This window comes from Aquila chrysaetos, chromosome 6 (genome assembly GCF_900496995.4).
Source record: "Aquila chrysaetos chrysaetos chromosome 6, bAquChr1.4, whole genome shotgun sequence".
NCBI classification, from domain to species: domain Eukaryota; kingdom Metazoa; phylum Chordata; class Aves; order Accipitriformes; family Accipitridae; genus Aquila; species Aquila chrysaetos.
In genome coordinates this window covers 29627839-29749348 of record NC_044009.1, presented here as the reverse complement: position 1 = coordinate 29749348, position 121510 = coordinate 29627839, and the positions used below count along the sequence as shown (strand labels likewise).

At 37.8% G+C, this 121510-nt stretch overlaps 1 protein-coding gene and 1 long non-coding RNA gene across 4 annotated transcripts; one reads left to right on the top strand and one right to left on the bottom strand.

Annotated features, from left to right (window-relative positions):
* Positions 1-11282: 11282 nt before the first annotated feature.
* On the bottom strand, positions 11283-115081 carry OLA1 (Obg like ATPase 1). 3 transcript variants are annotated; one of them, XM_030018203.2, is made up of 11 exons: positions 114971-115081; positions 114504-114604; positions 112818-112961; positions 102091-102218; positions 65015-65190; positions 52222-52302; positions 51860-51957; positions 18821-18961; positions 18039-18135; positions 15840-15962; positions 11283-11807 (listed from the first exon to the last, which is right to left on the bottom strand). In XM_030018203.2, the coding sequence occupies exons 2-11, from the start codon at positions 114602-114604 to the stop codon at positions 11706-11708; spliced, it is 1191 nt and encodes a 396-aa protein (XP_029874063.1). In that variant the 5' UTR covers positions 114971-115081; the 3' UTR covers positions 11283-11705. The 3 variants fall into 3 exon arrangements, with proteins under 3 accessions (XP_029874063.1, XP_029874064.1, XP_040980347.1); XM_030018204.1 differs by having other exon boundaries at positions 114966-115070; XM_041124413.1 differs by lacking the exon at positions 102091-102218 and having other exon boundaries at positions 114966-114986.
* Positions 115082-115205: 124 nt separating this feature from the next.
* LOC115342936 lies at positions 115206-118151 on the top strand. Its single transcript, XR_003923957.1, has 2 exons — positions 115206-116078; positions 116327-118151. It is a non-coding gene; the product is annotated as an uncharacterized LOC115342936 (long non-coding RNA).
* Positions 118152-121510: the final 3359 nt, after the last annotated feature.

The window sequence follows — 121510 nt, the reverse complement described above, 5'->3', positions numbered from 1 at the left end:
TGCCATAGTATTAAAATACAAGAGTCATGCAAATAGACCTCAGTTGCCTTTGAAGACAGAACTACTGTTTTCAGAGTGGATGTACCCATCTCAGAGTGACTGCAATGCCAATGCCCTTCCAAACTACTCCAGGAGCTCACTTAGGAAATACACATTCTATAAGGCTGTCTTATATGAAACCTCACATTATTCCTCACGGAAGAACTGAAAAAATGTTTCAAAACTGCAGAGATTGCCAAAATAAGTCATTCGCCCATCAGAAACACACCTGATCCTGCAGGAACAACAGCCCAGCAGCAGAGTACCGGCAAGGCTGAGCATCACTTAGCTTTGCTTATTTGTTGCCAGCTAGAACACGCCCGGGAGCATGCAGGATATTTATGACCAGGTTTAGAACAGCTGATGGCAGAAGCAGGGGAAGGAGGTAGAGCCACCACAGCAGGAGCACCCTGCAAGCTCCCCAGGCAGCCCTTGGGATTGCTTCCTCCGACTCCCATCACCATCCTCATTTCTTTTATTTTTAATTTTTTTTTAATGGCTCAGACATAATTTCAAGGTGCTCCTGTCTCCTAAAACTCACGTTAAATGTTAACACTGCCTGATTTGTTACAGGAGCACCCCCTCCTCGCTGCAGAAATAGAAGGGGGAGGTGGGAGGGAGCGCAGACGTGTCGTGCCTGCAGCTCCTCTCCCGGGCATTGGGCTGGGGACTGGGACGCAGCTACAAGAGGTTGCTGGTCGAGGTGCTTCTCCGTCCTTTGCCAAATGCGCTTTCTCACAGTCTGGGAATTACTGAATAAGAGTGGTTCTGACAAGGACACACTGGTTTATTTCCAGCTCACCCTGTGTGTCAGTAGGGCTGGAGTAAACAGGCTGTTTGCAGGACCAGGAGCAGTCTGGCAGCTGCAGCGTAGACCTCCCTGCAGCCCCATTTATCCAGAGGAGAGGGAAGTTTGCCTGGTGCTTACCTTCCAGAGCCGGGACGGCAGCAGCATCACATCCTCTGTTTCCCACAGACGCCATCAATGGCCCAAACCCCCTGTGTGGGGTCATGAGGAGCACAAGACAGAATTCAGCGACTGGCAGTTCGTTTTCTCTGTGTCACAGCAAAATTACTGCACAGGCAGAAAACTGAGATCTATATCACTGCTGCAAAGAAGCATTATAGAAATACTGGTGACTCTCCACCTTATTCCACATATGGAGATTTTGTGCCTCCCTTGTCTTATTCAATTTGGCAGAGGTAAGAAGCGCTAGAAAGGTAATGTTGAACAGAATTTGCCTAAAGGATCACTTCTGCATTTACTGCTCTCCTTTTTGTGCTGATGGGAATACAAATTAATAAAAGTTGTGACAAAAAGGTGATTGGATTTCGGGGATTTCTCCTTTTATCCTGTGGCCATCAAATGGTGGGCAAGCTGGCCACCCTCACCTGAGGTTGTGTGAGGAAGGAAGGGCAGGTCCATTCTGTTTAGGGACAAAGCCTGGAGAGAGGGCAGGGTTTGAGGGCCATTGCCACAGGGAGTTCACGGGGCATTGCTGGTGGTCCCAATTAAATGTACAATAGCATGTCCTACTTGAGAGGTAGGTGATGGATGTGAGCAAACATTGCTGCAGAATATGCAAGAGGCAAACAAAGGCCTTTGGAAATACAGGTCTACTATCAGAGCAATCCAGTTAAAGGGGTTACGTTGAAATCAAGAGAAAACGGTTTCCCTTCTTCCTTACTCTTTAATGCCAACGCAGCCCAGAAAAGAATATGTCTTAAATGCAGTTTGATACCCCATCCCTTCTACATACCCCTCCGAAGGAGCTCTCCTGCAGACCTTACCAGTGCAAAATTTCTCTGTACAGAAGTGACCCTTCAAGGGTCTGGCAATTTTCCATGTATGAGTGGAGGAGGGGAAAAATAAGACCAAAAACCCTTGACCTTTAAAGAACAGGCTTGTCAAATTCAAGGGACAATTTTCACGAAATGGAGTATTAAATTGTTCAGCGCTCTCCCTAGCGCAAGGTCCCCGATTACTATCCTGCACCCACTTTGCTTTTATTAATTTTCTAATTCCTATCAGTCTGTCTTCATTAGGCGGGAGAAGAGCGGGTTTCACGTGCTGCGATGCAGATCCTCCCCTGCCACGGAGACAAAATGGAGGCCGTCCCCGCTCCCACTGGCTGCCCGGCCTGCTCCCCGGGCACCGAGCCCCAGGCATTGCTGCACACACGAGGTCTTTCCGAGCTGCGTTTTCCAGCATCTCCGCTCCCTCGGGGACGTGGGACGCGTGGCGCTTTGTGCCACGCCGGGGTGTGCCGGGCTTTGCCCCAGGCTCCCGTGGCGGCTGGTGACAGGTGAGCTTGACAGCCCGCGCCGCAACCAGGTGACTGAGCATTAGCTTGCCGGCGAGTGCGGGCGCTAAGTAAATCTCATTCCTAATCTAAATCGCTTTTGATAAGAACAAAAGCTGTGTGCAAATGAATATTTCCATCTTATTTCAAATTCTAGGTTTCAGCTACAATATTAATGCTATTTTACAGTGTAATTTACTTGTAATAATATGTCATTATTGCCATTTTACAGTTTTCTCTTAAAGTAGTAAAGAAACTGTTTTAAAAGGCACAAATAGCTGCAGCACAAATCTCCATTCAGCCTAAGAATCTGCGCTCTCCCGTCAGAATGGCACGTAATTGAAAACAATGACATCCCCAGTGGGCTAAACACTCCGGTCATTAACGCATTTTTATTTTGGAATAAAAGAGCACACTTACAGCTTTTTTCCTAAATAGTAAATATAAATCAAACATTTCTCTTCCATTCCCAGAATGGCATCTACCAGTGAAGCCAGGGCTGACCTCGAACACTTTCCGCAAGCGCGTCTCAAACCAGTACGCTGGGTATAGACACAAACCTCCCCAAGGCAAAGGGTTTCCTTCAACACAGCACATAAAAGGCAGCCTGCAATAGGAGAAGCATCCTTACCTGGTGAAAAGTTCCTGAGCGCCAGGTGACCGTACCACTGGGTTGGCAGAAATTGCAGAAAACTCGGGCAAGCCTTCAAAAGCCAGCTGTGTGCCAAGGGTTGGAGATGTCACAAGAAGAACGCGTCGCTTAATGGAGAAGACGTACATCATACATCGTACACGTAATTTTACACCAGTTACGTTTCCATCTCTCCTATATAACTTTGGATGAAAACTGATGCACCTTTAGCCCTCCTAATGGGTGAGGGAATTCATCCCAAGGAAGAGCTGACAGTCGAAGTCTTTGCTCTGTGAAAGGCTCCACAAACATTAAGGGCAGGATCCCGCTGTTATTTATGAAAAAATAGAAATATGTCAACAATTGGACTTAAATAGCAGCCATCCCTTGGTAGGAACTTGAAAACCCTATTTATGCCTTGCACAGACTTCCAGCACCTCTCCATGTAAGGAGTGTCCTCACGGCTCTGTCTCGCCCCCTACGTGCTCCCAGCCCATGGGAGGAGGGATGGGAGCTGTGGCTGGCAGGAATGGAGATACGGACACTCCTGCTCCAGGGAAAAGTCCTTCCTGCGGCCTGTGCGGGACATCCCTGTGCAGTGACATGCTGCTCCCGCACGAGCCCAGACTCCAGGCAGCCCTGAACGTACCAGTCCCGTAACCTGCTGAGGGACCATGGGTTGGACACCGCCAATCTGAGGATTTGACTGAAGCCCGAAGAGCAAAGGAGACAGCAGGGTCTGGCTGCTAGTCAGGAAGTAAAAACGTCTTCATATTAACGTTTTCACCCTTATGTGACAAGTGAAGAGGGACTTAAAAAATAATTTTTAATTTTGATTAGTCTTTATCCTTGCCTACTTCATGGTGTACCTGTTTGCATAGCCAGACGATTGCAACCATTTGGTTCACCAGGGTGGAGCGCGGAGTCAAGGGATGCAAGCCTTCTGTGAGGGAAAGTCTAAAGACTGTCACAGCCTTCCTGTCCTTCTCCAGAAGGACTCCCACTGCTCTCCCCCCACCACGACACTCCACAGACAGACGGGGTGAAGGCTATTTGAGATCCAAGTGGTCAGGAGGGTTGTAGGTTACACAGCAAGTTGTCCCCTGAAGGCTGGGAGTTTACACCAGCAGCGACTATTGTTGAGCAGCTGTGAGATTTACACCACGTTTCCAAAAAATACGATTTCCCAGTGTGATCTCTATCTGAATTTGGCAGAAAAATATTTAATGGCTGGCAAAACATTAGTAAATAAAAGCAGATCAAGATGATGTTGTTACAATAACAGATTACATTACTATTCTCTGTCCTTAGGAAAACCCTGATTAGACCAAGATCCTCACGGGGTCTTATGAATAAGTCAGGAAGGGGCTCTAATGACCCCGCGTGAGAGCATACGAGCTGCAGCACAGCCAGCGAGGTGCCAGGTGCCTCTCAGAAACAGGCACTAGTCTGGATGACTAACAGCAGTTATCACAGGGGGGTTGTTGATTTTCTTTAATAATTTGGGCCAGATTTTCTGCTAGTATAAACTAGTACTGCTCTATTGAAGCCAAGAGAGTGCTGCCAATTTATATCAGCTAAAACTGACCTTTAGTGTATTTTTAATCCCTTCATTCTTCATTATCTTTTTGAAGAATTGTACCTCAGTCAGAATATTCCCCCACTACAGGGACAAGCAACAGACTTTTCTTGTTAATCAATGTATGGGAAACTCCAATAGCTGAAGTACCCTTCCACCTTTGCAAGCGCACCTAGCACTGATTGCTGATCTCAGATCTTGAATTGCATAATTACTGAACTAAGAGAAAATTACTTTTTGCTTGCGAGTGTCAGGACAGCTCTGAATCCATGAATGACTCACCCTCAGGCACTGGTGTTTAATTTATGAGCTATTTATCTCCTTGCACACACCCCAGCACAAACAATTATACTTAGTAATTTGTTGATCTTATCAAGGCTGTTTGATGTTACTGTTGCTACCTCCAATAATGCTGTGCTTTGAAACTTAAACAGGATTTATAACCAAATTTGGATACTTTGCTCAGGATTCAGATTTCAGGGAAGTTTAACTCTTTGGCAACTAAATGGTTTTGCGTGCAATTTTCAAGAGGAGAGCAAACGTTGAATCTTTTGCTGACAAATTTGGCAAGGTGGCCCTTCAGCAGCATCAGAGCCCCTGGCAAGAGCTAGTTCTGTCCTTGCACGGCACAGGTGAGTTTTCCTGGCGGAGGACGAGAGAGGGGAGTGGGTCGCTGTCCTCGGCCAGGGCACCCACATCACCTCCGTCCTGTCCATCCGTCCGTCCGTCCGCCCTTGGGGCAGGCTGCAGCAGCTGGGTGCGGTTAAACCCTCGCGCCGGCGTTCACACGCCGAGCTGCGGCATCCTGCCTCGGAGCCCGTCCTGCTGCTCCGGCTCGCTCCTGGGAACCTTTTTATGTGGGCAACAGCCTTCCTCATTACTGAGCAAGGACTTCATTAACCTTTAAATTCTTACATGTTTACCACAAATCAAACTTTGTGAACCCCTTTGCGCAATTTAACTCTCTGTTGTCAGGAGTAGGTACCAAACCTGGGGCCACGTGTGCTTACCTCAGGCTGTACTGGGGGTGCAGGCAGCTCCTCTGTGCATCCGTGGCCGTGAGGTGGTGAAGGTCCTCACAAACGGCTTTCCCAAATCCCCCTCACAAACCTTCCCTCCTCCTCGCACGCTGCTGCGATCATTAGGCTCACTGAAATACAGCAAGTGAACTTGGCGTAAGAGGTGAAAGCAGCGCGGGGCTTTAACTCTGCGCTTCCAAGTCCAGGCTTCAATTAGCCGTAACGTCAGACCCGGAGGTGCCGCCGCGGGCGAGGCGGGGGGCTGCTGCCGGCGGCTGTGGCGGCGGGGGGTCCGCAGGCAGCGCAGCCGCTGCCCCCTGCACCCGGCTCTGCTCCAGATGAAGGGTTTGGGTCACTGGGGATAAAAACCTCGTCAACACAGAGCGGTACTTCCTCCATCCCTACCCTCAGCGAAATAGCCCTTGGCGTGTTACTTATCTGTGTTTGGACATACCCCCATGTATCAGCTTAGCCTTTTCAATTCCTGCCCCGCAGGGCCCAGCAGTGCCGAAGCCATCCCGCAGCAGCGGTGGAGCTGTGAAGGGCAGGAAAATCCCCGTGTTCCTGTTCCACCAGCCCGGATCTGCCTGCCCACTTACATTCCAAGACTCAGATGAATGTATTTTGTTAACTTACACATCACATGTGCTCTTGCAACAGCCACAGATTTTATTTTCTGCATGGTTTATAAAGTTTTTCTGTGCTGAGCACATACATTTTGCATGTAGAAAATAAAACGCTACAGGCACTCTGTAACCGCGCAGAGCCGTAATGAGCTCTGATGAGCAGGCACCTACCAAATCATTGGTTTATGACAGCAAGCACACACATGTAACTTATTTCACAATATGCAACACGCTGCCATATGTGTCTATTCCCATGGATCGGGAATGGGCACTACCTGTAGATAGAAGCCAAGAAATAACTGCTTCAAAGACAGCCTTGAAATGCAGAACTTACTTTAAAACTTTCAAAGCCCTACCAGCATACCGCTATTTCAATCCACTGGGATGCTGTGATGAATACCGCTACTTTGATTATTACTATTATTTTTTCAAAGCCTCTGGTGGTTTTCCTGGCTTAATTGAAGAGAAATGGTGGATTAGCATAATCAAACATATGGAATTAGTATGGGGGGAGTAAAAATAAAAACAAGTTATTATTAGTTTTAAACAGTTACTAACTTCTAATGATTTCCCCCCCTTCATCCTCTGTGAGCTGAGTTCATGAATGGAGAGAAAAGTTAAAATTTAGCTAACATTTTTTAAACTGAAAACCTTGCCGCACACATTGCTCTTGCAGAATGCAATTTTACAGTCCTACCCGGCACCTGGCAGAAGAAACGCTCAGTGTTTAAACCACCCGACGGAACAGGGCATGCAGCATCACTGCCGACTGCCACGATAAGGACGGACAGAGCTCTGCAAGGACAGTTTGAACAAGCCTGGCAGCCACAAGAACATAAAACGCTGCACGGAGAAAGCACGTTCCTGGTACTTTTGAAGCTACAGGGGTTATTTGCCAGCTTGCCGGGGCAGAGGCGGGAGGAGCGGAGCACGCTGCCGCTGGGCTGAATGCCTGGGGTCTGCTGGCCGGCCGGCCGGGAGCCCATGCAGGGGCACGTCGTGCTCGGCAGGGCTGCCCCTGCCCACGGCAGGCGCCGACGAGCAATCGGGAGCAGCCTCAATAAAGCGCCAGGAGGTGTTCAGCTAAGCTACCCCAGGTGCAATGCAGCCACTCCGGCTGGAAGCTTGTTCTGTGGGAGAGGAGGAAGGAAAACACGGCTGACAACACGGCATTTTCGAAGCAGGCGCTCTGGCATACAGACTCCTCGACCGACCAGGCCCTGCGGTCTGGGAAGAGATCAGGGTGAACTTGGGTGATGAAGGGAAGAAGGTAGATGGAAACCTGCAGCAGGTAAGAAAGGATCCTTCAGGAAAGGTAAATCATTTAAAACAATTAACGATAACGCTACCACCTTTACAGGGCTGGACACGGTCAATGAAAGAGCAAATAAACATGAAATTACGATACTTTTTTTTTTTTTTAAATAAAGATTTTAATCAAAATGCAGAACCAGGGAGGACATTAAAGAAATCGTGCTCTTTAGTGGTGTTTGGGGATAGCCTTTGAAGAAAAGTTGCTTTGGAGAGGAGGCAAGAATGGTGGTATTAGGTCAGATCAGAGGCCCATCCAGTCCAGCATCCTGGTTTTTGACAGATGCCTGACAGAGACAAGGTATACACACCAGTTTTTCTCCCAGCATCCAGTGATTTGTGACTAAAGGACACTCCAAAAGCAGAACTGATACCTCTGTTTTTAACAGGGTTTTTTTTTCCCCAGTCAACCCCCTTTTTCTTCCCCAGCGGCTTTGAGCATTTTTGAACCCTTGCCGACCTTCAGCACCCGCATCATCTTGTGGCAAGAAGTGCACAGCTGAAACCATGTAAAATAAGTATTTGTTTTAGCCTGTCACCCACACTAGCCTAAGCACTGAAGACATGGAAATCCTTCAGTTTCTCTGTGGAATATTCTGACCCCAAAGATGCTCAAACGGCAGCCGAGAGATGGCCAGCTACATCTTGGTGGCTCTTATCCTACTAGAATGTTTACTTCAATTTTCAGAGAGCCGGACAAACACACCTGAGTTTCAGGCAGTTACGTGGCTATTTCCAGTTCATCCGACCACTGAGCACACCCACTGTTTTACTTTAAGTAACATGCTATGGAAAAAAATACTGGTTTATGTGACACATTAACCCACACAGAAAGCCCAAGCCTGCTCCCCTTGTGTTGTTCTGGGAAACGCTGATTAGGACAGATAACTATATCTTACATGAGGGGTATCCATGGGTACAAATAGTCTTCAAAAGTTAAATTTCTGTTGTTCTTTGTGCTTCTTAATGGTCTGAAATGTCATGTATTGGGGTGCCCAAGCACATCACCTAGATATTGCTATTGATGCTACCAATAAAAGACAGCAGTAAGCCCTCACTTGTCTACAGCAATGTTTTTATTTGACCAGGAACATACTTTTGAAAGTGAATCTCCAGATCGCGCCTCTTCACGCACACCCTCCCTGCTTTGCTCTGCATTGCACAGGAGTCTCACAGCAGGCAAACTGGTTATCCCTCGGGTATCTTATGGCAAACTGGTTCTCTCGAGACTGAAGTGAAAACTGCCCTCTAACTCCTCACAGGACCAGCCTGCAACTAGTCCAAGGTAGCCCCTCAAATACATGCCATGGGAACAACCGGTCCTCCGTGCCAACCGCTTCACTCTCCAGATCTACTCCTACAGAGTCACCCCACACACCAGTGCAGGCACAGCTGCTTTCACTGGCATCTCCACATCACTTTCGGGCACTCTCTTCTGGTCAGTTTGGAGGCAGGCAGCAGCGGTCTCCCCCGTTCCACTAGCTTTTGTCTAATCCCAGAAACATGTCATCAATGCCACAGCTATTAGGGACTGAGGAATGCAATTTAAGAGGAAGGGTTAGTACCCCTCCTCCTTTGCAAAATTCCCTACTTCCCATATTTTGGAAGATCAGTGCCTATAATGTTTTCTCACCCTTCTCCAGCTGGAGAAACAAAACGTCTCCTTCTACTCGCCATCATTGTGCCCAGTGAGTACAGGTCACCAAGAGTGAAGAGCATGCAGGCAGATTTCACTTTTTTTTCTTAAATAGCAAATGTGAGTAGGATGGATACATTGTACCTGGAGTCACCTGCACAGGTTGAAATGCATAAATAATGTGTGCTTGGCTTAAGTTAAACCACAATTCTATTTAAAACAGAGTGCTTGAAACACGCTACATATATCTACAAGTTTTTAGGAGTTGTACATCTTAAATGCATAGACCCACTGAGGAGAAACACAGGCTGCACATATTTAATGTGGCAGTTGCCACAAGTCACCAGTGATAGGAGTAACAGAGCTTATCAGATTATTCTTTCTTTTAATAAAATTTGTTTTTATTCTGGAATAATTGATTAGCTTCAGTAGTTAAAAGAACATTAGTTAAAACAACTGAAGAGATAAACTATTCAGGCAAGTTAGTAAGCTGAAACATAAAACATTATAGAATTCAAATCTAAACAAATATGGCTTATTAAATCTAACTAAGAGATGCAAAAATACAAAGCAATCCATTAATTGTGCTGTCCTTTCTAACTTCTTCACTGACATGTAATCATTAGGAAGCACAGGAATATTTTGGAAACCAGAATGAATTTCAGACAGGACAAGAGAACACGTTCCAGCAGGTATTAGTGCAGTAAAGAGGTTACTTCTCTTTCACCAACACATACACTCCACTTCTCACTCATCTTTCATTGTGTCTAAAACCCAGCATGAGCCCTTCTGTTACTAGCACATTGCTGACTTCCAAGAGAAACAGGCAGGCTCCGTTCTTCTTTTGGATTTGACTTTTAACACACGATTTGGTGGTCCCAATCTTTTCTCAATTATGTGACATCAAAATAACACCAAGAACAAATACTAGCCGCACCAGGGAGATGATACAGAAGAGAATTTCAAGGGTTCCAAAACATCTGAAGTCCTAATTTCCCTGCTTTACAATACTCTCCTGCCACCATGAAAAAAGGAGACATTCTTTAAAACAAACCCAACAACTACGTATTGAAGTCATCTGCCCTCCCTCTGTCTTCTCAGTGCAATTAAAGGCAAGATGCCAACTTTTCAACAATGAGCCTCGTGGCTCTGGCTGACCCATGTCTTACTCTTTCAGAAATGAGCAGTGAAGCTCAAAGGCAGCATCTCAAGGGAAGCCTCGGAGCAGGACATGACCAGCGCTCCCAATATCTTAAACACAGAGGGGAGGTTAGCCAGTGATAAGTTGCCTTTTCAAAATGTATAGCAAGCAAATTTATCACGGAGACGCAAGAGGTCTGGCACACCAAGAAGCCAGAGGTAACATCAGCATCTCTCCCAGCCCTGACCCCACTGAATCTGTAGCTGAAACCACAGGCACACAGGCACTTCAAAAAAAGTCAGGCTGTTTTAAATACATTAAACATACCGCACTTAAGGGCAATCCTACAGCTTGCATTAGAAGTACAAACTTGGTTTTATTTTTGCCACCTATTCTTCTGTGTTATCCAAAGAGACCAGCTCTCCCTCCTGGTTAAAGGGATAAAAAAGTACTCACAGCTGCAACCTTATTTCAGCAGAACAGCTTACCTATCCAGCACAGTGTGACCTCTTCCGTCACAACACTATCTGCGTCACCCTCCGCTGGCCTGAAAACCAGACCTGAGAGGACAACACACAACATCAGGCACCGCTGCTCCAGCCTCCACAATTTAATCATTCCAAGGCAAGAATGAAATACTTTTTCAAAATGATTTGAACAAAAAAGCTTCGGTCTCAAAGATAACGTGATTTTTCTACATGTATTTCCTCTCTCCAGTAGAAATCATTTACGCTGCATCGTTCTTATTATCCTTACCATCACCTTTCAGTGAATGTCCATCTACAAATTCATTAACTTTTTTGAGACAAATCATTGGCATCCTAATCTTCTGATTCCCATGAAAGACTCACTTTCGAGATACAATTGCAGCTGCCCCATACTGCCAGTTACTGTATCATACACGTCTTAAAATTCTGTAATCAGCATCCACCAGGTGCCGTATCGCATTCAGCACACCACAGTCAGTCAATACAGACATCCCCAAACACACCAAGGCTGGTTTTGTCAAATGTTTTATTGAGTGTAGACATCTGGAGTACTGTAAAACATGCATTATCTGTAGATTCAAAAAGGAGCAAGCCACATTGTCCTCACTGTCAAACGTGTCAGGCTTGGCATACATGATGGAGATTAATGAAGTATCATGAGAGTAATATGGTTCCTGAAAAGCTTCTACAATTTGGAGTAGGGTCTTAATCGTTTGAAATGCAAAGCTGTTCACATTTAGTGAACTTGCATGTTTGCTGGAGGTGCCATATTTTAATTCAAAACAAACAAGAATAATTTCAGTGGGGGGAGGGGAGGTTCCCTAGGTAGAAACTGTATGCTTTTTGTTTCCAGATATTCCATCCTAAATAAAAATTCATGTGCTTTTTGAAGCAGCACAGTTTATTTCTGAGCAATGAAAAACATCTGATATTCATTTCTTCTTGGGTTGTTGAGGTGTATTAAATTTAAAGAAGATAATATCTCCATCCTCCACTATGTAATTTCTGCCTTGTTGTCTGTATTTTCCAGCAGCCTGTAAATAGAACAGACAAAAGGAAAGTGGGTTATTTCATTAGACATTTTACAGTATTTTCAAACTGTAATAATTTAAATACATTTTGGTAAAGAAACAGTACAGCTTCAGAGTTTGACAGCCACAATACTCCTCAGTTTGACATAATTTGGTTTTACATACATATGAAATATATACAAGAATAATTTAACCTCCACTGAATCGGTGGTGCTTAAATGCCATCTGCATTACATAGAGGTAAATTTGTAAACCCTGGCAAGTCTTAAGATAAAGGACACTAAAACAACTCAATTCCCCACCCCCCCCAGCTTTCAGGCTTTCTTTTTCTTCACCTAAAAAACCTGCAGATGGCAAACACTGGCGGCAAGAATCTAAAACAGTATTGCGGGAAAGGGCGATCGGCAACAGTTTGCATCATGGCTGCATGGCTATTAAACTGGTATATGAACTACTTCTGAGCGGCTAGACGAGTGAGTACTGTCAAAACTAAAGATGGGAACGCTATGCAAAAGTCACAACTGTACATGCCTTGTGCTTCGAGCGGGGCTCTCTTGTCTGCTTGCGCCCAGATAATGAAGGACTGAGGAGCACAAAATACAGGCTCAGTTTTTCTGTCAGAAATTTCCTTTAGAAGAAATTTGCTTCAGAAGGACAGATATAAGAGCAGATAAGCTGTGAAACCAGGATACAAGAGAAGGCACATAGACCAAAGACATGAAAAGGAAATTCGTTATGAAAATGCTGTACTTGAGGAGAGCAGAAAATAGGCAAGGAATCTATTAAATATCAGTACTCTCCACATTAGAATTTATTATTATATTTTTCTATCTTTACCTCGTCGTAATTAAACCTAGTATTATAGAGGCTACAGAGCAGCTGTGGCATTAGGACTGACAGACTGGGCGGGAGGTGGTCTGCAGAAGCATTTATCTTGAAAAGTGATCTACAATATGGAAAAGTTGAGAGCTTCTGCTTTAGTTCAATAACCATTCCTGTTTTGAAGTTTTCTCTTGCAGGAGAAAGTGCTTCCATGCAAGACCTCACTGTGCCATTATTCTCAATGACACTATCACAGTGGTGGCATGCTAAGATCCCATTACAGGAAAGCTGTTAACTAATGACCTTAGTTGCAGTAGAACAGATCAGATTACTGGTACATAGTTAACTTAGACACCTTTCTTTCACAAAACCTGCTCTGTAAAGCAGCGTATTTCCCCATATTGCTGTCTAGGAATTTAGAGGCTCGATAACCTTGTTGCTGTCATTCCTTATTTGAATGTTATCACCAGTGATGTTAGCCTACAGAAAATTGCAGATAAAATAGCCTCGACAATAAATATATAGTGCAATAGTGATTGACCTTATCCCATGTGACACTATCGATAAATAATAAACAGTACTTTGCAAAGGTTTTCATATTTCCCCCCTCGGAAATCTGTTTAGACTGTAAAAGGTTTACTTTCAGGTAGACTTAGTAGTTCTTTCCTTTGAAGATCCTAATAATGCTCAAAGTCAAGAGTAATTAGACTAATTGATGGCATAAACACTAATAAAACAGTGCGGTAAAAATCATCGGCAAGTGTAAGCTGCAGGCACAGGTACAGAGACATTTTACAGTTGAATACACTTATTACTCACAAATATTTGTAGAAAAAGCTGACCTCCGCAAAGTAACAATGCAGATTTTCTTTAGCACGCTATTGCACGTTGTCAGAGTGGCATAGACTTCTTGAATTAAATACATTTTGACACACTAATGCAAGTTTATGTATTTTTGTTACCAGTTTACAGTTAATTAAAAGTGACAGTGTTCCTTTAAATTCTCTAGAGACCATTTAATCCATTTCCATTGCTATCAGAAACACTGGTTGAAAAAATCAATACCCATTTGTGAATCTTGAGTATGTATTAAACAAGACACGTCTAACCAGTTCATTTGCACTTGAAAGCAGCCATCTGTAGAAGCCAGCTTTGCCTAAGCAGATATGATTGCTAATAATGTGATATCCCTGTAGACTACAAAGCCCACACAGAGCTATTCAGTGTATAGTTCACAGCACTGGCATTAAATTAGTTATGCTGTACTGGTGTTAGACACACACAAAATCAAACTTAAAAATCGATCAACTTGATAACGTACAAAGCAAGCAACTCCCATTACCACTGTTATTTCAGTTGACTCCTAAAAGCTCCCAAATTTAATTCTGAAATTTACCAGCAATATAAAAGTAATTAGTATTGTGTATGGCATGAAACATTGTATTAAATGCAAATTAGAACAGACTAGAGTAATATAACACATTTTTCTAAGACCAAGGGTTTTTTTCTAACCTTGATTTAAAAACTGAGTAACAAATGCAAATAGGCTTGCTTCATAGATAGTTCAGAACAATAAAAATTTAACCATTAAATATAATTTGAACATGGAAGCTTGATGTTTAGAATCTCACATAGTGAAAAGCAAATAAAAATATACAAGCAAAATACTTATAGATTAATTTAATAGGTATTAACTGATGCAGCTTCTCAAGGAAAACACTCAGATTTGAGCATCAAAAACTGTTGCTGGCAAAATTTGAATCTTGGTTACATGAAGTAGTTTCTGACTGCAGAATGTTAGATTTATTTATAGCTGTGGTTTCACTTTACAACTACAACTCTACTTCCCTTTTCATACGGCAGTTCACATGCCGCAACGAACCAATTATACTGGGATTTTTTTCCCCTCACTTCCTGGGGTTCAAACAAACCTATTAAAGTCCCGCTGCTCAGTATGATCTTCCTTAGTGATACCACTGAGAATAAGCTGAATTTCAAATCATAATTTTGCATACCTTTCAAGCTATCAAATAGCAAACAATAAAGCTGAACCTTTTAAATTCTTTAACATATTATAGTGTGTAGGAACCTTCAAATACTGAGATTGATTAAATCAAACTAATGTGCTTTGTAATCACCATTTTATAAAATACAAACCTTAATAAAACATCAAAAATGCCAAACGAGAAATCAAATGTGTATGAAATAAAGGGGGGTTTCTCTACTTAAAGAAGATGGAAATAATGCAATAGCAGCGCAGAGAAGAACAGTTTTTCTTATGACATTTATTTGCCATGTACACATTCATTTCATATTTAATAACTTCAAATCAGATATAATTTGTCAGCTATAAGAAGGGCACAACTTTGGGCACCCAATCAGTCTCTGCCCTCTAGTGTTGAGAAAGCAGATAAAACTGTTCTTAATAGAAGTGTCACTACAAAGAAGCGTGAGCTCAAGAAAAAAGTTTTTCATTAAATATCTTCACTGTCTATTCAAATAGATAGTAGCTAGGAAACTTCACCTATTGTAATATATTTTCGTGGACTACACACAACTATTACTGGCATTCTGAACAATCAAAGTAAGGCATGGCATTTTTGAATAAGACATCAAAGGGCGATTGAATTAAATACTGAAATGGTAAATTTTAAGATTCTAATTAATGCTTATCAGAGCCTAGGAGTGGAATCCACTAATCCTGAAAAAAAAATTTATAATATAATACTTTCTTAACCATTTACATCTGACATTTCTAATACCTTCACTGCAAACACAAAACAGAATGACACGTTATTAGAAGAAACAGGTTTTCTGTGTTTCTTGCATTTCCTCTTAGACGTGATTCAAAAATCTCCTATCTCATCTTAAAAATTTGATTTTTTAAAAAACAAGTTCATTTTAAAGCTTATTAAATTCTGAACACTAACACATAAACAGAGAAAAAAATTTAGCATAGCATTTGGTCTTAGTGTTGACGTTTAGTCCATAAGCTGTCATACCTTGGATACTGAAATAGTTGCATTCCTGTTCAGTAAGTTGGTGAATTTCAATTCTTTCTTATGTAAAAGACGAAAATAGACTTTGGTCTATTGCTAGAGGTGACCGTTAAGATTTGCTTAGCATCAAGAACTTCTTCCCAGTGAAAAATAGACTTGAAATGGAAAAATGGCACATATGGAGGAACGGAGAAGAAAAAGATGGGGAGCTCACCTTGACAGCAGCTTCTGAGCCTCCTTCTTTAAAATCTTCGTATTTCATTACTTCAGCCATAATGAATCCCTTTTCAAAATCTGTGTGAATCTTCCCTGCTGCCTGAGGAGCCTTCGTCCCTTTCTGTCAAAGGAAAGACCGGAAGAAAATTAATTGCATTTAAGAAGATTGATTGCAGGAAAGAGGTTTCTCCTTTTTGATATGCTTTCAGGATCTGCTGAAACTTTGTTTCATATCAGTTAAAATGTCACGCATACAGCTGGGTAATTCTCAATATTGGGACATACGGATAGATGCCTTTGCCACAGATAAACCAACTGATATTAAAGAAGGTCAGCTTTGTTTTTCCTAATAGGTATCAACAGCAGTATTGATTTTAGAAGCTATGATTGTGTTTTGTTGCGAGATTCACTTCGATCCCTAGCTCTCCACACAGAAAGTGAGGAAAATAAAGATTTTTAAATAACTTTAAAATCTGAATTACTCAAGACTTTTACTTACGTCCAAATAATTTCAATTAAATGATAACATTCATTGGTGAACCACATTTGTAATCAAAAATGATTTATGGATCTCAAGCCCTACATATTAGCTTATTTTTATTTCAGAGTAATTTTAGTAAGTCTAATACAGAACAAAATGAGTATTCTTACCAAAATGTCAACAACTGAATCACTAAAAATAAAAAAAATCACAGGCAACTATTATAAGATAATTTAAGTTTATGCAATAGAGGAGAATGCATTATAACTGCATGCTTTAAATTACAAGGACATACATTCTGTGCACATACAACCATGGAGAGAAATTTGAGAAATAATGGTGACCTAAAGGCTGCTTAATAAAGCATGTTAAAGTGCTAAGGAGTCTGACACTGTAAAGCACAGTTTTTACAATAAAAGATGTATTGGGTTAATATGGCTACTCACTGATGCTTACCTGACTAAATATCTTTGCACATTAAATCAAAGATACTTACAATCAGTCTTAAGATAAACCAGCTTTCAAATTTTCTAATAAAGAGCAACCATTTCTCCTACTGAAAACAGTGGAGTTTCAGAATATGCTTTTAAAAACGATGGCAAGAATTAGAACAACAAAACTTCTGCTTTTTTATTATTTTGGTAGCTATTTCAGGGACTTTAGCTAGCAGTTATCATGTAAAAGGAGAAGAGATGAAAAGGCTAAAAAAAATAAACGTGCTTCTAGGAAAGTAAGTTTAACATGCTAAAATATATACACAAACATCTGTAGCAGTATTAATAAAAATATAAATTTACTGGAAATTATGTTGATTAATGAAAACAAATTAACTCCTTTGAATGAAATTAAATACAGCACTGAAATTCACTGCACAGCACTAAATACACTGATGCAAAAAATAAGAGCTCAGTGACAGATCTGCAACTCCAAGTTGAAATTTTTGTAATTTTTAAGACAGAGTTTGTAACTACATGCATTTCAAAATATTTTTCAATACTAATCTTTATAGTATAACATATTTACATTCAAAGGCAAACCACTACAGCTCAGCTCTTACTGTCCTCTGGGAATAAATTAGTCGATCTCTATGGCTATAATCATTCTACATCAATATTTAAAATAGATAATATAATTTTAGCATTACATAAGTTCCCAGATAAACATATAAAACTACCAAAATAAACTAGGTCTAAATATTAAAGTCAGTAAAAGACCTGAATTACTGCACACTGATTTTAGGTTTTTGAGCCCAACTGTGTATCCATGAGGAATATAATGATGTTATATTGCTTTTATTGCTGAAAATGTAATCCGAGCAAAGCAAAGGAGGAATGAACCATCCGCAACCCAAACAAACTTAGTGAATACAAAATGAAAAGCAACATCAATTTCACTGCAGACAAACCCAGTCACACAGATTAAGCAAGCACAATACTGGTACGTCTTATCTCTGACCACAGGAGGAGGGTAGACAGATTCTACAGGATGAAGAAATTCAGACTATGTAATAGGCAGAATCAATTGTTACCTGCCTCAATCAATGCAGCTCCACTTTCACTGTTCAGCAGCTCACAAATAATTAAAGTTATCCTGGACAAAAACCTCATCTGTAATGACTAGCTAACCGCCACCATGACAAACTTCAAAGTCAGTGATATCAATCTGAATTCAATAGTGTGGAACTGGATATAGCTGATGAATAAGTATGAATCTTACCCTGATGGTCCATGCACGCACTTCATCTGGGCCTGCAGTGAAAAAGTATTCTAGTTGGAGTGCTGCATATCCAGCCTTAATGATCTTTGCTAAAGCACTGAAGAAAAAAAAAAAAAGAATCCAATTCATTCAACATATACACATAAACCAGCTAAATGCCGCAAGTAATCAATTTACATGGAAAGACATCACATTTTGAAGATACCGGGTCTACTGGTAAACATAGCAATAACTGCTGTAGCCTTTTTCTTTGAACTCTCTTCAGAAGAACTACTTTTTTACTGCAGAATCATAAAGACGGTATTTTGATTTGTTTATTTGGCAGGCTACAGAAATATGGGATAAATTTAAATCACCCTATCAGACAGCACTTCTGGTCTCATGCAATTTTCAGGACTCCAGGTCATGAAAGCATAACTGTTTGACTGAAATTCAATACTGAAACAATTTATTATAGTTCTTCAGAAAAATTATGGCAACATTTTCTCCACCGTCCCTATTCCCCATGGATGACGAAACAGTTTTGGTGATCATTCCTTCTCAAAAATATACATAACTAATACCTATGTTATAATTAAAACACTGTACAGAGATGACAGATGACAGTTAAAAACTTAATTTAAAATAAATCTTTTCACTCTGTCTCATGGTAAAGAAAGGAGAAGATTCTCTCTTTATAATGGTAATTACTCTGTCATTTATTATTCTATCAGCGCAAGCAATTAAATTACTGCAAGGAAATAGTTGATAATAAAGTGTAGGGAAAATGAATGCTAATTAACCTTTGTGTCATGTTCTCTTCCAGATACTTCTGTTTCTCCTCAGCACTCATATCTTGCAACTTGAGTTCCAAGGCCCCACTAAAAGGAATGACCAAAGCACCCGGGTCGTGCTTGTCCACCCACTCTTTAATTTTTATCAACCTGTAGACAACAAAGGGCACAACATTATCTTGTAGTGCATGCATGGCTGTACCACATTCATTATTATCAAGTAGCACATACATATTCATAAGAATTGCACGGTTTTATGATGCCATCTTTTTGTGTATTGCTTTCCAAGGTCAAGGCATTAACAGGCAGCAATTGCTTCAGGTGTACTCCATTAACATTTTACTGTTTCTTGGTTTCTGTTTGGCATTTAATCTATCAGAAATAGGCATAATTTGAGACAATAACTAGGTTTTTGGTAAGGTTAAATACTTGCAATCTAAAATGCTAACTGAATAAAACTTTGTAGATCTGTGGACATACATTTTTCTGAGACTTCCAAGAGTGATATTGATCAAATGTGGTGAAACTGGGGGTCTCCAGTTATTCCTCTGACTTTTTAAATAAATAAATAAATAAATAAATAAATAAATAAATAAATAAATTAATTAAAAAAAAGCATCTCAGTGGCTAGGGCAGCGGATATTAGCAGACAGAAAAGAACACCACACTGTAAACTCCCAGATAGCAAGCAGCACCCTGATCTTGGAGTATGTCATAGCTAATGAATACAGGGCTGTGTTTCCACTAGTTTCTCCCACCTTTTTACTATCTCCCCAGGACAAAGCTTCTAGATATTACACTACTATTATTTTTAAATAAAGAATCAAATTTCCTATTTCTCTTCATCTTTAATAACTGGCATCATCAGTAATAGTTGGCTGTACATCTAACATTTCTTTTTAGCTGAATGAAACTACAAATTTAGAGCTACAGATTTGTGGTGTTAGTTTTTGAATGTTCAATATCCTATTAAAATCAAGAAAATCTTTGCAGCAAGAGCTGATGTTTAAACAACCTTTAAACACAGGCATCACACTCATGACTGCAAGTACTATTTATTTTAAATTTAAGGGAAACATTACTAAATTACCTGTAAGGAGTTCAATGTTATTTAAAGGGCATTATTTCTGAACAGGTGTGAACGGCAAGAATGACAACTCTGTATGCTCAGCAAGAAGACACAAGAGGCATGGGAATACTTCCTGTACACTAAGAATCAAAGTACAAAATACAGTACTTTGGGTGCCATAGATGTTTCAGACCTGAAGCACCCACCATGCAGCACAGGGTTTTATGCTTGCTGAGTTCTTTTTCTTCGTCCTGCTAATCTCCAAGATTTAGACTAAGGTTTTAACTGCTATTATACTAAAGTGCTTTGAAACTGTGGCCTGCAAACCTTTAAATAATCAATGCAAATGTCACTTCAGAAAAAAATGAACTGAACCACAAGTTCATCAACACACATTTGTCAAAGAAAATAGCAGGGGATCAGAGCTATTATGAGATTAAGTGCATGGCCCACTGAGTAGGGTTTTAGATGGGACAAAGAATATAAAAGTTCACTCAACAGTTTTCACACGTTTGTTATATAAGGCTGGTCTTCTATCATTTACTTATGTAAATACCCCATCAGTGGTTTTCAATCCTCATTATACTAATCTTTTTTTCCCTCCAGTTATCCAATGAAAATATAGTCTGGTCTCCAGGACTGATACTGAAACACTACTGCCTTCAGGAACGTCTGAACTGAAAATCACAATTAAGGTGCATTTCTGAATGTGACATGTGACATTTAACAGCACTTCTAAAACTGACATTTGTAGTTAACTAATTTTTTTTGGCTAACAAACTGGATACCAAAGTTCAGAGCTTATAAATGCCAACCTTTTACAGAAAATGTATCTAGAAATGGATCTGCTATTCATAAGTGTACTTCAACATCTGTGCACACATCTTTTTTTTTTTTTTTTTAAAGAAAGTATCTAACATTGGTCTCTAGACTAATTAAATAATGTACCAAGTGAAAGACAGAATGAAACACACAAACTTGAAAAAGTGAAATGAGCATGGAAGTAATGTCAAAAATTGGATTCAAATTCTGTTTGGTAAATATGGTCATCGTAACTAATAAACTAAACTATTGTGGAACAACAAGATAAGAAATAATTACTTTGGCTAAAACACCAATTCAGAATAATAATAGTCTTTGACTGTCATTTTAACAGCTTTTCTATTGAGTCCTTAGAGGGATTATTTGCATTCCTCAGGTATTCTATTGTACAATTCAGATGAATAAAGACTTACAAATCATTCCTCTACCGCCAGTGTGAGACTTTGATCCAGTGAATACACCATTGTACCTTAACTATAATTGGCAAAAAACCTGACAGTGTAGAGCATCACAAGCTTAATAACAAAGGAGAATATCTCAAAGTGTTGACAGATGATCTTCATAATGCAGGAGCAGAGCTGGTACATTTTAGCAATAAATGAGCACTGAGGTCTAAAGGTCTCTGAAGTGACTGACATCAGACCTGCTACAGCCTCACTAAAAGAATAAGGTACTGCATCCCACTCTGTACAGACAGTCAGGTTCTCTGCCTGAGTCTTTCACTTTCGTGACTTTCAATGTCACAGGAATTACTAAAAAGTACCAAGGAATTCCCCTAATGGTGATCAAAAAAAGAAAACAAAACAAAACAAAAGTAAATACTCAAATATAAATACGGATATATTTCTCAATGAAATTTTCCCCCAAAGTAAAAATGCTTGACTAATAATCAATAAAGTAATACTGCAAGTTTGCTTTCCTGTTAGGGATAACCAAGTGTGCTAAACAAAACAAAATGCTCTTACCAAATGGTAACAATTAATGTCAAAGTCTGTTTTATTTGAGCACATAATTTTCCCATGGAAATGCTGTCTGTCTGTAAAAGGACAGCATTAGTACACTCGTTTGGGCCTTTGTTAAGATAAGCAAATCCTGGAGTATCTCTCTTATTTCATGCTATACTTGATAATGAATGTTGAAGGGTATTGGATTTTAGGCTGAGAGAAAAGACCATTAACACTTAAGAAAATCTCAATTTAAAAAAACAAACCAAACACTAAAATGTAACAAAATGAAAAGTTAAAAAAAAAAAAAAAAAAAAGCACCAAACAGTAGAACTGGCAGAACCAATGACCATGATTAACAGCTGAAACTACTTTAAGAAACAAGAAAGCGCTCAAGATGAAAACCCTTCTTGACAAAGTAAGCTGAAAACTATGTGGAAACAGTGTACACGGTAAGAGCAATTAAAAATACCCTCTTTCCTAATTAGGTTTCTAATAAGGCCGTTATTAGCAGACTTAAAACTAAATTCTGAATATAAAACATAAAGCAGAAAGAAGGAAGGCTTCTTCTAGTACTACTCAGTGATAACAGCAAGGGATCTCTCGGAGCATTTCTGGACATCCAACAGCCCTCCCCTATTGAGGTGGCTTGGTTCTTCCCTCCAGGTAGCTCTGTGGAGAGGGGGAGTGTGCCAACAGCAGCTACAGAGGGTTCCTGAACTGAAATTTGATTCTATTCACCACAAATGGACAAAATATTCTTTCTGAAAAAATATATAGACCCAAGAGAGACAGTAAGACAACCATTCATTCTGTCATGGCAAAAAGAAAATCTTAAATAAAAGTTGAATTGAAAACTCAGTTAAAAAGACAACTGTGTAAAAACCTGACACAAGAACAAAACCAGATCTGAACAACTTGCAAGTGAAGGCAGCACTCAAAATTCTGACCAGGGAAAACAGCCAAGAGGAATGAAGATGCTCACTTCCACCTAACACTGTTACTCTTGGCTGATAAGGAGGTAAGGAAGGACAAAAGCATGTCAGCATATCTACTACTGACTCAGAAAAGCTGTGAAGACCAAGACGTTTTCTTGCCACTACTAGATTCCAAAATTTGATGAAGGCATCATCTCAGGGCATTCCAGTTTTCAACTCTGCATCAGCCTGACAAGGAAAAAGTAAATGAAAGAAGCCAGTGACTTCAAGTGCAGAAGGATCAGGACAACCACCAGAGTGAACTTTGGATACTAAATCAGGATGCAGAACAGACCTTGGGGAAAGGTTTAAAAATGAGGGCCCTCACTGAGAAGGCCAATGAGCAAAGAGCACCAGAAAGGGGAGTTGTGCAGAAGGGATTGCCTTCGCTTTAAAATGGTGATGGTTTCTGAGGCAGAAGAAACCAAAACAAAGAGGGACAAAAGTTGCAGAATGTGCTTGAACTACAAATCAATATTTGACAGAGTTTCACATGAGAGATCCAGCTGGGAACAGAGACAGAGTTCAGATGGAAATCAGAAGTAGTGATGGAAGAGGGAAGCTGCAGAGAGAACTTAAGCTCAGTGGACACCTGCAAGACATGATGATCTGAAAAACTGACCCCTGAGAAGAAAGGAGATTTGTGAAAGTATGCTTTTGTACAAGCAAGACCAAAAAAACCCCCCAACTAACTCATGGAAAAGAAACGATTGTTTTCCTGTTCTATACCTAACTACGAGTAGAAACCGGCAGAAACAAAACAGCATAGCAGGGAAGAAGAAAATACCGGGCAGCACCACAAGAAGGAAAGAAACAAATGTAGATAATGAGATAAGATCAAACTAAGTGATCAAAATATACAAAAGACTGAAAAAAAAGATCTACAGATGGGAGTGAGAACAAGAGGACCCAGCAATTCCAACAGGCTCTTCCTGTTGGCAGTTCTGAGCAACCCCGGATTTTTAAAACCTTCCAAACTCAAGCTGTTTAGTGCTCTGTTCCCCACTGTTGAAAAGTTTTCCATGTGCGTAGCTTAAGCCACCTTCATTTCAATTTAAATGCACTAGTTTAACTGAGCCTACACTATGGAGTGGGAATACACACTCCCTATTTCTTTACAACAGTGTTTTACAGACTTAAAACCCCACATATTACTTCTAACTTTGAACCTTTTTTCTGGATTCTCTCCAATTGGTCTAAAAGTTCCTGGAAGCACACAGTACCTAAAGCACTCCTCAGAGCTCTCAATAGTAATGTCTTATAAGCATTAAAAATAGCTAGAGGATTAACTCACACATTTTTCAGGTGATTCTCCTGTTTATAAAACCCAGTATAGCATTTGCTTTTTTGTGACGGCATTGCAACATTATCTCATGCTCAGTTTATAACTTATTGTATGACCCTGCTTGACTAGCTATTCTTAATACTATATTTGCATAGTTGATTATTCCTGCATAAAAAAATCTTCTCAGAATTTGCACCCTAGCTCTTTTTTTCCTAATGATTTCTACTATTTTTTGAGATGCTTCTAAATTCTAATTTTGTTCTATACATACCTGGACATCTCCTAGTTTGGGGTCATCTACAGATTTAACAAGAACGCTCATCATCCAGCTCATTAATGGGAATACGTAAGGGTATTCAACCAGCAGCCGCTTCTGCAGATCTCATAATGAGATATTCTTCCATTTGGAAAGTGAACCAGTGATTACTATGCTCTGTGTATTATCTTCCAACCAGTCTTGCACACCCAACTTCCAGTAGTTTCCATCTAGCCAATATTTCCCATCTTGTTTATGAGAACGTTGTAAGGCATTGAAACGTTTAAAGGCTTAATAAAAATGCCAATATGTAGTAAAGTATATTTTTTTCACTATATGCAAGACCATTAAATTTATCACAAACAAAATATTAGAGTCACCTGACAATTTAGACAAGTAATAAATAGCCAACATGAATTTGTGAAGACAATTGGGTTGCTTCCAGGTGATTAAAACAGTTGAGTGTTCCAACGTTTTTCTTGAAATTGAAGGAAAATTAATTGACTTAAAAGTGTCTTGTTTCTTCCTTCCTCTCTGTGGCTTTCTTTTGTCTTTGGAAGCCTCACCCATTATCCACAAGTTATCTAAAATGATGATAAATTAGGCAACGATTAATTTTTTTGCCAGGTCCCAAAACGTTCTACTATGAGTACCACTAGGTTTAGTTGATTTGTTGGGGTGGGAGAGGACGATCTAATTTACCTAAGCACCAGTACTGCATCACACAGTTCATAGGTGATGTCCTTCCCTTCTATTCTGTTAGCATGCATAGACTCCACAAAGATCAGGTCCCACTGTTCAGTGCTGTACAACACATATATAGATGAATATATGCATGTATTCTTATATAAATAAGAAACATTCACAGCCTCAGCAAGTTTTCACTCCAAATTTATATAATCAACAAAGAATGGAATGGCAAAAATGATGAAACCAATGTATATAATAATTCCGTATCACAAAATAGGTCAGTGGCAGAAGTTAAGAAAGGGAAGCAGAAAGCACGGGTGGTACTCTGCTGTAACAGATTAACATGCTGTAGCTCTTACTGCTACTTGCCTTTTTCAGGGCATCCCTTTCTTCTTGCACTACATAAAGAGAAAGGAAGACTAAACCGGAAAACATTAAAGAATAAAAAGGTACTCTCTTCCCCACCATGCTGGCTTGCTTTTTTATGAAGCCAACAAATCTACAGAAGGTTTGGGAGTACCTGTTACTGACCTAGGCAATCTCATTTTAAATCATCAGTGACATTTATGAATTTATTCTTTTATTCCCCGTTCCTAGACGGCCAGGAGCAACACAGCAATCCTTAGATTTCAAAAGGCCCTTTCCCACCCCCCACCTGCAAATACTTTCTAGTAACACTTCAGAACAAAACCACTGCCTCAACTTGCTGTGCTGCTCCCTGGCCAGGAGCCTCCTCTCAGCCCCTCAGGACAAGAGCTTCAGAACTTCATTTATCCTGGGCATCCTGAATGCTTTAAGTTCCTTGATACCTTCCTAGAGTCCGATGTCCATACCCGCTCCAGTATTTAGTCACTGCAACCGGATGAACCTTACAAGAGAGCAACATGGAGAATCTATCTCACACGTTAGATGTCACTCATATGTCCAACACAGATTGACTTGAGCCTTGAAACATGCAGTGGAATAGTCCTTAAAACTCTTTACCACAACAATTTTGGGGACTTGCAACACTTCCATGATCTCAGGAACCTTATGACAGAATAGGTATATAAAGTATTTCATTCTACCAGTTCTGGATTTTACAGTTTTTATCTTCATTGTAATTTCAACCGATACTGTATTGAGAAAAGAAGAATAGAAGTTCCTGATCAACACTGTCATTTGCCATTTATTATAGATGGGTTTGTAACTTTCCTTAACATTCTCCTTTGAAACGTAAGTAATCCCAGGCTCTCTGCCTCGTGTGTGTCAAAGCAAGTTTTTCCAGGGCCTTGATCTCTACCACAGCCATTATCTTCAATCCCCTATAATTCTGCAAAATCATTTGTTAGATGGGGTGACGAGTATTGCACCTACTATTTTAGTTCATGTTGCATCCCAGATTCTAAAGAAACATTTTCATAATCTGGACATGAGCTTCTCATCCCATTCCTTATCCATCCAGATATTACACTTGCTTTTCTGCTACCAGCTGCACATGGAACAGGGAACCTACCAGCACTCACTGCAGGCATACTCAAGCTATTCACCAACAAAAATAATCTGGCAAAAAGCAGTTTTGGGAGGGAGGGAGAATTTATTTCTTTCATATCCCCCTCCCCACTCTTTTTTTTTTTTTTTCCCAAGCTGGACCAATTCACTTTCCCATGTATCCTTACAACTGGTTGTGCCAATATAACTGAAGGGTGGTGCAGGAACAGGTGAAGACTGTTAAGGATGGGCATGCCTTAAGTTAGCCTACCACCCAAAAAAGAGCAATGCCATGAAGCCAAGTTCAATCAGGAATTTTAGCATTTATTACTGGAGAATGCTTGTATATGGCATGACTCCTGATTAAAAATTATCCCATATGAGATCACTTAAAAATTGATTCTTCAAGGCAAAAACCAGTATTAGTTGACGGGGGGGTGGGGGGGGGGGGAATCAAGGCAATATTCTGGAAATTCGTATGAAAGCACTTCATGCCCTTAAGACATAATTCTGTTAACAAATTGTCTAACATAATATGGTAGTAGTATACAGTTCTCAGTTTATCTGGTCTAGAAAGCTATCTGGAGATATTCGCTGTTTAATGGTATGTTAAAAACATGTAAGGACATAACACTTCACTTACAACTTTATACTACTAACCACTTCTTGAACGTATTTCATATAAAGATTTGGCTTAACTGACATGAAACTTGTTTAGCTGTTTTGGGTTTGCAAGATGTTGGAACTGTGAAAGAAATAATACCAGAGAACATGATATTACCTGTAAATCAAGTACAGACAGTGGTTAATGGACAAAATACTTTTATAAGTAGGAGAAATAAAGCATGCATAATAGAAAAACCAAGCTGATGACCTACAAGCAAGTCTGAATTAAAAAATAGCAAGATGGTAGAAAGACAGAGAGAAAGAATCCAGAATGACTTTTTCTGCTGATCTATATAGAGTTCCCACTAAGAAAAGATTTTTCAGTACCTTATACAGTAAATTGTATCTAACAAAACGTCAGTCAAGGTAACCTTATTTTAAACATTTGTAAGAAGCATCATTCATGAAGAACAAAGAACTTGAAATCCATTTTTAAAACATTTGTTTCTGATCTAATTTTCAAGACTTCAGTAATATCTCTTTATCCAAATTATGGTCCCCATTAAAGTGATCAAAACCAATTATGACTCAAGGAAAACAGTACTACACTGCTGCTGTAGCACCTGCTGGTACGTGAAAGGCTTAAAGTCTCTATTTCTCCTTGGTCTGCCAATTCTGAAAATTAATTCTGTCTTAACTCAACCCCCCCCCCCCCTCAAAAAAAACCCAAACCAACAAAAAAAAACCCCAAACAAACGAAAACCATGGCTGTCGCTGTCAACAAGTATCAAGCACACTCAAGACCAAACTACTGATGAAACTGTGTAACAATGCAGACCACAATAGATGGTGCACATTACATTTCATAGTTACAGGCATAACAGGCTCCACTTGCAGCACGTATACTTTGGACAGAAAAGATGCCTTTGGAAAGTCACATCTTGTTGTTCTTTCTGCTATCATTTATAAAATGCAGACTTTCGAAAGGTTATCTTGAAAACTATAAAAAAAATAATTTAACAAATGCTCATTCATACATTATAACAGAAGGAGCAAATCTCAGTCACAAGACTTATGTGCAAAATGATGATGATTGAGAAACTGCTACAGATCTGTAGAAAGAATCCCTGTTCCATAGTCAGGTTTACATTATGGCATGATAATTTTAACTTTTGTCTCTTGACAGGGCTTCTTATGTCACATGGAAAACTATTCTTAAGGGTCCTGTACAAAAAAAAGTAGGACAATTCATATCAATGCTATTATAGCAAAGTCTCAAACATGTAATCCCATAAAAAAATTACAAGCCACGCATAAATAGAATATTTGATCAAAAAAACATGTGATACCTTAACAAGAGAAACTTTACATGAAATGCATGATGGACAACACCATTTTAAATTTATATTCTTTGATTCTTCTATGTACTGTGTGCACACAAGCAAGACCATACTCCCAAACAAAAAAACACGACCTACATAAAACTCCTGTGTATTGAAATAAATATATACTAACAACACTTGAAGTAAGACACCATGAAGAGTGCTAATCCACTAGTGCTAATTAAAAATCCTGCAATGAGTAACACAAATGCACACTACAACATGGGTTAGTTTTGGCTTTCGCTTATGTCACACAATTTAATGAAAACTACACAAACTGGGCCAGAATATTGCCCCCCACTTCTCTTAATGAAATATCCTCTCCCACTCACACATGATAGAGGGAAATGCATTCCTCGCTTCTCCAGAATTAGTCAGTGTGATCTTAATTGCGGAGACTCTCCAGACCACAGAATTCACATGAATGCTGTCTTCCTCCCTCCATCAATTATTAAAAACTATAAGTATTAAAATTGCAAGAGTCTAATATTACCACAATAAGAGCATGAGATTTAAAATAATAAACCCTGCTTATTCCCCCCGCCCCCTTGGACCATTACCAACTACTAACATTTTGTGATCACATGATACTACAAGTGATGTTTTAAGAAACAATTTTAACGAGGCTAGTAATAAGAATCATAGAAGCTGGAGATACTGGACTAAGTTGTGGGGGTTTTTTGATGAAGAAAAGATCAAACTTGTTATTAGGCTGGAATATGCTACTCAATAAATCAGAAATTAACTTTGATATTTATCCAGAGAAAGAACATCATCTAAGCTCTCAGTATAATAATGAAAGAGTTATTTAGTTGAACAGTTAATATTCAAACTACAGCAACTCAGAGGCTTAATTTCAGATACCTGATTTAGATACCTAATCTTGCTCTGCTCCCTATATAGTTAATGAAGCAGGAGGCTCTTCTGAGGGCAATTCAGAGCACTTAAATTAGGGCTCCTGTTCTCACTTTCTTCTTAAAGCATCTTCCCTCTCCCTTTTTCATAGGCTGCTTTAGAAACTAACCCTGACCTTAAGTGCCTAAGATGCTTACGTAAAATTCTGTGGCATGCCTCAGTCTTACCTCCTGCTGATACATCTTCCCAAAATACTGTCTAATAAATACAACAGCATATACTGTACTGTCATATGAACATGTCCATGTCCAAGTAAAACACTAAATGAGTTAGGGATTTTCACAGTGTGCAGAGATGCCTTGTATGAAATGCACTTCACTAATTTGAAAAGCTGTCACAAAAATGTTCAATTCTACAGACACAGTCTGTTTACCTGTCTAAACTATGGTGAAATGAAAAAAAAATTAACAATATCTGAATCATCTACTAAAACATACTTGTCCTAGGGGAACACTAACTTTGATATTTTTCAGAAGCAAGAGTAAGTATCTGGATCAGTGTCTGAAATTACGCTCCATCTATCTGACAGACTGTAAAGGATCTGTTAGACATGAAGATTTTTATGGCTGAATATGGAATGACAAAGTAAATTTCTGTCAGAAATACTCTTATTCTGTGGGTGGGTGTGTACAAAACATTTTTATTTACAAACACAAAACTAAAATTTTATTTATTATAAAACTACTAGTTTACCTATCTTCATTTTCTTACCAATTAGGGAATTAGTATGCATTCAATGCCTCCAGCAATCCTAACAACAAAAAACTATTTGACTGAAAAGAAGTTCCACCTTGAAGTTATGGCACTCTGTGCTATGTTTCACCCTTACAAACACTAGCACTAACAACAATAGGATCAAAAAGCCGAATCTAAAATGCAAGCTACTTTAATTTTTATGACTTGGCCCAGAAAGCATGTTTCAATAGAAAGTCAGAACATAAGCCCCAAAACATACTAATTCATGTTTAGTCTCTTCTGAGTAAAGAAAAGGCTCCATGTGTAGTGGCATACATGATCATTGTCAACATAAATGAAAATGTTCATGAATAAAAAACAGGCTGTATAAAGAGCTAATTATAATATTACTATCAATTGCTAGCTTGCGCTTGCAAATCTTTCATATCATATAAATGCATTGTTTTTGACATTTCTCTAGCTAAACATCACATCATTTCACTTTTTCAAAGTAGTTCAATTATGCACAGGATATACTATAAGGAATGTAGTCTGCTCTACAGTTACACTGAAAAAGAAAAAACCTATGACAAATATGCATTTTAAATAAAGATTAATTTAAAACATTAATCAGCTCTCAAGTAAAAAAAAAATTAGACTTCTAATAGCCTGTATAAAATGATTTCTACTTTCTGTCTATTCATCCTTTCTATCCAAAAATAGCAGTTGAAAACACTTCACCCAGTCATGCAATTGAAGACTGAAATAATACATACACCTGAAGCAATAGTGAAGTTGTGAATTATTCAACTTGCATCCAGACATTTTCTTACCATTAGAAACACTGTTTATTTGCTTAAAGCAATCACTTACACTCTTTTAGCACATGAGTTGTAAGAAAAGTTTCAGTAACCAATGAAAAGCACCATTCCTATTTTAATTATCAAATGGATTCTTCTTCTATTTTAGAAGTGCCATAGAACGTAAGTTTGGAAAAGGCCTGCTCAACAGGCAAGAGCCCTAGTAGGTAATATATGGTTAAAAGCAGACCTAGCCAAAGGAAAAATACTTAAAAAGTCATAGGGGGCAGTTATTCTCTGGGACATGATAGTCTATCCATTTCTCCACCTAAGAGTCACTTCATCAACAGACACAATGCTATTTTAGACTTAGTTTGGTTGAGCAATGACACCATCAAAGAAGAAATGATCACAGAAAATAACCTGGGTAAACACAAGTAATTTGGTTTAAAGGAAAAAAAAAAAGCATGCCCTGATAAAGTTATTCTTTCATTGATAGGACATATGATTTTCTATGCAGGAGAACTACATGTATAAAGTATTTGATAGTGTGCTGCATGTGAAACTACTCATTCAGCTGGAGAAGAGGGGGAAGTGGATTCGTTCAGACCACATACCGAATAATGCACTGGATCTGTTAACGGGAGAACAAATAGGTGTTTAAGGATATCATTAATCAAGTTTCACAAGGATCAAACTTCGGACTGATCTCGTTTAAATACATTAATGACCTTGACACAAACATTAGTTGCATGCAAAGTTTACATTCAATACAAGAGCAGGAGACATTTTCCTCAAGGGAAGTCATCATCAATCAGAAGTGACACAGAATGGGGATCACGATGGGTTATAGTCTTCTTCAGAGCAACTCTAAGCCACCAAGACAATGCAACAGGGAAAAGGCAAATGTGATCTACAGATCCTACTGGAAATGCTTCCCTTTGTTTAACAGGATGCATTACGTCTGCATATAAGGTATTCATGAAAGCATGTGGAGTATTACATGCAGCTGTGGTCAGCTAAATTCAGAACAGGTCTAAGATTATCAGAGGAATGGGAACCTCATGTAAATGACAGAGACAGAGAGAAAATTGATAATGCCTGCTTTAAATAAGTACTGAGGGTAAACACCAATTAGATAAGATACTATTTAATCTACAGGACAAAGCTGCCAGAACCACCAATGAAATAAGCCAGCCATGGAAAAACAGGCTGGAAATTAGCAGAACATTTTCAACTCAAGGCAGCAGCGAGGTTCTGTGAACAGCCTCCCAATACTAAATGCAAAACAATCAGCTACTGTTAAAAAAAAAAACCAACAACAAAACTTAATTAATTTATGAAAGTCATTATACTGTGTAGATACCAACAATAACTGGTTCTGTACTGAATGCAGAGGAGGGATTAAAGTAATTTAGGGATTACCATATAGTTACAAGGAAGCACTACACTTTATGAATTCAGAAGTACATAAAGGCTATGCAGAAATGCAAAAGGAGGACAAAGAGGTCTCAATCTCATACAAATCAAGTTCCTGCACATTTTGTAAAAACCAATGCCTCCACCGGGGAAAAGGTATGAAGAACTCAACCACCACATATTTGACTTGGCTGGAGCTAGTCAGCTGACCAGCAGCAGTAGGCTGGCAGACTGATCATCATGCAGAAAGTCCTCCCAAGCCACAGAATATGATGCTACCTGCTGTACAGAGAACCATGTCACCGCTTTTTGGAGAATAAGTATAAGTTAGGAGTCACTGTTGTAAGGAAACAAGACTCTTGGAAAACTAGACTTCAGAACTCAACCTCTTAGAAAATTAGACTTCATGAGTTCTGCTCTTCCAAAATAAAGCGTAATAAAAGCCAAAATTAGCCCATAATACTATGTATAGTTACCAATACCACTCATGAGGACAGCATGGGCAAGGCAGAAGAGGTAGCTGCAGTACTTGTATCACAGCTTGGCAGTAAGTCGTTTCAAAATTTGGGCAAGGTACACATTTTTAAAATAGCACTAATGAGAACATTGGACTTCATTATCCTAAGTGGTCAAATGAAGGAAATTAAGAACATTATTATTTAAAAATGTGTGAAAACTTTAATGGAATTTTCTTACTTGGCATCACAAACAGAAATCTAAAATAGACAGAAGTAAAATCCAGTTCTCCACCACCAAATCTCCAGGCATGTAAAATGCCTTTAACATAAAGCCATCCCTTGTCCTCCTCCAGTTCCATGTCAGTATCGAGTTTTGCTCCAGAGGAAGGGAATCCCATCATCAGAAGTCTCCTATCCTACCCAGTCCTACTGCATCCTTGCAACAGCAAGCTTGTCCTTTGCACGGAGAAAGACAAGGTTGGCTATAAAGGAAAGGGAGCCATTTGGTACACCCATGAGCAGACAACCCTTTGGGGCAGGACACGGATTTTGAAATGCATTGGCAACCTTCATTCCAACATTCTCTGACTTCGAAGCGTTTCCCATTGCAACATTAAGACACTTAATATAGCTGTATGTAATTTCCAGTTTCTAAAAAAGCAACCGACCAACATGTTAAATTCTAAACTGAATGTACTCATTACATACCCATCACACAAACCTATCTTTGAGCTAATGGAGCTACAGTGAGCATTCGCCCCTCAACAGACTAGAAACTGGGAAGAGGTAAGGCGTTCTGCTATAAGATGTCACAGATTTGCTAAGAGCAGAGAAACAAAAAGACGTAATACCTCTGAAATTCATGCCATGCTTCGTAAGGAGAAAAATCTAGTGAGTACAGTCTCTTCTGACCCTTCTTCCTAAAATACAGCCACTTTCCCTTCCCATCTGACAGTTCTTCACATTCTTTTACTCACTCTGGTTTATTTTCCCAGCGTCACTCTCCAGTCTTCAAAGCTCTCCATCCTGGTCCAACAGCAGTTTAGCAAGATGTTTCCAAATGCAAGCCCCAAAACTTACACCTCTTCATTCAATTCACACCTCCCTCTTACCCTAGCTTTTGGTCACTCCCACACTCCTACTTCCTTTTATCTCATTTGCAGGGTTAACAGTTCTGGTCCTGGCCAGGGACCCACCTCCTACTCAGTTTCCTTCGTTCCTCAACATACAGAGGTATATTTGGATCAGAGGCACTTCCAAATTCCTGTTAGGTCTGCTCGATTCTTAAGTTTAGTAACAGCTGTTTCAAAGAAAAATTCCTTTGCCACTGTATATCTCACAGTATTTAGCACTACATTAATATTTACCACTACATTTTGTTTAAAAAATAGATCATACAAATATGGAAATTTTAAAATTTGTGTTCTGCACAAATCCAATGCATTTTAGTGATTTTTCCCACTAGAAAGAGGACAAAGTAATTATGTAATAGGCTGAAATGAACTAGGCTTAGGAACAAAATACCAATTTAAAAAACAAAACAAAAAAAAAACCCCAAACCACTGTATAATTACTTAAGTACCAGAGACACAAACCAATTCAATAAAGGTATTATATCTTATCAGATACATACAGTAATATTTGTTTTAAAGAAATATTCAAGTACTTCAGTAGAGTCTAGAAATGCACAGAACATGCAGTTGTACTTCTAGTGCCTCAACTTAACAGATGAAATCTTCTCTTTACACAGGCAAAGGACAAAAAATGGGAACCTAAATAGAACAGAGTGAAACACAGTAAAGCTAACAAACATTGCATCTTTCCTAGAAAGAGAAGTTTCTCTCAGAAAAAGATGTGGTTGATAGTTTCTCTAGTGCTTTCATATAGTTATGGTATGCTGTACTTTTGGTACATACCTGTGGAGTATGCAACAAGAAATGCCAAGAGTGCAGGAGACCCGATACAACTTAATATTCTAGTCATAGCTGCACATGTCCTCATTTTGCTATTTACCACAAAGAAACCAGAACTATACATTACATATCAATCAGAAAGAGGATACATTTTTTTAATGTTTTAATGAAAATAATGCAAAGTATGGAACTTCACAGCGACGAGGTGGCTAAACCAGAACTATTTCCCCAGATCTACAGCAGTTATAAAATACTACGTAATAATCCTTTACGAAGAAAGCACTTACTGAATTCGTGCAAAACTTACATGCTGCAATTTTCAGAAAAGCACCACACTACAACTGCATTCCATTCATTCAGAAGCAACCCAGATTCAGTACTATAGAAGCTGAAGGTACTGCTCAATGCAATGATTCATAGTTTCCCTAATAGAAAGATTCAGCAGTTTTCAGTCGAGACCTTTATTCCCTCTCTGAATAAATGATGCCTGAAATTTTTATTCTTGTTCTAATGGAATTTCAATGGCCTTCACTGCAAATCTACTGGAAATTTTCGCATATTAAGTGGAAAAAATTAAATGATGTTAACCACATTTTAATGTGATTAAGGCTGACAGGGTCATTATTTCTGCTAATCACTCAGTTTAAAAAGCTCAAACAAAACTTTGTAACAGCTAACATTTTTTCTGTTTTTCCATATGTCTACTGGAGTTGAGAATTAAAGCCACTACAGAACATGAAACACAGTATATATCATAAAAAGGATATATCAAGAGTTTTCTGCAATTTGTACATGCATTTCATTAACATTAATCTCAAGATTAAAAAAAAGAAGGGGAGAGGAAATCAATCTTACAATATATATACCCCTTTCTACTTTTGTCTTCCTCAAGCAAAAGACAAAATAGAACAAGAGAATATGTATCTCTCTTCCTGTAGCTCCTACTTGCTAGTGAAAAAGAGAAAATATTTCTGCATGTCTTTACTGTGAACCAAAAGGTATGTGTAATCACTGAAAATAATTTCTTAGCAAGTGTCTGTTGGGCTCTGCAGGATGGAGTTCTGCTTGTTACCATTCAGATATGCATAAGCTGGAAAATGGGCATAAAAAAGTGGAACAGAGGCAAGTGACAATAACGAGGAGTGACCAGTATGTAGTTTTCACAGTGCCTTCTAGTTTCCTCTCGTGGAGGATCAATGACAGAACAGAAAATTAAGGAGACTGCTGCTATGGTCACTGGCTCAGCTCGAGAGGCACAGCCTCACAGCCAGCCCTGCCTGCTCTTGCCTAAAGGTTCGCCACCGACAGGAGCACTGAATCCCCATGTAGCAACTCCCCAAGATCAGTAACAAACAGAACACAGAAGTCTTGAGGGTGATTGAAGAGGGTGGAAGGACTTAAAATTAAAAAAACAGTCCTAAGTTTGTCTCATTTGCACTGCCAGAGGAGGGGGATGTTGTTTGTGGGATTTATTTTTTGTTTCTTTCTGGGTGGGAGGAGGCTGCTCAAAGGTTTTGTTTGGCTTGGATTTTAGGCTTTTTGCAGGATTAGCATTTTCTGTAAAGACCACCACTCTAATGCTTATTGCCTGCTTAATGATTAATACCACCCTCTGTGGATCCTCATTTCTGGAGGACCTGTACCTCTCATAAAACGTGCTATCTCTCTCTTCACAAACCCAAAACTTACAGATGATTTAAAAAAACAGGAAAAAAAAAAAAGGCATTTCAGCATCCAAATTCATTTTTCTACAAAAGTAACTGTGTTTATACTTAAGTTACTTTAGAAGAGAATGAAAGTGCAGACAGACTGATTCACATTGATCATTCCCATCTGGTTTAATAGATACATTTCAACCTTACTGAATCACTAAAAATAAAAACTGTATTACAACGGCTTCTTGAATTACAAAAAAAAAATTTAAAAATAGTAAACAAGATCATTACCTTCTTAACCTTCAGGTACGTGAAATTTATCTGAAAAATATTCTATTTCCTTCCCATTCCTTGGCAAAGTATCCAATCACATACACAGCGATTTTTAGATCTACTTCATGATTACAACAAAAAATGCTGAGGAAAAAAGACGGTAATTAATCACACGCAAGTCTTTTCATGTAAGACTTTACTTCTACCTTCACATCTAGCATGTACCGCTAACTCTATTTCAACAGCCAGCAGCTAGTTTTCTTGAAGAACATTTGCTTCCCGCCTGAATATTTTCCATAAAAAGGAAAAAAAGCCCAACGACATTAGATCATTTACTATCAAGGAACAAACTACATTAACATCAGTATCATATTACAGCTGTAGTTTGTGATGTTCTCAAAAAGAAACATTATTGGTATTGTTGGACTTTCTAGTTTTAGTGTGAAGCCATGCACTAGTGCATCAACTAACAACCTCAGTGAATTCTTGTGCTCATCTAAGAAGGGACCCTGCTGAATGTCCTAATGCATCTTATTGTGAATCTTCAGCAAATAAAACTTCATGTATGAGCTCATGATGTGCTTTGCTGCTGGAAAGTCACAGGCTCTGTGGGAAGCTTTTTATCTTCCCAGCAGTCAGTTCTCCGAGAACATCAGTGCAGCTACTGTAGTTACCTGTAGATTACTTGTATTTTCTCACATCTGTGTCCAGCAATCTAAACCATGATGATAAAGGGTCATTAGGTTTTGAGTGAGGAAGGGGATGGACTAGACAATTTGCTCTGATAAGCTCCTTGTTGCGAGCGCCAGTTTAGAATGTGAAATGTGGGGTTATGCACATTCTCAAATCAAAAGCCAGTGCTCTCAGAGCACCAATTAAAAAAATCATACTCAGCCCATCTTAAACTACACGAACACATCTTACCTGAAATTTTTACAATTAATAATATTGCAACAAAATAATTCTGTCATGGTAAGAAGGATATCAACTGTCTATTAGCCACAAAAGAATTCAGGTACAATTACTAAGATAACTGCTGTTTGGAGCACAGCAAAGCAATTTCCCACAGTGGGACTTACAGTTCAATTTACCAGTTGGGCAAATATTTTGCGCTCTGTAGTGGTCTACAGAGTTAACAGTTACCTGTAACATTTCAGCAGTGTTATACTTGGAGAAAACTTTCTTCAACCTAAAGAGGTGTTTCAGCTTTTATCTGTTCCCATGAATACACTTTTTTCCAACCCTGTTCTAAGAACTACTTTAAGGCTTTCAATTAACATTAAATGTAAATTTATGAAAGAGCCAATGGCTCTATTTTCCCATTCCAAGTTACTCGCAATGAGGTGTTGTAAGTTATAGGCTACTTGGAAGAGGGATGAGAGTAAGCACAATGTCACCTATAAAATTATGTTAGTCCTCAAGTAACATGATGAGGTGGCAACAGGCTATTTTTCCTTACAGGGTGTTCTTAATTCAGTAAAATAATAAAAAAACCAATCACATGAGTTAGATGATACTGTCACAAATGGAGAGACATGTACCCACAAATGGAAGAAGGCTGCATTTTCATATGCAGCAAAACCAGATTATACCATGAATACAGTATACAGCGAGAATGTTCCGCTGACATGGTCAGTGATAGAGCTGTAATAATCCTTTAAAATATTCATAGTGACATTTAATGTCAAACTCTAGAGAGTATCATGGTATTATGTTAGGCAATAGACAACTACATGGAAAGACAAAGGAGCGATTGAATATTTCTTGGTCAACATACAAGTTGTCACAAGAAATTCAGAGACTTAAGAGGATGAAGAATGTAACTACTACACTTCCCTCTTCTCAAAATTAAAGATTAAAATCATTACCACTCAAACACTAACTCATCAGCTTAGATAGTTCAAAAGGGTTTTTCTCCATTGCCCTTGCAGAGATGATGATATCCTGCCATGTTGCTTCTGAGTCTTAATTTCAAGCCAGTGAAGAAAAACAGAAGACTGATATTTTACATAAAAAATTAGGTCTATTTCCAAAGTAGAATAATAGTAACAATGCATGCTCATAATGGATTTTCCACCAAGATTCAAAAACAGCATTTGAAAAAGAGTTTTTTTAATTTTATCAAGTCACTTTTATTTTACACATATACATCTCCTGGTTCTGACTTCTGCAAGAGGACTAGCTACATACACCCCACTTTTTTTGTGTTTTGGTTTTTTTTTTTTTTTTATTACTACATGGCCTTTAATGAAAATGCAACATTTTGAGAACTAACATTAACAGTCTGCATCATCAGAGAAAATGAATCCTCAATAATTATTCATACACCAAGTAACTGTAAACCCAAATCATTTCAGAAGACCTGAATGTGTCAAGAACTTTGACAATTATGACTGGAGCCAGAAAACTGTAGCACTGCAGAATTTCTTATGAATTTTTCTAGTTACTTTTTATAAATGCTGTCCTAGATGACAGCTTAATGTGTACCACATGCAATATTTATTCTTCTTCAGTGTCAGACTGTCTAGCCATCCAAGGGAATACAAAGAATGTCACTTACTAGGATAAAAGCACAAGGAAGGTAATCAAGGACATATGTAACATCAGCCAATCATGCCCTATTTCAACATCCTATTCCATTCATAACAGTTCAACAATTATTTGCTTACTGATAACTTGCTTTCAGGCTGTTTGTGTTCCCCATAATGGTGGTTTGCATTTATTTTGCTCTTTAGAATTGGACACTTGCTGTGCCATGCATGTTTGTCAAAACTTTATATCTTCTGTCAGAAATAGCTTTAGCATATCAAATAATTTCTGTTTGTCAGAAATCACTAATAGAACAATCTAGTTACCTTCTATGTCAATAGGGTACTAACATAACTAGAAATCAGAAACAAAAGGCTATCACACAACCACACGCTACTGCAAGACAGGCACCTAAAACCACGATTCTGTTTAATAAACTTTGAGCATATAGCTACATCTTTATGGAAAAACCAATACAGAAATTAGACTTTGACCAGAATGGAAAGGTATTTCAGAAATATACTGCCTAAGAAGAAAGACATTAACCTTGCTTTTTTAAGCTTGAATAACTAAATTCCTTACCAGTCCTCCGTGTCCCTTTACCTTTTTTTTTTTTTTTTTAATTTAAATTTATTTTACCAAACACCTATACGGAATACTTGCAGACATCTTATCTGCTGATTCCAATCTATCTGATGGATCGAGTTATGAAAAAGCATTAATTCACAAAGACAAGTAAAGACAAGCAGATAGAGGGAGCCAAAGACAAACATTTACCCTCCATAAAGTTATTTAATAATAATAATAATAATAATAATAATAATAATAATAATAATAATAATAATAAAATCCTATGGGAAACTGAACACGCATGTACATGCACGCACACCTCATTCATCTGAGTATCCTGGAACATAAAGATTTTATTAAATAAAAACAGGTATGGATTTAACGAGCCTCTGAAATAAAACATAAGCTGGAAGAACCATCACATGTTTTAGATCGACAACATTGTGCAGGTTTTCAATGTATTAGGTGCAAGATTTTCTCTCTTTTTTTTTTTTTTTTTTTTTTTAAATAAAAGCCATTTGTTTGGATTTAAATACATTTTCACTTCAGAAGTGTAACACTGTGCCAGAGCATGAGAAGAGCGAGACTTGATATACAGTGAATCTGATTAATGCATTTTCATTGTTCAACTCAATGAAGTACAAAACTAGCACATGCACTTAACTCTTTCAAATATTTATCTTCTAAACATCTCTTCAGGCTTTAGAAACTACTGCCAGAGTAAATCCCAAACATTATTTTATTTAACTTCTCTCCAAATTAACAATAATTAATGTCAAGCATTGGTCATAAAGGATAGTAGATACCCATACCAAATGTCTCATCTGACAGTTCTTCCATTAAACATATATAACCTATGAACTTTCCTCTCCAATTTAAACATGAAGCAGCATCTATTCTTGGTTTCAAAACAAGGATACATAGTTCTATTCATTGTAAAACTAGTGACTATCAACATTTGAACATTAGTCATTAGTATCAGTCATTAGAAGTAACTCAAGTTGTGAATAGAAAATACTCTGCCAAAACTTTAGAAGGTAAATGATCTTTCTTGGGAAAAACAAGCAGTTAAATGAAATCTATTTCCATATACTTAATACATAAAATTGAGCTGTAAAATACTATAAAATTAAAAGGAAAACTATTTTAAAAACCCAAACAAATAAAATGCATCACATTTTCAAAATAATCATCAATGAAAAATGCATCTGTCAATTATGAAACAAAGAATTTACTTCAGAGCAAAAGTAAACTTGAAAAACGGGTACCAAAGCCACTGCAGCCTGTATTGCCAATTGTATAAAAGAATCTTCCTTCTTAAACATTATTTTTCTGTTTATAATAAATGATTTTTTGATTGGCTGATGTTTCCATTTAGCCCCTATTTGTAGAAAACAGAACAATAACCCATAAAATATTCCCCCAGAGAATGGAGATGCTGCAGGCCATTCATGAAGAACAATTTCAAGATGAGTATTGGTCCCAGACCCCATAAATATCTCAAATATCAGCTGCAGTGAGATAAAGAACAGTAGGTGAAATAAAATTAAGTTCAACTATGAGAACTTAAAGAGATTAACAGAAATCTGTAGCATGTGATAGTAAGACATGTTTCAAGACGTGATCCAGACAGACAAATTCAATAAGCAGAATTTGAGGTACATACATGTACTTGTTTGCAAATCAGGTACATCAATAGTGAGTAACAGATTATGAAAGGAAAGTTACTTACTGATTTGGACACTGTTTAAGAGATACTGCTATAGTGATACTGATTGCAATGCCCAATCCAAATTTCCCCATACAGATGTTATTCCAAAAGGAATACAAGTAATTCTCTTGTTATTTCAGAATAGGAGACAACATTATCAGAGGGGATTTTTGCTTAAAAAAATTCTAAAATGAAAGCTCGTCTGCCAGTTATTACAACTGTTGATGTGTCTACCATGAGAATGAAAGACTGTCTTTCCTCTCAGAAAACACCGGTTACAAGCAGCAATGAGGTATCAGATCCTAACACAGAGAAGGAGCTACTCACATTGCTCCCACCACACCAAGCGAGACCACAGCCACTCACCCCTCTACAGTCATTCAACTGCCTTCCTCTCCGCCTTCCAAATTCTCAATAGGCCCCCCACAAAAATAACTGGTGGTTTTTAAATGACATGTCAGATATAGTAATAAGGACCCAACAGATGTTAAAAGCTGGGGACATATACCCATAGTATCTATTTTCCCCTTGATTTGAAAGACTTAATTTATTTGCTACATGGACTACGCACAACTTCTGTTTCTATGTTGTCTAGTTCACAAAGACAGGCTAAAAATGCTCATTCATTCTGAAAGGCACAGGGCTCAATAAATTAATAATAGTAAGTAATAATAAATAACTTAACGTACAATAACTTAAGAATAAACAACTGCTATCAAGAATAATAATCTCTTGTACAATTCTCTATCAGCCAATTTGTAGAGCAAGAAAGGGCAAATACCCCCTTTATTTAAAAAAAAAAAACCAAAACCCATAAATAAATCCTACTCTCTAGGATGAGACCTGCTCATTAATGGGACAAATTCAAGTTATTCTTTGAGCTCATAAACCAAACCGTGGCATATGTAGATCAGTCTCTACCCCTCTTTCCCTGCCAAAATTCTCCTGAGGTTCACGTATGCAGAAAAAGGTAACTTGATTCAGCTACAGCACATTAGCAGATAGCATTTTAACTGCAATGAGAGAAGTGTAACTGGACCTTTGCAAGTTGCATCACAAAGGAGAGAGAAAATACTTTTATAAGTCAACAATAAACAGAAAAATGCAGCAAAACAGAGCTCATCATCTCCAAGTAGATTTGGACACTCATTTTCAATCAAAGAATAATCTTTATCTCTGGGAAATTTAATTGAGTAGACTATTTCACCTTACTTCCTTCTCTTTCTCTCATCAATATTACACCCAAAAATCACTGCAGTGAAGGTGGCTGTGCTTGTAATAGGCATGACATAAAAGAGTAAGCAAACAAAAAGTGTTCTATTTCTTCATTAGTAACAACATTTCTCATCAGGAACTTGAAATGTGAAAGGGATTTTGACACAAACATCTGCAGGCTTACATGCACAGTCAAACTGCTTTACTCTGAAATGAGTAAGAGTGAAATCACTACTGAACTATTTATCATTGGAAATAGGATTTGAAATCTGCATTTGAGGTAACGATACTGTAGAGAGATGACAGCACTGATATGGTGGTTAGTACCCTAGTCTCCTCCAAAATCCCTGAGGACCTGTTGATCGGGTTGCATTGATGATCCTCAGGACTAACAACCCTGAACTGCAACATACTGTAAATTACAGAATCTCGTCCTCAATATAAAACCTGGGTTCTTAAGTTGTTTACCCTTCCCCTTTCTTCCATTCTGTAACAAAGACAAGAGAGAAAAACATTGTTTCTCCTTTGCTTTTTCCATTTCAGTGTTTAAGACTTCACTGGCTCGGAGTACTATGAGAGAGAGATGCCTATTCTCGTAAATAGAAGCTAGTCTGAATCTAAAAACATAAGCCATAAAAAGCAAGATGAGACATTCTGAAGCTAAAAATCTCACTTTAGAGTATCAAAAAAGATATCAAGCTACTGAAAATTCCCAAACTCATTTAGTTGCCAGTAAAACTAATGTAGTAAAACTATATGAAACCATACATTGTCAAAAGCTATGCTCTAACCTACAATAAATAAGAGGCAAGCACTCTAAAGAATTGATTCAAAGAACTAGAAGTCTGCATTCAGGCAAGCAAGCAGACATTGCTTAGCCAGCGAAGTCTGTGACAGCAGCGTTCGCTGAAGGACCACAGCTACATACAACATACACTTAAATCACTCCAAGCACATTTGGAAAGCCTTTGAAAAAGAGGACTGACAGAACACATAGTTTCTTTGCAGACATCAGTCAGGAAATAAATCGCTGATACAATTCCAGAAAAAAATATGCAATTACTAGACAATATCAATATTCTTATTGGATAACTTGATTGTAAAGTAGAGAACATTTCCCAAAAACATTTTGTCTATGATTTCACCAGCACCAACACTTTTAGGGAAATAGTAAGGAAAACTGGGGCATAAAGCACAAGCTTTCCAAACAGTGGAAAGTAAGTAGCAGAAAATTGAAGTAAGCGCTTTACACGCTGTACTGGGAAGAAAGAAGAGCAGTTATTTATCAGTCTCTGCTTTCTCCATATCCACTATGCAGTAACAAAATCTATACTCAGACATCTCTCTGCATCTCAGGTTTGTTTCTGAGCAGTTTAAGCATTCTCCAGTTTTTTAAACCCCATCATAATGATGCATCCAGACTTAGGAACATGTCGCACTGCAATGATTTTGCAACAAAGTTTACAACATTGTCTCTGACAATGTCACCACATACCATTTTTCTGTGGAAGTCCCTCTCTTCACCGCTCATGTTATCTATACATCAAATGAAGCAAAGTCGTGTAATTAATCTAGTGCCACATCATTCTCTCCCCTAGTACTATATACCTTAAGTAGCATGTGTTTATAAAGGTGACAAAAATATTTATTGAAAAGTCCCAATTCCAACCAAGATCAGGAAGAAACAAAGTTTCTGAAGTATTCACACAGTATATACAAATAAAGATACCCCTTCTTACCCTGCACAGGTTGAGGTAACTTTATAAGTGGTTAAGTTTTTGCTTGTTGAAAGCTAGCATCTCTTGCTTGAGATTTTGCCTATGAAAATCCAAGTGTTTAAACAAAATACCACACAAATTACTTGATTCTCTGGACTGCCATGGCAGATTAAAAAAAGTATCATTAGGAGGTAGCAATTCATAAGACTACACAAGCCGACTATAAAAACTGGTGGAGCATCCAAACTCAAAGCTGCTGCGGTTGTTCAATGTTACAACTGCACCCACTGAATTGTGTATAAACAGCTCAGAAATTATGGTGATGACAGCGGAAAAAAAATAAGCACACCAAGAAGAGCATCTGGAGAGAGAAGAAGAAAAGGAACAGAAGATGGGAAGCAAAGCCAAATTGTTCAAAAGGAGCTTTGGTATGACATGCAGCTGGTAAGACAGGGATCATACACACAGCAATGAAGTTGAAAAGTTACTCATAGCTGCTTTCACTCAGCACAGCCTTACTGATACGAAGTGTTAATAGGTAGTTCTTTTGCGTTACTCTGATAGTATAATCAGCGTGATGCCCACGGATGCTCTCAGAGAATACAAGAGGCTTGCCGGAGCACGGCTGTGTTGGGCTGGCATTCAGTGCTGTGGTATGCTGGGCTGTCACGGATCGCTCACAGCGTTGCAGAAACTGCACTTCATTACTCTGGTCATCCTGCTCTCTACAGTCTGCAGCCTTTGAAGAGTTACAATAATAGCTTGAAGCTACCTTTATCTGCCCAGGACAGGCCTTCCCAAAAACCAGGAGGTGCCCCCTCCCCCCTGCCCCTTTTACCAGTTTCAAAATTCCATGTATCCTAAGTAAATTACTGAGGCTTTATTTCCTGACTTTGCAACCTACACTGTAGCTATTTATAAGTGCCATGTTGTAACCAGGTGGACTGAAATTTTTGAAAACAGCTTCACCATACAGCATTGCCCATTTTTAAAACATCCCAGAAACATTTTATTTGAAAAATTTTACTGTCCTAATGCTTCGGAGCCAAGACTTTACGTTTGGCACAGAGCAACTCAGTATCAGAGATAAACCATTGCACTTGTGCAAAAGTCCATCCAAATCAGAAATTCATGTCCTCAGTAGCAAAACTGCTCAAATTTAACACTGCAGAGTTGCAGCAATTTAATCTCTTTCTATAATCCACAGCACCTGCGTGCAAGCGGAGCACTGGAGTGAAGCTAGACTTTTCCTGGAAGGTGTTTTTGTGTCTGGGGCGAGGTTACACACCAGAGCTGAGAGCAGGGACCCTTCTTCCCCATGCGTAGAGACATGTCCCCAACACCTGCTGTTACCCAAACAATATGCATTCACATTCAAACGGACGGGGGACTCCAGAGGGGGAAGCAAAGGAAAGCAAAGCAAAGCAGGAAGTCTGGTGAAAGAAATCATCCAGACCAGAGGACTGGACTGGAACTAAGCCAGCAAGAATGGGATGAAATCAGAGAAAAGGGAGAGACAATCTGGCAAAGACCCACAGAGAACAAGTCAGCTAGGAAAGGGTTGGGGAAAAAAGTTTGGGATAGACAGAACAACTCAATGAAAAGTCACTGGAATTGGTAAGACAAAAGACTACAAGAAGTCAACAGGCAATGTCAGGCAATGGTGCTGGAAAGAAAAGAGATTGCCGTTAGGTTGATGGATGACAAATTAATTTGTATTCATTAATTAATGTGTAAGACATAATAAAGAATAACTGTTTATTAAGCAAACAGCATGCACTAACCCCTACTATAGTAGGTAAGCGCTCTGTGGAAAACATATGCCATCGTCTAGTTAAAACAACCCGAGCTGTAAGGTACTCTCTCTCAATCAGGCAGTAAAGGTGCAATAGGACACCTAAATTCTGGATCTTGTTAACTTCGAGTATCTGACTTCACAACTTGTGTGTGCAAAACTCCATTTATACACAGATAATATAAATAAATGTTTTAAAAACAATTCAGTTGGGAGGTAGGGACAAGAAGTGCAACATATTTTAAAAAAATCATTAACTTTCCAAGTCTGTCAGCACAGAAGACAGCCTTAAAATCATTAAGCAGCTATGTCAAGAAAACATCTCAATACCACGGTGGCATTACAACTTATAATTATGATTTAAAGAATTCTACATCAAATAAATTCTCAAATATATTTATAAGAATAAAATTTACCTGCCTAAACATCCATGACTGTATGACCCACAGTATATTTAAATATACACTTACTGTAATTCAGAAAAATAAACGTAATTCAGAAGCTGAAGGTAGTGAAAACTGCATTCTGCCCTCACTTGGGTATCTTGCTACATGACTAATACGCTGGTATTTGCAAGTAACTGTTTGCTCTAAGTGATGTAATTCTGTTTGTCTCTGCACTGCAGAGGTTCATTAACAGCAGCATCCCCCCTTTTAGAAGAGGAATGACTTTGAGGTATTGTGTTCCAATGGGAATTTTTTTGGTTTTAGCAAAATTTGCAAAGTTAACCTATTTCAGGCTTAAAAGGGAAAAAGGGTGAAAGGTGAAAAGGGCTGAAACTTGGACGGTGAAAGGAGATTGTGTTTCTGTGGGACTAAGACAGAGATATTTCACACTTTTATTGAGTCACCGTATTTCTAGTTGTAAAAGAGATGGAGCTGGCCTGCAGCTGTTCTTTCCCTTAACTTTATTTCCTGTGAATTTATTTACTAAGATTCTTAAATATCCATATCCTTATACTGCTTGTTAAATCATGTTTTGCTTCAAGGTATGTCACGTTAATATTACCATTTCCATGATTCTTTATTTCTTGTGGTTTTTAAAATGTCTTTTTGGAAGGTCTCAAATCAAAATGCAGGTAAAATGCTAAGGAAGAACTTTCATTCTAATTTTTTTTTTTACATAGAGGTCAAATATTTGTTGCTAACCAATTTAGGAAGAGTCTGTACAAAAACAGTATCTCCAAGACTTCTCCAAAATCAGACATTATTTAAGGGTGGAAGGGGAGGTTTGGGAGCCTAGGGGTTTTTTGCTGTTGAGTTTCTTTTAAGTTTTCTTTTCTTGTTTTTAACAGGCATACTAAAGCCATGAAAACCTTCTGGATAGCACTTCTCTTGTCACCATCCTCTTGCTCTGCCAGCACATAACATTGCCTTGCCCTTTTGCTAAGACAGTGAACACACAACTATTAGATCTATTCTACCACTGGGCATGTACCCATGGAAATATAACCAAGAACAAGTCTCCATTTACTACCAGATAACAACTTTCCTAACTAGTTTAAAAGTGAAAGGCTGAGTGAAGCTCGTTAATTCATACTCAAGACTATTGAGTCTTCCTTGTACTTTACCCTTGATATTTCTTTCTTCATGTCAAATTCCGCTCCCCTCCCCGGCTTTTTTTTTTTTTTTTTTTTTTTAATATTTGGAACATCTGAAGCAATATGGAAAAGATGAATAGAAAAGGATTATTCACTCTCATACTACAAGATCTAAGGAGCATCAAATGAAATTATGATGTGGCAGATCCAAAACAAGCATAAGGAAGTACTTCTCCATATAGCACATAGTTAAACTGTGGAAGTCCCTGCTCCAGGATATTAGGATGCCAAAAGTATACTTGGGTTCAAAAGGTCAATGGCTAAATTCGTAGAATGAAAATCAGTGAAAAATTATTAACCACAAGTATATCATATCTGGCTTAGTTGGTTCTACAATAACAGATTGCAAGAAGCTGGATGCATACACTCTGTTCGCTTAATCTGTTCCTATAATCTTCCCTGGACATCTGTTAGTGGCCTGTCAGAAACATGATACCAGAAAAGACAGACCTTTCATCTGACCTAATTATGCCTCTTCTAGCTTAAGAACATTAAAAATGCTATAAAAATTAACAGGGAAAAAGTTATTTATTATGACATATATGCCACCTTTCTAAATACATGGGAGTGACATATATGCCACCTTTCTAAATACATGGGAGTAAGGTACTTCAAGAGAGGTACCCTATCCCATCAACACCCAACTTATTTCTGTTAACAGAATGTCTACCATAACATTTTGAGAAACAACCTCTTGAAAATAACACTAACACATTTGGATACTCAAAAGTCTGAATTATATTAGAGAAAGCAATGTTCAAAAATCCATATCAAGTTTCAGATGACTTAGTTATGATGCTGTAGATACTAGAAAAATCTTTAGCAGCATAGCCAGCTCTTTAAATTACAGTCTGTGCATAGGATGAAAAAATTCACTTGTTTAGACCTGAGAAGTTGAGTCAAATGATCAGCCTATGCAGCTTTGACACATACAGTACTCCTGGTGCTCACTGCAAAGTGTAAGTCCAAAATACTGAACAGAACAGTATGCTAAGCATGGTCCACTACATATGTTTATCAATTAGCTCAATATATTTCATAATTGGAATCCATATTATGATCAACTAAAAGCACCCTCTTCAGCAAGACTAAAATGTAAACCTTTAATTAGATGAAGGGCTGATAAATCTCATGTCCTGGATTTATGTGACATCCTGTGACTCAGAAAGCAGCCTTAACTGAAAATTAATAGGCTTATTTAGAATACTTTCATGGTAAAACTCGAATACATGCATACCATGTTAAGGTACTAGGTCCATATAAAAACCATTAGGAATTAGTAAATGAACAGCTTAAGTATTCGTTTAGAGCAGAGCAATATGTAGTAAGAATGGTTTCAGTGGATTCCCCCATACAACATCATGATTACTGTCATCTGATCATAACACAAGTGCGACTAACACAGCTGCCATGTCAGCTTCTCTTCAGGGGCTAGGTCTTAATCATAAATCAACTGAATGACTAATTCAACATTGTTAAAACCAGCAAGTAACTGCTTGGAGCCATTCCAGTTTTTACATCTTTCAAAAGGTCAATACACCTACTCAAACGCACAATAGTCCTATCTTTCACAGTGTTTTCTTCTTTTCCTGGATTGAAAAATAACATGTTAGCACTTAAATGTAAGTGTGTTTTAACTAACAATTAAAACGTTCATTAATTCTGAAAGAGTGACCCAGTAAAAAAGACAATTTTAGTTTTCCTCTCTACCCACAATCAAAAAGCCTCTCCTCGCCTTTGCTGTTTTAAACACTTTTATAGTTGTAAAAGTATTACGAAAACATTTTACTGCTGAGCGTTTCCTGCATTAACCTTACTTTTGTTGTAGTAATATTATGAATTAAGCTCAGAAATAAACTTTTTCAAGTTGAACGACTAGTCTAAATGTGGCTTGCATTTCAAATATGAACCTCTACCCCTCAAAATAATAACAAAAATCACAAACTAAGTGGCATCTAACAGTAAAATATATTCTAATCGTTTACATCTGCTTGCATCACACAAATGACAGAAGCCTACCATTAGCATCCTTCATAGAAAACATTTATTCTACTCTTAAATATAAAAGCTATGTTGCATAAACAGAGGATTTAAAGCTGTGGCAGAGTGGCTGAATGAAAGAAAATGGCAATCTTTCTGGTTCTAGTAGATGCCTTTCCCTATCACACAATGTTTCCCACTCATAAATACATGACAAATACTTCCTCAATCATTTTTTACGAGCAGGGATGCACAGGGGGTAGTCAATGGCTAGCTTGAGGGAAAATAGGAACAGCAGGAGGCAGAAACTGTACTGAAAATGGCTATGTGGTAAATTCTCTTCTGGAACATCACTCAGCTACCCAGGCTTTGATCTTTCAGCTACAATTACACTCACATCCATGAGATCTGGATATACTTTTTAAAAACTAAATCATTAATTGTAATAGAAACAGTTAAACCATTTCATTATATGACTCCTCAACTCAAACATCTGATTTTTTACAAATTAAAAATTGCAATTTATACAAAGATTTGCTTTCAATTGGGTTTAACTATGTCATCATCACAACTAGTCTCACAAAAAACATGGGGTGACTGGCGACAGCTAAATCACAGACTGGCGTCTCCTAAGTAGTCTGTCTACCATTAGGGTCTGGGAAACGGTATTTACTGTACAATTAGAGCCAGGGAGCTCTACCTGTAATCATCCAAATACAGGTGCGAGGATCCTTTTTTGGACAGGGAAACCAACTCATCCATTTTCACATAAACTTCCACGTCTGTACTGTTATAGCAAGCTTTAGGAAATCTCAACACTCGTACTTCAAAAAAAATATCATCTGACAATAACAGAGCAAATACTACTATTCTGATTTTAAAGACTTCCTTGGGTAGAACCACTTTTAATGTTTAAATCGTCATACCCAAAAAACATTCAAAGGAGGAACAAATTAATTTAAAATTATAAAATTTGGCAAAATATGAAAAGCTTACATTATTACACTGGTTACCAAGCTTATCCCAAAGTCTGTGTTTTGGGATGAGAGGGTTTGCTATTAAATAGGTTAAATTTTGTTCTTCAAAACTAACACAAAATGTCTTGGAGTATCAAAAGGACAGTTTTAGTTGCAGTAATTTCACAGAATTTATTCTAATGATTTATTGGAGTTAACCATCTGACATTAATTATTGTTTTGGCTTCCAGTCTATGAATGTTTATTTTTCAGTTTAAAGCCTTCTCACTCTTTGATATCATATGGAAATGAGAATTTTTAATGGAAAATTGAAACCATGTGCATCTAAGTACTTAATGAAGTACAGGGAGGAACAGAGGGTGTACTTTAGGAGAATTCAGATATTCCGCTTTAGATACTTTTGATTTGTTTGGATGAGCTACACGCATATATCTGTTCACAAACATACGTTTATACATCTTCAAAGTATCTCATGAGTACAGTATTTAAGGATCTGAATACTAAGAAAAGGTTTGTTGTTTGGTTGGGTTTTTTAAACTAAATATACAGCTATAGATTTTTTCTTCATTGTATACTACTTAATCTGTTCCCTCCTCCACAAACAAAGTATTCATCCCACCTAGAGGTTCCAGTGACATGCTAAATGCTGTACTTCTCAACAGCAGATTCCCACCATATGCCTACCATGTTAGGACTGGATCTTCATGCAGTTCACTGAATGTCTGATAGATTGATTTCATAACCATCATGTACTTAAGTCATAATATTGATGTCAGGAATACTTGAGTAAAACCTGTGCTGTTCATGGCATTAAAGCTCATCAAAACAGGCCTGTAAACCATAAGCAAAGTGCAAGCAGTGGCAAGGAAGCCAGGCACCCAACTGCAAACAGAAGAGTACTGTTAAAATGGGCAATTTTGCCACAGTTTGAAAGATTTCTGTGCAACTCACATAGCTTTAGTCCTCCTGCATTCAATTCATTCCTTTGGAATGAAAAAGATGTTGTTCAGACAATCAGCATTATATAACATGATAAAACCATATGTTTATTTAAATCAGTACTTCTAAATCAAATACCTTTTCTTCACAGTTAATGGATTCATCTAAAAATATAAGGAAGGAAAGCATATTCTTTTCTATTCTGTGCTTTCATTCAGGGTTTCACCATATGCATTGTACTCAAGCAGCATGTCAATGGGAGCGTAACAAGTAACGGAAGTGCAACATTAGTTTTTATTCCTATTTTAATTAATATCCTTAGTGATCTTAATGTGCAAGGAATTATTTACCACTGAAATGTGGAATAGAAGCATAAACTTAGATATTTAACCTGAACACACTCACCACTTGTTTTTCTTTCTAATGTAGTCTTTTTCAGAGAGGTTAACCAAGTAGATCATCGGTTTTGAAGTAAAAAACAAATGTTTGTTCAAAACATCAATCTAGAAGTGAAAATATAGGAGAAGAATTTTAAAAAGAAGTTATACCAACTTGAGTTAATTTTATGACCATTTTCTTCATGGCATGTCTGAGAAGGCAACATAATTAAAGTCTAATATATAGACCACTGATAAACACAGAATTGGCTGATAAATTTAACGTTCAATACACTACAAATACGAAATCTAAAAGAAAAACCTTTAAAAAAAGACAGTAACAGGTAGTAAAATTAGAAGTCAATTCATGGGATAGTATTTACAGCCTACCTCTTTGTCATTCCAATCATGATAGAAGCGGACAGCTTTCTTTTCATCTATTACCCATGTCTTGATTTTGCACATTACGTCCTACACAAGATCAAGAAAAAACAAAGTCAAAAACTCAGCTGGATATCAGACCATTCTCTTCCATAAACAAGGCGTGTCTACATTAAGTTTCAAAACATACACAAATTAAAAATTAGATAATACCGTTTAAAAACAAATTTTTACTCTCCCAGAAAAATAGAAAGTGCTGCTTTAAAAGTCACTAAAGAGCAGTATCGATTATTAAAGCAATTCAAATTGCATAATGAGGAAGTTAAAATATACAATACTCGAGCATCACCTCTCGCCGCCACGAAAATTAGCAGAGCTCGTAAAACATATGTAAAAATCAGTACATTTTAGATTGCTTTTCAAACTCAGTAAGACGCGACATTTCAGCATCCAGCAGGAGAGACCACGTACAATATAAACATGCCATTAAGAAAAGGGAATGGGAGGGAAAAAACAGGGCAAATATCTTTTTTTTTAAAATTGTGAGCAAAAGAAATTGAGCCTATTATTGATGATCCACCCTTCAAGAAATTAATTCAAATGGCCAAAGCCCTTTTTATTCCGCATTAATTTTTCGCCAACACCTTCTCCCTCCCCCCCCAAAATGAAACCTGCCAAAGCCTCCATTACACAATGGCAAGAGCCTTGCACTGGTGACCTCCAACCAGCTGCATTCACTTTCAGAACATCTCTCTCGGCAGGAAATCTAAAGGCCTTTTAGTTAGCAAGCTAGTGTGCATTCAGAAGGAGTAACTGCAGGAAGAGCCCAATGTGCTTTGTTTCTCTGGCCTTTCTTCACAGAAAGATTAATCATCTGTGAAATGGAAACGGCAAACAGCAAGTGACACAAACTGAACCCTTCAAGCCTTTCCTCATCAGTTTTGTGGTCATGAATCCGAAAGCTGCGTGTGGCACGGTTCTCCTTACAGGCAGGTGTTAATAAAAGGCTCTTGGGTCTGAAAGGTCAAACTCGGCTCTTCTAGGAGTAGTACATTTTAGAGTCGCCTATTTTTTGTTGTAGATAATTTATGATCGTGCTTTAAATAATGCATTTTTTAGGTTATAATTGACGCAACTGAGAATTAAGATCTTGAAAATACAAGGAAACATTCCTTTAACCGTTGAGCACACAACATTTTTTGCACTTAATGCTATGCGGCTGAAGTACATTTATAAACAACCACAAATAACATCAGTATTTACTACAGTCTTTCCTAGTCTTGCAGTTGCTTTAGTTGGGGGGGGAGAAAAAAAAAAAAAAAAAGAAAGAAAGAAAAAAAGAAAAAGCTCTTCTAAATCTTCAGATCCTGATTTGAAACCCTCCAGGAACAGGACTCCCCACAGATTTTAACAAGGAAGGGGCAAGCTAAAACTTTTAATGAAATCTAACATGTTCTGCCTAAGAATAATCACTTTTACTCTCCTATAACTGAATTTCACTCATAAATGTTTAAAAGTGGCTAATATAACACCATTTCCTACAAGGAGAAGATCAAAGTGCTATATTACAAATGCATTATGATTAAAAAAGCACTGTGCAGCTTTGCTATTAACTGTTCTTTAAACCCTAAAAGGCTTCCCATAGATCTCACTTGGCACTGCATATACAACCTTTGACAAGTAATGTAGACCATTTTTATTCATTGCCTAAAATTGTAGGCAATTATGTGCGTCACACTGGCCACCTGCAAATTCTGAATGCCTGCTCCAGTTGTCAGAGCAAAAAAACTAATGTCGGAGGGGATTAATCTAGGGGGAGAGAGTCCTCTTTAATGGCTCCAGCAGGTGAAATGGCCCAGCTGGTTACTATGATGAGTGGCCAGAACAGCTTATGTAGAGACATGCAACAAGATTACACATAAAGAAGAAAACAGTGGTACCATCTTATCTTTAACCCTACGCGCTTTTTATTTTTTTAATTACTATAAACAAGATAAGGGAAGCAATTCTACCAATAGGTACTTTTCATTTAAGATCTTTATCCTCAGCTTTTGTTCAAATAGAAATATAAAAATCAACACAATCTCCAAGATTCCTGTTCAGCAGTGAAGGAATTCTGATTACACACTATTTCGGGTTTTATACTAATTCTGTAGGCACGTACCACGTGGCCTTTGGCACTACAATTCCCCCCCAATAGCAACACATTATTGCATATAAATTGGAGTCGATAAAAAATTGACAGAAAAAACATTATAGCACAAGTTATCAAAGCCAATCTTTTAGGCTTAAGCAGTAACAAGATGGTTTTTAAGCACATTGTAAGGGTAGCTACATGACGCGGAACCTCCAGAAAATTTCAAGCATCAACACAGCAAATAAAGTTTGCTCTTTCTAAAGAGCACTACCTAAGCACATAGCTGATAATCAGAACTTCTCTTCCACATGCACCTGCTACCTACAGTGCCACATCAAAACCCATTTTGGCACAGACCTAATTTTTCAGAGTTCTCATTTAGGTACCTGACTTGATGCTGTTTGCAACTATTGTTCTAAGGGAGTAATTACACACCTAACTTCCACAGGGAAGGCTGAGCAACAACTGCATGTGCTGGGGAGAACCGACAGCTGTATACTTGCAATTTTATTTTGGTTTTACAGAGAAGGCGGCAAAGTATTGGAAAACTTTCTTTAGATAAAAGGATGGAAACTTATAAGCAAATACAGCATTTATGTCTGAAGCTGGTGAGGCAGTAAGACACAAAATAAAAATTTGGAAATAATTATTCAAAGTAAAATTTTCTCTGGTGGACTATCTGGGCAGTCACACCACGCAGAATGTAAGGCAGACAGTCCAGAAATGAAAAAAAGGGACAGATTCCCCTGCATCAAGGGTGGTGTCCCATTTAAATGAGATTTAATATGATCCCCTAACAAGAAAAAATTAAATGCTAATGACAATATGAAGAAACGTAACTATTTCCACATATTTTTTTTTTCACTCAGCTGCTCCAATACTATAAACACACACACAAAAAGGAAAAAGCACATTTTCAGGTTATATCTCATGTAGCACCATTTTTAGTTTTATTAATTGCTTCTGTTTAGGCCTGGTGAAAGAGTATGAACTGACCTTTTTACCTTCACTATCACTGTAACAGTCATTTAAACACATTTAATCACTACTCTAGTTAACTCCGAGATGCTTAATAACAGAATACAGACCAATGATCCACTTTGTTTCATTAGATCTGTCCTCCCCAGTTGCACACTTGGAGGTCAATCTGTCACCGGCAGAATGATCCACTTCTCCTTGTTTGATGAGAGGGGTATTCTTGTTCTGGTTGTCAGCTAGCAACATTATAGCAAGCACCATTTAAAAAGCCACCCGAAACCCCTCCAAAATCCAATTTACTTACAGTTGTCAAGGCATATGAAATATAGCAAACTTCATGAATATCAAATATCACTGTTTTAAACATCAGTTAATTTCCGACTATATCCTTGGCAATATATTTGGCACATGTGAATACTTAGTATATTTAGCCATACGCCATACAGCGATTTTAATTTATGTCCTGGTCTCATTTTCCAAAGGCAGCAAGTAGTCAACCCACAAATGCTAAGCAGGACTTGAGCAGTAAGTCCCAACAGTATAAAAAACTATAAAGAAATACATTTAAATTACATTTAGGAGATTTATCAAGACATGTTCATGAGACACTACTGCGCAGAAAAATGTGCATACATTAATAAACTCTCTGGATGGATGATAGTAATAATGTGTGCCAATGCCAAATTCTTCTTACAGCATGAGGGACTAAACTGAAGCTTGGAAAACTCACTTGCCTACTTGGCATCAGAGAATTGTGAGGTTTTTGTTGTAAATTAGCAGGGCATGTAATTAACTTCCGCAAATTTAATAAAGAAGTAAGCAGTTGTGAGGATTATCACTTCACACTTCAAAGTGCAAGTGAATTCTCCGTGATCCTGCAGGCAGTGCAAAAGTCTCCGCGACTACAGACAGTACCTGTAAGTACAGTAGGCTTCCCCCCCACCCCCAAGGGAGATGTTTCTGGGAAGTATGGAGTGTTTCTCAGTACCTTATTCATTCCCTTCAAAACTTCCAAGATGTAATAACTGACCAGCTCCCTGTAAACACTTCAAAAGCAGTTAAATACTTTTTATTAAAATATTTCAATTGTCCAAAATTCTATCATTTTCACTGCTCTGCTCCTCAGACAAGCTATCAGGAGTACCTAAAACATTACCTGTAGCTCTTAGCTCCTCTCATTTCATGCAGAAGTCCAACAGCACAGCATATCAATAATGACGGTAGTACTGTGTAATATATTCAGACTTCCCTAAGGAATCTGGCTCAGTGACGTAAGGTATTTAATTCAAAAAAACACTGCACTGCACACACTAAATGGAGTCAACACCACCTAACCAGTAGGTCTCAGAATGTAACTGTAAATAGAAAATCCAATGAGTGTGCTTCTGGTGGCACTCCAAACAAATTATTTGCATTTCGCTAGTTATCATCTTTCATCAACAGCCTAAAAAAGACCATGTTAATGACACAGATTCTGAGAATAGTACATTACTAACAACGTGAATCATGTGTGTAGTGACCAGAACTGCTAGACAGATTTAGTGAAAACAAACAATGTTTTTCAATACAATAAATTCAAATTCATACACTTGCTGGGTGGAGAAGGGAGGGTGGATACAGTATTTACCAGGTAGAGGACTTCCCCCTTGCAAGAGTGACTGAGAAGACTTGACGGTCGCAAGCAAATGAACTGTATGTTCTGTAACTAAAATACAATCTTTGAGTATATAAATAGGCTAATGTTCAATGTGAATAATTCTACACTTATCTCTACTGAAATACTGAAAAACTAGAGAAAAATAAGAGGTTTTGAAAAAGTGCTTACACATGAAGACTCAGTGTGCTTAAATCTTATCCTTTTATTCTTAACACATTTCATATATATATATATATATATATATATATATATATAATTAACAAAAAAACTCACATAGTACAGGGCTTTTCACACTACCATACAGAAATCAAATGGCTGAAAGTTGAAGCTTGACAAATACAGACTAAAGCTGTGTCTTATTTCTAAATAGTAAAGATAATTAATCACTTGCACAGCTCATGCAAGTTACAGTAATTTATCTCTAGCTAGAAAATACTTAAATAAAGGTTAATTTTTTCCCCTAAGAGATACATTCTATTTTAACCACAGTTGTGAGAATTAAACTGGGATATGCAAGAGATCAAACTAGATAATAATTAGTATTCCATCTGGCCTTCAAAATAGCTGTGATGGTTTTTCAGATACAGATAGAGAACTATGCTATTTGGAATAAAGAGTATTCGTAACTAGTTAAACTCTGCTGCACTAAAGCCAGTTTATTGTGCACACACCAATTTCCTTGTTAACACAAGGTGTCCAGTGTGCACCGTGCCCACAATCCTCCCATTCATGGCTTCCCTTGGAAATCTTTTTCAGTTCTATTTAGCATAGCCTCAGGCTCTCTGCTTTTCCTGGAGGTTTTCTGGCAATTTAAAAGCATGAGGCTGAAGTGACAAAGTAAGAATTTATTGTAAAAACAATGTTTAGAAACAGTCCTATTTTTAAAGGACAATTAAGACAAATTTTGCGTTTTCAAAAAAACAGGCTAGATCATGTTTTTCAATTGTGTTAAGTGCTTAAATAAGCTGTAGCAGCTGGGTGCAAGAAAGAGAACAAGTCAGGTACTGCATCAACTGGAGTGACAATGAGCTCCTCTGTGGTACAAAACAATGTCTAATCTCTTACAATTCCCTTGCTCACTGACTTTAATAAAAATACAATGGGAGAAGTAATGGATTTAGGACAAGTGTATTATCCTTTCTTTTATTCACTACCTTCTAACAGAGCCAGTACAAGCTATACATGATATAAGATTTACTCAGAGCTAGATGCCAATAATGTTTATGAACCACGGCAAGTACTTTCACCCAAAACATCCTACAAGCATTCCAGGCAATGTAATTCATGTCAATAATCCCCAAATTCTCCTGTGTGGGTCATCCTTGTGGGTTCTAAGGCATTATACATAAAATGATATAGTCACTTGTAGCTTCTCAAAGAAAAAAGCAGGCAAGAATACAGAAAGCAGTCCATCTACAAGTGATTATTTCTAGCAGTTCAGAAATTCAGAACAGGGAAATTGCACCGAAAAGTAAAATGAAACATCTTCCATAGAGTTCCACTAAACTTTTCTTACTGCATTAGTCTATACACACTTATTTCCAAATAAACCCACATGTGAATGCATTTGTTCTGGATGTGAATTAAGCCAATTGAAAAAGGTGTCTTTTTCAGAATACAAGTATTCATATATGGAGTTATTTTGGCATATGTATATACTATTTAAAAATTACACCATAGCTTGGATCTAGAGATACCCATACAGACATTATTTTAAAAAGTAATTACTTTAAGCCACTGTTCAAATCTGCACAGGAAAGATCAGCCTTGACAGAAAGTATTTCAGCATTGACTTCTCTTTGTCTACTGATAATACCAAAAGAAATCCAAACGTGTATTTACACATTATGTACTTTTAAGTCAGGCTTTACTACCGATTAATTCACAAACATCTGCCATGAATATTTTCCTGTTACACTCAAAATGTTCTCCAGAATGAACTTTAATTTCCTCTAAATACCACATTAAGCACAGTAAATGGTCCACTAAAGATTTTAGGCATAATTATATGCATTAAGAATATAAATATTTTCTCAATTCTCTATGATTTAAGTTACTAATTGTAACAGCCATCGGCAGAAAGTATGTCAACAGTGTACGCATATGCTGCTCCTTTCCTTCCATCTCCAGTGGAACAAACTGGCCTCTCAAACTCTCCTCACAAAAAGAGACCAAAGAAACTGGCTTAAAAAAAAAAAACCAAAACCCCAAAAAACCCCAAACAATTCACTGCTGTATTTATCTTCAACTTGGAACGAAAGAAAGGTGAAAATTCCCAACTGACATCATCAGTTAGAGGAAATAAGAGTTCATCCATCCATGAGAACTCTGGCGAGCAGCTTGCAGCACGAGGTCAGCAAATTCTGCTGGGTGCCATCCCATTCATCAGAATATTGCAGGAAGGAAAGATTGTCACCCTGTTTTCACCTAGTATATATTGGTAATGAGAAGAAACTGGATCTACCAGCTCTTTGTTGTTTGTGAAGTATCTCCCACACCGTATTGGTAATTTTAAATGAATGAAAAAACATCTTTCAAACAGTTACTGTATTATCAGGACAGGACCAAGATGTTAAATGGAAGGGAGGAGGGAGGAAGGGATTAAATCTACTTAAAACATCATTAGGAAGATTTTGCTTTACTCCTCATAGTACATATATGCTGACAGATACACATACTCAATGCCTATTGTCATTGTATCAATGATTAGTTCATCGCCCAGCGCAGCAACAAAACAAAGCTTGATACTGTTCCTGGAAGTTAAATATGCACTAGATGGTTCTGGTACCATTACATTAAAAAAAGGAGTCTCTAACTGCTCTTTTCATAATTGCAATTACTTTTGCTCTTACAAAATTTGTTTGATTTGAAAAACTAATCTTATTTTTAAATTGACAGACTTGAACAATGGAATTTAGATATCTCACAGAACTTGTAAAAGCACCCCTTTCAATTGAAAACTGGAGGTTCAAATGCAGTGAACATTGATCATGACCTACTGTAAAAGCTGCCTTTCAACTGAAAATTGGAAGCTCAAACACTGCAGACATTGACACTGACCTAAAGATTTTGACTTCATATCACTAATATCAATAATCTGCGTGAACTCAACTATAAATAATATTCTTGTGGTCAGATATATAAATCAGAATACCATTACCACTAAGAATTATTCTGTGCTGGAGTTCAAAATTCCGTGCCCTAACAAAGGGCTGAAGGAATAGCTATCTACTGCAGAAGGTCAATCTCTAAGGACTAGAGGTGAATCTCACAATAAAGATCACTTAACTATATTATATTGTATCAACTTGAAGACTTCTGTCTCCAGGACTGAAAATCCCATAAATTAAAAAAAATTTTTTTTTAAAACAAGTTTTTAAATTTGTACATCCTGATCCATAAATTTGTACATATTTGCATTTTACTTTGAAATCTCCTACTACCCAAAATGACAGATAAATAAGCTAATAATAAAGTTTAGCGCCAAAATCTTTCTCATGTCTCTGCAGACACCAGCACCAGACAGATTTAATAGATAAAATCAAAATCACCCTGATTGCTTTCTGAAATTATATTCGCACTGTTTTAATACATGCAAATAACAGGGGTATTTTTACTCTATAATATCTCTTTAGAAGGTTATAGCCAAAATAATATTTAAAGGTATACTGAGTTGGAAAGAATAGTAACCTTAGTAAAAGCAGACAGTCATTTCTAAGAAGGCAGTGAGAACTCTTGCAAAACAGACAAAAATATACATGTAAAGGAAGCAATTCCAAGCCTATGTCAACATGACATGTTGGTGATCTTGGACCATATTGTGTCACTGATTTTAAGTAGAACTTGAAAGTTATTTCATTGATGGCTCCTTAACAGCAGTTGGCTATTTTATTTCTCCTGACAGGGGATTGAGAAATCAGTTCTCTGAGAGACAGGATAAACAGTTAACACTGTATTCAACTGCAAAGCCAGGTCACCGCATAAAGGTGAACTTACCAACTGTATGCAGTGTGGGCTTATGCGAAGGAAAAATTATAATTAACAAGTTACAACAGAGGTGCAAGAAGGCTGACAAATACAAATCTCAGATTTAAAAACTGTTCACCGATACAGACTGACAATTTTCTTTTTTTCTCCTCCTAAACCTTTTGGAGATTTCAGACTACCAAGTTCAGTTGTGGAAGCTTACTGATAAAGAGAATCCTCTAAAGCAGACAATTCATATTTATGAAACAAGAATGACTTTTACTTTCAGTTAGGTTCCATGAAACACACAGTGAAATCCCCTTCGATGCCAACAGTACTTTACACAGGTCACATGGAGATTATAGCCTCTCTGAAATAAGTAACTTTTCCTTAGCCTTCATATTAAGGTTATTTGTTATATTCAGCAAACTACCAAAGGAAAAACATACTTGACTAAGATCAATACCATTTCTTTTCTTTCCTCACCTTCTTCTTCTTCCCCTAATCTTATATAGTGTTCTTCCTCAATAAATCTCAAAGTGCTCTCAAAAAAAGTGGAAAGAAACAAAAACACAATTCAAGTGCTAGATGTTTTTGTTCAGCAGGGGAAAGCAAGCCAGTGAAAGGTCTGAAAGTGATACAGGTAAGAAAGCTTGCAACACCTTTATCTGAATGAACCACAGAACTTTCACAACTCTCAACCAGTTACAACTCTTCAGAAATTCTCAAGTGTTTTTACATTAAATTACTCCCAAAAGGATGGGAAAAGGAAAAAAATGAAAAAGAGAGATATTAAAATTTTAACATTGAGCCTTAAAAACAAAACAAAAACCAAACTCAAAACAACCTACAAATACCAAGTCTCTTCCCTTGTAACCTTCCAGTTTTCCTGAAAGGGAAAATGACTGGGAACACTCATAGAGCACAGACAAGAGCAAGAGCCATTTGTTGGGCACCTCTGCTATGGAAGGAACAGACTATTAGCAATGGCTATGTATTATACCGGGAAATAACATAGAAAGACAAATCCTGCCAAGTTCTCTCCCAGCCCCTCCCTTGCCGCCCCCCCACCCATTTTATTTTTTTTTAAGACACCCTGTTTGAAAAAAAGTATTATTTCCAGTCCATACTGTTTCTTAACGACTCTTCCACCCTGGAAAGAGGAAGCCTTAAACAGTAGCTGCAAGCTGCATAGAAAAAACATTACAAATTGTGCTGGACAGGGAACTCTCTCTGTGCCCAACAAGCTAATTGCAAAATGCAACAGATTCAGGAAGTGCAGAATGATCAAACAGCCAAAATACAGTCCTAACATTTGGGTACTGCTTTAGGAAAGCATAATCTTTAACTGGTTTTTTTTTTCCACCAATCCTGTCTGGTTTCTCTCCTAGACCCGTTAAGTCATTTACCACACAGTTTATCACGCAGTGTACTATATAAATGCAACCATAGGTCTTCTCTGCAACACAAAATGTTAAAGGAAAAGAGACAAAGCAAACCGTACAGGAGTGCCTCACAACCCAGTGGCTGAACATCTAAATAAACCCATCTAGTGGCTGGAAAAGCCCAAGAATTGCTATTACAATCTTACAACTACACAAATCTATTTGTAGAAGCTGTGTAACTAGGCCTAAGGATTGATGTACCAGGAAAAGAAAAGTAACCAGGCAGAGCTTTCACAGGCCTCTACCATTAAAAAAGCCCATTTTACTAAGGTCTACTGTCTACCTTACAATTCAAACACACAAGTCAAAGGAAGACAAGCAAGAAGGTCCAAGATCAGCAGGACTCACAGACGTGATGCCCCACAGCACTTCCCTGAAGAGATTCCCTAGAGACTGTAGTTCCTATGTGCAGCCTTTGTCTCAAGGGGAGCGTTAATTTGTGCCTCTCCATTCTGTTCAGTCACCCCTTTCCATGAAACAAAAGAATTTAATACCTTTGAAACCTCTATTGTTCTTGACAAACTCAGCTGAGACTGGTCAAGTGTAACAGCTGTTACTGAGAACAGAACTGGCGGAGCAACACGACTTCAAGAACCTGGTGTTTTCTCTGCATGTGTTCATAAAGAAAGGATAAAAAAAACCCCAAGGAATGACGGGAAGTGTAAGCTACAAACACAAGATGACAAGATGACAAGTGATTTTGACGGGTGAACTACAGATGAAGTAATAGTTCGGAGACTGAAGGAAGAGGCAGAGAGAAGGATGAGAACTGAAGCTGGGTAAAGACAGAATAATAATGTAGATTTAAAAGTTTGCTTTAATTAATTTAAATTGCATTTCCAGATTTGAGGGTTTTTTATTTACTGTCTCCCTTGATTTGAGAATAATCTGACATTTTCTGTTTTCAAACACATACCAACTTCCTGTAGTTAAAAAAATGAGTAAGAGCAGCTCTGTCATACAACAGTAACTGTACCTACCACCCATTACAGTCATATCATGACTATTAAGAGTTTTATTTAAAACACACTTCAGTTATATTTCTTCGCAATCACAAAAGTGCAGACTTCTTCCTTAGCACAGGAAGAACATAGAGGGTGATGTGAAACTCTCAAAGCACCCAGAGAGATACACTCAAAAACTGGACAAGAACGTCTCCATCATGAGGAGCCGAGCAAAGCTGTTTCCAAAGACAGCAACACAAGAAAGCAAGTGAGAAGAGCTAAAGACTGGGGCAGAACAGCATCACAACCAATATAAAATTTAGCCTTAGGCTGAAGTTTGAATTCACCATGGACAGGATTTTTGCTTGCGCCTTTCTTTAAGATGAATTAAAAGGTCAAAGACTATGTGGATGCTATTTGAAACTGTAGGCATAAGCAGCACTGTTTCTCTAGGCAGGTGCAACCTTTTGTAAAAAAGAAAAACCACTGCCCACATGTACCCATGGGTGGGTTGACGCATGTCAGACAAGACCTTAAATGAAGCATACCTGCTTCTCTCTCTCTGGGCTTATGTGCAAGTCTTCAAATCATCCAACAATAGCTATTTTTTCTGGCTTAGACCAATCAGGGAATAAAATACTTTTCAAGCCAGATGAAGACTAGTTTTTCACCAAGAGAAGCTACCAAAGAAGTGCTTTTTAACACTGCATCATGAAGAAGAATATCTTGGAGAAGGATGTTCACTTTCAGTTCCTATTCACTTCCAAACACTAGGTAGGGCCAACAAGTTTTCATTGCACTTCAATACTGATAAAATAAAGCACCAGCACCGATATGACATTGTTTTTCTAACTACTTGCTACCTAAAAAGCCATGGGAGAAAACAGTATTTTTTTACTACTTAATTGTTAGGCATAAATAGTCTATTTCCACACTGATACACTGCTGTAATAATTAGAGAATGTGCTTTATATACCACCTGAAATATTTACAGAAGATTAATGAAATAAAGAAAAATTAATAACTAGACTACTGGCAAAGTGTAGCAGACTCAAAAGACAAGTGGCAGTAAAATAATCATTTACAAAAATATATTTTGAAGTTGATAATTACTATACATTTCTAATTTACAAAGAAACACCACTACTACCCTGTGATAATTGAGCTCATTTAAGCAGCTTTCCACAACATTCTAAAATTAATTTCAACTAGCAGACTTTATTTAACATGCACTAAAAGGCACAAAGCGCAACCACACCAAGAAAATATATTCACTCGGTGGCTACAGGAATACTAGTATCAACAGACTAGAACTTAACAGCAAGAATAATTCAGAAGTGAGTCCTGGATTTTGAATTACAACTAAACACTGATGTAAGTTTGATGAAGCATTAGCAATTCTCACATAAAGCTGGGTCAGCAAGAAAATAACAGTTAAATTTTAAAAATTACAATTAGCTTTATCAGTGAAATCTTACACTGTCAACACAGCAAATAATTCATTCTAATAATTTTTCTACTCATAATAATAATTACTTTAAAATACACATAGAAATAGTGGTAGTGTTTCATGTTATACACATGGAAGATCAGTAACAAAACCCAACAATACAAAAATTTCAATTCAATACAGAGAGTAATGACCTACTTTTATAGGTCATATACTTATACTTACATATTCAGGTTTTAATTTCTTGTCTCCTCCTCTTACAGCTACTTTTTCAAGCTTGTCTATACTCTGCATGATCAGCTCCTCATCTTTAAGCCTAAGTTCCTCATGTATTATTTCGATGTCACGAACGGGATCTACACTTCCTTCAACATGAGTGATATCATCATCTTCAAACGCTCCTAAAACAAAAGAACACTTAAATTACTTACTAAGCTAAAAAGACAAGAAATATATATTTACAACATACTATTAAGAGTGACAGGAGTTTGAGATGAAAAAGTCAGTAGGTCTGACATACTGTCCACATGCAAGTGTCCCCTGCAATGTTTTATATCATACTGTTTTAGTCTGTTAATTTACATATCAGCTCCAGAATCCAAAGCTTTATAAAGATACATACAAAGCATAGCACTTTGCCATTTCACAGGAGCACTTAACACACCTTTAAGAGTTTCTTCTAAATAGGAACAGGCTAGAGCACTTTACTGAAAATAGGTACCACTGTATTTAATAGTATCTAACCTAGTAGTAACAAACATAGTAGCTAAATTGAACATTGCAGAACATTATAATACATGCAGTAATGACTAAAAGACTCATGGAAAGAAATCCTAACAAATCACCCTGGCAGCCCTCACTGGCTGACCAATTTTATGCATTAAGAAAAAAAAGAAGTTCTAGACAAAGAATTCTGAAGTTCTGAACGACTCTTAGTGTTTCCAAGGGAAACAGAGCTTAGAAAAAAAGGCCTGAAATCATCTGGCAGACCTCGTCCCTGTTTCAATCTACTTTATCACTGTGGTTCTGACGGTGATTAGATAATGAACCACTCAGACACACAATTTACACAGCAGCTAATTTCATCGGCCTGATTTGAGGGTATGGTTTTTAGGGGGCCATCAAAGAAGCAGATGAAGGTGCATTTGTCATATATGAGTGACAACCATTCACACTATCTGAACAAAATGGTGCTGGCCCTTATTAGAAACACATGCTATTATCACATATTTAAAGTGCAGTTGAAGCCATAATTTCAAATTGCCAACTGGAAACATAAGGGTAAAACAACCAGATATTACTGAAGCATGTGTGCTGACTTCATGCCCTTCTGAAGACAATCTGGCAACATAATTCAACCAGGATTTAAATTATCAGATAAGCAGCATCACCAACACCCCACCCCCCCCAAAATCAATACATATTTAAAAAATAAAAATATTAACAATTAAAAACAGTTTATTACTTATTCCTGGATCAATTTTTCAGAGCGTTTGCATGCCTATCTTGTAACATTAAAGATAGGCCTGAGAAATCAACCACGAAAATAATTTTAATATTACCAAAATGAATTTTTTTTTTTTTTTTAAACACAGTAGAAAAACCCCAAGGCACTTCTTGTACTAAATATAAGATAGCAAACAGGGTAAACCACAAACAATTCCTTAACTGATATACAGGGTTCTTTGTTGTCATGCACTTCTTAAACATCATCTTTTCTTTTAACTTACTGAAATCAGTGGTTTCAGCAATAAAGATTTTACATCAAAACACACGGTACACAGGTTTAAAATGTTGTTGACAGTCAAATGTCAGAATAATTTTCACACAAACTTATGAAAAGTCTTTAAAACAGTGGTTATCAGAATTTCCCTCCTTTCTCCAAAGATGATGAGTGAGCTTGCTTGGTACAAGGAGAATCACCTCAGCAATAGATCCAACTCTGATGGTGGCCGTGACGGGAGAACAGGCTGCTCTGCCAAATGCAAACTCACTACACTAACCCATACTAATGCCAGGCAATTAAAGTCAGCACCTGACTCAATGGGTCATGGGCTGTTCGGATGAACAAATAGTAGAATACAATTTAAACAGCTCTGTTGTGATTTAACAAGGAAAATACTGAATAAAAAGTGGAGAAAAAAGTAGGAAGACATCACCATACAGATCAAAGAAAAGTCTACCTGCCCCGCCTTCTCAACAGGTGAGTAGTAGTTATGCAGCTAAAAAAAGTAAGAAGTTTACCTTTCTTCTTTGTATCAAGAAAAAAAGTCTCCATTACCATCTAAATAATAAACTCTCAAGTTATTTACATCTTCCTTCTGCATTTGGTGACCATGGGTTTAAAGAACAACAACAAACCCCCACACTGTTAAAGCCAGGAGAAAAGCTCCACGACTATAAAGATCTTGCATTTAGAACATAAAAATAAAAAGTAAAGTAAACAGCTTGTTTTGGTCTTAAGGAAGAATGAAGTTTTTCTGAAAAAGCCAGTGTAAGGTGAATTAGCCAGTAATAACAAAACACAGCTTATATATTAGTTATATTTTTCCATTTTCTTCAACAACAGTAAAATACTTCTCCAGCAATTATCTTCATTTCTTCACATCTTCCCATTCCTTTTCACAAAAAAAAAATCCAGTTCTTTATTCATCCAAAACCAATTAATTCAGTGTAATTCCACCCCTATAAAACTGAATATATACATTCCACCACCGCTGTCTTCTCAGTCCACTAAACGCTTTAACCCACAGACACTTCCAACGTTCTGCCAGAGTTTTCTTCCCGTCTCCTCCTCCTGTCAGCCGTCCTCATGCCCGTGTCAGCAGCCATCCTGCAGCTCATTTAGGCAACATCGATGACAAGAGACCCATCTGGCTATAGGCAGTTGCATGGTCAAGTAAGGAGCCCCTCTACTGAGCTGATGATTTCCCATTCAAGGCTTTCTCTCCTCCTCACTGGGTTGCTTGACTCATCTCATGGAAGAAATGAACACTAGTTGCATATTCCATTACAACACTGGGTTTTGAGCTTAAATTTTCAATTCTACATTTAGACGAAAAGTACATTTTTCCTAACTTGGAGAGGAGAAAACCTGTCAACAGGTGTGCTGACAAAGGTCATACAATTCCCTTTTAAATAGACAGGTGATCCATTAAATTAATCATGGCAGTTTTGGGTTTTTTTTCTTAAGTTATCAGGAACACTTAGAGGAGAGAAATTTAAATATCTTCCCATTGAGACAGTCAGAGTCCATAAGGAAGTGGTAGGTATAAGATTTTGTACACACAAAAGGCCAAACTGGCGCTGATGTCCAGATTTGGGCATAAACGGAGAGACTCTTCTTAACAACCAACAGGCATTGAGCTTTATTTGTGAATCTCTTGTTCAGGGTTTGTCAATACCGCCTTCAGTCATCAACCTACAACAGATCAGCCTCTGACTGACAGCCTAGCCAGAAGTGAGATGATGGGATACTCAAGGAAGAAGGAAACAAAAAGGGAGAGACACTGCTATGATGAAAAAGCCTTAGTTATAACTTCGTCTCAAGATCCATGTGGGATGTATCTTGGGCGATCTGTTATACCAGCCTCAAGCCTGCTTTGTAATGATGGTCTAGCACAAATCAGATTGACCATTGCAGGGAACTCAATCCTGTCTGCAGAGCTGAATGAAGACTTGGCAAGCAAGAACTGGTGGAAACCTTAGGAATTAGGCTCTGTGCAAGAGATGACATCTCTTGGAAAAAGTACAGCAGTCTATACAGAAATGTAAAGTAGTAGAAAAAAATGGAGTTGTAAAACTGATTCAAGAAATAGGACATATCAGAAAATGTGTATATTATTTGCAACTCACAAAGATGAAAATAAGCAGTATAATATTAATCTCCAAATATTACCTGATATAGATCGTTAATGTCTCTCTGCCTTTGCTTTATTAGTGAGTGAAATTCCTCTGTCAAGCAAGGCCTTTTGTTAGGGAAGATGATATGATAACCCCTCCTTCCCTCCAGCATACACAGCAGCAAAACAGAAAGCTCAAAAACTCTATTTTAAAATACAACGAATAGGAGACTGAGAAGGACATCACTGTTCAATTAAAGATAGTACGGCAACACCTGTACGATGATCAAAATGCACAAGGTGGACACAGGCCATGAACCTTGAGTAAGCAGTAGTATCAGTAGTTGATATCGAGCACTATGTAGCAAAGCAGCCTGTTGAAAATGAAAAGGACCCACTAAAATATGCTGAATTGGAAGAAGCAGGGAGGATGGGAGGTAGGTCTTCAGATGCAAGATGACAGCAAAGAGATGAGAATTCCAGTTTTCTGAATGAACAGGTAAGATTATCTTGGGTATCAGGCAGAAAAAGAACACCAGTTAGTTTATGGACATGTAGCTCTCTGAAGAAGGCAAATGAAAAATAAACATTGATGAAGAAATGCTGATATTCACTTGGCTCATACTGATCACTGACTACAACAGAATCAGTGAGTAAAAATAATGGGGAGAGAGAGAAAAGGAGATCCAGCAGTCTTATTTTGATCTCAAGCTAATTACTAGCTTGAGAGAGCTTGGTAGAAAAGTGAGGGAAGAAAGGTTCCCTAAACTCATACTAACAGGGCATCCAGGTGAGGAAGAAAAGGACTAGAAGGGGATAGTTGCAGAAGAACAGAGAGAATAAACAGAGTCACCTGTCAGAGGTAAAACCCATTCTGATTATGAACTGTGTTTAAATGTGGTGAACCTCAAACACAATGTGTCTGTCTTCTTACTGACATAATGAGGGTTCAACTTCTGTAACTATGAGGGACCTTTCCAAGGTTAGAAACTTGCCTATACACTATCTTCTGCAGCACACTCACACCTGCCAGGCTACTGGCTGCTGGGCTCTGTGGTCTAGCTTCCGAAGTTTTCATTTCCAGAAAAAAAGATATTTAATATGAACTTCTCCAAAACTAGCCATACCACTGCATTCTCAAGACAGTATGAGCTATGGACAAGGACCTTCTGCAATGAATATAATGAAAATCTATTGTTCTTCCCATGTCGTAATAGTAAAGCATAACACAGCAGCAGAACTCATTTTGCCATCTAACAGCACCAAACGTAATGACTTAACCTGAAGTTACTAGAAATGAGGAGCTTGGAAATGATCGTTGCCACATCCAGCTCCCTCTTCTGTTGCCAGTGGGCCCAAACCTAAAGGATTCCTCAGTTTCAGGGAAGGATTTATCTTCGGCTGAGCACTTTATCTGGGCTGTTTGGATCCAAGTGTGGTGGGCCCAAAAATATTTTAAAAGAGGCATTAAAGAAGTAACGCAGTGATAGCTGGTTCTGCACTTTGCTTTCAAGTGATACTAGATAAAAAAGATCGAGAAAACGGAATAACCGGCTGGAGAAGATGTGAAACCTGACTCTTGGTTTTTCCCTGCGGAAGAACAGGAACTGTCTATTTGTCAGGTCTTGCTGGCAGCCAGGACACACAGACCACATCTTTTCTTCACATGCAAAAGTAATAGCAGATAAATATGTATACAGCACAGCGGTAACAAATGCCACATTTTAAACGGTATCATCTAATGGCATGCACGTTTCTTTCCATTTCTTTCAAGAATCAGCTTCAAAATTCTTTGACAAAATTTACCTCTCAGCCTCCAGAGATTTTTGCATTGCTTATGTTATACCTGTCAAGATCTGATGACTGTATGTTATGTATTCATCTGAACAGAACCACTACACTTAGTTACAGGCTATCATCAACCAATTCATTCTCTTGCTAAAATCAAGTCATCCAATTACTCCTTGACTAATCAAGGCTGTTTTGGCTTTTTCTTTTTTCAAAAGGTACTCAACAGCATAAACAGTTCACTTACAAGAAATGGAAAGGGGCTAATCAGCAGAATTATTGTTTTGCTGCCACAATTTGCAGTATTTAAATGTAGTTGCTGATTGGACTGAAAGTTTTATGATATAGCATATAAAACTAGTTCGACACAAAAACGAAGCTGCCTATAACCTAAACTTTATTGTTTCTAGCTGATCCAAGCTGCCACTGAGACGCTAAAAACCAAATCGAAATAATACTACTAGACTTATCTTATTCTGCTCTAATTGCAATTATGGAAATTAAGGAATATCTTCAAGATTAATTTATATTTGATATATCAGTTGCTTCATTTCTTTAATTATCCTTACCCTTACAGTAAAATGGAACAAAATATTTGGCTAATATTAAGCTCCACATAAGAGCATTTTGGCATCTTGTATTCATTTACAAAAGGTAAGCAACTGTGTTGGTATATGTTATGCTGTAATGAAGAGGGATATTTACAATTTGATCAGAATCCGAACTGCATCACAAGTTGAAACTCCCATTGGTATTTAGGGTAACAACCAGGCTTTTTTGTCAATAAGCTACAAGAGAATGTTTAATAACACCACCAAAACCCAGACATACAGAATAATTGATACTTGCACTTCCTCTCCAGCATACATTCAACGACTGTTATCAAAAAGAGCTGCTCATCACAGACTGATATGGCACATCACAATACACATACATACCCTGTTATAAGCCCGGAAATAAATGAGCAATAATATCTATCTGGATGGGGGAGAGAACAAAAAGAAATAAAATAGGGTAACTTGGGGGTGGGGTGGGGTGAGAGCTCGAAGCAGGGTATTTCTTTGAGCTATCAAAAGAAACAAGACTACAAGTGTCAAAAAACATTAAATTATAAATGATATCTGTACTTAGGCTGGCTTGACATGCTATCATCAATATTATAAAGATTTAAATGGTAAAAGATACCGCTATTTCTTACTGAGGTACAAGTACATTTAACATTATAGAACGTATTAAACTTTGATGATGGTACGTTTTACTATGCATACTCATGTTTAGAAGGGTAAAAGAATACTGTCAGAGTCAACATTTTACAGCTTCTTAAACATAGCACGTGTTAACAAAGAACCAACAAATAAAGTAGGTTTAGCATGTTTTCGCTTGCAAGCTAATTTCAAGTGAAATTAATCACCTGTAACACAAACCTAATATTCTTTAAGCAGAGTAATTTTCAGTTGAAGAAGGTGCACCTGCCTACATCTTCAACATAAGCAAAATCAAGTACAAAAAACATTAAATAAAATGCTGTAGTAAACCTTGACTTCTGAAGAAAGAATTTTTTCAGACATCTTTTGTGGCTTTGTTTTGTGCTACAGCCCTTTAAGTTTTGTCTTCATAAAGCCCTAACTAGTTGTAATCACTCACAGTCTAATTGTGGACATTTATCTGCTTTTCTTATGCATAGAACATAGCTATTAAAGCTGAATGGTGATGGTGTGAAGTATAGGTTAAATTGGGTGAAATTAAAGCAAATTACTCTGGGATGTGGAACTCTGAAAATAGAAACCGCCAATGATTTGCAACCCTCTTGATGATCAGCTTCACAGAACCCTAAATGACAAGAAAACTTACATATTTTAAAGTTAACTAGATTTTTTTTTAAATAATATGTATAAGTTTATTTAAAATGCAAGCAGTCACTGTGGCAATAATTATTTTGTTTTACCTGCATCGTAGAAATACAAGAAAAGGTTTTAATTCCCATTAAAACCACTTGTTTTTATCCTCAAGTTTAGCTGATTTTAGCAACAGAAAAACAGTTCAGAATATTAGTTGCAGCATTAATTACTTCAAACACAATGTTACAGTTTATGTGTACCATATGGCTATACAGACACAGGATGGTAAAAGCAGCTGCTTTGGGCTCTCTTGACTGGTGCGGTATTAGGACTCAAATTCATTACTTACCTATATAAAAGATAAGCAGCTACATTTACCCTGCTGAGCCCTAATATCACACCAGTCAAGAGAGTGCAAATCAAGCACCCCTCCCCAAAAGTCTGAAATAGCAGCTGAATGGCAGTCCTTTCAATATCAAATCTATTGGGAGTATTTGACAAAAAAGGGCAAGTCTATTTCTGCACCGGCAGACACACAATGAGAGCATGTAGCAGCAATATAGGATTTTAAATGACTGTAGTATCAACTTCTTGAGCATACAAAGAATTTACATTTGCATAAAAGTACTCATCAAGTGAGTACTGCACAAGGTCAGAGATGAGAATTATAACCTCCCCGGGAAACACTGAGGCAAAGCAATTCACTTCAGGACACGTAAATTGGCAGAAGAAACCACAATTCTGTTCCTGGTGGAAGCAGTTTTAACAGAGTAAAGTTGTTACCAAGACAGTCGCTCCAGTGAGCTTATCTGTAAAATCCTGTTCCAGAGCCCTTACCCTTCAGTCTGTGTTACAAATATTAGTGATTTATTTCAGATGTAAAATGTGTTTACTTGCCATTGCTCTTTCATCCTAGCACCACTGGGATGTAGTCAACACTCTGCAGGCAAAACCTTCTACCTGCTGAGATTTGCTATCAAGTTGGTCACACTGGGTAAAGGACATTATTTGACAGCTGAAGGAATAAATCTTTGAGCCCTTCATGCCTCTGTTTGCAGAGGGCTCACTCTGACTGCCCTTGATCATATATCTGAAATACTATCACTGCACAGCCCACCAAATAGTGCTGGGGACAAACTCCTTGGTTACTCTTCTTGCAGCACACTTTATCCAGGATCGCAGCACATGGTAATTTGCAGGGACTCACTATCGGAAGACACTAGGAAGGGCAGCACTCGATGCAAAACTTTGAGATGGCTGACATACCACATAAATTGTTTTAAATAAGAACTCCCTAGGAAAAACAAGCCTCTGTGTTCATATTTTTCCAAAGTACATCTGTGTTAACTGGAAGAAGGAGGGGTATTTGGAATCCAGCCTGGACCACTGCAACATGTCCAAAAGCCAAAAAGGCTGAAGAATGCAAATGTTTGCTTCAGAGACAAGTGCTCTTGTCAACCTGAGCTCAGCCAGGCTCTGCGTTATGTTACTTTCTGTTCTAATGACTGAAAACCTTCCTTTGTGAGTTCAAGTTGGGAATAGAGAAGCAAACGGGAACAAGAGCGAGTCTCCACAGTATCACCCTCCCTGGGGAGCGCTCCCATGGCAGCGTCGCCTGCATAAAGGTTAGTACACGCAGGAAGGTCTGGCCACAAACATCGGTGGATAAATTTTAACATGCCTCTGTGTACCACATATCCAGACTGTTCACAGAAGACACTTATCACAGAAGACAATGTTTCTACTCAAAAGTAGACTGGAACTCATGTATTTGCAATCTGATGGCATCTACACTGTACAAAAACATGGTTCCTAAACAGAAACCGTTTGAAAAGTAGAAATATGCCTATATGTTTAACTATGTATTTAGATGACTTCCACCACCACCATCTCCATGGTGCATTTTACCCCTTCTTTCTGACGGTCAGTCATCAAGGTCTTCTCTTTAGGAATACTCAGTGCCAACCTCTATGGTGTCAGTCTTAACTGGAATCTCTGACAGTCACCATAACAAAATATAATTGCTAACAATAACTGTGTTTTTAAGACAATATATTTACACAGATCACGAATAGCAACTAGCAGCCATCAGCAGAAACCCACAGGGCAGCTCTATCTGGCCTTGAATGACCAGATATACAGGAAACATTTTAATTATTCACAGACAATTTATCTGGGTCACAGATTGACTATGCCAAAGCTGCAGAAATAAAAAAAAAAAAAAAAAAAAAAAAAAAAAAAATCACTTGAGCCCTGAAGTTTTTATTGGGCCTGACACAGCACTGCTTAGCGGTTACCGTGACTGTAGTCCTACTGAACCACTTTGGATATCTAATGCTGCAACAAAGCCCAAGCCATTAGACTCTGCTGAGCCCACCTTGGCTCCTGTGCAGAGCTAGCTCAACTCTCTGTTCTGCATTCTTCAACACCCTGGAGGGTTATTAGTCTTTGTAAAATAATGAATAGACAGTTCCATTCAGCACAGAATGCAAAACCACAACCCTCCTGGAACCCACAAAGAAGGGTGTAAAGTTGTTTCAGTTAGGCAACTTCTCTTCAAAAATATTTAAAGCAATATCTTAAGCTATATAAATACCTAGACAAAACTCAGTAATGACAAGTTTTCAGCTACAAGGAGTTAGTTATCTAAGCAGTTCCCAAATATTCTGAAACTTAAAATTACATTGTTGTTATGATAAAACAAGAGCACTACAAAACTGTCAAACTTCTCGCACTGCCTTACAAAAATGCTATAAAAATGAACTATGGAATTTGGCAGAGTGGAAAAAAATAAGTTATTTTTACAGATCAGTCACTGTTTACAAAAAGAGTAACTGAGTTTTTAGAAGAAGGGTATCTATAAGGAGTTGTAAACTCAGATCACCACTGTTAACAAAGAACCTTATTCTCCATATCTGAGTGCTTCTCCTTTGAGTATCTATTCCATTGCACAATGGAGGTGAGGAGGAGTAAACATACTTGAGGAAAGGCGAGCCAATGTAAAACAAAAATGAGAGTTGATAAAGACTTAAATAAGCAAAAACTGTTTGATCAGTGCCATTATGTACGCACATGCCCTACTTAAGTTTGTAATGAAGTGCTGTGTTGCTAAATGAATAAAATATCTTTAAAAACAAAAGCAAAAAGCCTCTCAGTAAATTTACCTTATAAAAATGTGCCTCATCATACAACCTTCCCTCTAGACATTCTGGCCCACATTCATAATGTAATACATAAACTTAATGCAAAAGTAGCAATACAGTTCATCCAGATTTATCCTTTGCAAATCAATTAAAACTTTGTAAGAGTGCTGCCTGCTAACAATAATTTAAAAAAAATTTATTCATTAGCTGCTTAAGAGACGGTTTGTTCTTCATACATGATTTTTCACGTGCAGTGATTACTTTTCAACAAATTAAAGGCAATGTCACAGTTCTTAGGACCTCACATAATGGTACAGGCTTGGAATCACAAGAAATATCAAATGATCTTTTCAGAACAGCTCCTGAAATACTGAAAACAAAAGGTAATATATAATTTGCATCTTATTTGAGATGCTAGACCTGATAAAGCGGGTTTGCAATATTTCCTGTTCAATGTTCAAATCTTAATGTAACAGTTAACCAGATAAAACTCAATATTAATATTTTACTTTGGATGTTAGTCCCTTCCTCTTCTTTATAAAACTCAAAACAGCATCCCAACAGAAAACTAAACATATTACTTGCTATAGACTGGCTGACCAGTTACATGGGAAGTAAAGAACTCATTATTTTGTACATTATTTTAGTGAAGCAATCCGTTAACACTCAGGCATTTGCTTTTTTCTCCAGTAACATTTTACTTCAATGGCAACTACATCATGCAACATGTCAGTTGTGTTCTGTAACTATCTGGCACCATCTAGTAGCCATTGGCATCTTCTTTACTAAATCCCATTAACAGATTGTGTTAAGGGATTGCGACAAGGGTGATACTGAGCAGATATGCAAGAAATAACACAAACTTCTTTATCTGAATCTCATATGGTCAAGAAAATGTTTTATGTTGAATTAGGTACAGACAGCTATAGTCATTAACTACTTGTACACTGAGCAAATGCCTTCTGCCTTCCTTGAAAAAGTACATTAAATACTTGCATGTATGTTGAAGTTTCCAAGTAATTTAAGAATCTGCTGGCAAATTTTAGCACCAGTTGACAAAACGCATTGCTTTATGCATGTATGCAAACATTTTCTATTTATTCCCTTTCCCTATCCTGAAAACATGCAAGTAAGTTAGAAATGAAGAAAGAAAACATATGCTTTGATTAACTTGAATCCTGGATATACAGGGTGGGGTTTTTTCCATTATTGTCAAAGCAGAGTGTCCGGTACACCCTAAAACTGGGGGGGGGAACAGCAATATGAACATATCAAGGCCACTTCATTATGTTCCCGAGGTGTGACTCGGTAGAAATCTTCATTTCCAACAGTACTACTCCTTTAGCCCGCAAGCAAATACAAATACACAGCCCTGCCATTCTGCCCCTTGCAAAATAAATATATAAATGGGACACTTTTGCAACATCTAACCACAGCTTTTTAAGCTGAAACAGTTCTTCTCCTTTTACTTTAGATGTCAAATCCATCACAGAAAAGAATTTTGTTTTTAAAAGACTTCCTCAATGAAGCAGTTCATTTCTCTGCCATTTAGCTCACTGTATTTTTACAAGCACCAGGCTGAGCAAACTATGATTGAGAGAAGCCATCTTATGCACATTGCTGTTGTCCCACATCATTCAGAACAAACCTTTTTAGATCGTTAACTACCACAGGAGTGCTGATTACACAGGCACCAGCAATTTCCTAACCAATGACCACCTGAACAATGATGTGTTCAGCTTCTCAGACCCTGAAGCCTTTCAGAGGTGAATCATTTCACAGTTTGGAACTAGATCTCCATAGCAACTTCCCTTTGAGGGTTTTAGAATCACCATCCCGTAATTCTATGATCATCAAGCTCAACCATTCCCAATGGTTCTTTTCACAGCAGATGGAAAAGGAAGCCTTGAAATTTTACAGTCTATTTCAAGCAATTCATCTGGCAGCCTATTAGAATTCAAAATATTTCGACCTTCAATCACAAAGCATGTTATCTGAAGCTGTGGTGATCTCAAGTCAAGACAAGCAGACGTTTTAGTCTAATCATCCATGATGAGAAGAGACTGACAAAAACTCTTAATTCAACCACCATCAAAATGCTTATTTTAACTGCATGAAAGTCTTTCAACAGGCAATGAAAACACACCATGTACCATTTTATCACAACCTTCCATTCAAGGGAAATATGAATTCTGAATATTGGCATGGATCTTTGCACTACCTGACTGCTTTTGAACAAGTATCTGCTTCCTAAAAGTCAGTATAAATCCAATTCTGCCACATTATTTTCAACAGCTGTCAAGAAAAATGATAGAAGCAAACTGCAATTAAACTTCTCACGATTGAGTACAATAATGCTGTAAATGAGTTACTTATTGATGGATCCAGTTTGTTACAGACATCTTCTAAGAAATCCAAATCAGTTACATCTGAGAAAATAAATACCAATTAAATTATGAAAACATAGCATTGGTTAAAATCTTGAAGCAAAGCTCAGTTTCATGATAATCATAATCAAAGGGGGGTTTAAAGTTTTTTTTCTCCCCTCTGTTCCCAATTCCCAACTCAATTCCGTCTGTTTAGAGTTAAAGAAACATTTTCCTTCTCTTAAATGTTTCAGTAAACCACTGAAATAATCCCATCAGAGACACAAAATCTTTACATTTGAAAATCTTTTCACCTAAAGCCCAGGTTGATTCATTCGTATTTTTTATCAACCTTAAATACAAGTTAAATTCAAACATTTTAAAATCTCGGTTATACACTGCCTACTATATTAATAACAGCAGTTCATCAAATTCCCATCCCCCCCGCCCCCAAAAGATACTCTTCCCCACCCCAAACAACTCTGTAAGGTTAACTCTAGAAGTACTTTATTCTTGTTACAACATTTTCATCAAAGTACAAAGCATCAAAATGCAGTAGTGAATAATCAGTAACTACAAAACCACAAGTTATCTGGCGACTAAAGAATCCAGAAGACTTGGAACTGTCCATACAAAAATGTCACCAACAGTATTTCACAGGATCAGCAGTAAGTTTAGTAAATTAAAAAAAAAAAAAAAAAAAAAAAAGAAGAAGAAGAAAAAATACTACCATTTAGTGACTTGACAGTGAGACTTTGATACTTAAAACAACTGCTGTGTACCAAAGCCCCACTACAAATAGTAAAATAAGGGAAATTAACAGGTATGTTACATTTTATAACATTTGTAGAGGCAGGAACACTTAATGGTTTTATTTTCTTTGAATGAAAAAATGCATCTTCAGTGTCCCTAAGCAGTTACTTAACTGCCAGAGCGGCCACAATTGAGACCCTCTCTACAGCACTTAAAATGCCACATTTTATTAGGCTATGGGAAAAAAACAACCAACCAACCCCCCCAGCTGACCTTATCCTCCTAGGTATTGACATTGTTGAGCCATAATCTTACTCTACTTCAAAGAAAAACTCTTTAAAAAGGGAAACTTATTTAAAAACCCATAAAACTAAAAGATCCTGAATATAATGATTTATTGACTGGTGGTTTATTGAGAGTTAATATTTTCGGCGGTCATTTTGAAAACATTTCTGTAAAAGAAATGATGACAAAAATCTTTGGGGGAATAAACTGGCACAATACAGGATTTATCTTCATATATTTTGCACCATTTGCAAGGTTAGCTCATGATCAGAGCTATACAGCTGCTTACACTGAACTTCTGGAAGATCTGAGAGGAAATATGTGAACATAACCACAAAAATTTAACTAGGGATGAAGCTAGAATTTAAGATATATAGTAAAGCAAATGAAAAAGTTATGCATCAACTGAAAATTTAAACTGTTTATTTCTATGTACAATCGACTGAAACAAATACGGATTTTCTTCTAGCAATCTGAGAAAGAAACATCATGGAAAAAACCTCTTGAGTATTTAAAGCACCATCTCCTGCAAAGACCAGAGATTAAGGCAATTATACATGAACAATATTAAACTTCTTAGTGGTTTCCAGTGTTAGATCAGTTACGTCAATGGCCAATATAAAAACTGCTGCAAATATCTTCCTAAAGGAGACAAAGTTACAGGATACCTTTTACAATACTCAATTTTGCTCAAAAATTTTTTCAACTTTTTTATTTTAATAGGGAAGGTAATCAAATGTATTTGTTATCATAAGTTTGAACTCATCTTTAAAGCTTAGCTTACTTTTTTTGGTCTGTTGACCAAACATAACATAACCATTAAGTACAACCTTTTATTTAGCATTGTTCTATCTGGAATCAAATATAAAACTGCCCATGAGCACCAAGTTATTTAAACATCTTGCTATTTAAAAAGTACAACTGTCACTGCAGCAATACTTACTTACATGCACAGTCAGAACTACATACATGTAATTTATCTACTAATAATGTAACTATTACTAAACGTAATTTGAACAGGAGCATTTTTTTTAAATTCTTAAGTGATAGGAAATGATAAGTCTCTTGCATTGTACAATTAGACTTGTCAGCAAAGGATGCCTATTAGTAACACATATGCAAATCATCCAAGAGTTACATCTTTACAATCTATTCTATGATTATGCACAGTTATGATTCAAAGTATTTTCATGGTATTTTACCAGATATTTCTCATAAATAGTAATTTTAAAATCTAGGAGGCAATTCTTAAAATTGTCTTCATATACTAAGAATGAGACTGCATTTTTAGCTTTTCCTCCTCCCCAAATCCCCACCACTGTATCTGAAAAACCTCATCTTAAGCACAGTAGTTATATATTAGCTCACCATTTAACAATCTAGAATAACCTTAAGTTTATTTCATAACATATAATCAAGCAACATATGGTAATTAAAGCACACTGAAAACAGCAGTTACTAGCTAATTAACATTACAGAAACACTTTTCTTAATGATAGAAAAAGACAAAGATGTTATAAAATACCGTAGCATGAGGAACAGTTTGTTATAAACCTTTTTGTTTAAAACATTAAAAACTTCAACTTAGGAATTTGAAATTACAGTACTTTATGAATTAAAATGTCAATGCAAGTTATGCACGGTTAGGTAAGCGGTTTACCCTTTCACCACGTGGCTCATGGAGGGCAAGCACCATTAATACAAATTGTTGCACCCCTCGGGACGGATCAGCATTTGCAAACACACGCAACCTCTGTATTTTCCTTATTCATGCAGTGATACAGTTTCCCTGTTTTCATGGCAGTAAGATGTATTTTGCCATCACCACAGCACCTGAACTGCAGCTAGGGACAAGCAGCAAAGAACAACTCGAGCTGTGATGATGGCACCCTGGGCTGGAGTCAGGGGACAGCTGCCAAGACAGCCGCTGTGTTCTTTTAAATGCCCTGGTTTGCAACGTCAGTTCAGCAGCGCACCTTGCTAGATAATTGTTTTATGTTTTGCAGTTAAATTACCACTTCAAAACAGTGGCAATATTTTACTTTACATGCTATTTTTAAACCCGCCTTATATATATTACATCATATTTTACATTTCCTATTTGTCTGTATTAACAGTAACACCTAAAAATGCTTGCTAGGTAAAACTGTGTATGCATGCACAGCCTTAGCAAGTAGTCTCTTTGGAGACCAGCACTTTCATATGAAAGTATCTTCGGATATTTTTTTCCCCACTACTTGTATCCCACCATTATTCACCAGCTTCTGTATATGCTAATCTCTTATTATATTTTTTTATTATTTAACATAATTTTTCAACATCAGGAATTATTTTGTGTCACTCACATTCTTTGCTAAGCTTTCCAAACGCAGTGCATATGAAGGTATATTAGCCTTCTCCACAGTTTCAAGATTACTGAATGGGCAAACACAAGGATTACAGCTGCAAATTAGTTGTTGGTTAGTAATAAACAAGATCAGGCCTTCCATAAAGTTTGGCACACAACCACAGTTAATTTTGTGCTCACATACAGGCACAGGACAGTGCACAAGCAAAAACATGTGGTCAACATTGAATGGATTGCAGACTGTCTGTCTCAGCAGTATTGCCTTAGTTTCTTAGTCACTATAAGCTGGCAATAGTATGTGCACCTTTGCAGGGTTTTTAAAATTTTGAAATCCAAAAGAATTGCTTATATAAAGGTAGGCTCAAATTCTCAAAGTAAACATCCCCAGTTCTCTACATGTGAATGTCGGTATGAACATTTGTATAATGCACCAAAAAGTAAAGCAGGCCACCAGAAATTGCCTTTTTGCATGAGGAAACACGCATCTTAAAACATTCCCTCTCTGATTTAAAAACACAAAAAAAAAATTTGAAATCCAAACATTTCAGAATGGAAAATAATCAAAAAATAATCAATACTAATGTTATCATCCTTCACTTGACCACTGGTTTTTTAAACATCACTGCTACCACAACTTTTTTAATAGGTTGTGATATAAACTGTCAAACTCACGGGCAGTCAGAAAGGACTCTGAAAAAGATGATGTCAGTTGCTAATTCCAGCATGCAACGTCTTTTGTTCAAGGTCTGGTTTGACATTGGTCTTATCTTCCTGATAAAATAAGCCTAAAAATCATTCTTAGACAGAATGAAGATCCTCTCCATTCCAAAACACTCTGGCTTTCAAAGAAACTCTCCAGAAGAAAACGACCACACTGGCCATCATCCTTCCAGCAATTTTTGAAGTCCCTGAAGAAAGTCCTTGTTCATTAGCACTTAAATCTATCAAAAAAAAAAAAAAAAAAATCTTCATCCAATTACTGTATCCTTGCAATTTTTTCCCCAAAAGCCATCATGTAGCATTTGTCATGGACCTTGTCTATCCTGAAGAGGCTATCATTTTTATAAAAATATATGGAATTATTTTAGGGTCTCTAAAACTGGTAGACTCTCATCTGGTAGATGCTGAACCACAATACTTATACTTTTTCACATTAGATGAAAGATAGATGACAAAAAGCCCCCCAAATTTCAAAGGACATGAAAAAGGCACATACAATATTTAAGTATTTACACAGACACCTCTAACACTGCTGCTATAGATGGCTCCCCAGAACAGCAAGTCAAGCACCATCATCGCTTCATGAAGTTTCACTCAACTTGCAGCCTGCTCGTCATTTGCCTGCAGGAAAGAGGGCTGACAGGAGCAAGCCAGAGGCCAGAACTGTCCTAGCAGACGTCACATCACCTGCTAGTTGCAAGAAGAGAATGTGACAGAAAAGATGATCTCTTAAGAGGAGTTACATCCTATTTTTCAGTAACCTTACAATTTCAAAACGGTTTAACTTTGTTATGAAGACACAGTTCACTGTTCAATTTTTCCCTTTTTGTAACAACCCTGACAAATACTATACATACCTTTTTACATAATGAAATGTTCTAACCTGAATTGGATCAGGGATAAAAAAATTCCATATCATGTTACACAGAAAGAAAATGTTACCCATCTAAGATTCTTTCCCTTTCATTTGGCAGGAAAACCCTGATGTACAGAGCTTATGAAATATCATGCAGAAACTTCAAAAAGGCTAGAAACACACCACAAATCAACAAGAGACTTTTCTGCTACCAAAAAAAAAAAAAAAAAGATTTTGAAGAAAGCATAGCTGCTGCAATGGTATAAAAACACGCTGCATTTTACTATCAGCAAGCCAGTGTTTACTCAATGCTGATTTTTCAAACAATTTGTTTCTATCAAATACTTTTCTGAAGTTTTATGAGATGTTATTGCAGAAGAGAGGAACCTCCAAAAAGCTATAAAGCTGTTAAGTTTCTGTTCCGTCATTTATTTATTAGTACATACATATATAAAATCTTCTTCTTTAAATAAACTGGTAGGCAGTATAGCTAAGGAAAAATACGTTAAGTGAACAGAAGATGGATTACCTTTGACTAGGCTCTCGATTTCGGTGAAAAATCAGAACTTGATCACAAGATAATTTTCTTTGTGGTTTGCTGATTACAAACCTTAAAAACGTTCTCCGAGTCATTAAAATCATCTGTTTCTTTACAATGTGCTTTCAGTTACTGGTTTTCAATTTTCAACACAACATTGCTGATAATATTACAATATCCCCTCCTCCTAAGAGAGGCCTTTAGAGCCTGTTTGCATTCCACGGGAAGACGCTGCCTTGCTCTCGGATGCAGCCCCATCTGCTTTCCTCCCCCAAACTGCCGTCCACAAGCCCAGCTTACCCCATCTAGTCACCCCATCAAGATATTAAAACTGGTGGCATACCATACATATGAGACTGACTTATGCATTCAAACTGCATCATACGAGTAATCTTTTCCCTTACCAAAGATTTCCAAAAGGCTCTTTCTTCTTAAACGTGCTGAATATTTCATTCTAGTTACATGGAAATATTTCCATGCAGTGACTGTATAATACAAAAATAACACACTTCCACATAATTATGCTTGTTCTGAAACAAAGAACAGCTATTTGTTCTCCAAGACAAGTTTAAAACACAGCAAAAAAATGTAACTTCACACTGGCTTTATGGGTGAGATTTGAAATTTCGTCACGTTAAGCTAGGTCTTAACCTATCAAATTCAACCAAACTTAACATTTCAATTTAAAACAATTTTCCTATAGCTGCAGTGGTCCCAAAGATATCTTTCTCGTCAAGAAGCTTTTAGCTCTCTGAGACTGCAAACAAATTGTTTCTCATATTTTCCCTGCTCTAGTACAATAAATTAACAACATTCTAGTAAATAGCACTACTGACGTACAAAATCCTGTTAACCAACATCACCCTGCTGTTACATTGCAAGAAAACAAAAAGTAGGAAGGCAAAAAAAACCCCCAAACCAGCAACTACTACCACGTGCAGAGGAACTCTGCAAAAAAAACCCTCCATAAACAGAAAGAGATGAGAGAAAAGCGTTAACTTGAGGTTTTTAGCTGACAAAGGCAGCATTTCTCTCCAGCAGGGAGGGAATTTGGATGTCGCTTATGAGAACCAGATGAAGGGACATGAAGAAGTAAGAACTCCTTGCGTGACTCCACACACAAGCTGGAAATGATGGCAGACTGCAACAACCTGTTGGTGTGAAGGTACTTTCCAGGGCAGGCAGTGCCTGCCACACCTGTGGGCTCCCGGCATCACCCCTCCTGGGAATCCCACGCTCCCTCTCCCGAATGTGGCCTGAAAGGCTCCTGACACGCTCCTGACAGGACAGCAGAGCAGAAATCGAGTAAGCCGTCCAGCCTGCAGCAGCGAGGACCGAGCGCAAGGCAGACAAGAACAAGCTTGTACACCATAAGCTTATCACCCTTACTATAGGGGATACAGAGACATCCGCATGGCTCAAGTATGAGAACCACAGTTCAAGTATCCAGACCCCACTAGTACAGACTGTGCTCCTGGACTTAATTGGTTCCCTTAGTTCATTAAACAGCAAGCTGTACATTCCCATCTACAGCAAGACTAGGAAAAGCTGTGAAATATTTGTCCGAAACAGCAGCCGATTAGGAAGATAAAAATTACGATGTATTTACTGTCTGAAGTGTCCGGTCCACCATATTATTCAACAACAATGCTCAAATCGAAATATCTTTGCACAGCAACATTACACTGACTGCAGAGGAGGAAATGAAAACTTAATAATATCTAACACTTTACAAAAAAGTATAGGGCTTCATTAAAAACAAATTATTAAATAATGCTGAATGTTTTTTTCTTCTGTTAATAACTGAAGCCCTGATGAGAAAGACACCTGAAAAGCTGAGAAGCCCATTCAGCTGACAGGATCTTTGCTCTACTAGGCGTACTCACGAGGCACTCTCCAGTTCTAACAACGGCTAAGACAAGTCCAACAGTGACACTGTAACGCTTCTGCATAAAGGCAAATATATGCACATAACTGAACTCCCCAATTATTTACTCAAAGAGTGCAACTGCAGCCTTTAATACTCAAAACCACTCAGAGTGAAAATATACAGAGAAGGGAAAAAAAACTTAACAAGCATACCAACATTGTTACTTTATTTCAGTATGGGACAAATCAACTACAAGGAAACATTCTCTTTCCACACAAGAAGAATGTGTATTTGTAAATGATCAATTAACTCATACACTAAATTATTCGTTCTATGTGGCACAGACACATCAAGGTCAGTCTACAAATGTAATCAATACAGGAGGAGAGGGTGTTTATTTTTATTTTTTATAAATATATACTGATGAGTTTAGGTTCAGACCACACCATCTTTATTCACAACGAGCAGAACTTGACTGCAACTCATGGAATTTAAATCACAAACACAGTATGACTAAATAGAAGAATTGTGCCCTCAGAAAGGATATAGAAGTACTTTTAAGAGTCACTTTTGTTCCCTCTTCCTACCTGCTTACACACACATTCCAAGAAAAACAACAGGAAAACATTTGAAAGGATGAGAGCAAGAATCAGTAATTTACCAGTTAGCAGTGTAGAATGATGTTGGATAATAAAATAAAAAATATCATCTCAGTAAAGTGATTGTTGTTAATGGTTTATCAGTTTAATCATAACTATGAAATGTGAGCATTAAAATAATCACATTTTTATCAAAGCCACTGCATGGGAAAAGAGACTATATGAGTACAGCTGCATTTTTTAATACTGTTCTGCATGGTCTTTAGCTTGCATTTATATCATTTTCATATCACATCACTACAGGATTATTGTTGGAACAGTGCTGTAATCATTATTCGACTGTAAGCTACTTTTAACTTTATTTTTATTTGTAGATCAGGGGATTACCTTGAAATACCATTGCATATTTTTCCCCTTCCCTTGTAAAAGCTTTAACTAGTAAAAGAAACCTGCCAACATTGTGACAGCTGGTTTTAAGAAATTCAGTATAAAGCTTCAGTGATTTTTGTCCCAGTTGTAACCAGTACAGACTCCTTGCTCCACCAGGGCCATACAAAGTAGTTGGAACACATGAGCAGAGTTGGATTTATTTCACTTCACCATCAGTACAAGGGGAAGGAAGTTTGAGAAAAAACGGAATTGCTAGGACAAGTGGCCCCTCATTTGCAGAATTCCTCAGAAGGATAAGTTACTAGATCAACGTTATGTGAAAGAATAGGAAAGTTGAGCTTGTATGCTCCTCAGTTCTTCTGGCCCAAGACGGAGGAGGGGTGACCACTAAAGGCATCCTTCAATGCTCCAGGACTAATATGCAGCCACAGAGATTTTATCACAGATTCAGTAGAGGCAGTAACTCCCGCATGCAAATTACTATAGAATTACACAGTTGTCATGTATTCCCCACAAAAATAAAGCAATTGAATATAAAAATCAGTAATGATGTAGCTTTGTCATAGCCTAGTTTCTTCAAATGGGAACTATGCCTCAGATAATTTTAAGTACATGGAAATTTTGAAGAGATGTTATTCCTTTACTAAGGTTATGTGTAACTACACAGGCCTATTGCATACTTAACCAACATACAAAGAACTATACTAGTTTTACCTGTTTTATTGAACTTTCCACAAAAATCATCCTTTACTCAAGACTACAGAATTTGAGGAGGACATAGCAGTATTTTCCACAAATTTCTATGGCCCTGAATATCTGTTTTAACACAAGGAAAACAACTTAAGAAACCATAACCCAGTCACATGCAAATTCTTCCCATTCACTTTGAAGTGGAAAGACATGTAAATAAAAGAAAAATACAGCAATAACAGAGGAACAGAACATCACAGATCAGGTATTTTCAGAGAAAGCCATTCAGTAGGTATTTGTACAGTCATTAGTACAGTAGGGTCAGAACCAGAAAATCCTGTGAGTGTTATCAAAACCAGGGTTTGCTTTTGGGTTTTATTTTAAACCGTGCAAACTAAAACTATTCTGTTCATATCAAAATGTGTTATATGGAACAAAACATCTCCTGCAGTCCAGATCACTTTACTGCAAGGCTTTTTTCTCTGTAGCAATATCATCATGTGCCATTAATTTGCTAGCTGAAAAAAAAAAATACTGAAGCCTAACGTGTATTTATATCTACTTGTTAAAAAAAGTACGAGAAAAGCCTTCCATAATGGAGAAGGGAGGAGGAATGGAGGGGGTGGGAGACAAGAACAGGACACAAAAAACCACCTTTTCCAAAGATTGTTCAAGGCAAAAGGGACATGTCATGTTAAACAGTAGTCAATAGCTGTATACAACCAGTAAACAAATTCAGCTCTATGAAAAAAGAACTACATCACCATTTAGTGGTTGCAATTTAGATTATTCTAGCGTGTAATACTTTAATTGTATAAAACAAAGCTGATGTCACAAACACAAAAGAACTTCTTGCAAAGCAAGCACCACAAGTAATTTTTATGCTGCCACCGATGGCTGACAAGTGATGAGCACTTTGTTCAAATTTATATACTTACGCATCTAAGGCAACAGGTGGCTTATAAAAAGAAAACACTGAGAGCTTTTTAACTCTTCATTATCAAAATTTTTATAATATGTTTTATCATAATGACTAAACAATCTCTACAAATAAAAGCTCAACATACTAGCTACAAAGATGAACTATGGCTCAGGGAAAATTATCCATTATTTTGATAAAAGCAGAAACTGAGGTAAGGTTCTGGATCCCACTGACTTGAGCTCTGCCTATATTCACAATGTTTTGTAGTTGCACAAAGCATTCAGTATTTAAACAGTACCTTGTGATACATAAATTAAATCAATTTAATGCAAGAAATTTTATATTTTCTTGCTGACTGTCTTTTCTATATCCATCTCAAACAATAGCTGAATATTGTAGCACAGTTGGAAAGAAATTTTTACTTTCAGGTCTGTAAACCAACTGAAAGAGTTATGTGTTTCAGTTGTTGCTTGATGCAGTTTTGGGCCAAGAGTGGCATTACACAAACGTGTTGGTTTTTTTCTAAATACCACACAGTCCAATGAACAGTTTTGTTTTCTTTAAGCACACAGAGAGTTATAAAAACATAATTTAAAGGTCTACACTACACAGAATGCAGGAGAATACTTCACACTTGCATTTAAGTGCAAAAGACTTGCAGGCAAAATAAAAGACACAACAAACAGATAATTCAGACTAAAATTAAAAAAAAAAAGGGAACTTAGAGTGGTATTGACTGATTTAGTTACATTTAAAAAAAAAAAAAAGGAAGATCAGTTGAGAAGCCAAAAATGCAATAAGCATACCAAAACAATCTTTATATTCTGCCTTGTAATTAAACTGTGAAATAACCATCTGCTTATGATTAAAACATTTTAGTGTTTGCTGTTTTGGATAGATTAAACACACATACCAAGATATTAGACTTTTTCCTCTGCATAGCAATTTTACCATACCATCCCTAACAATTAAAAAATATGACACATCAATATTTTTATCCTGTACACTACATATATATATATATATATATATAAAAAAACACACACACAATTTCTATGGTGATGTTCACTGGATTAATCTTTCTGCTTTATGACACTTCAGAGCAACGCAGAGCAGCTCAACTTAGTCTTGGACTGCCTATCTTTCAGATTCCCTCTGCTTCTTTCCATATTTTCTCTGAAAGCAAGCAATCCCTCTCAAGCAGCCTACATTCTTGTAGCTATACATTTCCCCCCTTTTGCAACTCTTTCGCACACTTGACTTCCCATTCCTACTGCCATTTAGTTTTGGGACATCAATTTTCAGAACAAATTACCAAACCTTGGTGCATAAAAATATTCAATAAGCCTCAGGGAACTGTTATCTCAGTAACAGCTATCTCAGTAAGTACTGAAATACAAACCTATGCTCAAACATATTTTAAAAGTTTAAGTAGTAAAGTGAGCTTGAGGTATGGAAGCTGATCTGCCATCACCATTATTGGGAGAAAAAACCTGTATGACGGGGTGGAGAGGGGGGAGAGAAGGAAAAAGGTAGAGAGAAGGAAGAAAAAGGGGTGTCTGATTTTATAAAGAAAGCCTTTTAAACTAACTTTAACAGAAAAGAAATTAACCGTGTAATGCTTGAATACTCAGAAAATTAATTCCATATCTAAGGATAAATACTGAGGTTCTGAAGAATCTTGTTGCTGTTGTATGCAACAACAGATGAAGCCCCACTTTAACTGCAAAACTCAAAATAAGAACTGGAAGTAGCATTTCTGAGGTATTCCACAAGAACAAATGGTTGAGTTGCTAATTAATGCATTTTGTTAATTGCCTCCAGGCACTGAGGCTTCAGGATGTCATTTGGGGCTAGAGACCCCTTAGCATCATTACTAAAACAACAGCTTTCAAAGCATCTCTAGCAACTACTGCTGACATAAACATCCAGTACTTAAATCCAGCCCAATGCTAATTTTGTTCTTCCATCTACGATTTCAGAATAAAAATACATCCGGAACTACACTGAAAAAATAGCTGGGAGAAACCTGAGAGTAGCAAATGCAAGAGTGACAGCTTCCAAACAGAAAAAAAACCCAAACCATCAGAATTTCTGCTGAGATGCCATTGATAACTGATTAATAAATGAGCACCTGTAAACCCAAGTAGAAAAGTAAAACTTCATCCTTAGCCAATGTGAAGCTGGGCTTCATCAGGATGGAAGAGTACTTTTGGAAAGCATACCAGAAAAATACCATCTTTGTTGAAGGCTCACCAAAAGAAGTCAGCAGATTTCCTCATCAATACTTTATCATTACAACAACAGCATAAAGGCACATCTGGAACTGAATCCTCATCTCACTAACATCTCCAGCATATATAATAGTCATCAAAAAGTCAGTTTTCCTCAGACTCCAGTGGACAACATGCAAGGTTTGAAAGAAAACATGTCTTAAGTCTTGCAGACTTGGAAGAAAAAAAACCAAAGGCAAATTTAAAAAAAAGGATGCAATTTGCATCACATATTTCCTATGGCTGCCTTTTTACAAACATTTTTCAACTTACTGTATCAGCTTAATGCTCCCTCAGTTAGAACAGCACGACTGTTTGCTGGATTACATGTTAAACCTGATTAGAGAAATGACCTATTTTTAAAATAACCCAGCAAGAAGAATATAGTTATTTTTAAAAACCAAAAGTCCTTTTACTACATGGTTCTACAATCAGTTCCAACAGCACAGAAGAAGGTGGCAGCATACAGATGAGAAAAAGTGCTGGATGGAGTACGGAGCTGCTTCAGCTACCAAAAGACATACTTATCCAGTGTACAAGTTAGGAAAGGGCAGACACCTATTTTTCTAGAAGTGGCATTTTGGTCATCGTAGAAACCAGGACTGCTCCAATAAATAGCAATTCTGAAAGAAAACTGAACCAAAGGTTTTTCTGTCAGTTTATTAAACAAACAGTCTCATAGACTGAAAAAGGTTGCATCTGAATTGGATTACTGAACAGAGCTTTTGCTTGTGTGTGACTCCTAAAGCAGTTCTTCCCAAAGCAGTGACTGCCGCCAGCAACTTTTAAGCACTTGTGGGACTATGGGCAAAGAAAAAGGAAGCACTCTAAACTGACACCCCAAGGATTTCAGACAGATGTGCTTGACACACACAAAAAAGTAATTATAATTAAGTCTTATAATTACATATCTTAACTAAGCTAGGAGCCTTGTTTAGTTTGTCTAGGATAAGTAACTTACAGCCAGAATAAGAAACCCAGAGCCAGCTTCATCCTGGTCTTCATTTGCAATATTTACTCCACTGTTCAGAACACAGCAGTATCACACACGTACATCACAGAAATACCAATACAAGAAATCCAGGCGATTAGGGAGAATTTAATTCATACATTTTGAGGGAGAAGACCTAGCAGAGCATGAAGTGTATTCAAAATAACTTGCAAGCATAAAGCTTACTATAAATGCAAATACAATGAACATATGTCCAGTGATGTGCACCCATTTGTTTTAGGAATATGAATTGAACACAAGCCCATGACATGGCAAAGTTCTTTTTAATAAAATAAAATAAGTCAGCAAAAAAGAGCACTCACAGTGCTCACCACTGCTCTTCTTCACAAGTGCTTCAAACATATTTTATCCCTTCTTCAACTAGATTACTGTCATTCCAGACTTTTTTACTTAAAATTCTTAGACTTTAGTTCCTATTTAAAGAGAGGAAGAGACAAATCTTCAGAGTAACTTAGTCTCTTGCCTCAAGACACTAAAAGCTATACTACTTGTACCTCTGGCAGGAGCCAAAGCATTGGTTCCCCTCACCTGGAGACCACCACTCCCACAGATGATGCACCACAATCACTTCTGCAAGTGCTCCTTGTCTATTTTAATATGAAGTCACCTAATTTCACATCAGCCTCAGCAATAATTAAATCGGCTCATTTGATATTGACACACTCACATACTCACTTGCCATATTCAACTCTGGAGCAATGAGGGACAGTGATGAAAAGCCCCTGAGTGCAAACGCTGAACTCCTACTGCTGCTTCCAAACCCAACACAGGTCTATGCCCTCAGCTGTGTTAGGGAGCATGGCCATCTATTCATAAATTAGGAAACAGAGAAGTGCTTCTAAAAGCCTATTTCAAAGTTTTCATTAAAACACTGCATCAAAAAAAAAACCCCAACCCAACAAATAAAATCAACAACAAAACAAACCTCCCTGTCTCTTTTGAGGAATGCACTTTTGAGAAAGCAACTTTCTGAAAGGGAAGCTATAATATTCTCAGTCTACAGACCACTCACCTTTCTGATGCAATCACTGCAACTAATTAAACTGATGCTGACAAACAGTCAGCTACTTATCTTTTTCTGTTCCCAAATTCTTGCAAAGAATTGATTTTACCTTGTCTGAGATGGCCTTCCTCCAACCAAAGGAAAACAGACATTCACATTTCATATTACAACCAGAAAAAAAAAAAAAAAAAAAAAAAAAAACACCAAAAAACCTGCAGTATTTTTCCCTTCAAGCTTCCAAGAAAGTCCATGGCACAACAAAGAAATTACTTATAAAGTGTTAAACTATCACGGTCTTAAAGCCAGGATACCCTACAGTAAAGACACCCACTCAAACAGGTAAACGTTTCAAAAATAGTCACCTGAACACCCTCTAACACTATCACATATTGATAATTTCTTTAAAGTATTACAGAGAAATACTTAAGTCTCATCTGTATTGCCTGAATAGCAATTATACACTGCCATATGACACACAAAACTATAATAAAAGTAGTTGTAGGTCAAATAACGGCAACGACTCAGTAAAGATAACCTGCCTCGTCTTTATTCTCAAGGGGGGGGGGGGGGGGGGGGGGGGGCGTTTACTGGTCAAGTACTTTATGACTCACAGTACAGTGTATTAGAAATTTTCTGTGTATTCTTTAGAATTGAGCGATTGCCCTTGTAGCTCAGTAGGTAGCTCTCCTGTTTCTGGCCTACGAGGTCATAGCTTTAAGTCCCTGCTGAGGAAGCTTAACAAGTTCCATCTATAAATAGAATGGCATTAGACGCTGCTACTCTAGCAAGGGTGGTGGCCTTTAGACAAGAAATTTTTATGTTTTCATCTGTTCTGATAAGAAAAAGGAATTGGACATAGAGAGGCACAGGATATTAGGCTAAAGATGAATGAGAGAGTAGGCTCCAAAATCTATTCTAACTTCAATTAGCATAAGACTTACAATTCTAGCATTATCAAACTACGATAAAGGCTAAAGAAGAATGCAAGAACAATAATTTTCCTTCTCAAAGAGCATAAGTAATTAACTAAAATTACAGACTTTACAATATTTGAGACTGAAAAGAAACCTCCTAGGTACTGTACATTCAAAATTCAACTTGTGACATCAAGAGGCAACCTCAGTGTAAAACAAAGTTCGGAGTTTTTGATTAGTTACAGAAATGTTTGAACATTCACAGCTCTCATCTTACTCTTTTTGAAGTATATCCTTGAGAGACATTTAACTAATTATCAGGAATTAAAATGAAACCACTCTACAATGTCTAAATTTTTGGTCCTCATACCCATATATTTAGAGAAGCTTATTCAGCTCTCAGAATACTTGTGACAAATTTAAGAATAAAGCCTATTTAAACCCTTATCTGAGTTTATTTGTGCTTTAAATTGTAGTTACCTGACTTTAGAGGAATATGGATTAAAGCTCAGGTATCACTTTCACTCAGCCTGGCAATGTAATTTACTGTTCAATAAAGACAAAGACTAACTCACTAGAGTGCAGACAATTTTCCAGCACCTTTTCCACAATCTGCACCCATATGCCCAGGAAAACAAATTCCCTCCTCTGTGGGAGACAAAGCTGCAAAGAGCATACTGCAAACAGTTTTTGAGGTACAAACCTGTAAGTTTTGTTCGTATATGCACACCAAAAGGAGAGAAACAGCAGCTATAAAACAGGAGATGAGGGTGATTTTACAATGTGACTTCCTAGATCTCAGAGACACTAACAGTACGTTCAAGTAAGAACAACAACAGGCCTTGCAAAATATAGTTTAGCTTAGGAGCTTATTGTCTTTCCTGTATTAATCTTATTTGCCTAAGTGAAAAATCTGATCAGGTAAAAGTTTTCTACAGCTGGCCAAATTAAGCTAGTTGATCCTGCACTGGCACTGATCTATTGAACAGGATGTGGGTGTACAAAAACATCTCCCTCTTGCAGGTTTAGGTTTAGTGGTAGCACTACTTGAAGCTGCATGTTGGAAGACTCACAAGAATCCCACCCTGGTCCTTTAATTCCACTACCAACATTTTGGTCAATAATGTACTACTATCCAAAACACAAGGTTTTTTTCTGCTCTTCAGATGCTTCTACAAAGTAGACTACATCAACAGATAACTGCTTTGCAGCATCAGCCTTCATCCTAGGGCCTCTTCTCGTATCATTGTATTGAAGAGTAGGCACATGAGAAAGATAACAGCCATTGGTGTCACCCCAATCTACTCCTAATTTCACTTACATCCACTGTCTCCGCTGCTAGATTCTGCACAAACGCTTATTCCAATCCTACATGGTTACTCCTTGAGAAGCTTCTTTGAGCAGGTGTCTGTATGAATGTTTCTTCTCTCTAGGAACAATTTTTCTGAGCAAAAAGACTGCTGTGCTTCCATCCTTGGATCCAGAGAGAAAAATCCAAGTGCTAGACAGCACTAGCTCTCCAAGATGGCTTAAGGTTTGTACATGACACTAGTGACAACTGCACGTGTTTCCCTGCAACAAATCTTTTTTCAAGGCAGTACTTCCTGAAAATTGGTCTTCTATGACTCATTGCCTCTTCCAATCCCTTTTTTACTGGACATTTTGTGGTTGGTTTGGGGTTTTTTTTTTTTTGGTGGTAGTTTTTTTCCCTCAAACTGACTTCTGTGCCGAAAAAAGAAAAGAAAAAAAAGGCTTTATGCAAATGTGCTTCCTTTTGGCTGCTTCACATTATTTAAAAGGAGAAGGAAGACTTGAATGCACATAGAATTCCTCTATACAATGTTGTTTGCTTCAGAACTTAACTTCACCTGTTTTCAGAAGGCACTTTCCCCAGTCTTGTTCATTACCACATAGAATGTGGTACAGTATCAAGAGGGTTGCAAAGGCCTGATTAGATTCAGCTAGTGGTTATTAAATGTGCATTGTGTTTCTGCTTGCAGGTACAAAACCACTCTAAGGAAGAGAAATCTAGCACTCTGCTGCTTCTCTTTGTATCATCTACATGAACAAAAGGTCTGAAGTTAAATAAAGCTAAGCAGCCTCTGAAAAATCTTCCTTTCCTGCAACAAAAGCATTTTCTTTTTATATGAGGAAAAACTAATGATAACTGAATCTGTATGCATCTCCAGGAATATCTTTATTAACCTCCCTTTCCCTTCAAGGTGGTGGGCTTAGTATCTAAATGCTGAAAGGTAAAATTCAAAGACAGATTAACACATGGCCTAAGACAAATTAGGCCGGGTTTGGGGTTTTTTTTGTGACCTGATATTCTGAAATTGCAGCGTACAATACAAAAATAGTCTTGCTAATAAAAATTATTTCAGTTTTGGTGACGATTTTGCTAAAAGGGGTAGAGGAATACCATTTTCACAACTTTGAGATAAAAAAAAAATCTCCTATGCAAAACCTTACCCAGAATCAAAACACTTTACAATATTTTACAAAAAAAAAAAAAAAAAAAAAAAAAAAAAAAAAACACAACACCAAACCAGAACCCCAAGCATTAGTTAAAATACAATAAAATGTTTCACAGGGCCACAACTGCCACTTTAATTTGAAAGGTTTCACAATTTTTGCTTTTAATACAGAGAAGTCACTGAAAGCTAATTGAAAGTTTACCTGAACTGTGAGCTACTCTAAATATTTTATTAAACATTAATTTAGTTACTCTAACAACAAATAAGAAGGAAGATAAAATCTCAGTAAGAACTATTATCTACTCAATAGCATACAGAAATACATCTTGATTGTGTAACACTAACAAGTTTAATATGTGCAAACTACTTTTAAACTTTGGTAGCTTAGCAGCGAAAGGTTTGTATTTGTAAATGAGGAACCCTAACTTTTTTCTTTTTTAACAGGTGGCAATTACATTTAGTAATATAAAACAAAACCAAAGCATCTTCAAAAAAACTGAACCAAAATATGTTGAAGACAAAATTTTGTGAGACAGCTATGTTTACATCATTTCAAGGTGAATTTTGACACATTATAAAGATGAAAAAACAGCTTCAGATATAAGAAGTGACACAGCCAAGCTACAGCTGCATAAACAGAGCCACTATGATTTCCAATGCATAGAATACACATGCTGAAGGAATGAAATGTGACTCATACTTTGTTCACTGAAATGCTAGTGCAGTGAAGTGTGGCTAAGTGATATCATCATATGCCTCCTCTCTGTAGCAGTCAGCTTCCAGGAACAGCAACCAGCAGGTATGATTTCTTCTTACAGAACATGGGAAAAAAATGCATCATGCCTCAAGTACATAAAAGCTACAGAATGATTAGCATCTTTATACAGAAAATACACATATTCTTATAGAAAGTCAAAAAGTGAGGTCAGAACAGAGGATGCATCTTATTCAGTTAAATAACTTTGTTATCACCACTTTGATTTTTACAGGCAAATCAAAACACTGGCAGTATTACCGCGAGTTCCCAGTAACCCTCATGATGATAAAAACTAAAGCAAAATCAACTTGATTTTAAATGCCGAGCAAAAATCAGTAAGAATATTGCCAAACTCAGTTTTGATTAGTGTTTGTTTCAAACAAGAATAAACTACGCTCAGCTCACATGATTCATATCTACGTTTTAAATGATGGCAAATTGGTTTAGAATTTCCCTAAAACCCTGAGGGAGGCAGAACCAGGGGGTGTACTAAACATTTCCAGTTATAACAGACATAAAACTGGAGTAAAAGCTATTAAAGCTTTTTAGGAACCCATTCACATTGGTCACACCAGTCACTTCTATAAGACCACAGGGGATGTTTACCTAGCTTCATGGTTCTTTCACTCTTGTCACAAAGAATGACATTTCACGGATTATCAGTTACCAAACTCCCCATCCTGCCCCTAAAAGGCAGCTACAGCTCCTCTGCTGTGGAGTCAGAGCACTTCCAGGCAGAGGAGCAAAGCAGGAGCTCCCCACCCCTACCTGCCTGCACTCCCCCAGCACCATGTCAGTGCAGGCAGCTCACACATTCCTCCGCAGGACTGGAAGACCAGGTGATGGCATGCAGGTGAACTCTCAAGTTCTTCCACAAAAGCCAATGTTGCCTGCCCTACTTCAAACATTGGGCATTGAACCTTAAGGTTTTTTTATTTATTAAAAAGAGCATTTGATAGCAACGTACTTTTACAGACAAATTTCCTTCCAATTTCTGTAACTTTGATGAGAAAGACTGGATTTCATTAAAGAAACTAAAAATAAGAGAAAAATATGGAACATATTTTCTAGAAAGCTACGACTGTGGGATATCAGTGGGAAGAGAAACTCAAAAACATAAAGAGCTCTGGCTGTTTAACATCCAGTACATTCAAAAACTCGACAGAGCTGTAGCAGGGACTAAATACTGACATCTAACATTTTCTTCACCAAAGCATTATTTAAGAGTAATTTGTAAATTTACACTTGTAACAAGGTTGCCATTTTTAGTCCACCATACAAAGAAAGTAATTTTCTACAAGTACTTGTGACTGATCTGCCATAAAAGTTGAAAGGTGGTTAAAGCCATGCAACTTGGGAAGAAACACTATTACAATCTTCAAACAGCCTGTCTTCTACCACCACAAAACATTGCTGCCTCAGTTAAAACTGTAATACACCTGAAACATGGAAAATAGAACTGTCAGAAATGTTTCAAATTAAACAGTGAAACTCAGAACATGAACAAAAGCTGTAACTACTTTAAAGCATGTGTCAGGTTACTATGGTACTAATACTGTAGATGCCACTATCCAGGACAGAAAACAGTTTTAAAATTAAATTCCCCATTCACTCAGCTAATAAGCAAGCAGGTATATCTGTTTGAGGTTTTCATAATTGGATTTAGCCAAAAATAAAACACACCCCTGCCCCTAAGACACTGGGATAACCTCTGAAATAATTTTTTTTTAAGCATATTGAGATCAAATGGTTTATTTTAAATATCAGTAATTAATTTTCAGTTTGTGCACTTTAATAGAAAAAATCTATAGGAAGTATCATAACCCAAGAATGTATTGCTCTATTCTGTATGGGAAAACTTATTTACCTTGTTTGCTGAGCTAAGAGGATCTGCTTCATACTGTTGCTAATCATGTACAAAAATACAGTGGTGCTCAACACAAACTTAACTCTTCTTTTACTTGTCCTGTTACCCTACCATATGCTGTTCTCACACATGTTGCTGTTTCTTTAGATATATTAAAATATACCTTAGACATAAAAACAATGTTTTCACTGATTTAATGAACACTGTCTACCCCAAGGAAAGTAACAGTGTATCTAGGATATGGAAATTTGAAGGCTGAAAATCCATAGCCATTTCAAGGTGAAGGTGCTTTCCTTTTTTAAATTAAATAAGGAAAGTAGAGAATTAGCCAGACAGATATAAACCCCGTTTCTCCTCAGCTTTATACCATGCAAGAAATAGTCTAGGTAAATACCACACAGAACTTCCACAGTTCCAACAGAAATGTAATTACAATTACTTTGAAAGTACTGCAGCTGCAGCTCACCTATGTGCCCTGTGGTGGACAAACTGATAGGCAACCATCTTCAAAAACCATCTCTTAACACAAAGAGGTAACAACAGTGAATTCTGTTAGGCCAGCTAAAAAAAAAAAAAAAAACCCAACAAAACCAAACAAACCTTTCATCCTAAAGAAAACACAGTTCAACACATTTGCAATGAATAAAGAAAACAGGATCAAAACCTTTAGCCTAGGACTATAAAATACCTTCAGTGAGATTCCCAAAGTTTGCCTTATCATACTCAACAAAAGCTCTCCATTCCTAGCTAGCCACTTCCCTGCATATCATTACCTTAATACAACTTGAGTGAGTCAATTCTCAAACTGCTTTTTGCAAGAATACCAACTGAACCAAGCTAAGTCAAAGCTTAACAAGCCTTTCTTCAATATACTCAGGCTTGCAGATCTTGAAATCTACAGCACAAACCCCACAATGACCTGCTGCTGACTTTCTGCCTGGCATCCATCAATAAGAAAAGACCAAATCTCCAAAGCGCTTTGCTTCACATGCTAGCCATTAACATGGGTAGCAGTAGTGCATACTACAACAGCATAAAGACAGGGAGCAACAGTTTCAGTGCTCAAAGGTGAAAATTTGTTCCAGATCAACTCAAAACCTTAGTGAAAACAAAGGCTAAATTTTTCATGCTTTGAAAAAGCATGGTCCCCAGATCACTTCCTAGTGCATCTCTTAAGAAGATTTTATCATTCTCATCTTCTCTTCATCTTCAGCAACACCTCCTTTCCAGCTTGCTGGCATACAAAGCCTCACCTTCCAGTCCACTGCCTATCCCCTTTAAATAGGAGCAATCTGTCTAGGTGCCTTTTAAGTCAGTTTCCACACGACTGCAGAAATTCAGTGCCTACCTGCCAGGCTGAAAACCAATGGCTGGTCTCAGGGCACTGGTTCCTAAAGACACACAATCCATTAAGAGCTTGGACCAAACCCTGGTAAAGGGCAACAAAGAAGTTTCATCTTCTCAGGATCTGGAAAGTTTAAGGATTTACAAAAACAGTTCAGGTAGTTTCTATATTCTGATAGAAACCATGCAAACTCCAGGTATGCCACAGACTCATAAAAAGGGATTTTGAAATTGGAAATAATTTTGACAGGTGGGTGGGTGTAAAAACATTACAGCGTATAAAAGGTTTATACATTTTTATAATACAAGTTGGCATGGTATATTGAAAACTTCAGTGAGTTATAGGTTTTAACTAGAGTTTGTGCTATATAACCAATAGATTATTTTTTTTAATTTACTAGGGGGTTATTACTAGCTTTTAGTGCCAAATCTTCATTTTTATAGTACTGTGGGGAAAGGAAAGTAGAACTAATATGCACTTTGCGGGGTGGGGGGGGGGGGGAAGTAGGTTTACATCTCTCGACCACAAAATTTTGCATTAGCTTTTTATCATTATTATCATCCCTAAGTAATATTTTGAAAGATCTTTGTGTTTATTGGGCAACCACCACACAGAATTTCTACTTCAATTCCTCACTAGCTTGCGTTCTAGCTAAAATGTCTAGCAAGAGCAACATAAGAGGCAAGGTTAAGATTTTAAAAAGAAAAATTTAAAAGTGCTATTTAAAAAGCAATTCCATTATCATTTTCTCTCCCAAAGAAGAAAAACAGCAATAATCATTTCACAACCATTACATTCCAGAATCCTTGAAAGAAACTGAAACATGTAACAAGTAAATGCAAGACTAGATTAGAAGAAATGGATAAGCATCCAAATGGTTTAAAACACCACAACAATAGCCTCATTCCTCTTTCAATCTCCAAAGAAAAATACAAATGGTGTTAACCCTTATAATAGCTACCTGAAACAAATGCTTAGGATTATTCAATATATAGATTAAAAAGTTTCTTCTCCACTGGCTATTATATCAACCTGTTCCTTAACAAGCATTTATGATACAAGTAACAAAACAGAGCAAGTATAAAGAATTTATCACTTGTTCTCAATTGACACCAGGCAAAACAGTAATTACAATCCCACAATAGCAATGGATTTGGGGAAACCGATCCCTGCCTTTTTTCTAGGGATACTGTAGCAATGGTTCTTGGGTAGTTACAAATATTTAAAATATGTGTTAGTACAGCCTTCACATATCGAACTAGTTCCTAAAATTAAGTTCAAAAGACTTACTTCACTCTACCCAGTAAGGATCTGGCCTTGCCTTTTCAAAATGTCTTAGTTTTAAATACTATTAACTGCTTAGCTACAATCAATAGTCCATAGTTTTCTATTCTACTGAAAGCATGCATCAAATGACTGCAACAGAAAATAGTAGCACTAGATATAAAATATAAATAAGGCCAGGTTTTCAAAAGAGAAGTAATGCTCCACACATGCACAGTTATAGAAGGCTTCCAGGTACTAGATGACCTTAAAAAAAGGCCAATGTTACCAAAAGCATGTCCTGTTTTTCAATGGTATAAGCCTAAGAACATAGTACCTTTCCCCACAAAGTTTTTCTCACTTGATTGAAAACACAGTACCAGCACTCTGCACCAAATCAGTGTCTAGGTATTCTTGATGCATAATAAATTGCATTTGACTGAGGTAGCATAGCTACCTATTCACCAAACATGCAGACTGTAGAGGCACTTCAGTTCACTGCTCTGTATATATATGCTTCAAAAAAACAAGCTCATGGGAACAAGGGTTCTAGCATCTAAATCAGTACTATAAGATAGTAATATTCAATGCCTTTGGGTTTTGTTTTAGAAACACCCTGCCCACAAAAAAATTTTTGCTCCAATCACCAAATAAAAAGTATTTCTATTTTTTCTTGTTTATTTTGTTCTAACGTTTCATCACTCACTGTGTAACAGTGGCCAAAAGACAGCAACAAAGGTGTCCAGTTTCTGCAAATCTGCACAAACATTATTAAGCTCAATCTTTTCAGACCAGAAGCATTTTTCAACACTCGAAGTGTACTGCAAACCAACATATGCTTTCAGCAAGCTTTTAAGGGTCAAGTTTGTAAGTGCTGTTAATATGACTCTGAAGGCCAGTTCTGTATTGTGGCAATAGGTGATGAAAGAATCAAAGCCCTTTGTCTAACTGAGAAATGTTCAGAATTCACAGAGATGGGGGGTGGGCATTGTGTTCAAGACTCAACATAAGTCACACAGAAATCGGGAAAAGGAAAGAAGTGAGGCTTGCCCCATGAGGAACACAATCCCAGAGTCTGCTACTAACTCCATATTTTCATTTTCTGCTTCCATTTCAGCCTTTTCTTATCACATTCCATTCTTCCTCCTTTATAAAACTAAACAACGTGCCATGCACTACTGGCAAAAGAAAACAACAAACCATTACTGCAGACTTCCAAAAACCCAGTTCCTTTTTAAGTCTTTAGCACAATGCCGACGAAAAGAGACATACCTGTTACATAGCAGAGGATGGGGATTTTCTTGGTTGGAAAAACCCAAAACCTGATGACTTTGAATTGAATGGTAAAAGTTAAAATTTTAATAGATATTTGTTCCACAGTTCTTAGAGTACAACAATGCTGTCCTTAAGCTACAGAGAGAACATATAAATAAGTTTACATACGCATCAGATGAAAGATCCCATCACAGGCGTTAATATGAGACAAGAAGGAATTTCCTAAGCCTTGGCCAGTGTGTGCTCCTTTCACAAGGCCTGCGATATCCACCACATTCAGAAAGGCTGGAATTTTGCTGAAATATAAAAGTTAAAAGTTTCATTACTGAAGCATATTAGCCAAAACTTGTGGCACAGAAATAAATTCAGAACACGAAAAAACAATGTTTCTTTATTCTAGAACAAGTCATACATGAGAGTAGCTTTCTTCCTTATTCAATGCGCAATGTATAAAAGACAAGATCCCCCCCTCCCATGTAAAACATCAACCTTTCTTTAATTTCGCTGTCATTATTCATGTAAAATGAAGTAAACTAGTTTCAAAGTGTGGAATCATACTGACAACTATACGAATAATCAACCAGGCCTGGAACACTGAGGCATGAAGTCAGTCATCTGTAACAAGCAGTTTTCATAGTACCAAAGGGATAAGACACATAAATGCCCATTGCACTCTGCTATCGCACACCTCTAAGGTTACCATTTAGTTCAGTAAGTTAAGCAATTTTCTCAGAAGACAAAGGCTTTTTTTTTTTTTTTTTTTTAATACAGTGGTGACTAAAACTAGCAGTGATCAGGGTTATGCAAACAACTTGAAAGAAAGCAGAAAACAAGTTAAGATGAAGCTGGCATTATAATGTAAACAGCTGTGATGTTTTCCACCATAGTTAACAGCAACAGGTTAGCAGACATGTCTACAAACCATTTTCTATAGCATCAACAGAATAGTCATGAAGTTCAAATTAGCTTACAAAAAATGGAAAAAAGCTTTTAGAGTTATGGGAAATGCATATAGCAATTTATAAACTGCAAGCCTTTTATCCTCTGCAAATTCTCAAGTTGTTTTAAAATAAGCAAATAACTTAATAGGCAATAACCTTTTCAGGTATATTCTAAACCAAATTACTTTTCAAAATCCAGCTGAGTCAGGAAAAAAACACACTAAAACTTTGTGATAAGGTGTTGACTAAAAGCACCTTCATGTGGTCTATGCAAATGACAACACCATCATAAACAGTGGCAGAGACAGAACCACGCTGAAATGCTGCAAATTCCTCACTTGCAAAAGACTAGAACCCGCACACGATGATCATCAAGATCTCCAGCTTGATGGCTTCAAAATAAGTAACTGGAACACTACTTAATTTCCATCAAACACTTTAAAATTACCACCATTATATTTCATTAGCACTATGCTAAGATTAATACAACTGTTCACTATTTTACTGACAGTAAGTATAATGGAAAACACCCAAATCCATAGCTTTAATAACAACGATGAGAAGGTTGTGACTTACACTACAAAGTCTGCATGAGCATACAGTGCCAATCTGTAAAGCAGTGAAAAGCTTTCTTTATCGTGAGTGTTCTTCAACATGAGATTCAAATCCAAAGATATAAATCCTGTGGTCTACCTTAAGATGTCTTTTCCAAAGACCTACCATTGCAGTACTGCTCACAGACGGAAGCAGCCACATAGGTGTGAATGCGTGCTAGGGATGACCTAGCCAGTGACCTCCTAGCCAACCCTATACAGAAACCTTCTCTGAACAGTGTTACACTTCTGAAGTCTTTATTGTCCACAGCCCAAACTGAGCTTTATTTTTATTAGTGTGACAGCCTGCTGATAAATATATTGGGTTTTTCAAATATTGAAATATTTGACAGCATGACAAATCTGTAACAGCAGAAACTCCACTAGCATCAGAAAAACACCCTTCTCTTCTTATCCTGATGCCTGGTATGGCAGCTATGGCCTAGACAGAAAAAGCTGTAGTTACAGAAATCTATGGATTATTGTCTCTGCTCAGAGCAATGGCTTAAGTAGAACAAAACAAGTTTCCAATTATTTTTTTAGTGCTATCCCACTTCCAATTGACTGCAAATAACACAACACACAGTTTAATATTAGCAGATGTGCTGCCTCACTTGAAATTAACTCCTTAATATGGGAAGAGATGATCCATTAGAGTCTGTCTTAGTATGCAACATATTTCTGGAAGTGTGGTGACCTAAAAGCAAAAGATCTTATCCCGCTTTTGTTTTTGATCTTCCTCTAACACTTCCCAAGAAAAATGGTTTCTTTCAAGTAAACTAATTTCACGATACAAGATCTGGACAAAATCTTTTTCTTTACCAAGTTAAAGTTCAAAGTATCACTAAACCTGTCAGGTGTAATAAATTAGGAACTCAATGACATGTTTCATGTCATTAATACCTTTGTGATGCACTTAGAATAATAGAACACAATACCCAGAAGGGTGAGTTTAAAAAATATAGGCAAGAAAATATTTACAACATAGCATGAGTTACTTCAATTCAGATACACAGTATGTTGACTTACAGCTTTAAACTTCACTAGGCCCATGAAAAGAAGGGCCCATCCTTGGGAAGACAGATGTGTACTGCAAGTTAAAGCTGTTGAATGCAGTAGAAAGAACATGAATATAAGTACATTCTGAAGTAAACAAACTTTGAAAATATCACTTTTCTGTCCCACTATGGTTTTCTTAGCAAACTATCTTTTTTTTTTTTTAACTACCAGTAAACAAACTCAAACGAAAACAGCAAATCCTTAACACACTACCAACAGTAATGCACATTCTGAAGACAGAACCCAGTAACTCTTTTAATGCATTAACTCAATAACTCCTTTTGCCTTACAGAACCGCAGAGCTAATACATACCTCAGAAGGAACAGCAGCAACTTCCCAGTCAGAATCGTTATCATTCCTTGCTTTTTGACACATAACTAAGTCAACAGCAAGGTAGAAAAATGCCACTCTTTAAAGCACTTCTCCATTGTCATTTTAAACTGTGTTTTGAGAAAAACAAAGGTGGTGTTAGAAACGTTCTCCTTCTATGCTCCCCTCTCACCATCCTGGTAGGATTAACTTCCTGGCCAGCCATCAGAAGAACTCACACTTTCACTACAAAGATGCCACATTAGAGCAAGACAGGTACCTTCATATGCAGATGGACCACTCTATCACCACAATCAACCTCATTTGCTAGACAATGGAAAGAAAACCCCAGCACATTTATTTCACAGTTGACTAATAGGAGCAAGAGACCTTTGAAGACAAGTATCCGGGTTTCCAGGATGTTTTTTCACCTTCACCTTGGGTACCACAAAGCTAACACTCCAAGCAAAATAAAACCATTCCCATTCTTCGCAGCCCCCTTCCTAAGCCTAAATCTCTATTTCATCAGAGAAAGATAAATACAGAGAAAAGCAGAAAAAGGCACAAACTAGTCACACTTGACTATGGTCTGAAGGACAAAGAGTAAACATTATGAAACTAAACAAGCAGAAAACACTGCAAAGAATGGGGGAAAAGAACCATGTCTCTCAAGTGTAGTTTAGTTCTTTTAAATGTAGAAGACTTAACTGGATTGTTCTTCCCCCCCCCCCCCCTCCTCTAAACAGATTAATTTCCATTTCTTAAGATTCGTTAGTCAGCATTAGCATAATGTCACTGAGCCTCAATGATCATCAGGAACAGGTGGCATCAACTGATCATTTGTACAAATCAGTGTAACACCAATCTACCATAAAGCATGTCACAGGAATTTTTAATATGAAACAGGTTACCAAATCCAGAAGTATCTCTATATTTTAAGCATAGGTATAATCCTTAAGCAAGGATTTTTTTACCTCGTTAGAAGTACAGCAACAGTGATTTTGTGTTAGCATACTACCTTCACTGTATGAGCTACCGTGCAACAAAAATGTCGCGGTTTAACCCCAGCTGGCAACTAAGCACCACACAGCTGCTCACTCACCTCCCTCACAGTGGGATGGGGGAGAGAATCAGAAGGGTAAAAGTGAGGAAAAGCTCATGGGTTGAGATAAAAACAGTTTAATAGGTAAAGCAAATGCCACACGCAAACAGAGCAAAGCAAGGAATTCATTCACCACTTCCCATCGGCAGGCAGGTGTTCAGCCATCTCCAGGAAAGCAGGGCTCCATCACATGTAACGGTTACTCGGGAAGACAAACGTCATCACTCCAAATGCCCCCCCACCACTTCCTCCTTCTTCCCCCAGCTTTATATATCGAGCACGATGTCATATGGTCTGGAATATCCCTTTGGTCAGTTGGGACCAGCTGGTCAGTCCCAGCTGTGTCTCCTCCCAACTTCTTGTGCACCCCCAGCCTCCTTGCTGGTGGGGTGGGGTGAGAAGCAGAAAGGGCCTTGACTCTGTGTAAGCACTGTTCAGCAGTAACAAAAACATCCCTGAATTATCAACACTGTTTTCAGCACAAATCCAAAATATAGCCCCATACTAGATACTCTGAAGAAAACTAACTCTATCCCAGCCAAAACCAACACAAAAAAAGCACAAGACTCACTGGGCCAAAGAAAGTAGTTTTGTAGTCCAGTGGTTAGGGTACTTACTCAGGAACGAGAGACTTACGCATCCATATGGTTATGCATTTTGCAGGGGAGGAGGCCTATTTCTCACCAACTTTGTTTCAAATTTCTGTCCAAAGCAGTTATTTAGACAGGCAAGAGGTGTTTCTTTACCTGACCTGTTTGTTCAGTACAGTAGTACCACGCAACCACTTACCTTTTTTCCTTTAAAATGCACACATATATGGTATCCGCAATTTGTTGTGTACATATTTTTTTTTCTAAAATTTGAGGGGAAGAGGCATACATTTATTTCTTGAGTTTCCACAAGTAATTGTTTAGTTGAGAAACCTCGCAGGCAGTATACACCTGGACCTTTGACTTAGACTGAAACATCATGACAAAAATGCTGTTTCTCTCCCTGGGTTTTTATTCTTCTAGGTTTCCACAATCTCTCTTCTCCGATGAAAACAATACCTCAGTGATTTCTCTGCAGCATTTACTACAGTTTATTAAAATCTCACATCCACCAGGATGCCCTGGAAAGCCACACAGGAGCTTCAAGTAAGTTCAAATGCAGCAATTTTCCAGGAAGCCTGGTTGATAATTACATTGTTGATAACACAATTGATAACACAGTTGATAACACACTTGCTTTTTATTAATTTCTTGAATAGTTCAAGAAACTTCTCTCAACTCAAACTCTACCTGATCCTAGGTCCCACATACCAAGACGACCAGTTTCTTCAGTATTAGGGTAGAGTGTCCAGCTCCCCTTTTCTCTTTGGTAAAGCCAAATGTGCTACTCATCTCCTGGTTCCAGCACAGGCTTTTCCACCTTTAAAAGCTGTTATTTGAAATCTGTTAGAAAAGGGAAACTCTTCTTCCTTGCCAAAAATTCATACAACTTAAGTAGGAGTCATCTGTTAAGAGTTCACAAATGACCTGAAGTAGTAACATAGAAGGAGAACATGTATATTGTGACAAATTCTTAGAAAGCCACTCAACTCTCAGTCTGTCCTCACCACTATTTTTGGCTCATTTCCAAACAGAAAAGGAACAGTTCACAGTCCCTCTCTCTTCCAGGAGACTGTACTCCCTATTACAGCTTCTGCAGTCAATCTTGCAAGCAGTTTTGACCAATGTAAGCAAAATACCTCGCAGAGCAATTAAAGGAATCTGCTTCTGAAGAACTAGGTACTGCAGATGAACCTTGGTCATTTCTACGCAAGAACAATTTCATGAATAGCATTTTATCCATGGTACTGACAAAAAAGACTTCAACCTAATAGCACATGAACCAGAAGTGAAAAATCTACTAATTAAATTTTACTTACTTGAATTACAAAAAGGTAGAAGACTCAGTGTGGATTGACACATACTCAGTGTCCCGTGTATATCAAACGTCTGCATTCTCAACCTACTCAGTAAGTTATTACACCAACAAAATACCACTAATTAAATTTTGCCTTCTCCCACCAGGCAGAAGAGATGGCTCAAGTCACTCCTACTTACGGTCTTTCATTCACTGCTGGAAAATTATTCATCTGCAATGCTAGAACAAGCATCACCGCCAAGCCGATTTACACAGGCTCAGAACTAACTGAAGAGCAGGCAAACTCAGTGACACCAAAGGAAGCAGCACATTAACAATAGGACATACTGCCAATTTTCAGTTGTTTTCTGTAAAAAATGGGATTCTCTTACAGATGCTGATATGCCAGAGTTACATCCAGCTAAATTATTCATGCTTCACTCTGGAATTACAGGTGGTTTTCATTTACATAAATTCTTTTTTAAGCCTAGATTAAGTCCCACATGATGTAATTCAAAAAGTCCCACTGCTGATCTGGTTTCTAGGCAGTACTTTCCACCAGCCGACTACATAATTTTGACTTCAAAAACTTTATCAACTATCTCAGTATGCTATCCTACAGTAAGTGCAAGAGAACTTTTATTTAATATTACACATGACTTTCATGACCTAGACAACAATGGAAGTTACTCAGATTTAGTTCAGTAACCATCACTTCAGCACTAAAGATCTGAGCGCATGAATTTTAACAATCTACAATGCAACCAAACCAACCAAAGCAATTAGCTGACAAAAAGGACAGAGATCCCAAAGTATACTGGACAGTGCTAGAGCTGAAGAGGGGTAGTTGAACTTTACATATTATCCTCTTGCGAGATAACCAGGATTGCTTTAAAATTTAAGTTTGAAAAGGACATCCAAGATAGATTAAAAACAGTCTAAGTTAAATAGAAATGTTTGTGGTTGCAAAAAGCATTGTGTTTCGTGAATACATATGTGCAAGGCAACACACCCACTTACAGGTGCAAACAAACGAGGAATTAAATGAATACTGGTAACTTGAGAATGGATGAACCAAACTACTTACATTTTACGCATTCCTGCTTATCATCTCATTTGATTTTAACCAGAGGAGGAAGCAGAAACATACATTTTAAAATCACTTTTTTATTAATGTTTTCACTCAGGTTGATTACTATCAGCCAATACAGTCCTTCAGTTTTAACCATTTACAGTTAAAACACAGCTTGGGCTTACATTGCTTCTACCTGAGTGTTTCTTTTAGCTAATCATATAGTTTAAAGTTAAGAAGAAAGAATGCAAATAATTGCAGTGAGGAGATTATTTGGGACACAAAATTTAAAAAAAAGAGTAAATAACGGTTTCCTCCACCCCCTCACTCAAAATCATTTTGAGGCTTGAATTAAATGTCACCACTGAGAAACATCTCCTGGTCAGGCACAGTACACTACAGCTGTGCTAGTAGGCAGGACCGTACAGGCTAAGCCTGGTGGGTATATATACTCAGAGGCTTTCAAGATATTTGTGAGTTATGACACAAATCACTTATCCAAATGACATCAGTTTGACATACTTACACTAAAAAATATTTTTAGGCTTAAGGTGACGAAGCAGCATCTTAATGAAATTTAGAACAAAAAATGCACGAGAATAGCTTTATTAAGTTACTTTCTTTAGATGTGCTACACACACGGTTCTTTTCTTCTGTAAGAAACCTATCATTTCTAAACACAAAATGTTCCGTTAAAATTAACAGATCAACTGTTTCTGGCTTCCAAATCCCAATTTTCAAGGTAGGAGCTACCTGCTGAGATGAAGAATATCTCTTTTCTATTTTAGAATTAGCAGATCTCATTCTCTGCTACCTGCTTAAGATTCATAGATTGGGGGGGGGGGGGGAGGGGGACACCTTTCTGCTTTAGTTCCTGCTGAAGTGAACCAGTCCAAGGAAAATATTCTCTTTCCAATTACTAAATTAGAACTAATTCAATCATTACTCTGTCAAACCTCGCCTGAAAGTACCCATGTCGGGGGAACAGTGGGAGGAGGACAACAAAAAAAAAGCAAACAGTCTATCTTTTCTGAAAAAACTACATGTTGGCACAATGTAACAAATATGAGTTTTCACTGAATACTGTATAAAAGTTAGAAAAAACAAGTAAGTAGTTTAAATACATAAATTAAGTTAGTAACAGAATATAAGCTAAGACCTTAAAATAACAAGCATTCAGAATTGTTTTTAATATATTAAGGTCTCTTCTTTTTTTTTAATATCCACAATTTCATTCACACCAGAAAGCGAGCAATAGGTAACATTAAAGCTCAAGGAAATTTGCTCATCTAAATTATTTAGCAACAACACAGTAGTTTTTACTGAAAGTTCTTGGAGCCCACCTTCTGTGTACAGTCTATATCACTGAACTTACTTATTGTAAACAGTCATATACATCATCCACTGTTGCAGAAAGAAAAAAAGCATAGGTTATAAGTTCTGACAGCGTACCTTAATCTATTAAGTACAGATTTACCTCTACCTAACAGTGTCTAAATTGTTGCCTACATGATAACATTTACAAACATTTACATTTCCAATTAAGTAATACCAGTCAGCTTTCAGTATGCGCTAGCAAGTAACTGCACACCAGTCCCATCCAACCTGATGCTTTCTTCTTTTGGAGACAGGATCTTCAAGCAACAAACGGCACCTGAAGAGCTTAACTCCTCCTTCGATAGCAAAACAGCTGCAAACTCATACTAGCAATATTCTCAGCAATAGAGTCCGTCTCTCTGCAGCAGCTATCATAGGTCAGTGTGACAGACAGCAACTGCCAACCCAGCCCAGTCCCGCTCTTCCCTTGCTCACAGCAGGCATCAAGGCAAGATCACTTTGGCCTGACATACATTATTTTAGTTAAGACAAAGTCCCCTTTTTTCTTTCCCACCTCCCAACAATGACGACAGTTATGTGATGACCAAGTGTAACATATGGGAAATAAAAACCTGAATGCTTTAGATTTTAAAAGAAAAAAACCTTGAGGCTAGACAAGAGTCTAATTTAAAGAGAACTCACTGTTCATAAAACATTCTGCGTGCACATATTGACTACATCTACTAATCTGAACAAGTAGAAAATTAACACAGAACGTATTTCATAAAGATGAAGAACAAAATCAAGACTACACAAGAGAAATTAAGGAATTTAAATTACAATTCACTTGTATATCTTCATGACCATAGCCACTTTTTCCCAAGTCTCAGAGAGACAAGCACAAACAGCCCAAGAAGAGTTACTTCAGTCTACTGTGCTACTGAATTATCACTGCTTTATTACTGTTATAGTGAAATATTAAAATCATATAAGCAGCACAAGTTGAACTCAGGAGCTAAAACTACCCACTAATCCCCACATCCATTGATTTTAACAAATACTCTCCTTAAAAAGTCAAAAGACCATTCAAATGAAAGCTGATTTACTATTTATAACCAGCTGCTTAACCAATTCAGTACATTTCCTGAATACAGATTCAGTAAATATATTATTTTCTTTAATATTTAGGGTGTTTTTTTTTTTTTCCAGAGAGACAGAGAGAGTTTGTGAATCTGAGAACATGTGTACAGGTATTTACAATCTCAGCACTCCTTGTAAGGATAGACGGCCAAAGGCAGGATGAGGGGAGAGGTAATAATCTGCCACTTCAACTATTGATTTAGAAGTAGCCAGTCATAGCTAAGTGACAAGAAATAGAGATTACTGATGAGGCCAAAGCAGCAATAACACTACAGTTTAGAACAAATTTGTCAACAAAACTTAAAAGTCACACCATTATCTCTGCACAATCAACAGCCAGAAAGTTTTGTCTCAAATTCAGCAGAGTTTTGGTTTCTGATCCATACAGCAACAAGTATGCTTAATATTCGCTTGAGCAGGAAAAACAAGGTAACATATTATAACAATCCACCTAAACAAACACCTCCCTATTAATGCAATTTTCAGTGTTTAAAAAGTGCACAGGAATTACAGATGGAAGCACCTTGTTCGGACCTGAAAATTAAGTTAACAAATGGATTTTTGATCAGTGACTAATCAATCTTTTGTAATTGTGGGTGTGATCTGGCTCTACAACTGAGGCCCGAGTGTCGAACAAAAGCACAGACGTGCATGCTAATTTGCCCTATGATTTATGTACACTCACTTTATTCAAGATACCTCTGCAAGTAACTGCAAACTGAAATTAACAAGTTGCATCTATTTACATTTCTGTTTTCTGAAAGCACTGTATTTTTGCTGTTCAAGCAAAAATCCAGTTACCACACTGAACATATAAAGCAGATTACAGACACAGTCAATAGCTAAAACCATTGATGTGACAAAATTCATACACTCCTAGAATAAGGAAACAATTAGAAGAGACATATTGTAGGAATATCGCTGAGTATACCAGGTAACAAGTAGCAAAGCCTATAAAAAGGAGAGAAAGAATCGGGAGAAAAAAGGCTGCCCATAAAGCTTACTGTCAAAAGACTGAGGACACAAGTAAGTTGATATTTGTTTGGCTACCTACAGCACATACAGAATTCTGAACAATGCAAAATACAGGGTGGATATTTTACAAATGAGCAACTTCATGACACGTTAGGTATGTCCACTACTGTTCATTTTCCAAATCTCTTCAGAAGATCCTCCAAGTCACCTGGGAGCCACTACCTTCAAAGACAGGAATACCAAGAACCAAACGGTGCTGAGCAATGACTAGTAGCATCTAGATTTCTCATTCTCATACCACAAAGGTCATATTCAGGTCCGGGGCAGGGGGTGGTGGTGGTGTGTATAATCCAGGTACATATATAATTTCACATTCTAAAACAGGTGTCAGTAAAAACTTAAAGACATTATAGTTGCATTAAACTTCTATGAAAAGTTTGGGTTCAGTAATACTATTTCGGCTGCTTAACTGAAGAAAAATATAAAGAATTTGAGTTACCTTGGAGGTTTGTGATACTGGCATAGGAAGTCAAATCTGTCATCTGGCACAGGTACTCGACTCTCATTTGGATCAATAGTACAGAAAGGAAAATTTTCTGCTGCTGCTTGGCTCTTTGTTAACACATTGAAAAAAGTTGATTTCCTGTAAACAAATACACATGTTTTTAAATAAGTTCAAATCAGAAGCATTTAAAAGGGCTGGATAGAAACACATCTTATTCCAACACAAAAGCAATACTGAACTTTCCCTTTACTTCAACAGCAGTGACCACTGCCCTGATTCTAGTTACAAGACACTTTCAAATATGCATACGGAGCATCCCATTGAAACCCAATGACGTTTACCTCTCTTCCCTGCCCTTGAAAACTCCCTTAAGTTACTATATTGCACATGTCAGTTAGCAAAGAAATTTTAAGTCAAAAGCAAAGCACAGCTCTACTGGTCACTACTCATTTTCCTCAAGCACAAAGCAGGAAACCGATAAGGACACTTGAATCTTAAGTTGTTGCTAAGAGAGAGTTCTTATTCAACTCCTGAATCTTCTACGATAAACATTCTGGGTTTTGGGGAGGGGGGTGGTGGTGTTTAGTTTCACATAACTTCTCAGCCACTGGAAAAAAAAAACAAACTGAAAGCTGCCCTGCATACAGCCAGCATGCTCAAAAGTCAGTCACAATTTTCTTTGAAAGTTACATCATAACATAACTGCAAATGCTATTTTTCCCCATTGAGATGTTACACAATGTTACTGCTAATTATTTCCTTTCTGGTGTGCAACTTACCTACACCCTGAAAAATAAAATAAATAACCAAAAGACAAGAAAGCAGTACTTATTGCTCCGAGACATGCTCAAAGACTTTTCCTCTAGTTTTTTAAAGATTTAAAGTTTGAGAATGCTGCTAACTTCTTTTAGTAAATATGATACACAAATTAATACCAATAGTTTCACACAGATATTCTCCAGGTAATTCATCATCCTTTTTAAGTGCCTTGAGTATAGCTCCTTTGAGGAGCTATAACAACTACGGATGAGAAGCATGACAGAGAACAACGATTCATCTTCCATCACCTCTCCCAAACTGTAACTTACACAACTTTTTTCATTACAAACTCTGAAGAAGTTTCAAGAATGGAAGTCCTCTCCACTGCTAATGACACATATGGTATCATTAACTCCTTCCTGTGCACATCATCCTCTCCAAAAAATAAAACATAAAAGGAACTTGTATGCATATGTATTTGGATAAAAAAGTGCATTACACATACACAACAGTGGATGTAAGGAAATGCAAAAGACATAGTACTTTATAAACCACAGCAATTGCTAAGACATTTTTTTTTCCTTTTAATTCCTCACTATTATCTTGTCCAGACTTGCACATACCAGCCTCACGCTACCCAAGTGTTTTGCATCACTCCAGCTATATGTAGTTCAAGCTAAAGATGCAAGTCTATCACTGAGCAAAAAGACTTAGATCGTTTCCCCCGGCTCGTATAGGTGAGCCATCTACATCTATATACATCTACAGGCGCCTCTCTTCACCCAGAAACTGTGCCGGGTCACTCTACCTGGAGCAGAAGCAAACTCGAGGGGAGCAGGGAGCCCCAGCCTGCCGGGCGGTCCCGGCCCGCTCCTCCGCCCCGCCGCCGGCCCCCAGCCCCGCGCTCCCCTGACCACCTACCCAACGTTTGGCAGCCCGACGATCCCGATCTTAAGGGACGTCCCAAACCTTCCGATGATCGGGTGCGATTTAACGCCGTCGCCTCCCTTTTTCGGGGGCATCTGAAAGCACAGAGGAGGGCACGATGAAGGCCCCGCCACGCACCCTCCACCCCGTCTTCTCCCGGCGAGGGACGCTCCCGGTAGAGGTCGGGGGCCGAGCCGGGGCCTCCGCCTCGAAAAGGCCGAGGAGGAGAAACACCCACCCCCGCCCCGCGCTGCCAACCGGAGGCGCGGCTGCTCCCAGGCCCCGGCAACCCCCGAGCCCGAGCCCGAGCCCGAGCCCGGCCCCGGCGGTTCCCTCACCACACTCCCTCCTCCCCCCGCCACCGCCACCGCCACCGCCACCGCCACCACCACCCAGCCCAGCGGAGGAGGAGGAGGAAGAGGAAGAAGAGGAAGAGGAAAGAGCGAGCGGGCTCACCTCACCTCAGCTGGCAGAGCCGGGCTGCGCGGCCCCCGCCCGAGAGGAAGAAGGCGCGAGCGGCCGCTGGCACGCGGACACGCCGGCGGAACAGGCGGGGCCGAGGCCGCCCATTGGCCGGCAGCGTCGCGAGGGGAAAGGTCACGCCGGGGGAGGGCGGCGGTGGCGGGACGCGGCGGCGCGGAGCGTCGCCGCCGCGTCCCGCCACCGCCGCCCTCCCTCCCACCTTCCCCGCCTCCAAACCCCTTCCTAGGCATCCGTGGTCTTAACGCAAGGTCCAAAGGGTGACGGCACCGGAGATGGCCGTCGGAAAAAAGCGAATGAGCATCGTTCAGGTGGCGTTACGACCGAGTGTTAATTGCATCGACTTAGTGAATTGCCGTGCGCCTCGAACGGCGGCTCGTTTACCGTAGAGCAACCCGCAGATAGTGCGTACGCTAGTTTTAGGAAGAGCATACGCAGAGGAGAGACGGCCGTGCCACAAGATACACGCAAGTCCTATAATTTAATATAATTCAAACATTAGTGTTTCCTTCGTCAATAATAAATTATTATCTTACCTTCTTGGTAAAATAACGCTCAATACAAACATATGGAAGAGGAGTGGTAGGAACCGATGTTGATGTTTGTCCGCTGTGATTGCAGAGACCCGAAGCCGCCGCCACGCCGGTTACTCCCCGGGTTCCCAGTTCGGTGCCGTGCCGCTCTGGGGCTCAGGGCAAGGCCGGTGCTGGTGGCTGTTGGGCTCCCACGGGCGGTGGGAGGGCTAGTGGCCACAGCAGCGAGCCCTGAGGAGAACACTGGCCACCCAGAGCTTCATTCCTGGAAGAAGCAGTTGGCCCCCCGCCCTCTCCATCCCCTCTCCCAAAAATCAGTGAGGCGCAGAGCCATGCCTCTGGGAAGAAGTGCCAAGTGGTGAAATTGGTCAAAGAAAGGCGATGGGGCAAAAAACCCACCAAACTGGGGCTGCGTGAGGTACAAAACCAGCCTGAGGAATCCCCGCGGAAAATAGGCATCCTCCCAGGGTTCCTCACCCTCTCCGGCCCTAGGAGTAGGACACGGTCTTCGCTGGCCCCGGGTATCTCCAGAGTACGGGTGACAAGACTCACTGAGGTATACCCTTCTCGCCACTGTGTAACCCTTTCTCTGAGGGATGGTCCCCTGGCAGTTCCCCGGCACGCACGCAGCGTGGGAATAAGGCACAAACAGGACGGGCAGAAGCACTCCTGCAGCCCTGGGCGCGTGGCGCAATGAGCCGTCCGGGGGTTTTTCCCATAACAGCTTGTAAGAGTTAACTGTTACCTGCTGTCAGGACGCCCAGCTACTTTACAAAAGTAAGTATTTGCATCTTTTCTGTACAGAAAACTGGAACGTGAGGAAAAGCCATTTAATTTCCCAGGCCCGGTGACTCAGAGCTGGAGGCAAGAGCAGAACCCCAGGGAGAGTTGCTGCGGATGAGGAGTCCAACCTCTGCCTCCAGGAGAGGAGCACTAAGCCCTGCTGTGGTGGTTCTGTCCAGCCGAATCCACCCAAAAGGGCAGGAGGAAGTAAAGGGCCTGCAAGAGTTTACAGTTGTGCTAGAAAAATTATCTCCACACAGGGGTTCCATTTAACCTGTAAATAGGAATTTAGCTTAATGAGCGATCATTAGTATAATAACCTGCATTTTTGCTGCTTCAGCAACGGCTCTACAAAATCAATTTTGCTGTCCCTAAGAAGAAGAACATAGGAATGCAAAGCCTGTTTATTCAGTCTTCGGATGCAAGGCTAGATTCGACCCTCAGGTCACTTCTGGGAAGAAGCAACCGGTTTCGAAGTCAGTATTGCTAGGAGGTATGAGGTAACACAGCATGTAAATTTAGGGCTACACTGACAGTTCTCAGAATAAAGATTTCTTTTTCCATTTGCTGTTTCAAACAAACAAGTATATAATTTTAATCTGTAAACAGAATTAAGATCATTAACCATCTGTACGAGTCATTAAGATCACCAATTCCCCTGCATAGCATTATTTTGATTATGTAATTTGTACAGAAAAAAGATTTTAAATTGAGTCAATAGTGATTACATCTTGTCTGCATTCTGTGTCTAGATCAATTTTTTCTTCTGTCATAAATCTGTGCTAACGTTATCTTCAGAAACTACCAAGAATGTAAATACTTGCCTTAGTTGTATGTGCAATTTCCTTTTGTGAGTCTTTTAAAATATTTTAACTGAAAAATAATTCCTTTTTCATCTAACTTCATCTAAGTTCTGTTAGAAGAATTTGCCAAAAATAAATAAATAAGTCTTCAGCAAGAAAACAACAATTCTCTCAAAATAAATTGGCCCTGTCAAAATATGTGATGCTATTATTTAGGATGTCCTTCTCTACAGGCTTTTTTAGTGAACGTGAACTCCAAAAGCTTTCTGAGATGATTATGGCTTGCAAGGAAACTGTGAACAAGAACCTGAACCCTTGTGGAAATAATAACATAAATGAAAGGGAAGCATCAAGGCACAAAGAGTAACGCTGTTCACTGCACGTAGAGACGTGGGCTCAGATTTCCTGGTCGTCTGTTTCCTGACCCAACAATCCTGCACCAGAGCGGGAAGCACTGGAAAGGTGAAATACCCAGTGGCCAGGGAAGCGCCCTGAGCATCCATATGCTTTTTGGACTCAGAGGAGCTCCGGTGGTTCGGCACACTACTGGACTTTTGCTCATGCTTATCTAGATATTTATAAAGATGGTGTATGGTCAAGAGGAGCCCATTGTAAACACATTGGGATTTATTTATAACAATTGATGTGGCAATTTAATAAATAACAAAGTAATCATCCTCTTGAGAGGATGATCTGGGAATAAAATAGAGATTTCAAGAAGAAAAGATGAAACATTTAGAATCTATGAAAAATTAGTTGTGGAATGTTATAGAAGTCAGACCAGGACTCTTCAAAAAATTAAAGACATTTTCTTTAACTCAGGCTCCACTTCGCTGAACCATTAAAGACAGGCACCATCAAGTGTTTGCCTGCTAAGAAAATTGAAGGAGAGAAGACAGTAAAAACTGTTCTTATAGCATGTCCTATTTTAAGTCCATAAGATAAAATTCTCAAAACTTGAAAAACACCAGAGTGAAGGAGTCAAGGTGAGAGTATCATCAGATTATATATCATCTCTGTCACAATAAAAGGAATATAATCTTGAACATTAAAAAAAAAATTTTTTTTTCTTTTTTCTAAGAAAGGACACTTTTACTAAGCCTAATTTGGAATTACACATAAAAAATTGCCATTACAACTTATTTTTTTCAGTGACATGGGATTTTTGCAACAATATGGTTGAGGAAAAGAATGCCATTATCTGTTCAGAGCTTTTCTATTAGTATAGTGATAATCAGTAATAGTCAGTTCTTGCTGGTAACATGCTTATATGGTTCTTTCTACTCTTAAAATCTCACACTATACATTTAAGAGAAAAAAAAGAATATCAACCGACAAATTCAGATTAAAATATAGTTACTTCGCTGTTGAATGAAGCTAATGGATTACTAGACCAAACATTCAGAAATATTGAAATTAACCAAAAATATGTATAAATAACTGCAGAGCAGCCCCTGCATCCTCCACAACCCTAAATTACAAACTTCAGTAACCAAAATTAGTTTCCTCTTCAGGAATGGAATAAACATATCTTAGTTTTCCACTCTTCTAAAGTTCAAGACAGCCCACTTCCATGCATACTTGTCCTGAAAGTAGGGTTATGCAAGACTATTTCACAGCAACAAGAAGGGATGGATTTGTCTAGCTCTATTAATAAGACCACAAACTTTCTGAAAGGCTACTTTTGGGAGCTTTTCCATTTATTAAATTTTCTCAACATCCTAACATTTTGTCAGACAATTTTGTTGTCCATCTTTTTAGTGCAGGCATGATAGCTCTCAGAAGATAAACTTTTTGGTTGTCTTCTTAAAATAAAAATATTTAACTCTGCTGAATATTTGTCTATGACCAGAAAGTTGGTATTTATCTAGCAGCCAGTTAAGTTTAACTTTTTTTTCTCACCAGTTCATAAGCACAATACAGGCATAAGCAGTTTGCTACATGAAGTAAAGGAGTGTGTGTGTATATATGTGTGTGTGTATATATATATATATATATATAAAAATAATAGAGCCTACAATAGGTATAATTCTGATTTTGGCTATCTGGGGAAACAGCTGAACTCTGGAAGAGAAAAAGAAATTGTTAAGATCCTGACTACTTTTGTTGCTGTACTTCAGTGTGTCTACATATAGTACAAAAGTCAGTGCTGTGTGTGCAAAAATTTGCAAGTTTGAACATAATTTTTTAATTTATGTTCTTCATACAACATACTGTAATAATGCCTCCCCCCACCCACCCATTAATCTCTATGTCTAGTTTACTGTTAGCATGGCCACTTCGCTAAATACAGATACAGGACTTTAAAGCATTTGATTCCTTCAGCTAGAAATCGCCTCCTGGCAATGTAACACTTCATCTTGCATGCTTTTGATTTCAAGTTGCTTTTAGAGTCATGGGTTGCCTTACTTGATGATGGCGAAAACCTCATTTTAAACTGGCACACGTAGTTTAAACCGTAACAGCCTTAACCATATTACATTCAAAACGCGTTTTATAAGTTTAATGGAAAAAAACATCTAGAGAGCAGTCATCTCAATGTCAACTCTCCAGCACAGACGCACTGCACAAATACAGCTTATTGTACAGCTGGAACACGCGCAAAAGTCAAACAGCCCTGGAGCAAGTCTACCTGATTAAAAACAATGTTTAAGGGAGAGTAATAAAACAAACACCTTGTGGTTTGTGCCACCAACATACTCCTTGCTTTTTGCTGCCCAGAACATGTATTTACTGCAAAGTCACCGTTAACTGCAAAAATAAGTGGTTTTGTAGAACTGAAAGAATAAAGACAGAGCCCCTGATCCTTGCTGTGACCAGGCAACGTTCCGTGCTACCCAGGGGGTGAGAAGAACACAGCTGCTTTTGCACACCACCGCTCCCCAATTGCTTGGGTCCATGCCACTGGGAGGGAACTGGATGGCTCCCAGTAATATCCCAGTAATAAATACACTCAGAGCTAAAAAGAAACACTACTCAAGGGCACGGTCTAAACTGAACGGTGTTCATTGAGTTCTGTGAAGTTTAACAGTAGTCATCACGTGGCTGAACTGTGCTTTAATACAGTATTTTTAAATGTTATGTTTGGTAGGGTTCAATAGGGTTTGTTCTTTTAACTTGGATTCATCTGTTTTCATAGAGAATCGAACCTTATACCGTTCTTTATACGCTTAAACTCATACTATACTTTGCGTTTTATATTTACTCATTTTCATGCTTTTGTATTGTGCTAACTGTCCCTATTTTAAGAATGGTAATTGGTTGTTAAGGATGTTAGTGCTGCTCCAAAGTCAGTCAGGACTGCTGTGGTGGCATAAGGCATCTCTCACTCCTTTCTGCAATATCCCAGACTTTGGCAGTCAAGAAGCATATAATGCAGAACAGTCTGATCTGCCACATATTAATAATATTTCTAGATCATGAGTCAGCTGAATTTCATAACTTTAACATGGACGATGTCACTAGCAGGTGTAATGCATACTGAGATTTTCATAGTGAGAATAGTGAAAGACAGATTTGCTCACAGAAAGAGAGAAAAGGCCAAGAAGGGAGAGGTACTATAGTAGGAGAAATTACCTGGGAATTAATGAAATTTTAGTTCAAAAATGACAGGTCTACTTTGAACTTTTCAGTAGCCTAGCAAAATAATAGTGTAAAAGCAAGTACCAATCTAAAATAAAAATACTTCTGTGATTACTACTAATAAAAACAGAGAAAAATATCTTAAATTGGGACTGATCATGGAGTGGGCAATACTAGGCTTTTTCTAGGCTTCAAAGATGCTAGGACCATTCTAGCATGACCATATCTTTTTTTTCTGCAAATGAAACCCTAAGACATGAAAGGACTGTTAGAAGAAAAGAAATGGTAGTTGTCTCAGACAAAGGTTTAGATTTCATTTTATTTAATGCTGGGGATGGTAGCGCTGAAGTGTGGATTAATCAAGATGCTTGATAGTTGAACAACTAAGTATGAGAAAGGAACATGAGTGCAAAATATTTCTTGTGCCTTGAAGGGTATTATTGAACATGGAAGGAGATGCTTTAATCTACAAGTAGAGAGACTTCTGTCTCTGAATTTGGGTTATACCTGTATACCTATTTAAAAAAAAAACAAACAAAACCACCAAAACTGCAATAATGCTGACTAGGAATAACCCACAGAAGGACTTATTCTGGAATCTGTTTTCTACAAATCTTTGGGCATGTTCAGCAGCCTGGGAGATACCTGCAAGTAAGAAACTTTAGGGAAAATTATATTTTTTTCTATAACTTGTCTATAAGCTCTAGATTTTGTGCGAGGTGTGAGTTTGAAGTTACAACATAGAAAGCTAAAATAATATAATATTTGGCATTTAGTCTAGATTTTTAACTGTGTGCAGTTAAATGTCCATGCAAGAATA

Bases quoted from the DNA above. Each gene is read 5' to 3' on its own strand.
- OLA1 (XM_030018203.2), bottom strand. From the start codon at position 114,604: ATGCCCCCGAAAAAGGGAGGCGACGGCGTTAAATCGCACCCGATCATC. The intron at 65,191-102,090 runs GTATGTAAACTT...CTTTTGTTTTAG, and splicing joins TGGGATCTTTCATCTGATGC to GAGCGTTTGAAGATGATGAT. The intron at 18,962-51,859 runs GTGAGTGTGTTC...TGTTGTCTACAG, and splicing joins ATTAGAAAGAAAAACAAGTG to GTTGATAAAAATTAAAGAGT.